General features: G+C 65.6%; 12 protein-coding genes and 2 pseudogenes across 14 annotated transcripts in view; 7 read left to right on the plus strand and 7 right to left on the minus strand.

The window, feature by feature from the left end:
* LOC311176906 (olfactory receptor 14K1-like) overlaps positions 1–150 on the minus strand; it is a gene marked incomplete at both ends in the record, with an annotated part of 4704 nt that extends 4554 nt beyond the window's left edge. Inside the window, one exon of the mRNA XM_084242541.1 lies at positions 9–150. Coding sequence (XP_084098667.1) covers positions 9–150 — 142 coding nt within the window. The remainder of the gene's footprint in view (positions 1–8) is intronic.
* Positions 151–12115: 11965 nt separating this feature from the next.
* On the plus strand, positions 12116–13078 carry LOC311176907 (olfactory receptor 13G1-like; the record flags this gene model as incomplete). The annotated part of the gene is made up of 1 exon (XM_084242542.1): positions 12116–13078. The coding sequence occupies one exon, from the start codon at positions 12116–12118 to the stop codon at positions 13076–13078; it is 963 nt and encodes a 320-aa protein (XP_084098668.1).
* A 9207-nt stretch (positions 13079–22285) lies between these two features.
* LOC311176908 (olfactory receptor 5V1-like) lies at positions 22286–23233 on the minus strand (the record flags this gene model as incomplete). Its single annotated transcript, XM_084242543.1, has 1 exon — positions 22286–23233. The coding sequence occupies one exon, from the start codon at positions 23231–23233 to the stop codon at positions 22286–22288; it is 948 nt and encodes a 315-aa protein (XP_084098669.1).
* Positions 23234–28115: 4882 nt separating this feature from the next.
* LOC311176909 (olfactory receptor 5V1-like) lies at positions 28116–29063 on the minus strand (the record flags this gene model as incomplete). Its single annotated transcript, XM_084242544.1, has 1 exon — positions 28116–29063. One exon carries the CDS (start codon positions 29061–29063, stop codon positions 28116–28118), a length of 948 nt encoding a protein of 315 aa, XP_084098670.1.
* A 3905-nt stretch (positions 29064–32968) lies between these two features.
* Positions 32969–33937, minus strand: LOC311176910 (olfactory receptor 5P3-like; the record flags this gene model as incomplete). Its single annotated transcript, XM_084242545.1, has 1 exon — positions 32969–33937. One exon carries the CDS (start codon positions 33935–33937, stop codon positions 32969–32971), a length of 969 nt encoding a protein of 322 aa, XP_084098671.1.
* A 6857-nt stretch (positions 33938–40794) lies between these two features.
* On the minus strand, positions 40795–58509 carry LOC311176911 (uncharacterized protein; the record flags this gene model as incomplete). The annotated part of the gene is made up of 8 exons (XM_084242546.1): positions 40795–41777; positions 48205–49225; positions 49666–49685; positions 50147–50598; positions 53064–53251; positions 53378–53513; positions 53613–53711; positions 57581–58509. The coding sequence occupies 8 exons, from the start codon at positions 58507–58509 to the stop codon at positions 40810–40812; spliced, it is 3813 nt and encodes a 1270-aa protein (XP_084098672.1). The 3' UTR covers positions 40795–40809.
* Positions 58510–65999: 7490 nt separating this feature from the next.
* On the plus strand, positions 66000–66944 carry LOC311177646 (olfactory receptor 2G3-like; the record flags this gene model as incomplete). The annotated part of the gene is made up of 1 exon (XM_084243830.1): positions 66000–66944. One exon carries the CDS (start codon positions 66000–66002, stop codon positions 66942–66944), a length of 945 nt encoding a protein of 314 aa, XP_084099956.1.
* A 2192-nt stretch (positions 66945–69136) lies between these two features.
* On the minus strand, positions 69137–70106 carry LOC311176912 (olfactory receptor 2G2-like; annotated as a pseudogene). The gene has a single exon. The product of its transcript is annotated as an olfactory receptor 2G2-like (transcript).
* Positions 70107–82910: 12804 nt separating this feature from the next.
* On the plus strand, positions 82911–89589 carry LOC311176913 (uncharacterized protein; the record flags this gene model as incomplete). The annotated part of the gene is made up of 2 exons (XM_084242547.1): positions 82911–84112; positions 88614–89589. The coding sequence occupies 2 exons, from the start codon at positions 82911–82913 to the stop codon at positions 89587–89589; spliced, it is 2178 nt and encodes a 725-aa protein (XP_084098673.1).
* A 4792-nt stretch (positions 89590–94381) lies between these two features.
* LOC311176914 (olfactory receptor 2H2-like) lies at positions 94382–95269 on the plus strand (the record flags this gene model as incomplete). Its single annotated transcript, XM_084242548.1, has 1 exon — positions 94382–95269. The coding sequence occupies exon 1, from the start codon at positions 94397–94399 to the stop codon at positions 95267–95269; it is 873 nt and encodes a 290-aa protein (XP_084098674.1). The 5' UTR covers positions 94382–94396.
* Positions 95270–101574: 6305 nt separating this feature from the next.
* Positions 101575–102504, plus strand: LOC311176915 (olfactory receptor 2H1-like; the record flags this gene model as incomplete). Its single annotated transcript, XM_084242549.1, has 1 exon — positions 101575–102504. Exon 1 carries the CDS (start codon positions 101632–101634, stop codon positions 102502–102504), a length of 873 nt encoding a protein of 290 aa, XP_084098675.1. The 5' UTR covers positions 101575–101631.
* A 1540-nt stretch (positions 102505–104044) lies between these two features.
* On the plus strand, positions 104045–104964 carry LOC311176917 (olfactory receptor 2H2-like; annotated as a pseudogene). Its single transcript has one exon. The product of its transcript is annotated as an olfactory receptor 2H2-like (transcript).
* Positions 104965–108498: 3534 nt separating this feature from the next.
* On the plus strand, positions 108499–109425 carry LOC311176918 (olfactory receptor 2H1-like; the record flags this gene model as incomplete). Its single annotated transcript, XM_084242551.1, has 1 exon — positions 108499–109425. Exon 1 carries the CDS (start codon positions 108553–108555, stop codon positions 109423–109425), a length of 873 nt encoding a protein of 290 aa, XP_084098677.1. The 5' UTR covers positions 108499–108552.
* A 2856-nt stretch (positions 109426–112281) lies between these two features.
* On the minus strand, positions 112282–119890 carry NLRP3 (NLR family pyrin domain containing 3; the record flags this gene model as incomplete). Its single annotated transcript, XM_084242552.1, has 9 exons — positions 112282–112384; positions 112460–112630; positions 112708–112878; positions 114072–114242; positions 114959–115129; positions 115342–115512; positions 116290–118027; positions 118317–118424; positions 119614–119890. The coding sequence occupies 9 exons, from the start codon at positions 119888–119890 to the stop codon at positions 112282–112284; spliced, it is 3081 nt and encodes a 1026-aa protein (XP_084098678.1).
* Positions 119891–121896: the final 2006 nt, after the last annotated feature.

Here is a 121896-nt window from a genome sequence, read left to right on the forward strand (position 1 = left end):
CCCCCCACCAGGGCGGTTCCGCAGCCCCACGCCAGGCATCGCCGCTGCCCGGCCCTTCTGACCCGCAGCTCCCAGGCAGGGCGGGACGGCGCGCAACGGCTGCCCCACAGCACAGGCGCCCCCAACGGAGCGTGTCAGCCTGGGAGCCATGGCTCTAGGACCGGCTGGCTCTGGCGCCCCAGGCCCCTGCGCGCACTGCCAGGCCCCAGCCGGCCTCGCAGACTCGGCGATGCTCCTGCGGCTTTGGGCTGCGGCTGTGGACCTGCCCGGAAAGCTAATTCCCTCTCTTTCCACCTTGCCGTGAAAAAGGGTCTGAGGACGTCTGGTCCTGCATGTTCAGGGCCCCGACCGGAAAAGCCTCAGGCCGTGTGGACACAGACTCCGCCCGCACAAGCCCCCGGCCCACCGGCCTGAGACAGCCCCGCGCTGCCCCCAGAGCCGGCTTCGAGCGCGCTGGTCCCGCGCGTCATTGTCGGGGTGAGGCGTGGAGGGAAGTGACTGAGTGAGAGAAGGCGGCTCTCAGGAAAAATAGGGACATCCAAGTGTTCTGACTGAGAGGAGCCGGGAGGACGGAGGGGGCGGGGCGGGGTGGGGTGCAGGGCGCTGCGGTTCTGGAAGCTTTAAACAGAGAAGCAGGTGACGAAAGCCAGCCAGGACGGCAGCCCTGCTCGCCCCACCCACACCCCACACTCTGCACCCGCACGCGCTCCTGCGCACCCCCCCAGGGCCGGCTCTGGGAGTGCCCCGCGGCCAGGGCAGGGCTCCCGGCAGCCGAGCCGCTCATCCTGCCCCCGGGCGAGCATCGGCCCCCCAGCCCCACACAGGAGACATGGGGACCCCCGGGAGGATGGTGGGGGCGGGCACGGGAGCAGGAAGCGGATGGGCCAGCGCGTGTCTGAGAGGACAGGGAGGGGCCCGCGGGCCAGAGGGGCCGATGGCTGCCCCGAACTGGGGTGGGGAGAGCTGGCGTCCAGGGGCCTCTCACCTGGCGGGTCTGCGGCCGGTGGGCAGGGAAGCAGCAGGAGGCAGCAAGGGCAGGAGGAGGACGCCGGGGGCCGCGGGTGCGGGGCCTCTGGGGGCCTGGCCGGCCGGTGCTCCGGTCACCAAGCAGGGTGGGCCGGAGAGTCACAGCAGGGTGCAGCGGGGAGGCCGCGCTCCCCGGGAGCCTCGAGTCTCGGGACAGCTGTGGGGGAGGCCCAGTGACCGAGGAGTCGCTCCACCCGGCCCAAAGCGCCCGTGTCCCTCCGGGTGGCCATTCAGGCCTGCCGAGGCCGCGGCGGAGGACCGGTCTCTGCACACGCTCCGCGCTCCAGGACAGGGGTCCTGACGGCTCCGTCTCCGGCAAGACCGTCCCTGGAAGGGCAAGGCCTTTAAGAGCCGCGCAGGCTGCGTGGCTTCCCCCGAGGCCGGGCTCAGGCGTCTCACGCGCACGTCCGGGGAGACATGGGGCCCTGGGCCAGCCCGCCCTCCCGGGGACGCGCCTGTGACCCGCCGGCGGGGAAGGGACAGAGGACTCTGGGGCGGCACATGGGCAGTTCCTCCAGCCGGCGCCTGCCCCCACGCCTGAGGGAGGGTCCTGCCGACCCACCTGACAGCCAGGCAAGTGGGGGCTGCTGAGGCGCCCAACTGCCGTCCTGGAGGTCCCTCAACGCAGTGAGAGTCAGCAGGCCTGGGGAGGCGGAGTTTGGGTGCGGCGAAAGCGGGGAGGGGCTCAAAGCTGGAGGCCACAGGACTGGCCCCCCGCGTCTCCCTGGTGGGAGTCGGGTACCGGGGGCTGCGCGAGTGGCCGTGTCCGCAGGAGGTGGCCGCGCGTCCAGGTCACCTAGGGGCCAGGAGGAGCTGGAGCCTCCACCGCCCTGTGCCCGCCACCCCCGCCCGGTCCGGCCTCCAGCTGAAGATGCTCCTTGGGGGCAGCCAGGGCCACTGGGGTGGTCGGGCCTTTTCTCGGCTCCCAGGAGACCAGGGAAGGCGCTGAGGCTTCAGCTGAGGATTATTTTGCACTAAAGGCAGCCAAGCCGGACCAGACCCAGCCGAGCCGGAGGTGCCAGACCCGACGGGGCCGCCTTCCGACACCCCTGTCCTGAGCACAGGACCCCCTGTCCAGGAGTGGCCGCTGCCCAGGCAGCACCCCAACTCCTGCAGGATCCTGTCCTCTGTGGCGCTGCACGAGCAGAAGCCAGGCCCGTTCCTCTCCTGCGATCGTCTCCATTGAGTTAGTTCTTTTCCAGCCCAAAGACACTGGAGGGCGCGGGGTACCCGCCCCAGCAGAACAGAGCGGAGCCCCACCTGGACTGAGGCCCCACACGGCCGGACCGGACCCAGGGGTTCTCCAGCCCAACCAAGCCGAGCCGCGCCTCCCGCAGGAGCGAGCCCTGACAGTGCCCGCCAAGGGGCAGAAGCCCCGCTCCCTGCTCCCCGCACCCCACGCCCGCAGGCAGCAGACTTAGCACCTGAGGAGATGCTGCCTCTGCCCAGAGAGACCTGGGTCACGGCCAGCGGTCAGCAGCCCTGGGAGCCCTGGCGGAGCTACAGCTGGACTTCTGGGGTCATTGGCTGCCTTGGTCTGCTTTGGGACAGATTTTTTATTTTTATTTTCCTATTCTGAGTTAATTTTTAATTTCAGGTTATTTCATGCTTCAGAGGACTTTACTGTTGTTTCTGAAGATCATCTGTCTGGCCGTCCCCCCTCTCTCGACGTGAGGGCTGTCCACCCCCAGGTCCCACTGGCCCTGCCCACCCGGCGCTCTGGGACCAAGGTCCAGATGGACACGCCTGGAGCTGGAGGAACGCGCCCTCCCCTGCTCCGCCCGGGGCCTGCAGGGCCTTCTTTAAGTCAAAGGACTGAAAAGCAATCCGAAGCCTCCGCTAGGAAGGGCCCGTGTCCCTGGGCGCCGGGAGCCCGCAGCGGTGCCTGGCCCTCGGGGTCGCCCGCTGTGGCAGGGAGCAGGGCCGGCTCAGCACGAGCTTATTAGGGAGCTGGAGAGGGAGGGAGCTGGTGGCGGCTGAGCTGGCAGGGCCCTGGGGTGGGGGGAGCAAAAGAGCGGGACTCAGAGAGGTCGGAGGTCGTGGAGGGTCGAGCTCATGGGGCAGGAGGAGGGCTTAGGGGAAGAAGCCATGAAGTGAGAGGGTAGCCGGACAGCAGGGCGGCCCCGCCAGAGCCTGGCACTTGCAGATGAAGACAGTCCCGGCTGCCCCCAGAGGTGAGAGAGAAGACGGGGAGGGAGCTGGTCCGGCAGAGGCCAGCCGCTCTGCACCTCGAGGTCCTGCGGGCTTGGGGGCGACAGTGGCCTTGTCATCACAGACGGGCTGTGACAGACGCGTCACAGCAGCACCTCGGCCCCCGTGGCCCCGGGCCTGTGGAGACCAGTCGTTTTGCTAAATATTGCATGTTTCTATGAAAAATGATCATTTCATGTGCTCAATTCTCTTTACAAACTTAAGAAATGACGGTGGGTGACTCAGCAAACTCATTCAGTAAGTGTTAAAGACTCGATCTCTTTCTAGAAAGTGGATCAGCGACATAAATTGAAAAACCCAAACGTCAGCCGCTTAGAACCAGCAAGTCCCACTGTCTTTCTCTAACTGCTTAGCTCTTGGAAACCGTGCTCGAAGCCCATGTCAGCCATCTTAGAGTCAGCACGCAAGCCCCCCAATTCCCAAAGGCGGGTGCCGGTGTCACACACTCAGGGGGTGGCTGTTCGTGCGTGTATCTGACAGGCGGGCGCGGTGACAAATGATTTTCAGGCATCGCATATTGACTTTTAAATTTTGAAAATAGAAACTGGCAAATAATCGCTTGTTCATGTCACAAATGCAACCAGGACAGCATCGTCTCACGCTCAGCCTTTACAAGCCGGCGACTTCCATTTGAGCAGAAATTGCACTGTCGTCTCCCCGACCTACCACCCACCGGGCGTGGCAGCTGTGTCTGCAGCAGGTGCCGAGAGGGCTCAGCTCCCCGCCCGCAGAGCTGCGGGATGCCAGCCGGCCGGGCTCCCTGGTGGGGCCATCGCCAGGCTGTCCTCAGGGCCCAGCAGCCCCCTGGTGCCCTTTCAAGCACAGCTGGGTGAGACCAAAGATGCTAAACAGCTCCACCATCTTTCTGCACGTGCGCACCTCCATCAGGGAGGCCCTGGACTTGACGAAGGCCGTGCACATCCTCAACACCATGGTGACCCTGGTCCTGAACCCCTTCATCTACACACTCCACAGCAAGGATGTCCACCAGGCTCTGTTGAAGAAATGGAAGGGCGGCCGGCCGGCTGGTCCCAGGGTGCTGTGAGCCACCCCGAAGGGGGCAGGAAATGGCATGACCCTGAGGACGGGCTCTCCTGCCCGGTGCCTACAGGGCCAGGAGGCTTTGATGTAAGGGGGCTTTTAAAAAAAAAAAATTTGTGCATTGAATTGGATTTGTCCTTGACCTTCACTTGTAAGATCAGGTCACAGGGGCCATGAGAGTGTTTTGCTAAATAAACTAAATTCACATCCCTTCTGACTATTGTTTTTGTGGTGTGAGTGGAAACATGAAAATTATTAATGAAGTATGGGGTTTGAGAAGCAGACAAAGGTTAGTGACTAAAGAGGTAACTGGAATCAGCATGCAGTTACTTCAACACCACTTTTTGGATACAAGCAATAAATATAACAGACTTTATGTTGATTTTCAAAAGTTACGTCCACCATGAAAGTCCATCTCCAAGGGGCCAGCAGGACACAAATCACCCCACTGCCTCCCTCCTCATTCACTGTGAGCACGAGTTCCAAATCCATAACAATAGGAAGCTTTCAAGAGATGCACAAAGGTTGCCAGGAAATCCCCAGTGAGGAAGGTGTGCAGAGCCCACTGTGGCAAGGCGGTCACGGGCACAGGGCGGGCACTAACCAGCCAGTAGGTATCCACCAAAGGCGTGCATTTCCCTGTATCAATTATCCCTCACTGGAGTTAAAACTGAAAGGAAACTCCTAAGCTTCGGGATATCTAGAAATCAAAATTTCTAATAAGAGTCAGGTTACTTTTATTTTACTACAAATTTTGAAAACATAATGTAATTCTTTAAAATCTAAAATTTGCTATTGACACTAATTCTGCCATGTCTGCTGTGCTGCTGTAACAGTCAAGAAATTAAAGAAACCACTATCTATTGAGAAACTGTCCACCTCAAAGCTCTAAAATCCAGCTGTGTGCAAGCAGCAGCGCCTCAACAAGTTAAACCTGCATTTTGAAAGAAGTGTTCTCTCTGGGAGAACCTTCCAGTGCTGCAGAATCCTGCACAGCTTTATGCTGAAGCAAACACAAGCTGCCCTTGAGTCCAGTTCTCAGCACAAGCGCTGAGCACAGGGGCCAGGCACGCCCGCCCCCCAGGGTGGCTTCACCCCCCTCCTCTGTGCTCTTCCTCCTCGTCTCTGCCCCCGCCCCTGCCCTGAGCCTGCCGGCGCCGGGCTCTCTTCTCGTCCTGTTTATCCTTCCGGGTGGCTCAGATCACGTCTCACCCAGTTTCTCTGCAGAATCCCTCATGGACAGCCCGGGGTGGTCTGTTCTGATCTCTGGGCAGATGGAGCCTGTTCCCGAACTCACGGGTCCCTCTTCTTTCTTATCCCTGCGGGAGGAACGCACTTGCCACGGCCCTGTCGCAGGGAGCCCTGTCGCGTCGGGCCGTTCCTTCCACCCTGGACGTCTCCAGCAGCCGTGAACTCGGCAAGGCTGACGGAAGGTCCGGAGCGTCTCCTTGCACCCCTCGCCACACAGACGCGTCCTCCCGCGGCCTCCTCTTCTGGTGGTGGCTGCTGGGGTGAGACGCAGGTGGTCTCCGAGCCCACCGCCCACGCCAGCGGCAGGACCACGGACAGCGGTCGCGGCCCGGGACAGCTCGGCGGGCGTCAGCACCATGGACAGCGGCCACGACCGGGGGCGGCGCGGCGCGTGTCAGCACCATGGACAGCGGTCGCGCACACATGAAAGTGCGGTGGGCGTCAGCACCGTGGACAGCGCCCATAGCCCGGGACAGCGCGGCGGGCGTCAGCACCATGGACAGCGGTCGCGGTCGGGGGCGTGGGGTGTTTTCAGCACCGTGGACAGCGGTCGCGATCCGGGACGGCGCAGCGGGTGTCAGCACCACGGACAGCGGCCGCGGTCCACGGGGAAGCGCCACTGCCTGACCTGGTGCTGGACCGGGTTTGCTGGACAGGGAGGGACATTGCGGGGCGAGCAGAGTGGACGCGACAGCCATGCGTGCACTCGGGCCTTTCCTCCGGGTGATAAAAATTGCCACGCCTGGGCCTTCCCTGTGGTGCGGGGGTGAAGTCTCAGCGCTATGAAGCCATCGCCTGCCTCTGCGGCCTGAGTGCGATCCCCGGCCGGCCAGGGAGCTACCCACAGAGACAGAGCAGGGAGCAGAACAGGCAGATCTACTGAAACACACTGCTGAGGGGAGCAACGGGGAGACAGGAGAGGTCTGCCGCGCCATGTGGGTTGCTCCCTGGCCAGCTGGGGATCGAACTCGTGCTGCAGAGGCTGCGGATTGCTTCATAGTGCGGTGCTGAACCCCATGCGCCACCAGGGAGGCCCAGGCAATGTTACTTTTTAAAACATTTTCACCTTACCACTTTTGAGGGTTTAATTTCTCAAGCAAGGTTTTACGAAGTCTTGATGGCTATGCATTTGCACCAAGACACGTTGTTTCTGAGTCTGAAACGCTAAGGGACAGAGTCATACCACAGATGACAACACAACCCCCCCCCACACACACACACACACACTCCCACAGCCATGAGCACGGGCCAGGCCGGGCGTCACCTCCAGTCTCCGAAACCGCCACCGGCCTTCAACTCAGGGCCAACCAGGCAGGGCAAGTCTGCCCAAGCAGTCAGTAGGCCGCCCTCCCGTGACCCCTGCTTCCAATGAGAGCACCCCGGGCCCTCCCTCCCGCCTCCTCCCCTCCCTGCTTCCCACCCCTCTTCACTCTCCTCCTCCTCCCTGCTCTCCCTCCTTGCCTCTCCCCCCACCGTGGCCCCATTTGTTCCATGCGGAGACTGAATGCTATGAAGAACCCCTCAAAAGGAAGAACAGCAGCAGTTTCAGAGATAACAAGAACACATGCAAGCGGATTCACAAGAGAGTTAGACATTTAGTAGTTGGGGATAAAAATAGCCGTGTTAGATATATTTTTAAAAATAAAAGATGAAAGATGAAGTTAGGAGAAACATGTAAAAAGATGGAGAAAAATTAAATAAAATGGAAATTCTACAAATATATATGTACTTCATGTGAGATAACATTCTTTTTTTTTAAGATTCATTTATTTATTTATTTATTTATTTATTTATACAAGCACTGGGTAGAGTCAGAAGCGTGGGAGGGTGAGAGGATCCCCCAGAGCCAGAGCGGGGAGCAGAGCAGGCAGAAGGACCGAAGGACACTGCTGAGGGGAGCAGTGGGCGGCAGGAGGGGTCTGCGCGCCATGTGGGACACTCGCCACCCATGGCCGGGGATCGAACTGGTGCTGCAGAGGCTGCGGCAGCTTCACAGCCCAGCGCTCACCGCTGCGCCACCAGGGGAGGCCCGAGATAACATTCTTTATTCAATACATCAACATATTAAATATACAGCACATGTATGCTACAAAATCTCACAACACAACACCCTAGATTTGGATGAAGAATATGATATATATACACAACAAAAAATATAATAGAAATATGAAATGCCATGCTGACACTCACAATCAGTGCACTGGTGTTGGCAGCTGACTGAACGCAGAAGTCCTGATTTTTCACTTAAAGCGGAATAATAAAAATATTTAAATTCAGTCAAAAAGGGATTTAACAGGAATGTCCACAGCAGGAGACAAAAGTGTCATGGTCGTCCCGGGGCAGCACAGGTCACACCGCCCAGCCCCAGAGCGGGTAGGAGGCTGACCTGAAGGCCCAGAGGTCCCCTAACTGCCTGCGGCCTCCAGTGGCCAGGGCTGGCGGGCGAGCGTGGGGTCCGACCCTGGCCCCAGCCCTGCTCCAGTTTCTCCTCCCTTGGGAGGCACCCGGCGTGGATGCCGCTGCCCGCTGCCCACCCAGGGTCTCTATAAGACCGCCAAGCCCTGGTGCCCAGATCCCTGCCCAGATGCTGTCTTGGGGTGCCCTGGCCTGCAAGAGGCGCAGGAGGTGCCAGGCCTGGCGGCGCCATTACTCATCCACGGGGGCGTTTTAACGGCTCCTCTGGGAGCCGCTGGGAGCCACCTGCAGCGAGGACGCCGTCCCTGGGGCCCCGTTCGCGGTCAGGAGGCGCCTTCCCCGTGCAGCAGGCAGCACCGGGAGGCATAAAGGGGCCTGCGGCCACCCCACCCACTCCAGCCTTCCTGGGACTGCACCTGTGCTGCTGGACATGGCTACGTCCCACAAGTGGCCGCAGTGAGTACCCAGGGGGGCGCGAGCCCAGCAGCCTCAGCCCCGCCTTGTTGGGGGACCGGCTGCCCCACCAGCTCTGTCTCTAGTCTTTGCCCACAAACGCGCACATGCTGGGCTGAGGGCGGTCAGCAGGCCAGCTGCGCCTGGCAGGAGCGCTCATCTGCCTGGGGCCTTGGGGTGGCCTCTTCTCACCACTGTCCAAACCCCTCTGGCATGGCCTCCTCAGCTGGGGCTGCTGCCCCAGCCTGTGACCAGTCCCCGGGCCAGTGACCACTCCCCACAGAGCCCCATGCTGATGCCACCTGCACAGAGACAAGACAAGCCCCCCATGAGAGAAGCCGAGGGAGGAGATACCCACACATATTAGCGGGACACCCCCCCCAGTGCCCCGCCTCTGGGTCCCCCGCTGAGATGCTGTGGGCAGTTCTGGGGACACTCGCACCCCATGGTCTTAGCAGGTGACTCCCGGCACCCAGGGGTGCAGCCACTCAGGTCAGCAGGTGAAGGAGCCACTGCCGGGTGGTCAAAGCCCACAGCCAACAGGGGCAGCCTAGGGTGGCACTGCCCAGTGAAATGCCCATCCCCAGAGGCCTGGTCCGGGCAAGGGAGTGGCAGCTGTTGCTGGGTGTGGGGGCCTGGAGGGGCCTGGGGGTGCCCACCCCCCAGTAAGATGGTCTGGGTGGCGCGGACCCGGCGGCGGCCTATGCCCTCAGAGTGGACAGGGCGGGAAAGCCGGGGTCGTGTGTTTGCCGCGACTGTAGCGGGAAGTCCTGCAAGTTTTGGTTTGATGTACAGTGACGTTTCCTCCATCAGGAGGCCATGGGCTGGCGGGCCGGAGTGCGGGTCTGGGCGCGTAGACAGGCGGGTGGGGTGAGACACGAGAGCAGACGTCCCTCCTGGGCTGGTCCTGCTGAGAGAGGCCAGCCCAGCAGTTCTGGCACCTCCTGACGGGTGGGCGAGAGGCCTGCAGCGGGCGCCTGGACGCGGGCTCCTGAGGGACAGGCTGCCCCTCTAGTGTCCACCCGCCCCCCTCTGGCCGGGACGGCCGCCTGCAAGGGCTCAGCTGGCCTGTGAGGACACGGCCTGTGGGGGAGGGTGGGTGCTGACCCCACAACGTCCCTGCTGCCCCTAGAAAAGCTTCCGAGAGGGCTAGAGTCACAAGCAAATCCTCGTGTTAAATTTACTTAAACTGAAGTCGTCCCACAAGCCGGCGCTCCCTGTGAGCACAGTCTGAGAGTCCCCTGAACCCTCCCTGCAGCCCGGCCCACTGCCCAGCATGCCCGGCATGGCCGCCCTCTCAGGCCTGCACCCCGTGTCGCCCCCTCCCGTGTCCTGGCTGAACAGGCCCCCTCGGGCCTCACGGCAGCTGGCGTGATGTGAATATTCGTCGACCAGAGACGTCTTTGTTGGGATTAGAATTCACTGGATCCTCTTTGTCGTACCCAATCTGCTTATTCTTTAGCTGCAACGGTTGTTCAACAGCTTCAGATATATTTTTGGATTCTTTTCTTCCAGTAAAATATTTAAAATTGCCTCATTAGTAATTTCGAAATCCCGTATGTTGAAACTGTGACTTCTGAGAATGTCACAGGACTTGGATTGTAAATAATAGCCGCTACCTTGACCGAAGAACTCGGTGTGGGCTAAGAACTGGGTTAAAGGCTCACATTTTATTTAATCCTCCCAGCAGCCCCGAGCTCCTCACAATCACCTTCCCCCAGTCGTGAGTCTGAGCCTCAGAGAACGGGCTTTAGAAATACAAAAATACAAAGGAGTCCTGGTCAAAGTCTGAAGCCTCGGTGCCGACCAGTCTGAGCACTTTCACTGATTTTTTTATCTCTAAACTTAAATCTATAGAAAATCTGAGTTGGGTTAAACATGACTAAAGCAAACAGATCATGCCAGGCGTGGGCAGCGGCAGGGACAAGGCCAAAGTCCGTGGGTCTTGATTCGTAAAACCTGGAAAGACACGTCCATGCTGGTGGCTGGACACTGTGCCCGTCCACGCTGCTGGCTGGACACTGTGCCCGTAGGCTCAAGGACACCCCGGCCAGGTCCGTCTCGTTGTGAGTGCTGTAGGAACCACTGGCCACGCCGAGGGCCTGTAGGCTGAAGACCATCTCGGTTCCCCGGGAGTGGACAGCAAGTCCTCTGGCCCATGGCTGGCCCCTCCTCCAGTGAGCGTGGCCAGCCCCTCAGGGCTCACCCGGCTGCACAAAGTAGCCCCCAACGGTGGGCCAGCACCGAGCCCGGAGGCTAGCCAGGGCATCCCCTGCCCAGGGAGGGGCTGCTTGGCGCGGCCCGCACACCCTGAGCTCCGCAGCCGGGGCGTCCCACCCCGTGGACGTCCAGCAGGAGGCTTGGCCGAGCGCCTGGGCTCTGCCTTCCTCATGCTGGCTTCACAGGGATCGGGAGGGATGACCCCGGGGCACGTGAGGTGGGGGGCAGCGTCGCTCCGCTGGGGAGGGCAGACCCGTGAGGGAGACTGACGCTTCCCTTTCCTCGTCCGAGGAGGGCCCGGTGCATGGGGTGCCTGTCTGGGGGCTCGGCTGAGCAGGTGGGAGGGTCACCCCGGAGCGCGCAGGCCAGGCCCCCCTCCGACGGCAGACAGACCCCGCGCGCCACACTCAGCATTTCAGAGATGAGTCACGTCACTATCTCCACGTGATGCTCCAGATGTTCCAGATTATTCCAATTGAACTTCCAACCCCAGCGCCTCACGGGTCTCCTGCTCCAGTCCCACCTCCTCGCGAGCACAGCCCCGCTCTCCCAGCCCCTCCAGCCACCGCCGCGGGCACCACGCCCGTGGGTCTGGCCTAAAGCGGCCAGCAGGGGCTCTGGCCAGCCGCAGCGGTCCCCCGGGTTCGTCCACGCCCGCCCTCGGGCCCGGCACTGGTCTCCACGGTGACGTGTCTTCCGCGTCTGCTCACGAGTCGGTCTCGACAGAGCCAAGGAACACGGAGAAAGCCCCTCCCTAGTACGTCCTCCAACAGCCAGCGCCTCCCCGGGCTCCCTGGGGGCCTGGTGTCCACACAGCGCTGACCGGTGACAGCGAAGCGGCCTCCGCAGGCCCGGGCAGGGAAAGCCAGCGTGGGGGGAGGACCCCTGTGGAGCAGGCGCCCCGCGCCGCCAGCCTTGCAGGGAACTAGCTCCCCGAGCTGCGTCTTCCTCTTCCCCTGGGGACTTCCTCCCTCCCTCCCTCTGAAGTCCCTAAGATTTGCCCCAATTTATTCCGTTTTGGGAAAGAAGGCAGATGAGGCTCGGGGGCCCAGCGGTGGCCTGCGGCTGTGTGGTGCCCGCCTGCCCCCCCACCCCGCGCCAGGCCCGGCCGCCGTCCTCACTCCCACGTGCCACCCTCAGCATCCCCAGAATGTGGACGGGTCCAGCCCCGGAATGTGGCGCCGGGGCTTCCCCAATGTCCCCCACCGTCTCTGCTCAGAGGCTCCCCTCGCACGTTCGGGAGGCGGCCGGTCGCGGAGCTAGCGAGACGGGACGGGGTCGCGGGACGCGCACACGCTCCCCACGCGCCCACGCGCCGCCGCTCACAGCGGGAGGAACACGTGGAGGCGCTTGCCCTTCTGACCCCTCTTCCCCTCACCCTTCAGCTTCCAGGAGTCGCTGACGGACGCGGGCGCCCCAGGCGGCGGGCCCCGCCTGCAGACCGGAGGACACGGCGTGGGGGGCCGCGCCCCCTCCTAGGCCCCCCCACCCCAGCAGGATGAACGGCAGCGCGGTGACCGAGTTCATCATCCTGGGCCTCAGCCCCAGGCCCGAGCTGCAGCCGGTCCTGTTCGTTGTCTTCCTGGGCATGTACCTGGTGGCCTTTCTCGGCAACCTGCTCATCGTGGCGGCCATCGTCCACAGCCCCACTCTGCACACGCCCATGTACGCCCTCCTGCTGGCCCTGGCCGCCGTGGACGTGGTCTGCACCACGAGCGTCGTGCCCAAGATGCTGGCGGCCATGCTGCCGGCGGGCCGGGCCATCTCCTACGGGGGCTGCATGACCCAGCTCTTCGTCTTCACCTGGTCGCTGGGGGCCGAGATGGTGCTCTTCACCGCCATGGCCTACGACCGCTACGTGGCCGTGTGCCGCCCGCTGCGCTACCGCGCCATCATGAGCCCCCGCGCCTGCGCGGCCCTGCTGGGTGGTGTCCTGGCCGTGGCTGTCACCAACTCTGGGGTGCACACCGGGCTCATCCTGCGGCTGAGCTTCTGTGGGCCCAACGCCATCGACCACTTCTTCTGCGAGATCCCGCCCCTGCTGGCCCTGTCCTGCAGCCCCGTGCGCGTCAACGAGGTGATGGTGTACGTGGCCGACCTCACCCTGGCCGTGGGCGACTTTGCGCTCACCTGCGTGTCCTACGGCTTCATCGTGGCCGCCGTCCTGCGCATCCGCTCGGCTGAGGGCAAGAGGAAGGCCTTCTCCACCTGCTCCTCGCACCTCGTCGTGGTGTCGCTCTACTACACCCCAGTCATCTACACCTACATCCGCCCGGCCTCCAGCTACTCCTTCCAGAGGGACAAGATCGTGGCTGCCCTCTACACGCTCGTGACGCCCACCCTCAACCCCATCGTGTACAGCTTCCGGAATAAGGAGATGCAGGCCGGGGTCCGGAGGCTCTTCGCGTGCTTGAAACCTGAGGGCCAGGGGAGGGCCGCCCGCATGGGCATCACCTCCTGAACACCCAGCCCGGCCACCAGGGCCACCTCCACCAGCAACTCGGCTCCCCCTGAAGAGCAAGATGCCTCACCCTGCAAGTCACCGTCCTAATCCCCATTTACAAATGGCACCAACTCTCGTCCCATGTCTCTGCTGACATCACACCTTTCCAAAATGTTCTTTATGAAGACTTTCCCCACCAAGCATGGAAGCCCCTCCTGCTCCCAGCACAGCACCCTCCGTATCCGAGGCCGTGTTTCCCCGGTGAGCACAGAGCCACGTGCGCACCACCTCACAGGCCTCGCTGCACATGCTGTCACACTCCCAGACTTCAAACTATACAACAAAGCTACAGTAATCAAAGCAGCCTGGTGCTGGAACAAAAACAGACACACAGAGAAACAGAATCAAGGAACAGAATCAAGAGCTCATAAATAACCCTACCTACCTGTGGACAGTTAATCTACAACGAAGGGGCCAAGAATGTATACTCTGGAGAAAGGAAAATCTCTCCAACAAATTGTGCTGGGAAAGCTGGACAGCCACACGCAGAAGAATGGAACTAGATCACTCTCTCACACCACACAAAAAATGAACTCAAAGTGGATTATAAAGATAGAAGCCCCCAAACTATAAAATACCTAGAAGAAAAAACGAGCTGTGATGTGTCGACCATCAGCGTGAGAACAGCCCCCCCGGCTATCGGACCCACAAGCTGAGGGGATGGTGTCGGGGCTGCCCTCCCTTGCTTGCTTCTTTAGAACTAAGCTCAGAGAGGCCCTCCCCCAGCACGCCCTCTCCCTCGTCAACAAAAGCCACATGGAAGTCAAATTAACAGTATCAGGGAAATCCTTTATAAAGAGCAAATGCAATTGCCTGAGTGAGTTCCTTTTTCTGAAGCTAAGTAATGACAGACATAGCTGGAAATAGTGGGATTATCGTCTGAAGCACTGACACTAATTTCCATTCAGGTTTTTTGCTGTAAGTGGAGACTCTTAAGAGGAAACTCATCCTGAACTTCCTTCCAGATGGGACTGTGCGGCTTCCCTGCTTCTCTGCCCGCGCCGCCCCGCAGGCGTCCACGAGCCGAGCTGTCACCTGGCGCAGGTGTGTGAGCCAGGCCGAAGGCCGGCTCCGCCCACGAGCCCTGGAACGCGGCCGGTGGCAGCGCTGAGCCGGCGACTCGGCGAGCTTCTGGTTCGTGAGTCCAATGTCCCTCCTAAGTTTGGCTGATTAATCCACTGAAAGCTGGTTTGGAGGCTTTTGTTTTCTTGCTTTTCCTTTTATAATTAAACATGAATAAAATGATTCTCTTTAAAAAGACATTGTCCAATGGAAGAAGTGAAAATAAAAAGCAAATCAATCAAATTATATAAACCCCCAAAATGACTAAACCAAGGCCCCAGTGGCAGAAATGCCCGCAATGTAGACGCTTGAACTGGTGAGACGGAACACGGGTGTGCAGAGCCTGCGGGAGCCCCGGCGGCCGGCCCGGGATGGGCGCTCCGTGAGCGCCTGGACGGCCTTTCCAGAAGGAATCGTGTGTTGCCCGGGAGAGGGGCCCCGTGCGCGTCAGAGGTTTCAGAGGATCAAAGCTGCACAGACATTCCTGCCCATGGGGTGTGTGCCTGCGTGTGCCTGTGTATGTCTATGTGTGTGCGCATGTGTGTCTCTCTGTGTGTGTGCCTGGTGTGTGTGTGTGTCTGCACGAAGCACCCGTGGAGCCAGCCCCGGGAGGCACAGCTGAGCGTCCGCTTGTGGGCATCTGAGACGCTCGCGCTGACAGGAAGGCCACAGCGCAGCTCAAGCAGAAACAGACGCTTCTTTGTGCTTGATTTTGTGCTTTGGACCCTCGGGTCATATAAATATCTTCATCTTGCGCAACAATTGAAGTTAAAATTTCCTTAAACCCAACCAAAGTCAACTTTAGACCCCAGTTCGAGCTCAAGCACAAAACATGCTGAGTGGCTCCGAGCCGCGGCCAGGGCCAGCTGCCCCGTGAGACGCGTCGTCCGGCGAAACCAGGTGGGCGCCGGAGCAAGGGCCAGAGCTGGCCTTGGAGACGCGACGCCGGCGTGCCTGCCAGCAGCCGAGGGGCGAGGGGCCGTTCCAGGTGCCCGGAGCGCGGCGGCGCCAGCAAGGTAGGCCCGGGCCCCACGCAGCTGTCAGGGGAGGCCGGGGCTTCTGTGAGCAACGTAACAGTTGAAAACACCCAAGTCCGTACGTCGCCGTGAGCGGCAGCAAGGCCACGAGCGGCCAAGCCCCGGCCCCGTGGGACGGCCACTGGCCAGAGGCGTGGCTCAGGCTGGGGTCCCCTGCACGTCCACGTGACCGAGCTCCAGGAGCCCATGGAGCCCCGGGGTGCCCCCCAAAGCGACATGGGACAGTGGGCTGATTTCTACCCCCGAGTCAGTGGCACAAACACAAGAGGCAGGAAATCGCCTGACGTGGACCAGGCGCTGGGGCCTTGTTTAAGGAGGTCGACCTGGCAGCTGAGATGCCCGGGGTGGTGCAGCCAGACCCAGAGTCACCCCAAGTCACTGGGGCCCCACTTCCACCAAGAAACACAGGACGTGGGCCTCCCCTGTGGCGCACTGGGTGAGCGCTGGGCTGCGAAGCTGTCCGCAGCCTCTGCGGCGCCGGTTCGATCCCCGGCTGCTCCCCGGCCACCGGAGGAGGGTCCCACATGGCGCGCAGACCTCTCCTGCCGCCCGCTGCTCCCCTCAGCAGTGTCCTTCGGTCCTTCTGCCTGCTCTGCTCCCCGCTCTGGCTCTGGTGAATTCTCTCACCCTCCCGCGCTTCTGACTGTACCCAGTGCTTGTGTAAATAAATAAATCTTTAAAAAAAAAATACTCTCAGGATCCTACTTAAAAAAAAAAAAAAGAAAAGAAAAGAAACACAGGACGTGACCCCAGCAGGCGGCCTGCACCTCCCTCCTCCTCGCAGTTGAGAACATGCCCGCTTAGAGCAGCCGGGGCGACAGCCACCCCCACCCCAGACGCCACCCAGAGTCCATCCTGCTGGTCACGCACTGCTTTTTAGGGGGCGGTCCTGAGGCCCCTGCACACGCATCCTGGGCCCCTGTCCTGGGTCCCCCCACCACCCAGGTGTTCCCCCCACGGCCCGGGATCTCCTCCCAACACCCAGGTGCTCCTCCCACCGCCCTGATGTCCTCCCACCGCCCAGGAGCTCCCCCCACTGCACAGGCGCTCCCCCCCCCAGCTGTGAGCAGGAGGCGTCTGAAGCTGCTGCCCCTGCTGAGCACCGGCACCCGTGATGTGGCCACACCGACGTCCCGTGGGGCCTCACTGGACCCCGTGGGCCCCAGGCCACGTGCGAGATGAGGTGGACACTCAGTCCGTGCTGGTGTCATGTCACAGCTGCACGTGGACCTTCACCTTCCTGCCGGGGGCCCCACTATGCCTCTCCATGCCGCGAGGAGGCGGCACTCCCGCCGCCCGCCACACAGGGCAGAGAGGGGCTGCGGGCCGACACGCTGACCAGACATAAAACACGTGTCCGCATGCTCTCCCCTCTCTTTGCACGCACACGCACACGCACACGCACAAGCAGGATCAGGAGTCTTGGAGTCAGTGTATCGCTGAAGGGAAAGCAGGGGGGCACCTTCCCGGCCCCCCGGAGCCAGGCAGCTTGTGGTTCGCGGTGCCGGTGCCGGCGCAGGGGAGCGGGGCGGGGTGGGGGGTCCAGGCTTGGGTGGGGGAGATGCTGAGGGAGCGGCGATCAGCCACCTCCGTGCCATGTCTCCCCTAATGCTTTACGAGATGGTGCCAGGGATTGACTTTACTCCTGGAATTTTCTACCCCGGTCTTGTCCTTTGTGAGTAAGAGACGAGTGCTGACGTGAGAGAGCCAAGCGGCGACTTGGGGGGGCACCGTGGGGGCAGCATGCGCCTCTACATCCACCCGACGCCCACCTGCACTCGCTCCTGATGTCATCCCACCTGTCACAGCCTCACATAGCAAGGCACAGCCCTGTCACCACCTGGAGTCCTCCCTCCAAGTGCTGCCGTGGGGGTGCCGGGACCTCTGGCTGGGGTGCTGGGCTGCCCGCAGCAAGCAGGAGTGCAGGCAGCACCAGCTCCTCTCAGCTCAGGTGTCCCTGGCACAGACAGGTGTCACCAGCACAGACAGGTGTCACCAGCACAGGCAGGTGTCACTGCACAGACAGGTGTCACCAGCACAGATGGGTGTCACCAGCACAGGTAGGTGTCACCAGCACAGACAGGTGTCACTGCACAGACAGGTGTCACCAGCACAGATCGGTGTCACCAGCACAGGTGGTTGCCACTGCACAAGGAGGTATCACTGCACAGGGAGGTGTCACCAGCACAGGCAGGTGTCACTGCACAGGCAGGTGTCACCAGCACAGACAGGTGTCACTGCACAGGCAGGTGTCACTGCACAGTCAGGTGTCACTGGAACAGCACCAGCACCTGCTGTCCGGGTGGCAAGGACAGGCGGACGCCCTCTGCACCTCCCTCAAGAGTGACAGCCCTGCGTGCTTAACGACGGAAAGCACCTGGCTCGTGCCAAGAGCTGCGTCTGCTCCTGGGAGCCCCAAACTTTTCCTGCAGTTCCTCCTGCGCCGCCTCCCGGCTCCGCAGGGGCACATGGCCTCATCCCCTGCAGGAGGCCTGGAGCGGGCCAGCCCCAGGGGCGCCCTAACAAGCTCCCATCTCCTGGGAGCTGCAGATGCAAGCGCTGGCAACTGCCACACAATTAAAACTTTTTAATTGTTGAAAGCGCCGCTAACGAGTCTCCTGGCGCGGGCGGGCGGCGCAGCTGCAGGCCTCGCTGCGGGCGGCCAGAGGGGGGGAAAGGAGGCGCCCGGAGGCTTATTTCATCTATGTGAGAGACGCAGAAGCTTGCATCTGCCCCTCCCGTCAACGTGTCCGGATGCCCTTGTGGGGACACCGCGTCGCGGAGCTGGCACAGCCGAGGCGGGGCCCAGGGGACGTGCCCTGCAGGCCTGGCTCCCAGCACCCAGGGGACACACCCTGCAGGCCTGGCTCCCAGCTCCCAGCAAACTGCTTTGTTCTCTGTCTCGTTTTCCTCATGCACCCAGACTCGCTTGTGACAGTCAGACAAGGTGCGGTGCGTCCTCCACCGTCAGGACCAGGCGCTGGCCGAGGCCGGGCTCACGGGCCCTGCAGGCACAGGCAACAGCACTGGTGTGCCTGAGGGGGGCTCGCCCCGTGTACAAACCCCAACGTGTGCTTAGATGCGAGCCAGGCTCAGGTGTGGACACTGAAGTAAACCCAAACATAAATACAAATGCTCTGATATAGATATAAATATAAATACACATAGATATAAAAAGTGAACTATAAAACTCAGTAGCAGCCAAGCATAGATATTCAAGCACACCCCCAGGAATGCCGACAAATGAGCACCCAGATGCACATGCCATGAATGATGAGAACGACCCAAGTACACATACTCAGGTGTAGGAGCAGCTGCAGATGCTCAGGCCCACCCAGGTGGGGTGTTCAGGTGGCCGTGCAAGTGCAAGCAGAACCACTCACAGACGTGCAAACACAACACTCAGGAATGCTCACACGTTAATATTCAACCGCAAGTTCTCAGTGACAAATGTAAGTGTGCAAACCTTGGCACGTCCATCTCACGTGTGCTCAGACACACACTCAGAGGCAAGAGGCAGCCCCAGCAAGTGGCACCAGGGATGCGGCTCAGCTGCGCAGGCCACTTTGCAGGTGCAGAGACTCGCCGTCCCACTCCCCACTGGGCCTTCCCCCGCCTGCCCCCCACACCCGGCCAGGCCTGCAGGGCCCCCAGCTGCGTCCCCTCTGGGCGCTGGGCCTTACCCTCGGCTGGGGTCAGGAGCAGTGCAGCCCTGGGTCTGCCCCGCGTGGCCGCCCCCTCCACTCAGCATGTGGTGGGACGCTGCCCCCTGGCCCCTGGCCTGGCCTCCTGGGCCCAACTCAGAGGCCTGAGGCGGGGTCAGCGGGGGAGGAGGGGGAGGAGGGGCCAGGCCTCTGAGTTGGGCCCAGGAGTGTGCAGTGTGGCCACAGGGACCAAGCCTGGCCTCGCACACACAGTGGTGCCTCCACCCAGGCCCCGGGCAGCACCGGGAGTCCCGAATCCTCCCACTGGGCTGACTCCGCCCAGCCGTGGCCTCAGGCCAGGTGCAGAGGACAGAAGGTGTGGGACCTGATGACAACCTCAGAGATAGCTCCGGACTCCGGTGCCCCCCAGGAGAAGTCGCAGGGAAGCTGGGGGCCCCCATGGCCACCCCAAGAGCGGCGTGGCCACCGAGGACCCTGCTGGGCGCTGCTTTAAGGGGAGGGGAGGAGCCCCAGGTGGCCCCCAGCCCGCTGGCTGAGCTGCACCCCAGGCCCCTCCCAGGCCGTGTCCCCAGCCGGCTCTGGGCCTCTAGTCCCCGACTCTGCCCAGGGTGGCTTTTTTGCTCCGCGTGGAATCCCGAGCACAGCGGCGTTCCTCTCTGTGCATTCACGCCACGCCTGCATTTGCCTTTTCATTCTCTCCCTGAAACCTCTCATTTCCCGCCACCGTCCCTCCGGCCCTTCTGCCCCTGCCTCCCCCTCGGCCTCGGGAGCGCGTTCCCGCTGGCCCTGCGGGTTTCTGTGCTCACGCGCGGGTCCTCTGCAGTTCCCCGCCAGCACCTGCCTCTGCCCTTCCACGGGCTTTGCGGCAAGTCACACCCTGCGCTTTGCCCGAATGCCGGGGTCCCTCCCCCTGGGGCTGGTCGGCACCGTCCGGCCCACGGGCCCTGCTCGCAGGCCTTCCCAGGGAGGGGCCGCTGTAGGCCGGTGCTGGCCGTCCTGCCGGGGTGCGGGTGGGGCCCAGGAGGGGTGCTGGGCCCACCATGTGGACGGCCGGTGCGTGACTGGCCCCTCTCCCTCCCGCGCCTGCTTGGCCCCCTGGACCGGCCTCAGGGCTCCCCTGCGAGGCTGCGGTGCAGGCAGCACTTCGGGCCCTGCCCCAGGCCCTGCCGCCCCGACTGGCTCTGGCCTCCCCTGCGGCTCGGGGCCCCCAGAAGATGGTTCTGGGCCCTCATTTCCAACTCCATGCCGGCTGCGGATTCTCATGGGAGACGCCGCAGGAAACACTTGGTGCCGCCTGCCCGGCCGCTGCCCCGCACGCGAGCCTCCTCCATGCGTGTCCACCTTCCTGCCTGGCCGCTGCCCCCCCCCCACCTCGGGCCTGTGGGGCAGAGAGGCGCCCCAGCTCCTGCCCTCGGCCCCCGCGTGACTCGCGCCCGCTCGGGGACCCCCACCTCCCCGGTCCCCCGCTGGCCGCTCAGGGTGGGGACCCGGCGCTGCCGCCCCAGGGATCCTCCCGCTCTCCCTGCCTGAGGACCCGCAGGCCCGGCGGGGCGCCCTCCGGGAGGCCCGGTCAGAGCTGGGCCCTGAGGCAGGGCGAGCAGACGCGGCCACGCGGGCCCGCGGCCGGGCTGCCCAGAGAGTGCCGCGGCCGCCCCTGGCCCCGGAGCAGCTCGGGCCCAGTCCGGCCCGCTGCCCACGGCCGGCCCCGCCGAGTGTCCAGGAACGGAGACCCCGGGCGGCCCAGGCCGGCCCCGGGACACTCGCGCGTCCGCGGCGGAGCCCGGCTCGGGGCTGCCCTCGGCGCCGGACACTGCGCGGCACAAGGACGCGCGGGCGTGGGCAGCCCCGGGGGACAGACGCGCTCGCTGGAGCCCGCACCCCCGACCCCGCGCGGAGACGCCCGCGCCCAGGACCAGACCCCCGGGCCCCGCGCCAGGCCCCGCCCCGGACGCACAGGCCCCGCCCACGGACCCCGCCCCGAGACCAGGCCCCGCCCACGGGCCCCGCCCCAGATGCACAGGCCCCGCTCATGGCCCCGCCCCGAGACCAGGCCCCGCCCACGGGCCCCGCCCAGGACGCACAGGCCCCGCCCACGGACCCCGCCCCAGACGCGCAGGCCCCGCCCACGGGCCCCGCCCCATCACGCGGCCTCCTCCAGAGCGCGGTCCCAGAGACCGGGACGGGCCAGGCCGCGCCTCCACGGACGGCGCCCCGCGTTCACCCCGGAGGAGGGGGGGGAAGAGGGGGGCGGGGGGTCGGGGGGCCCGTGAGGGACCAGGGCCGGCGCGGGAATCACACACACGAGCCGGCCTGTCATGCAAGCGCTCCTTTATGCACCGCCGGGCCACGGGCCTCAGGGCAGGACACCGGGCACCAAAGCAACAGGGTCCACAGCCCCAGCCCCGCAGGGCCCCTCACGCCCGCTGCAGGGTCCACAGCCCCAGCCCCAGCCCCAGCCCCAGCCCCTCACGCCCGCTGGTGGCCCCGCACGGCCGTCCCCGGGCGCCGGGCTGCTCCCCCGCGGCGCTGACCACCGGGACCTTGAGAGGTGACTCGGGGGGACACGGGGAGGGACGGGGCTTCTCACTCACGGTGTGGCCCTCGGCCGACAGGCAGAGGGCAGAATTGGGGGTGGCAGGGCCGCCGCAGAGAGGGCCGCCCACTGGGCTCCGACTCCAGTGACCGGGGCCGGGCCGGGCAGTGGCCGCAGCCCTCAGCGCAGAGCAATGGGCGGCCGGAGCAGGCCGAGCGAGACTGTGCAGGGGCTCGAGGCCGGGCTGGGAAGCAGCGCAGACCACAGGGCCTCCCAGGACGGGGGTGCCCAGCCTGTGTGCCCCCGTGTGCGAGCGTGTGTGCGTGTGCATGTGCAGAGAAGGGGCCCTGAGTGTGAGCGAGCCGGCGAGGCTGCGGGACACGGGAACCAGGGGCCAAGTGCGCGGTGACACCGAGACAGGGACGTCGTCTCCAGGGGCAGCTGGCTGGGGGACGGGTCACGGCGAAGGGGGAGCGGCAGAGACACGGAGGAGGGGGAGCTACAGTGGAAGAAGGGCAGAGTGACCAGAGGCGAAGGAGACCGGTCAGCACCCACCGTCACCCACACGAGGGCGGGCGTGAAGGGAGCCAGGACGGGGTCACCCCAGACAGGAGGGGCTGCTGGGCGAGGGCGAGGGAGGGGGACGGGCGCATTGTGATGCAGGTCAGTCCCGGTGGGCAGAGAGAGGGGGGTGCGGGCTGGGGGACGATGATGGATGGACGGACAGACGGACGGACAGACACATGGAGCTGAGCGGTGGTTGCTGTCTAGGGATTCCCGTGCGTGCGCAGCAAGCGTCCACGCAGCCGCAGAAACGCCCCCTCTGTGCGTCCTCGACCCGCGACCCTGAAGGGGCGGCTCTGCGGTGTCAGGCCGCCTGCAAGGACCCCCGGCCACAGCACACCCTCCTGAGGGCTCCCTTCACCTCCGCGTTTCTCAGGCTGTAGATCATGGGGTTCAGCATCGGGGTGATCACCCCGTACAGCATGGAGATCAGCCTGTCTCGGGCTGGGGAGTGCTGACTGGAGGAGGGGCGGATGTAGGTGAATATGGCCGTGCCGTAGAACAGGCAGACCACCAGGAGGTGGGACGCGCAGGTGGAGAAGGCTTTGCGCTTCCCCTCCGCCGACCGGATCTTCAGGATGGTGGAGATGATGTAGATGTAGGAGACAAAGGTGACCAAGTAGGCACCGATCCCCAAGATACCCCCTATCACTAGAACCAGCATTTCTGCCACATAGGTGGACGAGCAGGACAGGGCCACCACCGGGGGGATGTCACAGTAGTATTGGTTGACCCGGTTGTTGCTGCAGAAAGTCAGGCTGAAGGTGGACACCGTGTGGAGCAAGGAATTGAGAAACCCTGCCACCCAGGTCCCGGCCGTCAGCAGGACGCAGCGGGCTTTTGTCACGATGAGGGAGTAACGGAGGGGGAAGCAGATGGCCACGTACCGGTCATAAGCCATGACAGACAGGAGGAAGACCTCGGTCCCCGCCAGGGCCACCAGGAAATAGAGCTGCAAAGCGCACCCGAGGAAGGAGATGCTGTTCTGCTCGGTCAGGAGGTTGTCCAGCATCTTGGGCACAGTGGCCGTCGGGCAGAATATGTCCAGGAGGGACAGGTTGGCCAGGAAGTAGTACATGGGCGTGTGCAGCCTCGTGTCGGCCCCAATGGCCAGGAGGATGGCCCCGTTCCCCAGCAAGGTGACCTGGTAGATGACGGCAAAGACCACAAAGAGGGGGTACCGCACCTCGGGGAGGTCGGAGAGCCCGATGAGCACGAACTGCGTCACGGCGGTGCGGTTGTCCACGGCCATCTCCCCCACGCCGGGTCCTCCTGCGGGGACGGAGCCAACAGCACCGCTTAGAAAAAGTGCAAAGAGCCCAGTGGGCGGATCTGGAAGCCGCTTGGCGTGGGCTGCTGCTCCGTCAGGGCGGTCCTGTTGGAGGTAGAGACCCCACAGGTAGAACCGCTGTTAAAACATCTCCTGAGACCAGTAACAACGATGCGGTGTGTGTACACACACGTCACACGTGTCACATGCATGTGACGGGATGCTACACCGCGGTAAGAAATAAGAGGGAATCCGCCGTCTGCGGACGTCCCGGGCCTGGAAGGGACAGTGGGAGTGAAACAGTCAGAGGACAGCGATGGACACGGTCCTGTCTCACCTGGGACGTGAGAAACCAAGCAAGAGAATGACCACGGAAACACAGGCCTTTACACGCTGACCACAGACCGCGCCGCCAGAGCGGGGCCAGCCGGGCTGAGAAGGCCAGGAGGGGGCGAGGGCCCCGTCCACCTCTGTGGGGCACGGTGGGCAACATCTGGACCCGACCGAGCTGGGAACCAGGTCAATCTCCCCCTGCCGACAGCCCCAGGGCTGAGCTTGGATCCAGCACCTGGCTCCCCTGAGCCCATCGGCGACGCGTCAGACAGAGACGAGCCATTTCAGAAACCTGGAAAGGCCTTCCCTGCACAGGGACACCCACCATGAGACGGTCAATTTAACTTTCATGTTAAAAGTGCATTTTCCGTGACAGCCACACGGACTGGATCCGTTTTCATAAGCGAGGGTCATGACTTCCAGCGAGCAAGGGTCTCGGAGGTCAGCGGAGACAGCCCCGCAGGCCCAGCCCAGCAGGCTGCCGGCCGGCCTGGCCTCCAGCAGATCTGACCCTGACTGGACACTTCATTACGAGCTGGATAAACAGGCGGAAGCCTCAGCTCATGGCCAGCGACTGCCAGCTGCGGGAGGACGTGCCGTTGTGTGAACAGGATCCGTCTCCCGCATCAGACAAGCCAGTCCTCGGCCTGAGATCTGAGTAGAAGCTCAGCCACATTTTGGAGGCTTTTGTCTCCATTTTGAACGTTAACGCATAGTTTTCCCGGGAGTCGTCACTGTCTGCCTGAAGGGACACTGTAGCGGCACTGAGAGCCGGCCCCGGTCACTGCCCAGGGCAGCCGCGGCCACTGGCCGCTCTGCAGTGACGCATGGGGGGGTCCTGAGCATGGCGTCACTCTGCGCCTCCGAAAGGTCCTGGGCCCGCTCGCTGCGGTCAGCCCGGCCTCCCACTCCCGCCAGCTCCCTGAGGCCTGGGGACGCCCCGCGGACACACAGCACACGCTGCTCCGGCTGTGGGCAGCGGACACGCTGGGACAGGGCGAAGCCGTGGGGCTGGAGCCAGGCCCCGCCTCTCCCGGACTCTCTTCAGCCCACAGGAACCCCCCAGCGACCAGTCCCGGGGGCCCCAGTTGGAGAGAGCAGCCCGGAAAAGGACACTGGGCACCTCGGGCACTGAGATCGGGGGCAGAGAAGCCACGCCCATTGCCAGCGGCCCCGGCCGGAACACACCTTCTCCTGCGTCCCGCAGCTCTGGGGGTGTCCCAGCCCGACCCTTCCCAGCCGTCTCCAAACCCAGCAGGCTCTGGGCTGTGCCAGAGGACCTGGTGCCATGCCGCCCTGCCCGCCCCGCAGCCTTGGCAGGGAGGGTAGAGGCTCACAGCCAACTCGTACCCAACTCCTGCCCTACTAGATGCCCCAAACGACATGCTGCCCCCCGTCCTGGCCTCTTGTCCAGACACAGCACGACAGACACTGCCCGTGCACCCCGGTCCCCCGAGGACCCACCGGCTCGGCCGCAGCAGCTCGCTCTCGGAGCGCCCAGGCGCCTGACGCTGAGTCCAGTCCCGACCCCGCGGGCTCTGCCCTCCAGAGGGTGCGTCGTCGGCGCCGCGGCAGGAGCACAGCAGCCCGAGGGCAGGGCCCCTCTTATGTGCCCATCGCTGCCTGCGGCTCCCAGGAGGAGGCGGGGATGGGCCCCGGGGGCCTCCCTCCCAGCCTGGACCCCTGCCAGCTCCCGGCCCCCAGGGCCCTTTCCGCCACGTGGGCACCCCCTTGGCAGCCGTCACTGTGAGGAGAGAGCATGCAGGCGGCTGAGCCCCACAGACTGACCACGGGCCCTCCGTGGCCGAGGGCGCTGCCCCAGGAGAGCCAGGAGACGGTCAGAGCGGGTTCCTGGCCTGCGGCCGCGCCCCCTCCCACCCCGACCCGGCTGCTCCTCCTTGAGCCACAGCCGCGGACTGCAGACCTCGTCCACACGCGCTGGGACCCCTGCCAGGCCGAGGCGGCTCAGCGGCCCCCACTCCACGCTGCAAACCGCAGGCCCGGTGGCGCGGAGGCCGCTCAGCCCAGCTGCGAGGGGCTGCGGCGGGAGCAGACAGAGGACACACTCGGCCCGGGGAGGGCCCGGCTCCTGGGAGCAGCGGGGAGGGACCACCCTGCCCTCACGGCGTCCCCTCGGGTCTTTCAGGCCTGGGCAGGTCAGCTGAGGGGAGGAGCCGCCGAGGGCGCCAGGGGACCTCGGGCCGGCTGTGCTGGGGTGCGCTGCCCTCCCGCAGGCTGGACGAGGGCGACAAGCCCGCAAAGCGCTGGACCCCCTGGGCCTTTGGGCACAGACGTGGCGCCCACACAGCCGGGAGGACTCCAGGACTCCCCTGGTGCCCCCCTCGCCGCTGTGCCCGGACCCGAGAACGCGCCTCCAAGTGACTCTCCTTCTGCAATGAGGAGACACCCACGGACGTGTCTCCCGGCGCCACCCTAGGACAGGCCCTGCCCAGAAAACCAGGGGTCCCTGCACCCCGCCCCCACCCCCCCGTACCCCGCCCTCACCCCACTCTCGCCCCACCCCATGCAACCCTCAAGCACCACCCCTCACCTCTGCACACACCCTGCATTCTCCCTCTGCACCCCCCCCACACCCCATCCCCACCCAGCCCTCACCCACCAAACACACTGCACCCCACACTCCCTCCCTCCACACTACACCCCACCTGGCACAAGACCTTGCCCTACACCCCCAACACCCACGACTCGCCCGGACACCCCGCCCGCCCCAGACCCCACGGGGAAGTGCTCCCGCCGCGGCCCCCACACGCTGTCCTCGGCTGCGGAGCCCGCGTCTCCCCCGTGGCTGCCCCGCGCTGCTGGCGGCTCCTCCCCTCTGCCCCGGAACAGCGTCCCCCTCGTTGTCCTCTGGGCCCCGGGGGCGAGCGTGACCCTGTTGGAGTTCGCGCTGTCCTAGGTCTCCCGGCGCCACGACCCTCCCCGGCGTGGTGGGCGCGAAGCCCCGCTGGCCTGGCCCTGCCCTTCCCTCCGCTCCGGGGTCCGCCTCTCCGGGGCACCCGCGGGCGTGGGGCGCGGGGCTCTCCCGGGACCCGCTCGCGCCTGCTCAGAGCCCCTGGCCGGGGACACCCCAACCTGAGCACAAGCCCCTTCTTGAAGCTGACTCTCTGGGCTGTTTATCAACGAGGCCATGATGAGCGGGAGGGTGGAGGGCCGGCTTCTGAGCCGCTTCTCAGACCAGGCGCGGTGCCCGCGGCCCCCGCCAGCCGCCGCCAGCCCCTGTCTCTCCCGCTGCAGCGGCGCTCAGCGGCGGGTTCACCCGCGCCCTCCTGCGGGAGTTACCACACTCTGCCCGCAGCGGAGCCCGATTCCAGACACCACCCTCGGGAAGTCCCCCCGGTGTGAAGGCCGGCGGGTGTGGCGTGTCTGGAAATCAGCGGCCTGGACGAGCGCTGGAATCACACACACGAGCCGCACCTGACATGCAGACGTGCTCCTTTATACACGAGACCTGACCCTCTCGGGCAAACTCCAGACAGGGAAGAAAATGAGGCACAAAAGCAACAGGAACCCACAGCCCCACAGCCCCATGCAGGGCCGCCTCTCACCCGCTCCAGCCGGGGGGCGCCCAGGGCCCAGGCGGGCAGGCAGCTGGTGGCCCCACGGGCATCCCCGGGCTCCGGGCTCTTCCCTTGGCGCTGACCACCGGGACCTTGAGAGGTGACTCGGGGGGACACGGGGAGGGACGGGGCTTCTCACTCACGGTGTGGCCCTCGGCCGACGGGCGGGGGGCAGAATTGGGGGTGGCAGGGCCGCCGCAGAGAGGGCCGCCCACTGGGCTCCGACTCCAGTGACCGGGGCCGGGCCGGGCAGTGGCCGCAGCCCTCAGCGCAGAGCAATGGGCGGCCGGAGCAGGCCGAGCGAGACTGCGCAGGGGCTCGAGGCCGGGCTGGGAAGCAGCGCAGACCACAGGGCCTCCCAGGACGGGGGTGCCCAGCCTGTGTGCCCCCGTGTGCGAGCGTGTGTGCGTGTGCATGTGCAGAGAAGGGGCCCTGAGTGTGAGCGAGCCGGCGAGGCTGCGGGACACGGGAACCAGGGGCCAAGTGCGCGGTGACACCGAGACAGGGACGTCGTCTCCAGGGGCAGCTGGCTGGGGGACGGGTCACGGCGAAGGGGGAGCGGCAGAGACACGGAGGAGGGGGAGCTACAGTGGAAGAAGGGCAGAGTGACCAGAGGCGAAGGAGACCGGTCAGCACCCACCGTCACCCACACGAGGACGGGCGTGAAGGGAGCCAGGACGGGGTCACCCCAGACAGGAGGGGCTGCTGGGCGAGGGCGAGGGAGGGGGACGGGCGCATTGTGATGCAGGTCAGTCCCGGTGGGCAGAGAGAGGGGGGTGCGGGCTGGGGGACGATGACGGATGGACGGACAGACGGACGGACAGACACATGGAGCTGAGCCGTGGTTGCTGTCTAGGGAGTCCCGTGCGTGCGCAGCAAGCGTCCACGCAGCCGCAGAAACGCCCCCTCTGTGCGTCCTCGACCCGCGACCCTGAAGGGGCGGCTCTGCCGCGTCAGGCCGCCTGCAAGGACCCCCGGCCACAGCACACCCTCCTGAGGGCTCCCTTCACCTCCGCGTTTCTCAGGCTGTAGATCATGGGGTTCAGCATCGGGGTGATCACCCCGTACAGCATGGAGATCAGCCTGTCTCGGGCTGCGGTGTGCTGAAGGGATGAGGGACGGACGTAGGTGAATATGGTTGTGCCGTAGAACAGGCAGACCACCAGGAGGTGGGACGCGCAGGTGGAGAAGGCTTTGCGCTTCCCCTCCGCCGACCGGATCTTCAGGATGGTGGAGATGATGTAGATGTAGGAGACAAAGGTGACCAAGTAGGCACCGATCCCCAAGATACCCCCTGCCACTAGAACCAGCATTTCTGCCACATAGGTGGACGAGCAGGACAGGGCCACCACCGGGGGGATGTCACAGTAGTATTGGTTGACCCGGTTGTTGCTGCAGAAAGTCAGGCTGAAGGTGGACACCGTGTGGAGCAAGGAATTGAGAAACCCTGCCACCCAGGTCCCGGCCGTCAGCAGGACGCAGCGGGCTTTTGTCATGATGAGGGAGTAACGGAGGGGGAAGCAGATGGCCACGTACCGGTCATAAGCCATGACAGACAGGAGGAAGACCTCGGTCCCCGCCAGGGCCACCAGGAAATAGAGCTGCAAAGCGCACCCGAGGAAGGAGATGCTGTTCTGCTCGGTCAGGAGGTTGTCCAGCATCTTGGGCACAGTGGCCGTCGGGCAGAATATGTCCAGGAGGGACAGGTTGGCCAGGAAGTAGTACATGGGCGTGTGCAGCCTCGTGTCGGCCCCAATGGCCAGGAGGATGGCCCCGTTCCCCAGCAAGGTGACCTGGTAGATGACGGCAAAGACCACAAAGAGGGGGTACCGCACCTCGGGGAGGTCGGAGAGCCCGATGAGCACGAACTGCGTCACGGCGGTGCGGTTGTCCACGGCCATCTCCCCCACGCCGGGTCCTCCTGCGGGGACGGAGCCAACAGCACCGCTTAGAAAAAATGCAAAGAGCCCAGTGGGCGGATCTGGAAGCCGCTTGGCGTGGGCTGCTGCTCCGTCAGGGCGGTCCTGTTGGAGGTAGACACCCCACAGGTCGAACCGCTGTTAAAACATCTCCTGAGACCAGTAACAACGATGCGGTGTGTGTACACACACGTCACACGTGTCACATGCATGTGACGGGATGCTACGCCGCGGTAAGAAATAAGAGGGAATCCGCCGTCTGCGGACGTCCCGGGCCTGGAAGGGACGGTGGGAGTGAAACAGTCAGAGGACAGCGATGGACACGGTCCTGTCTCACCTGGGACGTGAGAAACCAAGCAAGAGAATGACCACGGAAACACACGCCTTTACACGCTGACCACAGAGCGCGCCGCCAGAGCGGGGCCAGCCGGGCTGAGAAGGCCAGGAGGGGGCGAGGGCGATATAAATGGCTTGGGGGGGGCACATCTGGACCTGTTGAGCTGGGAGCCAGGTGTACCCCGAACTGCTGACAGCCCCTGAGTCTAAATTTTGAATCCAATTCCTCTCCCTGACGTGAAGCATATTCATGACATTTCAGAGACAAATAATAAATCTCTTACATAATAAAATGAAAGAAATTGAATTCCCTGTTGTGAAAATAAACCTTGGCGGATCCTGGTGTGGATCCCCAGGAGCCCAGGACCCTCCACGCGGCGTTCTAGCCCCTCCCCAGATGGGCGGATGCCGCCCCCCTGCCCCGCCTGCCCCATCCCGACTCCCCCCATCCCCGGCCCGTCCTGGCCACGGCCTTCCAGGCAACAGCGGTGGCTGCCGGTCTGCAAAGCGCTGCCTCTTCTGGGTTTCCACGGGAGCTTCAGTGTCTGCCTCGGGGGACCTGAGAGCCGCCGTGAGAGCAGCCGAAGATGCCCAGCCACGGGCTGTTTCCACAGCACCAGCGTCCACTCCCAGCTCTGCAGTGAGCATGTGGGGCTGGGGGGAGCTCCTGAGGGTGGCGTCACTCTGCGCCTCCAACAGCCGACGGTCAGCCCCAGCCTCCCGGCTTCCACCTGCTCCCTGAGCCGGGGGACGCCCCGTGGACGCACAGCACACTTGGCTCGGGCTGTGGGGAGCGGACACGCTGGGACGGGGCTAGGCACTGGGCTGGCAGCCTGGACGGTTCCTCCCGGACTCACCTCTGCGCGGGGCCATGGCACAGCCAGCAGGGAGCCCCAGCGACCAGTCACAGGAGGTGCCGTCAGAGAGAGCAGCCCGGACACTGGGCACCATGGACACTGAGCTCAGGGGACACACAGGCCCTGCCCACTGCCTGGCGGCCCCGGCCAAAACTCACGTTCTCCTCATGGCACGCAGGTCTGGGGCGCCCCGACCCGGCCCTTCCACAGCCGCCTCCAAACCCAGCAGGCTGAGGGCGGTGCCCAAGGACTAGGCGGCCCAACGGCTCTGCCCGCCCCGCAGCCTCCGCAGGGGGTGGGGGGGACAGGCCCGCTGCCCACTAGGCTGCACCCTGCTGGATGCCCTGCAGGACATGCTGCCCCTGGCCTGTGCATCCACCCTGGACACGTGCCCCAGACACCACCTGTGCGCCCCGGTCCCCCGAGGACCCACCGGCTCGGCCGCAGCAGCTCGCTCTCGGAGCGCCCAGGCGCCTGACGCTGAGTCCAGTCCCGACCCCGCGGGCTCTGCCCTCCAGAGGGTGCGTCGTCAGCGCCGTGGCAGGACCACAGCAGCCCGAGGGCAGGGCCCCTCTTATGTGCCCATCGCTGCCCGCGGCTCCCAGGAGGAGGCGGGGATGGGCCCCGGGGGCCTCCCTCCCAGCCTGGACCCCTGCCAGCTCCCGGCCCCCAGGGCCCTTTCCGCCACGTGGGCACCCCCTTGGCAGCCGTCACTGTGAGGAGAGAGCATGCAGGCGGCTGAGCCCCACAGACTGACCACGGGCCCTCCGTGGCCGAGGGCGCTGCCCCAGGAGAGCCAGGAGACGGTCAGAGCGGGTTCCTGGCCTGCGGCCGCGCCCCCTCCCACCCCGACCCGGCTGCTCCTCCTTGAGCCACAGCCGCGGACTGCAGACCTCGTCCACACGCGCTGGGACCCCTGCCAGGCCGAGGCGGCTCAGCGGCCCCCACTCCACGCTGCAAACCGCAGGCCCGGTGGCGCGGAGGCCGCTCAGCCCAGCTGCGAGGGGCTGCGGCGGGAGCAGACAGAGGACACACTCGGCCCGGGGAGGGCCCGGCTCCTGGGAGCAGCGGGGAGGGACCACCCTGCCCTCACGGCGTCCCCTCGGGTCTTTCAGGCCTGGGCAGGTCAGCTGAGGGGAGGAGCCGCCGAGGGCGCCAGGGGACCTCGGGCCGGCTGTGCTGGGGTGCGCTGCCCTCCCGCAGGCTGGACGAGGGCGACAAGCCCGCAAAGCGCTGGACCCCCTGGGCCTTTGGGCACAGACGTGGCGCCCACACAGCCGGGAGGACTCCAGGACTCCCCTGGTGCCCCCCTCGCCGCTGTGCCCGGACCCGAGAACGCGCCTCCAAGTGACTCTCCTTCTGCAATGAGGAGACACCCACGGACGTGTCTCCCGGCGCCACCCTAGGACAGGCCCTGCCCAGAAAACCAGGGGTCCCTGCACCCCGCCCCCACCCCCCCGTACCCCGCCCTCACCCCACTCTCGCCCCACCCCATGCAACCCTCAAGCACCACCCCTCACCTCTGCACACACCCTGCATTCTCCCTCTGCACCCCCCCCACACCCCATCCCCACCCAGCCCTCACCCACCAAACACACTGCACCCCACACTCCCTCCCTCCACACTACACCCCACCTGGCACAAGACCTTGCCCTACACCCCCAACACCCACGACTCGCCCGGGACACCCCGCCCGCCCCAGACCCCACGGGGAAGTGCTCCCGCCGCGGCCCCCACACGCTGTCCTCGGCTGCGGAGCCCGCGTCTCCCCCGTGGCTGCCCCGCGCTGCTGGCGGCTCCTCCCCTCTGCCCCGGAACAGCGTCCCCCTCGTTGTCCTCTGGGCCCCGGGGGCGAGCGTGACCCTGTTGGAGTTCGCGCTGTCCTAGGTCTCCCGGCGCCACGACCCTCCCCGGCGTGGTGGGCGCGAAGCCCCGCTGGCCTGGCCCTGCCCTTCCCTCCGCTCCGGGGTCCGCCTCTCCGGGGCACCCGCGGGCGTGGGGCGCGGGGCTCTCCCGGGACCCGCTCGCGCCTGCTCAGAGCCCCTGGCCGGGGACACCCCAACCTGAGCACAAGCCCCTTCTTGAAGCTGACTCTCTGGGCTGTTTATCAACGAGGCCATGATGAGCGGGAGGGTGGAGGGCCGGCTTCTGAGCCGCTTCTCAGACCAGGCGCGGTGCCCGCGGCCCCCGCCAGCCCCCGCCAGCCCCTGTCTCTCCCGCTGCAGCGGCGCTCAGCGGCGGGTTCACCCGCGCCCTCCTGCGGGAGTTACCACACTCTGCCCGCAGCGGAGCACGATTCCAGACACCACCCTCGGGAAGTCCCCCCGCGCGACGACGGGGCACCCAGAGCCCGTGTGAGGCCCCCGGCGGCCGCGCCCAGGCCCCGTGCCCAGGAGGGCGACTCGCAGAAGCGCCAGAGCGCAGACCCGGTGCCTGCGTCAGCTGTCGCGGCCACTCACATAGCACACTGACTCCTGTGTGTGGTTCAGTCATTTTACCACCCAGATTACCAGCACCGATTCTGGGGTGTCTGGAAATGCTCCTCATCAAATACTGCCATGCCCACCCGCCAGACCCCCCACCACGCTCCGCCCCACCCCCACCCCGGCCCACCAACCAGCCCCGCAGCACCCCCACCCACAACAAGGCGCCCCCGCCCTGCCCTGGGGGCACCCCTGCTTCACTCGCAGCAGCTTAGGCCTCGGGCCTCCCGGGCCTGGAACGCCCCGCGAAGTGGAGCCGGGCCACCCTGCGCAGCGCCCCCCGCACGTCCTTGTTCCGCAGGCTGTAGACCAGGGGGTTCAGCAGCGGCGTGAGCACCGTGTAGAGCAGCGAGAAGAGCTTGTTGAGGCTGAATGCAGCCTCCGACGGGGGCGTCATGTACACGGCGATGAGGGTGCCGTAGAACACGCTCACCACGATCAGGTGCGAGGAGCAGGTGGAGAAGGCCTTTCGCCGGCCGGCGGAGGACGAGAGCCTCAGGATGGAGGTCAGAATGCAGCTGTAGGACAGCAGGGTCCAGAGGAAGGGCGACAGGGACAGGAAGGAGGAGGCCAGGGCCACCCTCTCCACGGCCGCTGTGTCCGTGCAGGACAGCTTCACCACCGGGAAGAAGTCGCAGAAGAAGTGGTTGATGAGGTGGGGGCCGCAGAAGGTGAGGGTGGCGAGCAGCAGGAGCATGGCGCCCAGGAAGGCGAAGCCCCCCAGCCAGGACCCCGTGGCCAGGCGCACGCAGGCCGTGCTGTCCATGAGCACCGCGTAGCGCAGTGGCCGGCAGATGGCCAGGTAGCGGTCGTAGGACATGGCGGCCAGCAGGAAGCACTCGGTGGTCAGCAGGGCGCCCACCACGTACAGCTGCGCCACACAGGCGGCGAAGGGGACGGTCAGGCTGCCGGCCAGCACCTCCTGCAGCAGCTGGGGCGCGATGCTGCTGGTGTAGCCCACGTCCACGCAGGACAGGTGGCACAGGAGGAGGTACATGGGGGTGTGCAGGCGTGGGCTGGAGTGCACGGCCAGGATCAGCAGCAGGTTGCCCAGCACGGTGACCAAGTACAGGCCAAGGAACAGAGAGAAAAGCGCCTTCCCTGCGTCCCCGAGGTCCCCAAAACCCAGCAGGACCACGTAGGCGATGGTAGAGGCGTTCCTTCCCCGGTCTGCTGCCATCTGTGAACGACAGACAGGACACGGACACAGAGAAAGGACTTAGAACGCCGCTCGCAGGCGGTGAGGCCACAGCGCAGACAACCGTTCAGACGCCCGGGGCGGGTGGCCTAGCTCAGCAGAGCGCGCGAGTCAGGACGGAAGGTGTTTCCGGTTTTTCCAGTTTTATTGAGAAACAGCCAGGTGCACATTTACGAAGCCCAGTGTGTGGGTTTGACGCAGGCACACCCCGACTTGCCCCCCTCGTCCCTCGTGCAGCTTCTACGCCCTCGTGCCTGCTTGGTCGGGGCCCCGGGGCCGCCTCAGCCCAGCCCACTCCTTCTCGCCTGTGCGGCAGGGCTGTTGTTCGTCTACGCTGCTCTGCAATGAGGCTTTACCGCTGCTCTAGCAATTATTTGCCTTTCACGCAATAACAAACTTGTTCAGAATAGTAGGAATAGCTTATAGTTTGCATTTGGTGGTGTTCAAAAGTGTGTCAGACAGGAATGTCATGGAAACACAGAAGGAAACACACAGCAGTGCTACGCTGACTGGAACAGTGTGGCAGCCTGAGTTATTCCTTTTCCATGGGTGTTACAATGGCATGGAAAACGGGCTATTTTAAAATTCATAAAAACTCTTGAGATTTTATTACTTTAAGTCGAGCATCTGCCTAAATGAGGAGCAAACGCAAGTACCCAAGAGCGGAGGCCGTGGCTGAGTTGGTCTCCTCCCCGCCCTCAGGGCCTGGCCGCTCGCAGGTGTCTGTCCGCTCTGCTCCTCCTCTCACACCTGTGCCTCCTGCATGAGCATCTTCTCTCGGGGGGAATCAAGAGCTATCAACACTGGGCCTCCCTGGTGGCGCAGGGGTTAAAGACAGAGCTATCAAGCTGTCACCAGCCTCTGCAGCACGGGTTTGATCCCAGGCCGGGGAGCTACCCACAGGGCGCAGCAGACCTCTCCTGTCCCCCCGCTGCTCCCCTCAGCACTGGGTTTCAGTCAGTCTGCCTGTTCTGCTCCCCACTGTCTCTGGTGAATCCTCCACCCCCACCCCGCACCGCTGGCCTACACCCCAGTTCTTGTATGCATAAATAAATAAATCTTTAAAAACAAGAGTTATCAATATTGATAAATCATGAATCTGCTTTTTAAGCCCAATGGGCTGCTGATGCAGTCGCCTGACACGGCACGGTGCACATTTGAGATGCTCTCCTAGACCTGAAATCCAGTCCCTATACGGCTAAATCTTGCCCACGTTTCTGTTTTTATTGTTCAGATTTGATTTTAAAATGAGTAACTATTCGTTTTTGCACATTTCCAAGCAGCATGCATGCCCTTCAGGAGTGGCCGTTGCTCTGATTTCACCAGCGCAGCGTCCCCTTCACAAGCCCACGTCCGCGAGCCCCTCCCACCTCCCTCAGCTCTGGGCCCACCACTGGCCGAGTCTGCCGGGAGCTCTGGATGCGCCTCCGGGCTCAGCATCTGTTCTTCAGTCGCTGATATTGTGAGGGTGAGTGGACGCTCCTCTGGGCCCTGGTCTCGGGGCGCAGGGCCAGTGTGGGGCCCCTGGGGTCCTCTTGTAACTGCGAGGTCCTCAGCCCAGTTTTCCAAGAACATCCACTGATCACCCTGACACACTCCTCCCCTTCACTCCCCTTGGCACCAGCTGGTAAATCTTGAGTCCTGGCTCTTAAAAATCGGTCAAATCGCCTGCAGACCCCCCTGTGCTCACAGCAGAGGGACTCAGAGCTGCGAGTCTCTGCAGGTGGGTGAAGCAGCCTCCGTGCTCAGACGAGGAGTCCGGCCGGCCAACCTGCCGGCCTCCAGCCTCCAGGGCCTCGGCTGACCCCTGGACGGCTCTGAGCCCTTCGTGCCCAGCACTGCGCCCCGAGACACCTCTGCCGCCCGCTCCCCACCAACCCCCACCCCTCAGCTGTTGCCCGCTGGGCTGGAAGTCGGCACCTGAATCATGGGGTTCGCCTGACATGGCATGCCCTTCTGAGGTCACATGACTGTAAGCTCGGCACCCGCCTCCTATCTGGTGAGTTTGGGGGAGAGCAACCTCGCCCTGGGTTCGCAGGGAAGTGGAACAGCCCGGGGCTCGTGCACAGCTGACGTCAGACGAGTGGAGCCGCGGCGACATTTCGTGGGTGGTTTTTAGAGGAAAACAGCGGTGAGAATAGAAAATACGTCAGAGGTGGGAGGAGTGTCCTCTAAGAACCGTGTATCGAGCTGCGTCACGCGGGGGGTCCAGCGTGGACGGCCTTTCAGAAGGTCTTTCAGAAGCAGGAACCATCCACGTGATTTAACTACGTACCAGACACGAGGCGGGCGCTGAGCTTACGGCCATGTGACGCCAGCAGGGCATGTCAAGTCGGGAGAACCTCACCATTCAGGTGCCGACTTCCAGCCCATCGGGCAAAAAAGTAACAAAGGGGAGCACATTCCGTTCGGAGGCTCCCGGGAGCCCCTCGTCGGGGCCGCACGGTCCCAGCTGGTCGCTTCCCACGCACGGGAACCGAGAATACTGCAGAAAATCAGCCCGATCTCCCCGTTATAAATGTCACGTTTCCAACCGTAACGTTCTTTAATTAAGACATTTTAACCAGGACAAGGAGCAGAGAGGAGCTGGCGGAGGAGTCGGGGGGAGGGGGGTGGGGACGCGGCAGCGGCCTGGTGGCCGGCCCTAGCCCAGAGCACCCCGCCCTGCCGGGGGTGCAAGCAGGACCTCGGCGCAGCGCCTGGGGCGCTCGCCTTCCTCCGGGCACCACGTCGGCTGTCTCGGCCCGAAACAATGGAGCCCCGAGAGCCGGTGAGCCCGGCAGAGAAGCCCTGGCCCCCCGGGTCGGCCCCCACCCCCACCCCTGGAGCCCCCGCCCTGAGCCGGTCACTCTCGTGGCCTGAGAACGTGTGACCTGGGCCAGGTGAGACCCCTCGTCTCACAGACCTGGCCCTGCCCCCGCCGCCCCTGATCACCTGCGGCCTCCCGCGGCCCCAGCCGGTCCCCGAGGCAGGGCGGGGCTGGGCTCCTGCGGGCTTGGCGCTGAGGATGGCACCGGCCAGTACCGAGGCTGCCACGGGCCGTCGTCTGCCTGTGCTTTATAGTTGCCGCAGCTCCCAGCTCCCAGGTGCCTGCCGGTCGCGAGGCAGCTCCCCAGGGAGAGTCTTCTGCGCGTTCCCTCTCCGGAGGTTTCACCTGAGCCGCGCGGTGTCTGCGGGGCCGTCACGGGGCCAGGCGCAGGCCAGCAGCTGCGGGGACCCCCCCACTCCGTCGCGCCCGGCCAGGTCCCTCCGCTCGCCTGCCTCTTCCCGCCTCCGCTTTGCATCGTCTCCCCCTCCCCGCACATCCCGCTGCTTCTGCTTCTTTCCCTCCTCTCCGCCCACCTGAGGTCACTCGGGAAACAGAAAACTGACAGGGAGGGAAGACCTGCGGCAGCAGAGACCCTTTCTGAGGGAGACACACTCGTGCTCAGGCGCTCTCTTCTGGGAATCACTCGGACAGAAACCCGCGAGGACCCTCTGTCCAAGGGCCCAGCGCCAGCGCCGCGGGGACGACGCGCCTACTCTGCAGTGTCCAGGACCCCGGAGCACCTGGCTTCGGCGAAAACCAAGGCAAGCGCAGCCCCTTCCCCCGCCAGGGATGGCGCTGGCGGCTGTAACGCTCCATCGGCGCCGACACACGTCCCCGGACACACGTCCCCACGCACAGTCCAGGCCACGGGGCCGGCGCCCTCTGGCGAGAGACCCTGAGGTTCCGCGGAGAAGGAAACGCAGCTGAGAACAGACGGGACGAGGAGGGGTGGGCGTCTCGGGGAGCCCCCAGCGCATCGCGGGGCGTGCCCCAGGAAGGGCTGATTCCCCCGAGAGAGGAAAATAAACAAGAACGAGGAAAAGGAAGCGCAGGTGAAAGGACGCACGCGTTTCGGAGAAGCAGAGGCCACAGACCCCGGCTAGACGCGCGCCCATCAAGGCGCCCCAGCCCGCCCGGCACCCCAGGGCGTCCTCTGATCTCAGGTTCCCCCCCAAGCAAACCCAGCACAAAGACAAATAAAAGGTGTATTTGTGAAAGCGCCGAGGCAAGCGTCCTGACTACTATTTCTTAGAGAAGGTAGGCGTGCTCGGCTGCCGCGTGCGCCTGCGTTGGCCCCCACGGCGCGAGAATTAAGAGCGAGCAAAGGATGGCGGGGGCGCAAACCACACGAGCTGCCGGAGATTTAGGGTAATTTACTAAATGTTTAGGACAACACACATTCTTTCAATAGAAAATTGAGGGGTTGTTTTTATTTTATTATTTTTTAAAGATTTATTTGTATCCATTCATGCATGCAAGAGCTGGGGTACAGGCCAGAGGTGGGGGGGGTGAGAGGATCCACCAGAGACAGAGCGGGGAGCAGAACAGGCAGCTACACTGAAACCCACGGCTGAGGGGAGCGGTGGGGAGACAGGAGAGGTCTGCGCGCCATGTGGGCAGCTCCCAGGCCGGGCATGGACCTCTGCGGACAGCTTCACAGTGCTGAGACTTCACCCCTGCACCCCCAGGGAGGCCCCATGAGGGGTTGTTTCTAAATTACATTTTAAACCAGAAAAGAAAATTCCTATCTCAAGTTATACATTATTTATTAATTCTCAAAAAATTTATTCATTTCATGTTGTCCTAAATGTCATCTGCCAAGTCTTTTGGGTTTTTTTTTTCATGGTTTCTTATCTCAAGCTCCTTGTCTTCATTTTCATCCGCTAAGCTGACTTCAGGGGAAATTCTTGTATCATGCTGGAGTGATGCACCCCATGCGGTGCCCAGCTGGACCTCTGTGGCTGGCTGGACCTCCATGCTCCGGCTGGACCTCCATTTCCCCCCAGTTGGACCTCTGTGCCCCCCGGCTGGGCCTCTGTGCCCAAGGTTGGGCCTCTGTGCCCCGGGCTGAGCCTCTGTGCCTGGCTGGACCTCTGTGCCTGGCTGGACCTCTGTATCCAGCTGGACCTCTGTTTCCCCCCAGTTGGATCTCTGTGCCTCCCAGCTGGGCCTCTGTGCCCCTGGCTAGACCTCTGTGCCCCGGGCTGGGCCTCTGTGTCCCCGGTTGGGCCTCTGTGCCTGGTTGGACCTCTGTGCCCGGCTGGACCTCTGTACCCAGCTGGGCCTCTATGCCCCCCGATTGGACCTCTGTGCCCCCAGCTGGACCTCTGTGCCCCCGACTGGACCTCTGTGCCCGCGGCTGGACCTCTGTGCCCGCGGCTGGACCTCTGTGCCCGCGGCTGGACCTCTGTGCCCCCGACTGGACCTCTGTGCCCGCGGCTGGACCTCTGTGCCCCTGGCTGGACCTCTGTGCCCTCGGCTGGACCTCTGTGCCCAGCTGGGCCTCTGTGCAGGAAGCCGGTGTTGCTTCCTAACAGCTCTCCTGCTCGGCGGCCTAGGTTTTCTCTCCCTCCCAGAGGTTCTCTCCAGTGCTGGCCGCCGGCTGGTGCGAGGGGCCCATCTGAGGACAGCCCCGCTCCCAGCCCCGTCCTCTCACCTCACGTCAGGAACGAGGGCGCTTCCTCTCACCCGCTGCTTAGACAGCCCTGCAGGCCGCCCGGCCTCATTCAATGGGATTGTGTCTGCAGGACCAGGAGGCCAAGGGGGGCTGAGGGGGCAGAGGGGGGACCAGGTGGTAGTGAGGAGGGATTGGGGAGGCGGGGGAAGCCCAGGGGGAGGCCAGGGAGAGGCCGGGGGGGCACGCAGGTGGGCGCAGGGCGCACAGCTCTACCCACTAGCTGGGCCGCCGTGGTCCGATGGAGACCAGGCCCCGGAGGCCAGTGTGAGGGGCGAGGCCTGGGGTGGCGGGAAGCGGGAGCGGCCTCGGAGGGGAGCACGCGGCAGGGAAACGGCCTCAGACAAGGTGCAGTTTCTTTAAAAAGTGAAGAATAGAAATTCACACAGCTCAGTCCCCCCACTTCTGGGTATTGATCCCCAGAACACAACAGCACTGTTGAGAGAGGCGTGGGCACCGTGTTTATTGCTGCACCCGCCTGCTGGCCCGAGCCGGACGCAGCTGTGCCCACGCGCACCGGCCAGTGACCCCACAGCCAGGCTGGGCCCGTGGGCACCGCGGGGCACCGTCCGGCGGGAGGTAAACCTGTGGCTTCCCCCAGAGAACACGGGTCAACTCAAGAAAGCAAAACAAACTCTGCAGCTGAGACACCGCAGCGCCCGGACGGGGGAGGGGTGGTGAGCAGGATGGGGCAGGGCACGGCCTGCGGACAGAGGCCCGGGCAGGGGGCTGCGGGAGGCCGGAGGGGAGAGGGCGCCTCTGCGGGGCGCGTGTGGAGCTGAGCGCCCTTGTCCCTCTGACTCACGATCCACGCGGCTGGCTCGGCCGCCGGAGCCCTCCAGGCGCAGAACGGGGGCTACTTCCGTGAAGCAAAGGGCCATAAAACCAGACGAGCCTGCAGAGGCCGTGGCAGGAAACGTGAGGTGTTTTAGGGAAGTGAGGCTGGTCCCTGGCTGTGTCCGTCCTGCTGTCTTCTCAGGCCATGAGGTGTGAGACCAGACCCCGGCGAGAGCAGAGTGCGGGCTGCCCACCTGGGTCTCAGAGGAGCAGGAAGGGAGCAGAAAGGACAGGCGTGAAGGGCGCTCCGTGGACGGCTGAGGAGGGGACAGGACCGGAGGGGCTGCTGGGCGAGGGTGAGGGAGGGGGACGGGCACGCTGTGATGCAGGTCAGTCCCGGTGGGCAGAGAGAGGGGGGTGCGGGCTGGGGGACGATGACGGATGGACGGACAGACGGACGGACAGACACATGGAGCTGAGCGGTGGTTGCTGTCTAGGGAGTCCCGTGCGTGCGCAGCAAGCGTCCACGCAGCCGCAGAAACGCCCCCTCTGTGCGTCCTCGACCCGCGACCCTGAAGGGGCGGCTCTGCCGCGTCAGGCCGCCTGCAAGGCCCCCCGGCCACAGCACACCCTCCTGAGGGCTCCCTTCACCTCCGCGTTTCTCAGGCTGTAGATCATGGGGTTCAGCATCGGGGTGATCACCCCGTACAGCATGGAGATCAGCCTGTCTCGGGCTGGGGAGTGCTGAAGGGATGCGGGGCGGAGGTAGGTGAATATGGTTGTGCCGTAGAACAGGCAGACCACCAGGAGGTGGGACGCGCAGGTGGAGAAGGCTTTGTGCTTCCCCTCCGCCGACCGGATCTTCAGGATGGTGGAGATGATGTAGATGTAGGAGACAAAGGTGACCAAGGAGGCACCGCCCCCCAAGATACCTGCTTCTACTAGAATCAGCATTTCTGCCACATAGGTGGACGAGCAGGACAGGGCCACCACCGGGGGGATGTCACAGTAGTATTGGTTGACCCGGTTGTTGCTGCAGAAAGTCAGGCTGAAGGTGGACACGGTGTGGAGCAAGGAATTGAGAAACCCTGCCACCCAGGTCCCGGCCAGAAGCAGGACGCAGCGAGTGTTTGTCACGATGAGGGAGTAACGGAGGGGGAAGCAGATGGCCACGTACCGGTCATAAGCCATGACAGACAGGAGGAAGACCTCGGTCCCCACCAGGGCCACCAGGAAATAGAGCTGCAAAGCGCACCCGAGGAAGGAGATGCTGTTCTGCTCGGTCAGGAGGTTGTCCAGCATCTTGGGCACAGTGGCCGTCGGGCAGAATATGTCCAGGAGGGACAGGTTGGCCAGGAAGTAGTACATGGGCGTGTGCAGCCTCGTGTCGGCCCCAATGGCCAGGAGGATGGCCCCGTTCCCCAGCAAGGTGACCTGGTAGATGACGGCAACGACCACAAAGAGGGGGTACCGCACCTCGGGGAGGTCGGAGAGCCCGATGAGCACGAACTGCGTCACGGCGGTGCGGTTGTCCACGGCCATCTCCCCCACGCCGGGTCCTCCTGCGGGGACGGAGCCAACAGCACCGCTTAGAAAAAATGCAAAGAGCCCAGTGGGCGGATCTGGAAGCCGCTTGGCGTGGGCTGCCGACAGCCACCTCAGTCTGATCTGAACAAAGGTCTCAAATATTAGGACCAGGACGCTGAGCAGCTGTAGTCGTGATGGTCTCAAATAATGAGCCTCACTTCCATGTCGAGATGACACCCTCTGAGAAAACAAGACCTTTAAAGCCCACCCTCCGACTGACACCACACGTCCCTCAGTGCCGTCGGGGTTCACGCTGAGGGAAGCCGAGTGTGCAGCCTCTACCTCCTGTGCCTCGAAGGACCTCTGCACGGAAACCTCAAAAACCCAGCTCTTCCTCCCTTAAGGTAGAAGTTGTTATTATTCCCCAGTAGGTCATTTTATTAGCTGTCAGCAAGCAGCAGACACACCTGTACGAGATTTTCTCTAAATAATTGTTGAGTCAAGAGAGAATGGTGAGTTTCCTCTCTGGCAAAGTGTTTCTGTCGGTAAAAATAAAAGGTGAGATGGATGGAGCAGTGGCGTATACACAGCGGAATACTATGCAGCTGTGAAAAAGCTGGGCTCTTCCCACTCGCACGGACAGATGATGCTGCATGAGGTATGTTGGGAGGAGAAAGCCAAATATTCACATGTGGAAGATAGAAAACGAAACAAAGGAACTTGTGAAACTAAATGAAAACAGCCCCCAGATATGACGGCAGAATTGCAGCTTGAGCGGGGAGCAAAGCGTGCAGGGGCCCAGTGTCTACGACACAGGCCTGGGTGCTCGGACGCCGGCCGGTGGTGGCTCCCTCTGAGGTGGGGAGACCCTGCTCCCCTAAACGAGTGCCGTGATGTCGACCCGTGTGGCATCAGTCAGGAAAAAGGAAATAAAGGTGGGAACATTTCTGTGACTCCTGATTCACAATTATTTGAACATGAACATTAACATTCCACACCCGGCCGACTCCGGCTTAGGCCGCACACGCGAGTGATCGTGGCGGGTCGTCCTGAGGGAGCCAGACAAGGGCCCCTTCCTTCCTCTCCTCACGAGCAACAGCCGTGGCCCCGTGTCTCCAATGTCTGGAGAAACACGAGGCTCAGCAGCACACCGGCCACACCCACCGCCGCTTCCAGCTGCATCTGTGCCACCCCCACCCCAGGCCCAACGTGCAGGTCACTCACAAAGGACACTCCCCGGAGCCACACATGACCTCTCCTGCCCATGGTCTCTGTCACTTTGTAACCCCTGTGTTGATATCCCCCTTGCGGAGGCAAACGCAGGCAAGGAGAGACCCAGGAGACCCAGGCACTGGCCCCGGCCACATCCTCTGCAGGGCTTGCCCCGAGATCAGCTCTGCTCTCTCCCCCACGAAAGGCTTCAGGGGTGACCAGGCACCGGCGTGTCCACACACGGGCGAGGCGGCGGCTTCTGCTGCCCCTTCTCAGCCTCTTTGTTCCTCCCGCAGCGCCGAGCAGGAGGCCCTGGACACGGGCTGCGGTCCCCGGGCAGCAGCTGCGCCTGCTGGGCAGAATCTGCACGGCCGCCGTGTCCAGACGGGAGGGCAGGTGCCCCATGAGGCGGTCCCCAGGACCCACAGAGGCAGCGCCAGGCGGCTGAGGGCTGCGGGAGCTTCCCCCCCACCCCCCACTGCCGACAGCCCCAGGGCTGAGCTTGGATCCAGCACCTGGCTCCCCTGAGCCCATCGGCGACGCGTCAGACAGAGACGAGCCATTTCAGAAACCTGGCAAGGCCTTCCCTGCACAGGGACACCCACGCGCGAGACGGTCAACACCAAGTCCCCTGTCCTTCCAGCCCACGTGCCCACTGGACCCCCTTGAGTAAACAAGGACTTCCAGGAGCCAGAAGTGGCCCCAGGACCTCAGCAGCCAGGTCCACACCAGGGGACACCGTCGACTCGCGTCCTTCAAAGCAGCAGTTTTCCTGGTTTGCCCCTCGTGCTGGGTTTGCTCCCCCCAACCAGCCTGGCTGCGGAGGGCAGAGCTGCCCACCCGGCGGGCGTCCCCCGCAGCCGCCGCCTCCCTAAGTCAGTCCCTCTCAGGCGTCTGACAAGGACCAGAAAACTTAGGGTCACGCGTTCGCTAGCGCTGCGCCTCTGACAGCCGTGGCCCCGCGCCACGGCCAGCCCCGGCCTCCCGGCTCCCGCCTGCTCCCTGAGCCTGGGACGCCCCGCGGACACACACCCGGCTCGGGCCGTGGGCAGCGGACACGCTGGGACGGGTAGGCGCGGGGCTGCAGCCCGGCCCATCCCTCCCGGACTCCCCTCTGCCCCGGGCCACGGCACAGCCCGCAGGGACCCCCCAGAGACCAGTCCTGGGGGCCCCAGTCGGAGAGCAGCCCGCACACTGGGCACCTCGGCGCCGAGATCGGGGCAGAGGGCCCCCCCCACTGGCTGCAGCCCGGCCAGAACGCACGTTCTCCTCGCGACCCGCAGCTCTGGGGGCGCCCCGGCCCGGCCCTTCCCAGTCACCTCCAAACCCAGCGGGCTCAGGGCTGTGCCCGAGGACTCGGCACCCTGACCACTCTGCCCGCCCCACAGCCTTGGCAGGGAGAGGACAGGCCCGCCACCCCCTCGGGCCCGCCCTGCAGGACATGCTGCCCCTGGCCTGGGCATCCGCCCTGGACACAGTGCCCCACACACCACCTGTGCGCCCCGGTCCCCCGGCGACCCACCGGCTCGGCCGCAGCAGCTCGCACTCGGAGCGCCCAGGCGCCTGACGCTGAGTCCAGTCCCGACCCCGCGGGCTCTGCCCTCCAGAGGGTGCGTCGTCTGCGCCGCGGCAGGAGCACAGCAGCCCGAGGGCAGGGCCCCTCTTATGTGCCCATCGCTGCCCGCGGATCCCAGGAGGAGGCGGGGATGGGCCCCCTGGGGCGCAGAGCCTGAACCCCTGCTGGGCACTAATGGCCACACCCGTCCGTGATCGTTAGCGTGTGCTGTGACGAGGACCGCCGGGCCCGTGTCTCCAGCGGCGGAGGCAGCCGTGGAGGGACACGGCGGCGTCTCCTCTGCCTGCAGTGACTCCCCAGGGCAGCAGCAGAGCCGCGTGGTCCTCGGCCCTCTGCGGGCAGGAGCCCCGCTCCCCGGAGCAGGTCTTCATCTGTGAGGTTAGAGCCCGGGGCCTCCTTTAGGGGCCTCCGTTAGCGTCCAGGGCCTCCTGGGGGCCCCGCCTGGCCTGGGCAGCAGCTGCTGCGCACTGGGGTGGCCGCGGCCCTGGGCAGCACCAGCCCCTCCCGCCGCGTCCCCTGTGCTTGGGGCTGTCAGGAGGGTCAGTGGTGCTGTCCAGCGCCAGTGCTTTTCAAGAGTTTGCCCTGACCTGGGAGGCCACCCCAGCCACCCCCCTCGGCCAGAGCGGGCAGCGGGCCATGGAGGAGAAGCCTCCGGGGGTGGATTTTGCTTGTTCTAATGGGTTGAGAGCAACGAGCCGACCCGATGCTCCACGGAATAAGTTGAAAATGTGCCCAAGGGGTGGACTCACAATGCTACGTGACGGTCACTCTCTGTCCGGAGCTCCTGCTGGGGTGGGGGCTGCCAGGGTGTCGGCTGGAGGAAGCCTTTGTGGGCGGGACCCCCGCGACAGGGACGCTGCTCAGCCTCCCAGCGCGCGTGCACTGCCCAGAGACCCGCCCGCCCCCCCGGCAGGACTGTGGAGGCCGCCGCTCTGGGGTCAGCACAGTCACGCTCACCATGGACGAAGCCCGTCCTGGCGACAAGGAGGTGACCACTGGCCGGGACGAGAGCGGCGCCCAGACGACGTGCAGACCTGGGGTGAAGGGGCGTGGGGCGTGCGCAAGAGCAGGCCGCGGGGTGCAGCAGGCGCGTGTGCTGAGTCGCCTGGTGGAGACGGGAGCCCCGGGGGCAGCGCTGAGGCGGCGAGACCAGCTGGACGGTCTGGATGGTGGGCACTGCTCCCGCCTGTGCCTTCGGCTCCGCGGGTCCCGTCCCCCCTCTGCCCGGCCACGTGGTGACTTCACAGCTTTTGAAACGTGGCACAAAATCCCCATGGACGGCCTCGCAGGTCCACGCAGCACCCGGGAATGCCCCAGCAGGCCCGGGGCTGCCTCGGAGCCGACAGGCCGTGGCAGGAACCGCAGCGCCTGGTGTGGGACGGCAGGATACCTCAGCCCTGGGCAGCGCCGGCCCTCGTGGCCGGAGGACTGACCACCCACATCGCCAGGTTCCCGAGTCAGCGCCCGGAGCGCCAGGGAGGGAGCAGGGCTCTGGCAGAGACCCCCCCACCTCCCCACCCCAGCCCCCACTCCCCACCCCCCTGGGGCGGCCAAATGCAGGCGCTGGGCCCCCACCTGGGGGCACCAGGCCTAGGTTCTCCTGCCGCCACCCCACCCCCATCTGGGGGTGCAGAGACCTGAGGCCGTGAGCCTGCACCCGGGTTTTGCAGAGGCTTCTCCCGCCCTCGGTGTGTGTCCTTCCAGACCAGCGCCCCGGGACCCCGGCCTGCCTTGGGGCACCCGCCTGGGCAGCGGGGGCGGGGAGGCTCGGGCTGCTCCCCAAATCCAGTTTGTAACCTTAAGACTCATCCTAAAATGTTACCCTTTTTTCCCCATTAATCTACTTAATGGGGTTTTAATCTACTGCGGGTTTTTTAAACATTTTAGCTCATTTTAAGTTTGACGCTTTCCCCGGGTGTCCTACTGGGGGGCGTGACCTGAAAAACATACAGTTTAATGGGATTCATGTGATTTAATTGATTTACTATCGTGTAAAAATCACTTTTCTAATCAGACGTGAGAAGGAAAACGCACCGACCTCCAGAGGCCGCGGAGCTGTCACCCAAGGCGCGTCGCCACAGCCGTCGCTGGTTTCGTGGCTCAAGGCTCTGTTCGGGGCTCCCGGGGTCCTGAGCGGCAGAGCCAGCGGCCCCCTGGAGGCCCGGGCTGGGCCCCCCAGAGCCTCCTTAGACGGCGCCTGGAGGCCTCGCGGGTCTGGCCTGGGGAGGACTGGGCGCGGCAGAGGCAGGCGGGCGCCGCCCGGGGCACCGGAGCCCCGTCCTGCGGGAGGCAACCCTGCTCCTGCTCCAGACCAGGTGCCGCCGTCCCCAAGGTCGCCCCACGTGAGGCTCAGCGCAGGCCGGTGTCCCCCCGCTTCTCGTTTATTTCAGATCCGGTGTCAGAGAGGCCTGGGGCTGCGGGAGCACGCGGCCTCGCCCGAAGCACAGCCCTGGGCAGCGCCCGGACAGCTCCACGCGGCTCCTGGAAACCCGAGCACGTGAGTAAAGGGACTCTGAGGGACAAAGACGTGGCGAAATGCCCCTGATGACCACGGGGTGACGCCCCGGCCTTGCCCGCGGAGGACGGAGGGCCCACGGTGGCCACCAGCCACCGGCCGCCTGGCCTCACCCCCCACTGCTCGGGCCAGGACCCGCGGAGCCGCCCCTCCCGGCCTTGACCGGGGACGGCAGGGAGCCGACAGCGCCACGGGCCGGGAGGCGGTGGCCAGGCACCAGCCGAGGGCCCTGAGGACGGGGCGTCCATCCCGGAGGAGTCAGGCCCCCGAGCCAGGGGCCACGGCGCTTGTGGGGCGAGGGAACAGGCTGGGGGAGACGCCTCCGCGCAGATCGGAGCCCGGCCTGGGGCAGCCCAGCACGGCGGGTGCGGGGCTGCTCTGTCCAGGCGAGGGCCGCTGTGTGCTGGGTGGCCACCCCCCTCCCCCGCCCCTCTGCCCCGGGAGCCCTGCCCGCGGTTGGGGCCGCCGGGTCACTGCCGGGGTTGCCCGTGGGGGGCGCCGCCTTCGCCTCCACCATGTTTTCTTCTCAAAGCTCTGGGGGGGTGACCAGGGCAGCTGAGAGGGACTGGACGCAGCACAAAGGGAAGGTTTGTTACAGAAAACAGACCCCCCACCCCGCAGGGCGCCGGCTGGAGAGGGAGGCCCGCCCCCGCCTTCCCCACCACGCTGCGAAATAACAGAAAACGTGACTTGTCGTGTCCCGGGTTAAGGCCGCGGCGTCCTCCGGTCTCACGCAGTCACTGAGCTCCGTCCTCCCCGAGCCTCCTCTGGCGTGAAGGGGGCGCAGCTCTAGGGATTTTGGGTGTGAAATGCTCCCCTCGGGCTGGGGCAAAGGGCAGGGGTGAAAGATGGTCCTCTCTAGACTTGGCCCCGCGGCCAGGGGCAGGCTGGGGAGCCCCCCCACCCGCGGGTCCCCACACAGCTCGAGTGTGAGCCCCCACGCCTGCGGAAGCACCACCCAGGTGGGGCTGGAGAGACAAGGGGGGCCGTGGGGGACGGCCTTGAATTCGGGCTACAGCCCCAGGCGCTGAGCTCCGGCCCCAGCTGGGTGGGGACGAATCTGGGGTCTCGGCAGAGCGGGAAGAGCCCGGTGGGGACTTCACTCACCGCCTGCGGCGCTGCCCCCCACCCTGCCCTGCACGCCCCCCACCCTGCCCACCTGGGGCGGGCGGGGTCCGGGGCAGGGTCTGGACTCGCTTCCTGCCTCCTCTCACGTCCAGGGCCCTGAGCGGCGAGCAGACATGGACAACCTCACGGTCTTCACGGAGTTCCTCCTCATGGACGTGTCCAGCTCGCGGGAGCTCCAGGTCCTGCAGGGCCTGCTCTTCCTGCTCATCTACCTGGGGGCCCTGGTCGGGAACCTGCTGACGGTGGCGGCCATCGCGGCAGACCCGCGCCTGCACGCCCCCATGTACTTCTTCATCGGCAACCTGTCGCTCATCGACCTGTGCTGCATCTCGGTCAGCGTGCCCAAGCTCATCGCCAACTCCCTGGCCGGCTCGCGCGCCATCTCCCGCGGGGAGTGCGCCGCCCAGATCTTCCTGTACCTCTTCTTCGCCTCCATGGAGCTGGCCTTCCTGGTGGTGATGTCCTACGACCGCTACGTGGCCATCTGCGCGCCCCTGCACTACGGGCTGACGCTGACCCCGCGTGTGTGCGGCCGGGCGGCAGGCGGCTCCTGGGGCACCGGGCTGGTGTACTCGGCCGTGCACACCGGAAACATGTTCAGGCTGCCCTTCACGCGGTCCAACGTCATCAACCAGTACTTCTGCGACGTCCCCCAGGTGGTGAGGATCGCGGCCCCCGCCGTCCAGCTCTCCGAGTCTGTGATCCTGGCGGTCAGCGCCGGCCTGGTCATGGTCTGCTTCGCCTTCCTGGTCCTGTCCTACGTCAGCATCTTCTCCACCGTGCTGAAGATCCGGTCCACGGAGGCCCGAAACAAAGCGCTGTCCACCTGCACGCCCCAGCTGGCCATCCTCCTCCTGTTCGTGGTTTCCGGGCTGGTGGCTGTGCTGGGCCCCATCGCCAACGAGGCCTCCCTCAAGACCCTGCTGACCGCCGTGTTCTACATCATGGTGCCGCCCTTCGCCAACCCCCTCATCTACAGCCTGCGCAACAGGGACATCGGCCGCGCCCTGGGCAGGCTGCTGCGGGCACCGCGGTGCCCCGACGGGCGGCAGCTAGAATAGGGCAGCATCGCTGGCCTCACCGGCTGGACGCTCACCACTGCCCCTTTCCCCGACAGGTTTCCATCCAGGGAACGCCACTTTGAGTGTGACGTCCCTCCAGTTACCCTGACCTCAGGCCCAACGGGGCCCGGTGACCTGTGGGTGAGGGGGTCACCTCTCCATCCGCCCCACCTGCCTACGGCTCCGGCTCAGCTGAGGGGTCACGCCCGCCCCGACGCCTCCCTCCCGGGACACCCTGCCTGCCGCAGATGCCCACCTCGGCCGCCCAGCCCCTCACGGTCTCCCCCGAGGACCAGGTGTCCACGCCTCCCCACCCCATGTCCACGCTGCAGCCCTCGCCTCCGTCAGTGCCTGTGGGTCAGCTGGGAGCTCAGCCTGTGCTGGACACACGACCTGTGACTGTGCAAGTGGTGTGAGTCCTGGAGACTCACCTGGACATCACCAGGACTGCCTGCACAGTCCCCGGGTGGCTCAGAGGGGCAGCTTGGACCCCTGGCCGCTCCTAGGGTGGGCAGGGCTGCCTAGACTGCGGCTGTGCCCGGCCAGCGCTATGGACTGGCCGGCCCAGTACTGACCCTCCCCCATAAGGGCAGAGTCACAGTCGAGGCCAGAGTGGCTGCCAGTGAACAGGCAGTGGTCATTCCTCGTGGCGGTCAGGTGTCACACCGTCTAGAGCGGGGGGATTTAAATACATCCTTTATTTTCCACAGAAAAAGAAAATAAAGCATTTTGCTCAGGGACATGAGAGCCGCTGAGGGTCGGACGGGGCAGCTATTGGGGGTTTTTCTGGGGTTTTCTATCACTTGAAGGGCTGGGTCTGGCCCTCCTCACGGGAGGAGCTTGTGGGGAGCCAGGGCAGAGCCGGGCCCTCCTGTCGTGGGGAATCGAGGGGTGGTGGACGGAGAGACAGACAGCGGGGCTGGGGCTGGCGCGGCTCAGCAACACCGATGGCTGGACCTTGACCCAGCGGCAAGACGCCCGCCTGGGGCGTGTCCAGCACCCCACAGTGGTCGGGGGGCTGGTCCGTCGTCACCGTGACCTGCCGGGAGCCGGACCGGGGAAATGAAGTGACTGTCGCTCGACGGTAGCACATGTGGCGAGGACTGGGGGTGCTGGGGGGATCCGGGAAGTGGGCTCGGGGCCCCCAGGGGGTCTGGCCCAGCGCCAGCACCTCCCAGCCGCCCCCGCCCACGTCCCGGACAGCCTGGGGCTGTGGCTGTGACCGAGTGTTCTGCGCCCTCTGGAGTGTCACGCAGCGGCAGGGCTGCTCGGCCTCGGCGCAGAAACAGACGTTCATGTGGTGCCGGGAGCCCGGACGGCACTCGAGTGGCCCACGGGTCAGGCCTCCCCGGTGGACAGACGAGCTGTCCCCGCAGTCGGCAAGTGCAGACAGCACAGACAAGCACAATCAGCCGCTGAACCCTTTCTCCCCAGCCTGTGTCTCCTGGGGGCGGCGCCTGCTGGCTGTGACTCCGGGGCTCCTGGGGGCGGCTGTGGGGTGCAGGACTCGCTGACCAGCCTCTGGGCCTCTGGGCCTCTGGGCAGCCAAGGCCTTGCCAGCTGGCAGAGCCTTCATCCAGACCGCATGAGATGTAAGGCTGTGCAAACAGCAAACATCATCCTTAAAAACACAAAATGATGCTTAAAATCACACAAAAGGAAGCGAAGGTTTGCAGGTTCCAGCTCCCTGCATGACCGGCGGGCCCGGCGCGTGCACAGAAGCCCTTGGATGAGGAACAAGGGCCACTTTCCTGCAGTGGTTGCTTGTTTTGAAGCCTGTCACGCTGTCCAGGCTGAGCGTGACCCCGCTTCTCCAGCTCGGCCCAGAAACGGCCTGGGGGCCTGAGGCCTTCGCCCGCGTCAGAGTCGGGTGATGCTCAAAGCCCCAGGACTGGGGTCCGCAGCAAGAGGGTCCTCATGGGACCCTGGGGGGGATGAGCCTTCACAGAAACAGCCCCTCCGCGGGGACATGGCCGCCTGCCCGTCACGGCCACTACTGAGGGGGATGCTTAGAAGTGAGCTGGGGGGCGCAGGCACCAGCCTGCAGGGGCTGGGGTGACCAGCCACCCCCGCCTCTCCTGCCACCTGCGAGCACAGGGCCCCGGAGGGCCGCACGGCTGCCGGGAGGGCTGGGGGGCAGGGCCGGGGGCCGGGGCGCTGGCTGAGCTCACGTGGGGCCTCCGGGTCCCCAAGCAGCTTCCTGGGGAAATGGCCCCTGGGGCAGAGCCCTGGGCACTGTGCCCGCTGTGAGTCCCCAGGTGCCGCCCCGTACAGCCCCCAGGGCCCTCCCGGCCAGGAGGACAGGGCAGACATCAGGCGCCCACCACCGGCCGGCGCCCAGGGCTGCTCTGCGAGGGCCGAGCTCTGGGTCCTGGGCCGCCCTCTCCCGTCTCGGCGAGGCCCGGCCTCCAGCGCGGGGGCGGACCCTGGAGCCAGGCCACGGCCGCTGCCTGGAGGAGACTCCGCCTTGACCGGTGAGTCCCCTCGTCAGGGGGGCGTCTGGACCTGGGGGTTTCCCAGCACGCGGCAGCGGTGGCTGGCGCCCCTGTGCTGTGGCCAGACCCGGGGCCGACACCCGCGTTTACCCGGAGGGCGCCTGGGGTCCAGCCGGAGAGTCAGGGCTTTGTCTCAGAGGCAGGGAACACGGGAGATCGCCCGAGCCCGAGGAAAGCCAAGGAAAGCCCAAGGCGGCGAGCCTGAGGGGACAGGGGCACACATGGGCACACACGCCTGCACACGCCTGCACACACCCACACATGCCCGCACACGCCCGCACACACACGCCCGCCTACACACGCCCGCACACAGACACACAAATAGGAAAGTGAGTTGGAAAGTGTTTTAGACAAAGTGATTTTGTCAAAACACAGTCAAGTCGCTGAAGTGGAGTTTCTCCTGCCCGGGCGGGCTCGGGTCACGCCTGATCACTCACAGAAAGTGACTCAAAGTCAAAGTACGTTCTCGTGTCCCACAGACGTGCCCGCGGGGGAGCTCTGCCTCGCTGCTGCGTCTCGCAGACTGCGGGCTGAGCGCGTCCCCGTGGCCCTGCAGGCAGGCAGCTGGCCCAGTGCGGTGTGCTGGCCGCTCCACCCGGGGCCCCTGCAGAGCCCCCGCCCCACAGAACCCCCTGCCTCTGCCCACCGTCCCCCAGACGGTTTCGGAGGAGCCGGAGCCACGAGTGCTGTGCCCCTCGGCCCCGAGTGTGGACAGCTGGAGGCGACATCAGACCGTAGAGGGGCTCAGGCTCAGCGAGGCCGGGTCCCCTCCCGCCCGCCAGCACGGACAGCCCGCGTGGACGTGGACTCGCCGCACCTCCGGGGCTGAGACGGGGCCGGGCCCCCTGGGAGGCAGCTCCTCAGGCCGAGCCCGTCTGCCCTGAAGTTGGCCCTGTGCTATTTTCCAGCTGTTCTCAGTGCAACTGACAGGTACACGCGCACACGTGCAGCTACACTTGCACACCCGGGCACAGGACGCGCACACACCGGCTGCACACCTGCTCACACTCACAAACACACCCACACCTGCTCACGCCTGCACCCACACCTGCACCACGCCCGGTCACACCCGCTGTCACGCCTGCTCGCACAAGCGCATGCAGACGCACTGAGAGGACCCACTGGGACAGACCCACGGAGCCGCCCGCCCGCAGCCTCCGCCACGCCTGTGTCCTGTGTCCTGTGTCCTGTGTCCTGTGTCCTGCGGCGCACGCACGCCCGCCCTCCGCGGCCAGATGAGCAACCTCACGGCCATCACGGAGTTTCTCCTCCTGGGCTTCTCAGCTGACCCCGCGATGCAGGCAGCGCTGGGCGCGCTGCTCCTCCTGGCCTACCTGGCGGCCACGTGCGGGAACGGGCTCATCGTGGGGCTGGTGGCCTGGGACGCGCGGCTGCGCGCACCCATGTACTTCTTCCTGCAGCACCTGGGCCTGGTGGACTTCTGCTTCATCTCCACCACAGTGCCGGCCTTCGCGCTGAGCGCACTGGCGGGCCGCAGCGCCATCTCCTTCCTGGGCTGCGTCTTTCAGGTGTTTGGGATCGTGGCGTTCGCCTCGGCCGAGATGGGCATCCTCACGGCCATGGCCTACGACCGCTACGTGGCCATCTGCCGCCCGCTGCACTACGAGGCGCTCCTAAGCAGGGGCACCTGCGGGCGCATGGTGGGGGCGCTGTACCTGGGCGCGGGGGTCTCGGGGACCATGCACACCGCGGCCACCTTCTGCTGGACAAGGTTCGTCTCCAGGGAAATCCACCACTTCTTCTGCGACATCCCGCAGGTGATTCTGATCTCAGAGACCAAGACCAACCTCGGGGAGGCGTCGGTGACGGTGGCCACGGCCGTGGTCTCCACCGCCTGCTTCATCTACATCTCATTCTCCTACGTGCACATCTTCTCGGCCGTGCTGAAGATCTCCTCCCTAGAGGGCAGGTCCAAGGCCCTGTCCACCTGCGTCCCCCACCTGGTCGTGGTGACCGTGTTCCTGTGGACAGGGGCCCTGGTCTACCTGAAGCCTCCCTCAGCCCAGGCGTCGGCTCAGGACGCCGCGCTGTCCGTGTTCTACACCGTGGTGCCCCCATCCACCAACCCCCTCATCTACAGCCTCAGGAACAGGGAGCTGAGGGCCAGCCTGCAGACGGCGCTGGCCGGCAGTGGCGGCCACCAGGCGGGTGGTCTGGGCCGAGGGCCCTAGTCTCGTGCCCCCGCTCTGTGCAGTGCACGGCTGTGGGGGTCACTGCCGGGTTGTCCTGGGGATGCGCTTTGGACATCCCGGAGCCGCCCCAGGCGAGGCTGAGGACGGAGTGGGCGGGAGGCCATGAGCTCGGCGAGGGCGGCAGGAAGACCCAGAAAGCGCCAGGCCCCCTGAGGACAGCAGCGCACGGCGGCACCGTCCTCCCCGTCACCACTCCCGGTGTCTCCTGACCTCGCGTCGGCAGCGCCCGGCCAGAAGGCGCAGCTCACCGGCGCGGAGGCCAGTCCGACACCGCCCCGCCCTGCACGGTGAGAGCCTGGGCCCGCAGGGAGGCCCGTCCCCCCGGCACCCCCGCACAGCCAGCTCAGGGGTCCCTGGGCAGGGGCAGGGCGGTGGGGAGTGACGTGCTGGGTGTCTGCAGACGCCTCTGACCTCACCCGTGGCTGGCAGGGCTTTGGGCTGGACGCACTCTCGCTCACACTCACCCACTCACACGCACGTGGCCTGCGGGGCCCCACCGCCCCAGGCCCAGACTCCTCGGGGTTCCCCCAAGCCAAGGACCCAGTTCTCGAGCTGCAGGTGCGCAGGGAACAGGGGCCGGGTCTTAGCTGCACCTTGCTCCCCACACACGGGGGCTCGGGTCTGAGGCCGCTGGCCTGAGTGGAGATGTCGTGGAGGGCTGGCTCCGTGGCTCCAGCGCCGTCCACCACGGCGGGCTCGGCAGCCCTGCTGGGGGTGGGCAGCAGGGCCAGCATGTCCCCAAGGGCTCGCCCGGAAGGCAACCCCTGCCCGCGGCCAGGGAGGGCGCTGGGGACTGTTGTTGTGCCGAGGACGCAGGCGCAAGCTGACCCCGGTGTGAGGCTGCAAAGGGGTCTGCGCCGTTTGTGTCATTAAAACCCTCACCCACCCCCGCCTGCTCCCCAGACTCACCCCACCCGGCCCTCGGGGGCACCTGCGTGTGAACTGGCCTCCCGGCCCGGCAGCAGGCGTGCTTGGCAGGAGTCACAAGTCTCTAGACACGGGGAGCCCCCTTCGGGGTGTTCTGTGAGCAAAGGGCGTGCACGCGCCAGGACCAGGCGCCCGTCACCCCAAGCCTGACCTGTCCCAGCGACTCTTCAGAGTGTCCTTTGAGCGGGAGGACACGGGACGTGCACTGGCAGCCCCAGGCACCCCACGCCGGCCCACCAGGACTTTACTGTCATGACCAGGTCCACGGACGGTCAGAGCACAAGCCGCTCATCGCGTCACAGAGCCAGCAGGGCCGCGGCCGGGCCGGGCATCTCCAAGGGCTGCTGCCCTCCGGTCCTGCCCTCCCCCAGCCCCGGGCCCCGGCAAGACCCAGCTCTCCTGGGGGGCTGGACAGGCTGCAGCTGGGCACCTGCTCTCTGGCGGGACAGGGGTGGCACCCCAGGGCTCCGCAACATGAAGTGTGTTCTGTCCGGACTGGACTGAGCTCTGTGGAAGCCCAGAGGGAGGCCGCTCCCCACGCCGGGCGTCCTGTTCGCCAGGCGAGTCTCACCCCCTGGCCCGCATGGCGACCCCCAGGCTCTGACATCGGGGCTCCCTCCAGCACATCCCAATGCCGTCTGGGCGCATCACGAAGAACGTGAGGGACAGAGAAACCGTGGGGCCACCAGACCCTCCCCTGCGCCGCTCGGCACGTCCTCCTCCTGCACGCGGGTGTCCGTGGGGCGTCTGCCTCACACTCCGAGGTCACGCTCTGCCTGCCGCTGGCCCTGTGCAAAAGCTCCATCTACGTCCAGTCAGGCTGACCACAACATAAACTGTGCCCCCCTGAACCCCTTGTTCTCGGGGTGCTGTCTTGGCGCCCAGAGTTCCTGCTGGTCAAGCTAACGCATAGACTCGGGCAGGGCCTCTCCCCGGGACAAAAGTCCTGGCATGAGGGACACTCTGGGGAGTCGAGATCTGCTGAGGACGGCAGCGCCGGGCAGCCAGGCAGCATCACCCGCGGGGCCACGCGCGGGACGGGCACGCGCATGAGAGCGGGAACTGGAAGAGGAGGTCTGACCAGAGGGCACCACGGAGCCCGGCAGCAGCCCTCTCCCTCCCCCAGCTCGTGCACCCCGTCCTCACCCCACCACGCACCCCCACACCCCTCCAGGACTCGCCGCCTTTGCTGAACTGCGAGACGGCCCTGGGCAAGGGGCAGCGTCTCCGGGGGCCGAGCCCCCCAGGTCTCTCTCTGCCTGGGCTTTGAGCTGCGTTTCCTCCTCCCGCGCCGCCCCCAAGGCCGCCGCCCACGAGGCGACAATGAACGAGCCGTGATTTCTTTGTGGGGGAGCACGGAAGTTCTCTCCCATTCTCATTGCTTCAAGCAAACACCCCAGAGGATGCCGCTTGCCCACGGCCGCCGGACACGAGTCAGACGCCCAACTCGGCCGGCCAGGGAGCCCCTCTCACAGCTCAGCAGAGGTCATCGAACGTCCTCTGGCGCTTTTTAGGACAAATTCTTAATCTTTCTGTCTTATTTCTGCTAATAAGCGTTATTTTCCTTTATTTCTGCAAGAGCAGGTGTCACGCGCGAGTGTCTGCCGTGGGCGCACCGCAGAGCTGACTGGAGAAAAACCACGCGGGCGTTTGTCCCCTCGTGGCAAAGCAACGTGACTTAGAGCACAGTCCTCCCGTAAAAGGCCCCGAGGTCTTGTACAATGCCCCACAGTTCTCTGGTAAAGTGCCCCGAAGCCCCTAAGTTTTCATTCATTTACCTGCTTATTTCATCTTTCTATGGGGTTTTAATGTAGTTGGTGTCTCACATTCAAAAAATGGCTTAAAATGGCCTGTTTGGAAGCAGAAACTACTGCTCAGTTTGAGCTCCTAATCATTCCATCACCACCACTCAATGTGGCTGCTTCTTGCTTCCCTCACAGATTTGTTTTGTGGTGAAAGATCCATAAACTGTTTCTTTTTCTCCCTGACTGCTCTGGCGAGGACTTCCACTGCCGTGATGGACACAGTGGTGAGGGTGACACCCTGCTGGCCCTGACCTAGGTCCTGGGGGTGGTCACGGGTGACTTGCATGGGGTATGTTGGGGTATGTTGCTTCGATACCTCATTTATTGAAAGTTTCTATCATTAATGGATGTTGAATTTTGTCAAATGCCCTCAGTATCTATTGAGAAGGTCATACTATTTCTGTTTATTTGTTGTACGTTTATTGATTTGCAGGAGTTGAACCATCCTTGCCCCTCAGGTGAACCCTGCTAGGTCACAGTGCAGGTCACTCCAGCGTGTTCCTGGATACCGTCAGCGGGTGTTCTGGGGCTACTGCAGCCATGTTCACCAGGGACATTGGCCCCTAGGTTTATTTCCCTGCAGTACCTTGTCCAGTTTTGATGTCAAGGTAATGCTGGCTTCGTAAAATGAGTTAGAAAGTTTTCCCTGTATCCATTTTTGGAAGAGCTTTGGAAGGGTTGGTGTTAATTCTCCTTCAAATAATTGGCAGAATCCACCCATGGTTCCAGAGTCCTGAGGTTTCCCTGTTTGGAAGCTTATTGTTGCTTCAATGTCCTTATTCATTATAAATCTGTTCACATTTTCTACTGTTATATTTTGCTAGGTTTCCTATTTCTAGAAACGTGTCCATTTCCTGTAGGTCAGCGCCCAGCGTGACGTGCTGAGCAGGACACAAACCCCCCTACGGGGAGGGGGCGAAGAGCTTCCTCAGGGCAGCCTGCATGTCTGTGTTCCTCAGGCAGTAGACGACAGGGTTGAGGCTGGGGGTGAGGATGGAGTAGAACACAGACACCAGTCGCCCTTGGGTGGGAGAGTAGTGGGAAGCCGGCCTCAGGTAGGCAAAGCTCCCAGTGACATAGAACAGGACGACGGTGGCCAGGTGTGAGGAGCAGGTGGAGAAGGCCTTCCGCCGCCCGCTGGCAGAGCGCATCTGCGCGATGGTAGAGATGATGAGGGCGTAGGAGACCAGGGTGAGGGCGAAGGCGCCAAGAATGACACACCCACCCACGGCGAACCCCACCTCCTCGTTGGTGTGGGGGTCGGCGCAGGCCAGCCTCATGATGGGGGAGCTGTCGCAGAAGAAGTGGTCGATGGCGTTGGGGCCGCAGAAGGGCAGGGAGAAGGTGTTGGCCGTGTGGAAGACGGCGTAGAGGGCCCCGCCCACCCAGGCCCCAGCGACCAGCTCCACGCACAGCTTCCTGCTCATCAGGGCCCCGTAGAGCAGGGGCCTGTGGATGGCCAGGCAGCGGTCGTAGGCCATGGAGGTGAGCAGGAAGCACTCAGACGCACACAGCGTCACAAACAGAAAGAGCTGGGCCACGCACTCCCCAAAGGAAATGACCCCCGAGCCCAGGAGCGTGCTGGCCAGCGCCCGGGGCACGGTGACCGAGGTGTAGCACACGTCCAGGAAGGACAGGTTCTTGAGGAAGAAGTACATGGGCGTGTGCAGGCGGCCGTCCCTGGTCACCGCGGCGATGATGGAGCCGTTCCCCAGCAGGGCGAAGAGGTAGATGAGCAGGAAGCAGGCCGTGCTCACGGGCCGCAGCTCTGGCCTGTCCGAGAAGCCCCTGAGGATGAACTCGGTCACCATGGTCACCACGGTCTCATTGGTCATTTCCCGTCCGGGTTGTGGATAAAGAGCCGAGACTGTCCAGGAGCGCGGCGGCCTCGGGGACCGTCAGAGCGGGACGCACAGGCACACGGTGGCCCCAAGCGGTGGCCCCACCGTGGCTCCCGGCCGCCCGCCCGAGGTCTCCCTCCGGCTGCTCCTGTGACGGCTGAGAACAGGAGGCTCTAAACAGAAGGAAGAGAATCACGCGCATTTGCGGAGGCCTGCTGGGCCCTCACGCTCGCCGGCGGGCTCTGAGACGCTGGCTTCATGCAGACCCCTTGGTCAGCGTGCCCCTGGGCCTGCGCCGCCCGCCGGCGGGCAGCAGCTGCACGTGCATGGCCGCCGGGCTCTCCACAAGGCACTGGGGGATGCAGGGCCCTGATCAGCCTCTGCCAGCCACCAGGAGACAAAGCTCTCACGGTTTCTGTGAGCACAGCCGGGAGAGGTCCGGCTCCCGAGGCCCGGCCAGCCCCACTGCTCCAGGCTGCTCCGCCCCCCGCCACAGACAACAGCCCCCAGGTGGCCTCCCTGGTGGCGCAGGGGTGTGGTCTCAGCACAATCACGCTATCGCCAGCCACTGCAGCAGAGTTTGATCCCGGCCAGAGAGAAACCCACATGGCGCGGCAGACCCCTCCTGTCTCCTGCTGCTCCCCTCAGCAGTGGATTTCTTCAGTCTGCCTGTTCTGCTCCCCGCTCTGTCTCTGGGGAGTCCCCTCCCCCCAGCTCTTGTGTGCATAAAAAATAAAATAAATTTTTTTTTAAAAAGAGCGAAAACGGCCCAGCACAGCCTCCACACGCAGCAGCGCTGATGCTCACTGCAGGGGTCACAACCGGGGTGACTGTGACTATTTTAAAGTCTGTAATTATAGTAAATTTCTTAACTGCGGCAACACTGGCTCCCACGCTGGTGTGATTCAGGGCACAGTCACCCCTCAGACCTGCATCACCCCCACCCTGCCCCCCGCCCCTGGCTCCCTTCCTGGGGTCCATGCAGCCCGCGGTCCGTCCTCCTGCCACTCACCCCCTGCGCCCCGGCTGGCCGCAGCAGAGCCCATTCCTCTCCCTGGGAGGGGACGGAGAGCGGCTGGGGGTTGAGACGGGGCCTGGAGGCCTGGATGGCTCCCTGCACCGGCCAGTCCGGGGAGGCCTGACGGCCGGCTTCGTGCTCTCGGGGCCGCGGCCTCCGCAGCTGCAGGTCAGCCTGGACTCTTCATGAGCAACTTAAATTCTAAGCGAAATGTCCTGGTCACTGACATGGAAGGAATCCGGGGGCCCGGCCACCCATGAGGGGCACGAGAGGCCAGTGGGGTGTCGGGGCGGCCACCCTGGGTCACACGCGCACAGTGGGACCAGGGCGGGGCCAGGCAGGGGCCGGGCCGGGGTGGCTTCAGTGACTCCTTCTAGGGCAGCCTCGGTGGCTCCACGGCTGAGCCCGTGAGGGCGGCAACCCCCGGCCCTGCCTGAGGAGGGGACTGGACACTGCCCGGACCCTGTCCTGACCCCAGCCTCAGGCCTGCGTGAACACAGATCCCTGAGCACTCGAGCAACCCATCAAAGCAGGACATGGCCTCGACCCTCAATGGCCCCACGGTACCCCTCCGCGGCCCCCCCACAGTCCCCTGCCATGGTGTCCCCATGGCACCCCCGGAACTTCCCCTCTTGCACCAGGGCCCTCCAGTCGGCCCCTCCACCACCCTCCACTCACACAGAGCCTGGGGCCATCCCCTGGGGAGCCACAGTGTCTGTCTCCCGCCTCAGTCACTAGCTGGCCCCTGGGCTGGCCTGGACGCTGGTCGGTCGGTGTCAGGTGCACCCGGACGTCCAACCTCGTCCCGAGCAGCTGTGGCCAGGCTGACCCGAGCCCCGAGGCTGCACATCATGGCAGCGGACGTGAGCCTGGCCCCAGGGGCTTAATGGACAGGCGGGAGGGGGCCAGCTTGGCCAAGTGGCCATGACAGACAGACACTGGACGCCCCCATGGAGGGCGTCTGCCATCTGGAGCGCAGCGTGAGCCGGGCCCGCTGGGCCCACCCACCACCCCCGGGCAGTGCTCACGGCTGGCCCGGTCCTCACCCGGGAGCTGCCCCCACACAGGCCGCACAGTCAGCCCGCAGGGACAGACGCCTGCGACGGCCACAGAGGCGGGGGACACCGTCTAGAAAAGACCCTGATGCAGACCCGGGGGCCCGGGGAGCTCTGAGTGTGCACTGCCCCACCCCCGCATACCCACAGGAGCTGGGTGGCCCCCACCTCCCCCAGCCCCGCCCCGCCCCCGCTCTGCGCCAGCCAGTCCCCGGGTCAGACTGGACAGGACAGGCGTCTGAGGAAGCAGCCCTGCTTGTGTAGCAGCAAGACGACGTCTAGGGCAGGGGCCTCCTCGGGCAGTTTGCGCCGACCTCACCCGCCCGGTGCCCACGACAGGCCTGAGGCCCCATCATCACCAGCGCTGACCGCGAGGGCCGGACCTGCTGCCCGGGCCGCCCGCCACAGCCCCACCTGGGAAACAGAAAGTGAACGTCTCACCCTCGCCGCGGCCTCACCTGACGTCACACCTGTCCCGGCGTCTCCTCCCCGTCAGCCTACACGCCGCCGAGACCCGCGAGCTCAGCCTGGCCAGACGTCACACAAAAGCACCAGGAGGAGCCCTGGGGTGGGGCACCGGGGTCAGCACCTCTGAGCGGCCAGGGCCGCATGGGTCGGCGCCGCCTCGGCCAGGAAAGGGGTGCGGGCCTGCCTGAGCCTGCGTGTTTTGGGGCGTCCGGCCTCGTGTCCATCCTGGGGCCTGCAGAGCGGGGCCCAGCACCCGGAGACTGCAGGCGCAGATTTACATTTTTGGATAAACGATCCTGGACGGCTTAATCTAACGGCCGTCACCGCATTGTCTATGGTCAGCTAGAGCCACAGAGGACAGCGAGGGCCGGGCAGCGAGGACCGTCAGAGGTGGGACAGGAAACCCACAGGAACCTTGAGGTCAAGCGGCTACACAGGACATGAGAGACGTTTCCAGGGAGGAGAGTCGTCGGCTCGGAAGTCCAGGCGGGAGCGGAGGCCGAGCCTCCGGCCAGGCGCCGGTGTCCAGGTCTGGGGGTGCCGGCTCTGCCAGTCAGCAGTGGTGCCTTGAGGATCCCCAGACCCCGCCCCACCGAGAGCGAAGTGGTGACTGAGCTGCCGCCACCTTCCCGGGTCAGTAGCTTTTACTGTTGAACTCTGCCCCTCAGCTCATCTGAGGGCGAGGCTGCGTCCCCCGGGGCTGACCACGTAGGAGTCCCCGACCCCGGCGCCCCGGCGCATCTCCCTGGGGCCAAACTGCTGGCAAAGCTTCCCGCAGCTCCCCAAATTGGCGATCAGAGACCGGGAATCAGTCCCCGGCTGGCGCAGCACAGCCCACAGGGGCGTCCCTGTGAGCAGACGGGTCCAGCTCGTCAATGGGGATCCTTGGTTGGGGCGCATTTGAGGAGGCTCCTTGAGGGGGGGGCAGGGGGCGTTCTATTTGTCTTGGACATATTTTATCCTCTTGTCAGTGTTTTGGTTACTCTCCAACATTGTTGCTAATTTTCTTGGGGCGTCTGGCGTCCCCACCACCCCCCACCCCCATGGTCCTGGCCCATGTCCCCGTGCCCGCTGGACGCCAGGCCTGCACCGGCGCGACCCTCGCTGGGGTCCACTCAGCACGCGGCCCGCTGGCCCCTCCATCCACCTGGCCTCGTCGGCACCCGGCCTCACCCCTGTGCAGCCCAAGCAAAGCTGGGGGCCCGCGGGGTCGTCCCGAGAGCCCCCCGCGCACGCGCCTCCCGGCCCAGCGCCCGCCCCTCAGCCACCTCGGTGAGAAGAGGGAGCTTCGCTGTCTCACTGCAGTTCTATTCCCTCAACCCGAGAGCGAGACTAGGGCAGCCGCACCACCACCTCCACGAGCTGCGTCGGGAGAGGGAGCCCAGCCCGGCCCAGCGCGCCCCCATGCCAGCGCCGTGGCCCATGGGCGGCACCTGCTTCCCAGCCCCTGAGCTGCCCGTGCACCCTCTGGACGACCCCGTCCCTCCAACTGGCCCTGCTTCCCCGAGCGCGCCCTCCTCACGGCTCGACCCAGACGGGTCTCGTGGCGGCCACGTCCCCGCCGGGCCAGACCCCTCCGCCCTGTTCCCCCAGGGTGCTCAGAGGACGGAGGGCTGGGAGCCGCTCGCCCGGTGCCCCTGAGCCCGGTGGCCCGCGGCGCAGCACAGGTGGGGCTGGGGCAGGGGAGCTGGTCCAGACCTTCGGCGCCCGGCAGCCACCGCGGAGCCTGCTCAGCGCGCGCCCGCAGCCCGGGTTAGGGCCGGGCGTTGGAGGGGGGAGGGGTGCAGGGGGAGCCACTTTCAGCCCCCGTCACGAGAGGCCGAGACCGCCACGGAGACAGCGACAGACTGGAGAGGGGCGCGGTGTTCAGCCACGGCAGGGCGCGGCCGCGCCAAGTCCCAGGAGGCCACCGCAGGCCTGGGAGGCCGCGGCCCGAGGGCTCCGCACCTGCCCGCAGGCGGCCGCGCTGCCCTGAAGAGCAGCTCCCGGCGCTGGGGGTGCATCTGGGGGTCCCCAGGGGCGCACAGAGGGGAGGCCCTGCAGGGGGGCACGGGGTGGGGGGAGCGGGCTGTGCGGCTGGACACGGGCGCGGGAGGAATCTACACGCGGTCTCTGCAGCCCCGAGGGCGGCGCCAGCAGGGAGCGGGACAGGTAAGGGAGAGGGCGCAGGAGGGGGTGTGTGAACCCGGTATTTAAAGATTTGAGAAAGACGGTTGAGCTTGCAGAAAAGACAGTGAATCCAGGCGTTTCTTCTGTTTCTTACTGCTCTGCACAGCGGGGGCGGCGCTGGGGCTCCGGCGGTCAGCCCGAGGGCTGAAGGGGAGCCCGAGGGGCAGCCGCCCCGCTGCTTGAGTCCGCGGGGAGGAGCCCCCTCGAGTCCCACTGGTCTATTTTCCATTTTGGGACGTCTCTGGCGGCTCTGCCGCTGCAGCGAGGCCCCAGACAGGCGCAGAGCAGAGAGGCAGCTCCCCCAAGAGCCCAGAGCCCGCAGGGGTGCCCTGCGGGACCCGTCCCCAGAAGACCTGCTGCCAGCGCCAGCCCCGGTGGCTGAGCTGCACCCGCCAGCCCCGCCCACCCGGTCCTGGCACTGGCCGGGACAGCCCGAGTCCTTATCACTGGCCTGGCTGCGGGCGCTGGGGGTGGGAAGGGCGCAGCCAGAACGCTCTGAGGACACCACCTCACCACAGACACCCCGCAATGGCCTCGTCCTGAGGGGCACGGCCGGGGCGGCCAGGGGCAGCGTCCCCGTCACTGGGCTGCGGGGGTCTGATGCGGCAGGTAAGGGCAGAATCAGGTTTGCTGTGAGACGGGGCTTGGGCGGCTGCTTCTTCCCAAGTGCAGCCGGAGCCTCTGCTGGCTTGTGTGCGGGGACCGGCTCTCGGGCCGACCCCGCTGATCTACGAGCACCGCAGGCCGGGCGGGTGGTGGCGGGAGGGTAGGTAGGAGGTAGGAGGAAGGACGGGTGCACGGCGCAGGCAGATGGACAGACAGGGAGAGGGGTGACCATGGACAGGAGTGACCCATGGCAGGTGGACCCTGGCCCTGAGGCCTCGGCCTCTGTGGCGTCACCGGGAGGCACATGTTGGGGCTGTGGCTGGGCCATCCGGGATGGCCAGCAGGCAGGTCAGTGATGCCACGGCTGCGGCCAGAGGTCCGGCTGCTGGCGCTGAGGAGGGGATTCCGTCCAGGGCTCACCCCGCCACAGCTGGGCGGGGCCTCTGTGCCCCACGGACGCTGTGTTATCACCACAGTGGGCTCCGCGGGGTCGGGCTGTGGGGGCAGGGCTGAGTCCCAGGCTGCTCCGCCGGCTCCAGCAGAGACACAGCCTGGGGAGCAGATGGTGGGAGATGCGACAAAGCCGGGGGCCCGCGGGAACATACCCAACGCACAGGGGGTGGGTGGGATTCCCAGGAGAGCTCTGGAGTGGCCGTGGACATGGGTGGGCAGCACCAATGTTCAGGTCCGGGTGAAACCATCTGCTCCTGGCAGGGGTGGGCCAGACCAAGGCCCCACCTGGAGGAGCGGGGAACCCTCCTGCCACCCACCCTGGCCCTGGGGGCTGCAGGGAAGTGGCCCCTCTGTGCTCACGGCCAGCAGACGGCTGCGCTGTCCTGCGTCTTCAGCCAGGGTCCGACTGCGGCTGGGGCAGCCCCTCCGGCAGCTCAGGCACACCCCCCACCCCGGTGTCCACCGCGGGGCCCCCGGCCAGGGCCGGCCACACAGTCAGGGCTCATTGTTTTGGCTTCCACCATGTCGGAGAGTGAAGAGCCTTTAACAGAGCCGACCCTGTGTGTCTTCACGCAGATTGTGTCTTCACAAGACTCATGCACAAGCTTTTAATTAACAGTGCAGATTCTTTTTAAGATTATTTATTTATGCACACAAGAGCCGGGGTGCAGGCCAGAGGTGTGGGGGGTGAGAGGACTCACCAGAGACAGAGTGGGGAGCAGAACAGGCAGATGGAGTGAAACCCACTGCCGAGGGAGCAGCGGGGAGACAGGAGAGGTCACTGCCGCGCCCTGTGGGCAGCTCCCTGGCCAGGGATTGAACTCGTGCCGCAGTGGCTGGAGAGAGCTTGATGGCGCGGAGACGTAAGCCCCGCGCCCCCGGGGGCCCTCTGGTGTGTATTCTTTAGAGCAGTTTTCCTGTCTTAGACATTAAGGACTTTCATCCTAAATGAACCGATGTTTAAATAATCTTCCCTCAAAATGTATTTTTCAAACTAGCTTGTGCTCGCCGCCCATCCGTCACAGGGTGGGCGTGGCCGGGGTGTCCCCGCCGTCGCCAGCACCCCCACACACCACTCCAGAGGACAGCTGTGCTCCAGCCGCGCGCCCCCGCCCCCCGCCAGGCCTCCCCCACCAGCAGCGTGCGACGTGCCCGGCGCTCCCAGGTCATCTCAGCATCGTGCCTCAGCGAAGCCACTTGACTTGCGGTCTATGTGCTGCACCGGGGAACGCATTCTTCACGTATTTCCCCAATCTGAGCTTCTCACTGAGTTGCTCACTGTGTTCTGTCTCCAGAGCGCTGTGACCCCCGCAAGGACCCCGAGATCTCTGCCACGGCAGCGGAGCGTGGAGACCAGGTGCAGGCGGGGGTCGAAGGGCGGGCCGGTCTCCAACCCACGACGAGGGACGAGGCCTGAGATGGTGCCGGGGCAGGCTCCCGGCCGTGGCTAGGAGGTGGAGGCGGCCTGGGCGCCTTGGGGGCTTGTGGTCAGCCAGGGGGCACGTCCTCGTGGGCGGCCGGCTTGGGCCACCAGACCAGAGCCCCGTGGTGGACGCCTTCAGGCCGCAGTGTCCGGCCAGCTGGACTGCTGGGCACACGGTGGGGGTGGGACCCCTGGACGGCGCCTGTGTCTTCGGGTCTCAGGGGCACACGGTGACCCCGGGCTGCGTCCCAGGCCCCTGACCCACCCCCTCCCACAGCGCCTCTCCTCGGGGATGGACAGGGCCAACCAGAGCGCCCCGGAGGGCTTCATCCTGCTGGGGTTCTCCGACCGGCCGCGCCTGGAAGCCGCGCTCTTCGTGTTCGTCCTGTTCTTCTACCTCCTGACGCTGCTGGGGAACTCGGCCATCGTGCTGGTCTCCCGCCTGGACCCCCTGCTGCACACGCCCATGTACTTCTTCCTCAGCAACCTGTCCGTGCTGGACCTCTGCTTCACCAGCAGCCTGGCACCCCAGACCCTGGTCAACCTGCGGGGCCCCGACAAGACCATCACGTTTGGCGGCTGCGTGGTGCAGCTCTACGTCTCGCTGGCGCTGGGCTCCACCGAGTGCCTGCTGCTGGCCGTCATGGCCTGGGACCGCTACGTGGCCGTGTGCCGGCCCCTGCACTACGCGGTCATCATGAGCCCACGGCGCTGCCAGCACCTGGCTGCCACCTCCTGGCTCGGCGGCCTGGCCAACTCCCTGGTCCACGCCACCCTCACCCTGCAGCTGCCCTTCTGTGGCCACCGCAGGCTGGACCACTTCATCTGTGAGGTCCCCGCCCTGCTCAAGCTGGCCTGCGTGGACACCACGGTCAACGAGCTGGTGCTGTTCGTGGTCAGCGTCGTCTTCCTCCTGCTGGCCCCAGCCCTCATCCTGCTCTCCTATGGCTTCATCGTGGCCACCGTGCTGCGGCTCAGGTCCGCGGAGGCCCAGCGCAAGGCCTTCAGCACCTGCTCCTCCCACCTGGCCGTGGTGGTCATCTTCTACGGCACCATCATCTACATGTACCTGCAGCCCCAGGACAGCTACAGCCAGGAGCAGGGCAAGTTCATCTCCCTCTTCTACACCATGGTCACCCCCACGCTGAACCCCGTCATCTACACGCTGAGGAACAAGGACGTGAAGGGTGCCCTGCGGCGGCTGCTCTGGGGGAGACTGTGCTCCCTGCGGACGTGAGGGGCCGCCGTGGCTCCGGCTCGCCAGGCCCCATCCTCATGGCCATGAGTCGCAGCCTGACCCAGCCTGACCCTGCGGAGGGTCCCTGCCCGCAAGTCACTGGACAACACGCATGTGTGCGTCCCGAGTGGAGGCCGGCCAGGCCCCCCCAGACCCCCCAGATCCCCACCCCAGGCCTCCCTTCTGACCCGTCCCAGAGACTCAGTTACTCGCTGCTCAAACACTCGCCAACCCGTCTGGCTTGCAGTTTGTGTGTGTGTGTGATTTATTTTGTTTCTTGTCCATTTTTTACCAAACACTCACTTTGCCGCAGCCCTGCGCCAGGAAACCTCCTTTCTCACACACGGTCCCCCACCGAGGGCACCGGCGCCAGGTGGCGGGAAATACCCGGCAGCGCCTCCCAAACAGCCCTCCCGTCTGTGTGCCCGTGGCCTGCGGGGGCGTCAGGGCAGGAGCCCACGGCCGCTGAGCCCGTGCCTGGCGTGCGCCCCGTCGCAGCCAGAGCCTGACGTGTGGAGGAGACGATCGATTTTATTTCAAAACAAGCACAAAACAATGTCTGTGACTTGCTCACGCAGAGCTTGACCGGCCATGTGCTCCACGTGGAGGCGGGGACGGCCCTGACCACCACGCCAGGCGGTCACCTGTGGGCGTGAAACTCCTGGGGAGAGACAGACACAGGCGATTGCCACACAATTTAAAAAAAAAAAAGACGACGTAAGACGCTCACAGCATCAGACTCTGGACCTTAAAGCCCACGCCGGGGCGCGGTCAGCCGCGCTGCTCAGGGCGGCAGGGGCTGTGCGGGCACCTGAGCCGGGAACGCTGGCGTCACCTGCGCCTACAGGTCTCCTGTGTGTCCCTGTCACGAGGCCCAGGCCGGGCACCGCCCACACTCCAGGGTGTGGGTCCTGAGAGCACGTGGACGCCCAGGGCGGGGAGCTGCAGCCAGAGCTCAGGGCACCTCCACTCACACCCCGTCGACCCCCAGCAACGCTCTCTCCAGGGCCCTGAGGAGCCAGCCCCCAGGTTAGCTCCTCCCCAGGAGCAGGTGCAAACGGGGAACCTGCTGGCGCTGCCCCTATGGAAGGCCGGGGAGAGTCCAGCCGTCGGCCAGCCCCGGGCGCCAGGCCCCGGAGGAAGCCACAGCTCCTGAGCGGGGCTCCTGCCGCCCGCAGCCCACCGCGGCTTCCTGCAAGCTCATGGCGCAGCCGTCGCGGGCCCCACGGTCCCAGTGCGCTCAAGCCACAGTTCTCGGATCCTCCTGGACGCCCGCCAGCAGCACCGGGGCCGCGCAGCTGACACCAGAGACGTGGCCGCGGGCCCAGCTCCGGGGAAGACGCCGCACAAGGGGCCGGGCAGGCCGCGCCCTCCCGGCCGTCCCCGCCGTTATGAACTGACTTGGCGTTCCTGAGGCGATTTCCGCATCCGCGTCCAGGACTGTCCCCCGGGACACCCGCGTCCTTTGTCCTCACAGACTCTGCTGCCCACGTGGGCTGGAAACTCCGGCCCCTGTTACCACGGCTCAAGAAGGGGGCCACGCAGAGCCCCAAGACTGGGATACAAACGCCTGCCCCGCTCGTAGCGGGGAGACGGAGCGGGAAGGAGCTGCGGAGGCAGACGCAGCGCAGAGGAGGCTGTTCCAGGTCAGCGCCCCGGGCCCCGGCGGGACCTCACCTGGACGGTGAACACTGGGATACGAAACACCGCGCCCGGCGGGCAGGCAGGGGCTGGACCAGCAGGCCCGAGTGCTTCCCTTTGCCCGTCTCGCCGCCCTGGGAGAGCCGCGGCTGTGCCTCCTCTGAGGAGCCGAGACTCCAGGGCTGACCGCGGGGCCCGGGGCCAGGCTGCCCCCTGCTCTCGTCCCGCGTCTCGCCCGCGCCCACCTTGTCTCTGCCGCAGCCAGTCCGCCGGGGACGGGGCAGTAACGGGGGTGCGCACGGCCTGCCAGCCCCTCGCCCACCGCCTCCCCCGCAGAGCAGGCAGCCGCAGCCCTGGGGCAGGGGAGAGGCGGCGGCGCCTCAGAAGCCTGCCCCGGCGGGCGCGTGCTGGGGCTCCCGTTCCTCAGGCCGCGCCTCCGGCGTGTGCAGCAGCCCCAGGAGCAGAGGCTTGAGCAAGGGCCAGCAGGGGCATCGCCCCGGGGCCGGGTTACACGGCTCCCCTGAGGCGCCACACAGCGTTAATGAAGAAAGTCACAGCAGGTTCCTCATTAGAGACGCAGCGCTTCCCCACTCCCTGGCTCGCCACAGCACGTGTTCCCAGGGCCTTCTGCAGCGCGCCGTGAGCGCAGCCTGCACGTCCTGGTTCCTCAGCGTGTAGGGGAGCGGGTTGAGGAGAGGCGGCCACGGTGTAGAAGAGGGAGACGAACTTGCCCTGGTCCTCGGCCCTGCTCCGGGCAGGCTGCAGGGACCTGAAGGTGACGGGGCCGCAGAGGACGACCGACCACCACGGCCAGGTGGGAGGAGCAGGGCCGGCCGCCTTCCTCCTGCGCGCCGCCGCGATCTCAGCACGGTGCGGGCGAGACAGCCATCGGCGATCAGGATGAAGGACGCGGGCGCCACCAGGAACAGCACGCTGGCCGCGAAGAGCTCGGCCTCGTTGACCGCGGTGTCCACGCAGACCAGCCTGATGAGCACGGGCACCTCACACGTGAAGTGGTCCACGCGGCGGTGCCCACAGAGGGGCAGCTGCAGGGTGAGCGTGGACTGCATGAGGGCGGTGGCCGCCCCGCTGAGCCTCACCATGGCCGCCAGGGCGCGGCAGAGCCGGGGCTGCATGACCACGGTGGAGCGCAGGGGCCGGCACACGGCCACGTGGCGGTCGCAGGACATCACGGCCAGGAGGACGCACTCCGTGGGGCCCAGCGCCAGGGAGACGCAGAGCTGCGCAGCCCCCGAAGGTGATGGCTCTCGCGGGGCCCCACAGCTTGACCAGGAGCTGGGGGATGACGCTGCTGCTGAAGCCGAGGTCCGGGAGGGAGAGGTGGGCGAGGAAGAAGTACATGGGGGTGTGCAGCTGGGCGTCCTGGCGGGACAGCGGGATGATGGTGGAGTTGCCCAGAAGGCCAGGAAGTTCAGGAGGAAGATGGCCACAAAGAGAGCCTCCTGCAGGCGCGGTATGCGGAAAACCCCAGGAGGATGAAGCCTTCGGGGTCGCTGTCATGGGCGCCGCCCCATGCCCCCGGGCAGAGCCGCCCCCACCCCCACTGCTCAGAGCCCGGGAAGGGGCCGGCGCCTGAGGGCAGGCGGCACAGGCTCAGCTCTGCAGAGCGCCTTCCGGGCTAAATGCCCAGCAGCTGAGCATCTGGTGACCGGGACCCGCTGTCTTCGCGCCACATGCACCGAAATAAATGCGCCTCGCACCCGCGTAAGCTCCGCTGGCCTCTGGTGCTGTCCGAAGCAGGGACGTGCTAAGAAGCACGGCCCCAGGCGGCGGGGCCCCGACGGGAGGCACTGGGGGCAGGTGGACACCGGCAGCCGGGGTGGAGGGGTGCGCCCGCGAGGGGCCCACACAGCCCCCAGTGCCCGCAAGTGCCCAGAATTCACAGGCGGGGACGCCGCTCTCCCGTGGACGGCGCTGGGAAGCCCGGACGTCCATGCACAGGCGGGCACAGAGCCCAGCAGGCAGGTGTGGCTGCTCGTGGCCGGGGGCTGCGTGGAAGCTCTGGTCAGACCCCGCAGACCCCACAGGAAGCTCAGACACGGGACTTGGCGCCGGCTTCCCGGATGTGGCGCCAACGCAAGGAAACGGGAGAAAATATTCGCCAGCCCTACAGCCAATAAGGGGCCACACCCAAACCACGCGGGGAACTCAGGCAGTTTAAAGGCAAACAAGCAGCAGCCCCTTAAACCGCTGGCGGGCGTGAACCGATGTGGGAGCAGCGGCCACAGTGGAGCAGGCAGAGCCCCAGCGAGGCCCCACGCGGGAGGCCGTTCAGGAAGAGCAGAGCCCAGGCTCCCTCGGGGACCCGCCGACGCCACCTCGGGCAGGGCAGGAAGCAGCGTCTCGCAGCCGCGTGCACCAACTCCGGGAAGAGCTCAGGCACGTCACTCGGCTGCTCTCTGCGGCATCAGGGCGTCGCTTTCAACCTTAAAAGACAAAAACCTGCCTCGCGCAGCCGCTCAGGGGAGGGAGAGCAGGCGCTGAGGAGCCCAGGCCCGGTGGAGGGGAGACGTGAACCTACAGCTGTCACCGCACGACACAGACGCGACGGGACCGGGGAAGCGGGCGGTGGGCAAAGTGGCCGCTTGCTGGGGGAGGACACCGCGGGCTGATACGCGGCCAAAGGCGTCCCATCCTGCCCACCGGAGAGGTGCACTTCCCCAGAGGCGCCCCAGGGCAGCAGCCGGCCAGGAAGACGTGGCCTCTGCTCACGTGGTCTCTGCCCACTCAGCTGTAACGAGGGTGAACTGACTCTGCAGCAACACGGAGAGAGCTGGCGGGGGTGACGCTGAGTGGACTCCGGAGAGACAGCAGCGGGTCGGGCAGCGTGGGGGGCAGGCACCAGACACCAGCCCAGACAAAGACGAACCAACACCAGGAGCCGGAGCGCAGATTCCAAACCACCAGACGGGGGTGGGGGCGAGCAGAGGCGGGACGGGCGTGGACTGCAGTGGACACTGGGCTGCCGCGGTGGCGGGCGTGTGGGGCGTACCCTGAAGGGGGTCCCGTGGCCCTAAATCGTGTACAGTGTAAACCCATTTTGCCTCAAAAAAAAAAATGATAAAAAATCTGCAGTTTCTGCCCATCAGCCACACCCAGAGAAAGCTGTGCAGAAAGTCACCGTCGCTGTTGCAGACACGGATCGAGCGTCCTTTCCGCCTGGTGACGCTCACTGCTTCCTACCCGCGGGAAGGGGAAGCTCAGTTAATTGCGACAACAACAACAAAAAAACACCCTGAGGTTTCTTGGCGCAATTTCCAATCTGGAGGAAACAGGGCCGCGGCCGGCAGCCCAGGAGAGCCGCGTGGGGACGGGCCTTGCTCAGGGGCCTCCGCAGCTGCCCTGGTCCCGCCCCGCCCTGCCCGGTCCCGCGGCCCCTTCTCGCTCCCTGCTGGCCGGGCTCGCCTGCTCTCCAGAGCCCGGGGTCCTCGCCCAGCCCCGAAAGGTCGTCGGGAGGTGCCCGTGGCCTCGAGGGCCTCCTCCTGCGCGCTTGCCCGGCAGCTCCGGATCCGGGTGCAACCTGCGGGCCGCCTGGGGGCAGCGGGGGCTTCGCCCGGGTCACTCCGCGGCCTCAGCCGCGCCTGCCGCCCGCTCTCCGCCCGGCGTGCCGGGCCGCGGCTCTGTCCACAGCGCGGAGACGCGGGGCCGCCTGGGGCTCACGGCCGGCCTCGGGCCGGGCAGCACCTCCGAGTCACCCCGTCGCGCGAGGGGCGCGGCCTCAGGCCTCCCTGCGTCCCCCCCGGCGGGCGGCGGCCCCGGGGAGGGCGGCTGCGCTGGGAGCGCGCAGGGACGGGTGCGTGGCGCCCCGATCTCCGCGCCCAGCGTCCCGGGGCTCCCGTCGCGGCTGCGGGTGGACACGGGCGCCAGCCCTGCCCGGGCCCCGGCCGGCCGGCGGGAGCCGCCACAGCAGCGCGGGCCGCGGCGCCGAGAACCGGCCCAGGCGCCCTCGGCCCCCGGGAGTCAGGACCACCCGGGCGGGCCGGGGCTTCCCGGGCGCCTCCGCCTGCGCTGGGGCAGCGGCTCCTCGTCCTAGGAAACCCGCGAGGTCACGGCCGCGGGGCCGCCCGGGCTCCGCCTCCGCCGGCTCAGCCCAGCGACCGGGCTCCGGGCGGCGCAGAAGAGCCCCGGGAAAGGCCGCGCGCGCGTGTGTGTGCATGTGAGTGTGCGTGCACGGGGTGTGTGTGTGCGTGTGCGTGCACGGGGTGTGCGTGTGTGCGTGCACGGGTGTGTGTGTGTGTGTGTGTGCGTGCACGGGTGTGTGTGTGTGTGTGCGCGTGCACGGGTGTGTGTGTGTGCGTGCACGGGTGTGTGTGTGCGTGCGCGTGCACGGGTGTGTGTGTGCGTGCGCGCGCGTGTCGGGGGCCCAGTGGCACTGAGGTCGCCAGGTCCCGGCGCGCGGCAGCCTCCCGGCCCGGGCTGCGTCTGACCCGGCGCCTCCCCCGCCCGCGCCCCCGCCCGCCCGCCGGCCGCCCCGTGAGCGCGCGGGCCTGGGGCGCCCCGCGACGCCGGCCGCGCCCTGCTCCACCGCCTGGGGCGGCGCGCGGGCGTCCAGGGCGGCGGGAGCGGGACCGCGGCGGGCAAGGCGCAGGGCGGCCGGGCGCGTCGAGGCCTCGAGCCCCGCTGCCCGGCTTCGCTGCCGGGGGACGCGGCCGGCCGCCCCGCAGGCGCCGGGCCGGGGCCTCTGGGTCGGGGGGGGGGGGGACAGGCCGGCCCCGGGGACCCTCCTCGGGCCCCCCGCGACCCCCGCGGCCTCGCGGGCAGCACGTGCTCCCGCCGCTTACGTCGGCCCCGGGCGGCCCCGCCCACGAGCCCGATTGGCCTGGTTTTCCAGTCCTGCAGCTGATTGGACCATTGGGCACCAATCACCTCCCAGCGCACAGCTGACTGGCCCAGCCCACAGGGCAGGAGGCGCCCGGGCACGCGCAAGGGTTGGGGCGCGGCCGCCGCCCCGGCTGGGGGTGGGGGGCCGCGGGGAGCCGCCTGCTGCGCCGGGGCCGGGGGCGGGGGCGGGAGCCCCGCGGGCCGCGCCGGCCCTACCGCGGCAGCACCAGCTCGTAGTCGTGCTCGGGGCCGCAGGAGGGCGGCCGGGAGGGCCCCGGCGTGCGCAGCAGCGCGTACTCCGTCTCGGGCGCGGGCCTGCGCGCCGCGCGCACGTTCTCGTAGCCGGGGTCCGCGGGGCCGTGCGCGATGACCGTGTAGCAGACGTCGTCGCGGCCGCCGCCCGCCGCGCCTGCCTGCGGGGAAGGAGCCCGTCAGCCGCCCGAGCCCCGCCCACGCCCGTCCGAGCCCCGCCCACCCGCGCCCTCGAGGCCCCGCCCGCGCCCCAGGCCCCGCCCGCGCCCGCCAGGCCACGCCCACGCCCGCCAGGCCCGCCCACGCACGCCAGGCCACGCCCACGCCCCAGGCCACGCCCACGCCCGCCAGGCCACGCCCATGCCCGCGAAGCCCCGCCCGCGCCCTCCAGGCCCCGCCCACGCCCAGCCCTGGACGGCATCGGCGCGCAGGTGGCCCCGCAGACGGCTCCGGAGGGCGGGGGCCGCCTGCGGGCTGGCGGGCGGGGGTTGGGGGGGGCCAGCGTCGCGGCTCGGCGGCCTCCGCAGGGGCCCGCGGGCCGGGGGACACGGCGCTGCCCGCCGGCCCGTCCTCGATGTCCGGGCGCTTCCCCTCCCCAGCGCCCCGCGAGCCCCGGCCCAGCCGGAAGCCGCCCGGCGCCTCACCTGGTCCTCCGCGCGCGGCGCGGCACCTGCGGGCGGGGCGGGAGCAGAGCGTGGGCGCCGGGACACGCACCCCCCCCGCCCCCCCGCACAGAGCCGGGGCCCTGGGGCCCACCCAGCGTCCCCAGCCCGCCCCGCGCCCCGGGCCACGGGCCGCCGTCAGCCGAGCCAGGCTCAACCCGGGGCTCCGGGGCTCGTAGCGCCCCAGCAGAGGGGGGGTCTTTCCTGCGCCCCGATAACTGCGACTCTGATCTCCAGAAGCCCCTCGGCCACGACCCTGGCCGAGCTCCAGGGCCCAGTTGGCTTCGAGGCCGAGCACTGACCGGGGCGCGGGGCGCAGGGCTCACTCGGCCCGCCCGTGGCCCTGGGCCGCAGCCCCCGTGGCGGCCCCGGGGCGGTGGGCACAGAGGCTGCCGGGCCTGGGCCCTGGAGCCCAGAGCTGGGGGGGGGGGCGGGCGGGGAAAGAGCCCGGACTCCTGGGCTGCAGCGTGACCTGCGGGCACGGGAAGCGCCGCCACTGAGGGCTCGATCCTCCTCGCTGCCCACCAGCCTGCTCCCCGAGGAAAGAGGGGGCGCATGAGCACGGGCGAGGACGCAGGCTGGGCCCCGGCCACCCCACCCAGCATCCCTTTGGGCCTCCGCCAGGGTGGCCGGGGGCTCACAGCATGACGCAGCCGTGGCCTCAGGGTGCCTGCGGCTGGCCCCGGGACGTGGCCGGCTCGCCGGGACCCTCAGGGGCACAGACGCCCCAAATGAGCCTGGTGGAGACGTGAGACTTACGATCCTGGTGGTGGCCTCGGGGCTGCCTCCCAGGGGCCGTGGCCGCCCGCCTGCAGGGAGAGGAGCAGCGGCGTGAGATGCCCAGGCGCGACCCGCGGTCCCGCAGTCCCGGGCTAAGCAGAACCTGCGTGGCGCAGGCTGGGACAGAGAGTGGACACGCCGGCCGCGCCGCTGGGACTGCAGAGCTCCGTCCAAAACCAGGCAAGGGCTGGGGACCTTGTCGCACAAGCACACGCCGGCCTCGCACGCGGCTCCCTCTCTCTATGAAGCTGGGAGGATGGAAAAGGCACAAAAATCCCGAAGAGACTAGAGCCCGGCACCTGCTGGGCATCAGGGACCGGCGGGCAGGACCCGACCGGACAGCGTCCAGGCGCCGAGCACCTGTGGGACAGCCCAACGGCCCGGCCAAGCTCTGATTCAGCCCCCAGCGGCTCCTCTGGGAGGCAGCTGTCCCGAAAGGTAAATGAGAAGTTTCTAGAAACCGTAACTGTGGACAGGCCCCCGAGCGAGGCTCTGTAAGGGGGGAAGCCCGGGCTGGCCATGTGGAGTTGTGGTCTTTTTAAATATTAAGATCATTTTCCATTGAGAGAAACTAAAATTTAAAGGCTGTAGGGGATTTGCTCCGAGCTGGCACGTTTGCCACGACAGCAGAGGCTGACAACGTCCACAGGGCGGGAAGGCGCAGGGACGCCGACCTAGGAAGGGAAGCAAAGCTCGAATGGAAGCCACAGACCTGAGAAGAAGTAAAAGGAAATAGCAAAATATCAGCAAGAAGAGCGCTCCCCGTCCGGCTCGGGGACCCGGGAGAGACCTCGTGCAGGGGAGACTGGTCTCGCGCGTCCTGTTTCTAAACAAGAAGAAAACAAACATGCAAGTGACATCTCAAGCCCAGAGCAATTTTCAGAATAGCCGCCAGCCTTTAAACTCAGGCCCACAAAAGTAAGACGCGAGGAAGTTGGCAGCGGCGACTGCCGCCTCCTGGAGAAAAGCAAAACTGACAGAGACTGAGGTTTCGGGGGCGGCGAGGGGGCCCGTCTCTCGGCTGTGGTGGTCCCACGACTGTGTTTTGCTAAACTTATCACGCTGTTCACCTTAAAAGGGTTTTTGTTGCGTTATCCTAGATCTTAAAAGTCCAACGGTCCTTGGCGTGACCGCGCCTGAAGCCCTGGACTAGGTGAAGATCAGCAGAAACAGCACGCAGACGCCTCCGGAAGAAGGCGGGGGTGAGTCACTCATCCTGACCCACTGGCCACAACGAGCCGCCGCCCCGGCCTCAGCTCCAGCCATGTGAGCCGGCGAGGGGCCGCCGGGTTGGGGTCCCCAGCAGCCAGGGTCCCTCCCGGCAGGACGCCTCCGCCGGCCGGCCTCCTGTGTGCACGTGCGGACACTCGGGGCACGTGTGCAGGGAGGGGCGCGCCTGGCGGGCGGCACTTTGGGGCCGGCGCCCAGGACCGTCTCCCGGTCCTCTCTCCCCCAGGCCCCATGCATGCTCGGCGGCTGCCCATGGGGGCGGCTCTTCCTGCCAGTCTCCTCACGACACTGCAGCCCCCACTTCCCCGGCAGCCCCCGCCCCTCACACTGCAGGGGAAGCGGAGGAACCAGCCCGGAGATGAAGCGATTAGGAGGCGGCTGCGCGAAGAGATAGGGGAGGCCGTGGCTAGCAGACCAGGTGTCCCCTGCAGATAGCCGGGGGTCCCTGCACACCCCGCAGACGGCTGGGGGCCTCTGCCTTTCTCCACCGCGCGTCCCATAAGGGCCAGGCCGCGGATGAGGCCAGGGCCGGGTGCTGGGCCTGCAAAGGTATTGCACGCAGAGAGGGTGTCAGGGCGCCAGGCCCCCCCAATCCCGCACCCAGGGCACCTCCCAAGCCCACACTCAGGATGCAGCAGAGCCTCAAGGCCGAGCCAGGGTGTGGAAGGGCAGACTCGGTGTTGGGGCGTGGACGGTAGGGAGCGGTGGCCGCCGCCGAAGGCCCTGACTGGGGCACCTGGGGAGCCATGACCACGAGCTTGCCTCGCCCACCCCCACCCCCAAGGAGCTGCCGGGCCAGGGACGCAGTATCCCCGAGGCCTGGGCGCAGCCCGACTTACCTTGGTCTCCCTGCCCCAGGCCCTTCCCGCCTCCGCCGCCGTGCGCCGTCCCCCAGGCAACTGGAAGGAAACAGAAGGTGAGCGCGGCCTCCCGCAGGCTGCCCACTGCCCCCTGCCCCGCTACGCGGCCCTGCAGTCACCCGCCACCATCTCTGGGTGCCCACTTGGACGTTGCCTCAAGGCCTGGCACCCGGACGGCTGCCATCGGCCCTGGCACGTTCGCCTCTTGACTGAGAACTGGGACGTCCGGGCCAGCTTCCCCCACTCGGGCCTGGCCTGGCCTTGGGGCTGTGGCACAGAGGGGGCCTGCAGCACGACCGCCCGGCACCAGCCCTCACCAGGCGGCACCAGCCGAGCCGAGCCTCACAGAGGGCCCTGCTGCCCCCGAGTCCAGAGCCTCGAGGTTCATCCCCTGAAGCCGGCCACTGCAGAAAGAAGGTGCCAGAAAGCACCAGAAGCCTTCCCGAGGCCGCATGCTCCTGGCCCCTCCCACACCCGCCTGTCGCCAACTCTGAGCCGGAGCCCGAAACCTGGTGACCCCAGGAACCCACCGCACGGTTGTCACAGGCCCCACTGTGGCCCAGCCCAGGCCGGCCTGCTTTTGGTTCTCATCTCCGCTCTGTGTCCATCACGGGCAGCGCCGGGCGCCCCAGCAAGACAGACTGGAGCGCCCAGGCCAGCCGGCGCAGCTCCTCTCCAGGGGCGCGTCACAGACCCCGGCCCCACACCCAGGGCCACACCCCCAGGCCACATGGAGACCCAGCCCCAGTGAGTCCAGAGACCCCCTGCAGAGGAGCAGCCCCCGACAGCACAGCCCCAGGTGCCCCTCCTGCCCCCACCCCCCGTCCTCCCCAGACCCACCTGAGCTCCCGCAGAAGACGATTCCCCATCCTCGCCCAGTGCTCCTATCTACCCTGAGCGCCCCTGCTCTGCACTGCCCGGCCACTGGCACCACCCAGCCGGACGCAGGATGTTGCTCTGACCACAGGCCGGGAGCCGCGACCACAGGCTGCGGGGGGGGGGGGGGGGGGCAGGAGAATGCCTGTGTGTGTCTGCCTGTCTGTGCATGTGTGTGGGGGGTGTGTGGGGTGTGGAGTGTGTGGTGTGAGTGTGTGAGGTATGAGTGTGTGAGGAGTGAGTGTGTGTGGTGTGAGTGTGTGGGGTGTGTGGGGTGATGTGTGTGGTGTGGTGTGGTGTGTGAGTGTGTGGGGTGTGTGATGTGATGTGTGGGGTGTGAGTGTGTGGGGTGTGAGTGTGTGGGGTGCGTGGGGTGTGTGGGGTGTCTCCATGTGCGCTGGCAGAGGTCGAGGGCGGGGCTGGGAGTTGTGCCAGAGCGAGGCAAGCGCCCCCAAAAGCACCTGTGCTGAAATGTTAGCACCTGGTTAAGCCCCAGGAGTGACAATTGACTGGAAACGTCTGTATTTTTAATTGCCATGAAACTGTAATTATCAGAGCGGCAAATCCCAGGCTCCTCCCTCCCAGGGCACCCCCTCCTGAAAGCGGGGTGTGGCTGCAGGGTCATTGGACTCTGGGGTCCCCGCCCTCTCGCTGCCGCTTGGAGCCGCCTGCCCCCCTCCGCGGTCAGGGGACAGCCAGGCCCAGCACCCTCCAGCCTCCTCCAGGCCGCGTCCCCCCTGGGGGCTCAGCCGCCTCCCTCCCCTGTCGCCACAGGGAAGAACAGCAGGGGGGGGGGGGGGTGTCAGCCCTTAGGTCAGGCTTGATCTGGGAGGTCATTTAATTTGCATAATAAAACCCTAAGGGCACCCCCATATCCCCTGCCCCCTCATACCCGACACCCCCTCGTGGTCAGTGGGGAGGGTCAGCCCGAGTCAGCCAGCTGCCAGGATGTGGAGCGGGGGCTACCCGGACACCCTCAGCAGGCTGGGGCGGAGCTCCTGCCGGGCAGGCCAGCGTGGCCAGGCCAGGTGGCCCCTGGGCCGGCCCCTCGCAGCCCAGCGGCAGCCCCCGTTCAGCTCTTTGCTCTGGCACGACGCGTGCGTCCGCCGAGGTCTGTGTCTGGGCTGATGTCCAGAGCTGAGGCGACGGTCACACGTCCGAGTCTCTCCCAAACACGCGGGCGGCTGCGGGGACGCGGCTGTCACCAGCTCAGCCGGCCACGGTCTGCCCGGAAGCTGGGCGCAGCCACAGCTCCCCGGCCCGGGCGCGCGCCCCTGCCAGGCAGCGGCCACTTCACCTGGGGTTGGCTGGGGCAGCAGGGCACAGAGTTCCCCAGATCAGATGGCCGCCAGGATGCAGCAGCCATGCCAGGCCCCAGGCGGACCCTCCAGCAGCAGGACAGCAGGGCCGCGGGCCTCCCACGCGGCGGAGAAGACCCGGTGGGCGGAGCTCAGCCTGCTGGCGATCAACCCCAGGGCGCAAGCCGGCGAGACAGTGTGACCCCGGCCAGCCAGACCCGCAGCCGCGCCCCTGCCAGGCCCGGAGCCAGGCCCTGACTCCGCCACCAGAAGGGCGTCTGCCCAGCAGGCCGGTCAGCGCAGGCTGGAAGTCCACCGCGTGACCGACCGGTGGATCACTCACGCCATCCATCGATCCATAGGATCGGGATCCGGGGGAAAGAAAATTTTCCCCATCGGGAGACGTGATCTCACCTGTACAAAATCCCAAAGACGCCACTGAAGACGGCTGCACCAGTATGAGGATCCAGGGTTGTCCAGGACACGCAGAAGCAGCCGCGCGTCTGCACGCCGACCAGGCCGGGCCGGGACCCTCACGGCAGCGCTCGGGCAGGCAGATGCCGGGTGGCGCCGCGGTGCCGACAGGCCCGCTGGAAAGCGCTCGCGTGTCAGATTAAGGCCAGAAGTAAGAGGGGACACGCCCCGCGTCTGTGGCCAGCGGCACGGGTGTCGCTGGGGGCCCTGGAGCGGCCCCGGGGGCCCGGCGTCCCCATCACAACGCCAGGTTTCTGGGAATTTTTCACAATCCTAAAATCCTCTTGGAACTGCTAAGACCCCAAATAACCAAAACAATCTTCGTTAAAAAGAAAGGTCTGGGGCCTCCCTGGTCGCGCAAGGGGTTAAGACGCAACCTGTGAAGCTGGCCGCAGCCTCTGCAGCACGAGTTCGATCCCCGGCCAGGGAGGCCCACCTGGCGCGGCAGCCCCCTCCTGTCTCACCAGGAGAAGCAGAAGCAGCAGAAGCGCAGATCTCGGGCGACAGCAGGAGACGCGCCTGCAGGCAGAGAGGCGGCGCGGGAGACGCGGCCTGTGGAGCGGGAAAGCCGCCCTAAAACCCGGGGGACACTCTGGACCATGGGGCCCCCTCCTCATTAGCACCAGCCACCTGCTGGGGACCCGGGGCACACGCTGGGCTGTGGACAGGGACGAGGGCAGGTCTCCGCGAGCCGGGCCTGGTTGTGTTGGAAGAAACAGGTGAGCAGGCGGCGGAGGGGGGCGGGGGCGGGCGGCGCACGTGGGGGTCTGGGGCAGCTGCCGGAGGGCGAGGCCTTTGCACTCACGTGTGCCGACTGGGCCGCTGCTTTTGCACAGACTCTCCGGCGGGGGCTCCCGGGTCTGCTCCTCTGGCGGGGGGAGCCCAGACAGACGACAGGCGTGGCCAGAAGCGCCATCGCCCCCCGGGACCACCTCACGGGGGCGTCCCTCGGCGGCAGCGCATCCCCCGGGCCGGCATCCTCCAGAGGCCCAGAGGCGCAGCCCTCCAGGGGCCCCTGCTGCAGTCAGTCCCTGAGCTCTTACCTCCCGCGGGAGCCGAGTCTCCGGAGCCGCGAGGATAAAGCGCAGGAGACCCCCGTCCCCGGCTCGCTCTGCGCGGCAAACCCGCCCGAGCCCCGCGGTGCCTGCGCGCCCGTGGCCGGGCCAGCGCCCTCGCCCAGGCTGGCTCCCGCTCTCCAGCCCTCCACTCCGCGGCCTCCAGGGGGGAAGGGGGAGCCAGCGAGGCCCGAAGGGCTGCTGGAGGTGGGTCTCTGCGCGCTGGGGCAGCGCGGGCGGAGCCCCAGGTGGGAGCCCAGTGAGCTCTCCACCGCGGTCCCGGTCCCGGCCCCGCCCGCTGGTCTCAGGCCCGGCACGCTGGGCCAAGGAGGTCAGCGTGGCCACAGGGGACATGGCAGGCGCGGCGGGGGGGCACAGCATGTGCAGGGCCACACGCGTGTGCATACAGGCCAGGGGCTGGCCCTCCCCAGGAGCCTCCCCGGCCGCTGCCTCGCCCCCACCCCACTCACCCGCCTGGGCCTGGCTTAGACGGAAGCAAAAGTTGAACCAAGTCTAGAAAGTCGAGGAGAATTTGGGGCAAGGGAGCCGGAGACGGGCGTGGAGAACCCACGTGAGGTGGGGAGGCTGCGGGGCTGCGCGTGGAGACAGGGTGGTTGAGGGTGAGACGGGTGTGGAGCCTCGGGGGCCCCTGCCTGAGCGCGGCTGGGGTGGGGCGGGCGAACCAAGCAGAGCCCAGGGGTGCGGTGCCCTGAGCGGGGCCCCAGGACTGAGCGGACCCCGGGGGGCGGGGGGCCACACCAAGGGGACCCCGGGGGCGTCCCCCACACCTGGGCTGAGCGTGAGGCACCACTGGGGCTCCAGAATTCTCTCTCCCCTAAGAGAAGCTCGAGGCGGGAAGGAAATGAGACGATGGGGGACTCCAGTCTGCGGGGAAAAGATGGCGAAGACAGCACATCTTGGAAGGAATTGGGGGGCACCCAGGAAAAATTTATTTACTTTTAAAGATTGATTTATTCATCATACAAGAGCCGGGGTGCAGGCCAGAGGTGCGGGGGTGAGAGGACTCCCCAGAGACAGAGTGGGGAGCAGGACAGGCGGAAACACGCTGCCGAGGGAGCAGCGGGGAGAGGGAGCAGCGGGGAGACAGGAGGGGCCTGCGCGCCCTGTGGGAATCCCCCGGGCCGGCCGGGAATTGAACCCACGCTGCTGGGGCTGCAGACAGCTCAGGCTCTGCACGCGCCCCGCCGCGCCACCGGGGAGGCCCCCGGAAAAGTGCAAAAGGTGAGCTGAGAAGGACGAGGCGCCAAGTGAGGAGCGCGGCCGAGGCGGACGCTGGGAAGGCGGGTCGGTGGCCGCACAGCACAGCCGGGGCTGCAGGCCGGGCCGGCCCTCCCGCGGGCCCCCCACCCGCTCCCGAAAACACGTGCTGACCGAGCCGGCCCAGGGAGGTGCGCGGCCGGGGCTGCGGGCTGGGGCTGCCTGCCTGGCGGTGACGCCCCCGCGGCCCCCGGGCCCCGAGCCGCCCGCCGCCTCCTGCGCTGGGCTCCGTCCTGTCCCGGCCTCAGGGGCCGCCCCGCAGCCGCCGCCCCTTCCCAGGAGAGGAGGGACACGGTGGAAGGGAGAGGGGCCGGGAGGAGGCGGGGCGGCCGGGGCGGGCGGGCGGGAGGTGAGTGCTTGGGTGACAGATAAACAGCGGCAGATACGGGGGCGACGGACGTACCCCCAGACCTTAACACAAAGGAATTCGTCTACATTTTTCAAGTGAATGTGTGAAAGCAGGACTCGCTTTACTGTCCCTTCTGAAACAAAATGACAAAGCCGGGGACTGGCCCCAGCCCGGCCCAGCCTTCCAAGCAGCGGCCGCAGAGGACGGCCCTGGGCAGGGTGGGCCGCGGGCGGGCGGCCAGTCCCGTCCTGCAGGCCCCGCCCTGCTCAGTGGCCGCGCTGGGGCTGCACCGCAGGACCCCGGGACGGCACAGGGCCGCCCGTTACAGCGCCTTGGGGCGCAGCCAGGGCCGATGGCCGCCGGCAGGTCATGGGGCCCCTGACCCACTCTCTCCTCCAGCCCAGGCCAGCTGAGGCCACGGAGGGAGCAAACACCAGCTTCCCCAGCACCGTCTTCCTGGTGGGCTTCTCGGACCACCCCTGGCTGGAGATGCCGCTCTCTGGCGCCTTCCTGCTCTCCTCCCTGCCGACCCTGCTGGGCAACGGTTCCATCGTCCTCTCCCTGCTGGGCCCCAGGCTGCGCACCCCCATGTACTTCTTCCCGGGCAACCTCTCCGTGCGGGACCTCCGCGTCACCAGCACCATCGTGCCCCCGCTGCTGGCCAACCTCAGGGGCCCCGACAAGACCGTGGCCTTCTGGGGCTGCGTGGCGCAGGCCTACCTCTTCCCCTGGACGGGGTGCACCGAGTGTGCCCTGCTGGCCGTCGTGGCCTACGACCTCCACGTGGCCATCTGCCGGCCCCTCCGGTACCCCCTCCTCATGCCGCCCCGGGCATGCGTGCAGCTGGCCGCCGTGGCCTGGGTCAGCGGCCTGGCCAACGCGCTGGTGCAGGCCACGCTCACCTTCCAGCTGCCTCACTGCGGCCACGGCAGGCTGGACCACTTCTTCTTCTGCGAGGTGCCCGTGCTGATCAAGCTGGCCTGTGGCGACACCACGGCCAACGACCTGTCCCTGGTGGTGGGCGCCCTGCCCTTCGTGCTGGTGGCCCCCGTGCTGGTGCTCGTGTCCGACGCGTCCATCGCCAGGGCCGTGCTGCGGTCGCCGGCAGGCGAGGGCAGGTCCAAGGCGCTCAGCACCTGCAGCTCCCACCTGGCGGTCGTGCTCATGTCCCTCGGACCCGGCATCTACATGGACCTGCAGCCGCCGGCCCGAGGCGCTTCCCAGGCCAGAAGGGGGCAGGACACCCCAGGAGGGGAAGAGCACCAGCTCCCCGAGCCCGAAGCCTGGGCGGGCACCCCGGGTCTGGAGCGGCGGCCCCCGGGGCTGCCCGCTGGGGCCTGGCACACGCCTCTTCGCGCCCCGGCCACAGGGCCGGCTCTCAGTTTGGGGAAGTTGTGCCGTGTGATGCCGGGAGCCATCCTCACGTCCCGCCAGCGCCTGGCCAGGCCATCCCACCTGGGGAACTCGCCGCGTTTCTTCCTCGTTAAACACACGTCTAGAGCGCACCCCTGGGTGCCTGTCCGCGTGGGCTCTGATCCTGAAAGGGGGTCGCTGGGACTGCGAACAGGAAGGTCCGGTGGGGGGAGCAGGGGATGGTCTGGGGGCCCTCGCTCCCCCTTGCCAGCTCGCTGGGGCTCTGCACCCGCCCTCGGGCTGCCCCTTCCTGGCCGGGTGGCCCCGCAGGCCTCCCCACAGTGAGGGCAGGAGCAGGAGGCCGAGGGCGCGGTGGGGAGGAGCGGGAGCCGCTTGTCTGGGTTCTCAGCAAGGCCTATGAGGGGACGGGGAGCTCGCGCGGAGCGGGGCACCCCCACCTCTCTCCCAGCGCCTGGTGACACCTGCCGTGCGACTGGGGGATCTCAGGAACGACTTGCCGCCTGAGATGGCTGGGATGGGACAGATGCCCCGGCCTGATCCTGGGGGCCGTGAAAGGGCATTTTCTGGAAGACAAGCGGGTCCTCAGTGAGCAGCAAGGGCCCGGCCCGGCCTGGAGCAGCACAAGGAGGATCACGGGCGCACCCCAGGGGCCTGGTGGGCAGACCCAGGGTCAGGGGTGGGCAGAGTGCTGGGGACACCGGCACAGGGGCTGGGGACGGCCGCTCCTGCCACTGCTGGACCCCGGCACCGGGCAGCAAGCGCAGCGCAGCAGCCTGCAGGGAAGGGGGGATGGATGGCCGGTGGACGATGGGTGGACGGTGGATGACGGACCGCACACGCACGCGTCCGTGTCACTCGGGAACACGCAGCATCTCGCTGACACGGTTTATGTCACTTCCTGGTAAGTTCCGGCACCGAGAGACCATAAAGCCTTCCTCAGAGGGGGGCCTGTAAGTCCCCCCCCTTCTGGAGAGGGCTAGCGGTGGGGACCAGCCTCCACCCTCGCCAGTCTGGCTCCCGCTCCCCGCGGCTCTGTGGGCACCCAGCATGTGCGCCCGGGATGAGGGGCCTCTCCTTGAAATGACGAAGTGGGCGCATTCCCGAGGGCCCCAGCGGCCGCCTCCTCGGCCTGGACGCCAGCCCTGGGGTGGAGCGGGAAGGACAGACGTGCACGCACGCAACTGCAGGGCGCAGCCAGGCGAGCCCCGACCACGCGGGGCCGCCCGGGGGCCTGCAGACGGCCTGCGGGGCCGGCTCTCATGCCCGCCTCGTCGCGGCCCAGGCCACGTGCGCTCCCCGCAGGAGGGCGGCAGGCGCAGGGGGCGGCCCCCCGGCAGCTGGCCAGTGGCTTTGCCCACCCGGCTGTCTTGTCTCCTGGGCTTGCTGAGCAGTGGACGCTCGCTGGCCTCAGACTCACGGGGCAGCTACAGCCGTCACTGAGCAGGGGCCGCTCTGTCGCGTCTTCCTGAAGCCACCGTCCTCCTGGGCCGCCTCCACCACAGGCCGGGGCCCCGGAGGCCTCGGACACCAGCGTGGCAGGGACAGCTCGTCTCGCCCATGCAGCTGCTGTGACCGCCTTGTCCAGCCGCCCCCGTCCTGCTCTCGTTTCAAAATCTCGAGTCTTAACTTTCTTAATATTTCTCTTCTCCCAAACGTTCCACTAGGAGGCTTTTCTCCCATTTGGTTTTCCTGCGTGATTAAACTGAACATGTAGGCCTTTCCATTCACATTTTATTTCTGAAACATTATCCTCAAAAAAGCAGCCCCCCTTCATTTCCCAGCGCTGCTGTGCTCCCCCCACCCCGCCTTGGCTGGGCTGCACGGAGCTTCCACTCGCCGGCCGGCTGGGAGGTCTGGGTGGTTTTATTTTAATTGATTAAAATAAAGATGCAAATCACAGGTGCCTCTGGGCCAGGTGGGCCAACGCTGGGCGGCAGCAAACACAGCCTCCCGCGGGGTCAGTGACTCCTGGACACGCCGTGGTCACTGCCGGCCGATGGGCAGCTGGCAGAGCTGACAGACTCCTCTGGCCCAGCAGCAGCTGAAGACAGGATGCAACGCCCACCAGGGCTCCAGGCCGCGTGGTGCAGGCGGCGGTTCCCCACCTGCGTGGCCGGGGAGAGGGTGGACGCGGCAGTGACTGGAGCTGTGTGAGGGGCAGTGACCTCCCGTGCAGGGTCTCCAGAGCGACCTTCTGGTGCGCCATCAGGCACAGGGGCTGTCTGGGCTGCACGCCCACCCCTGCCGGGCACACCCATCCCTGCCCTTCCCAGCCGTCGCTCCCAACACCCCTCCAGGCTGTCCAGTCCACCCCGTCCAGGGGACACGTGAACAGGCATCCGCCCGTGGGGAGCCGGAGGTGCTCGGCGCCACCGCACAATGTCGCTCTGCCCTGCGCCCGCCCGTCGTGCAGCGAGGCCGGAAGAGGCGCGCAGCTGCAGGACACGGCGTGGGGGGGACACGGCCAAGGGGGGGAGGGGGGACGCACCTGTCCAGGCACATGCCGAGGACCAGCCACGCGCGATCCAGCTGCCAGTCAGGCAGAGCCCGCCCCACCGGCCCCCGGCCCGCTCTTTTAGGATTTGCGGTTAATTGCACCCCAGACGCGCCCCGCAACAATTATCAGTGAACCCCTCAGACGCTCATTAAAGAAAACATCGGGGATCGCTCCAGCCAGCGGAGAGCGAGCTTCCCCTTGACGTCTGGGGAGCGGGCAGCGCCCTTAAAGGAGGAAGGGGTGAGGGCATCACCTCGAGCAGAGCACACCAGGGGCGCCCCCGCGCTCACCCTGGGACGCGCCCCCCGGCAGGTGAGCGCCTGCTGACAGCCCCAGGTGGAGGCCCCGCCCGCCCCCCACGGGGAGCCGGGGGCCGCCCCTCTGCCGGCCAGGCTGCCCTCGGCAGGGAGGCGAGCCCAGGTAAGGAGCCGGGCGCATCCTCAGAGCAGCACTTGCTGCCGAGGGCAGGAGGGGCGGCCCCAGGGTGGCAGGGAGCCCCTGCGCTGACACAACCGCCCCTTACTCAGCCCCCAGAAGCCAGCACCCGGGGGCGGGCCCCGGGCCACAGGCTGGAATCTGGCAGGGCAGAGCAGCGGGGCCGCGGGCAGAGCGGCCAGCACGGGCCGGCAGGCGGGGGAGGCCCTGGGGCCCGGGTGCCCAGGCCAGGCGGGGCTGGCGGCCGTCAGCTCACGGAGCTGGAGCCGGGTCGAAGCGGACCCGCCTGGCGTCTGTGCTTCCCTCAGACCAGAGCTTCTGTCCAAGAGTCAGAGCAGGACAGGGCTGGGCTGCCCACGCCGGACCCCACCTGCCAGCTCCGGGGGGACTTGGCAGCTGCTGCTCCCTGGCATCCGGGCGGCGGACGGGTCAGGCAGGATTTCGATGGGGAAGGGGCCTGGGTCCAGCCGGCAGCAAGCCCCCAAGCCCGCCTGGCCCTCCCAAGCCGCCCACACGCCGCTGCCTGCTCGTCGGGCAGGTGACACGCAGGGTCCTGGGTCACCACGGCGCCCCCGTGTGCACGCTGCCGCCAGCGGGCAGCCTGACGCCGGGCCCAGCAGAGGGCGTGGGCCAGCAGAGCCCGGCTCCTGGGGAGAGGGGGCCGTCCGGGCAGCCGCTGTCCCGGGCAAGTTGCTGGGCTGCAGCCTCTGCGGACCGGGCACACGGGGCCGCCTCCTGAGCGAGGAAGCGGAGGGGCCGGGGCGTCCTGGAGCTGGGACCCAGGGAGACCCCTGCAAAGGGCCTGACTCGAACCTGAGTGTCCGCCTGGGGTCGGCGTGTGATGTGCCCGCGTGTGTACGATTGTGTATGTTCATGTGTGTATTCATGCGTGTGAATGTGCTTGTGTGTGTCTGTGACTATTGTTGCATGGAGTGAGTGTGTGTGAGGTGCATGTGTGTGGAACACGCCTGCCACACTCACCGTGCGGGACGAGCACCCTCACCTCTATCGGGCCGCTCCCCCCGGTTGGCGGAGCTGGTCCCCTCTGGCCACTGGGAGTTCAGGGCCCCACCAGGCCTGGCCCCCTCCCCCGCAAGCAGTGACGCCCACCCAGGGACCAGCGGTCAGCACCTTGGGGCGCTGGCCCTCTGTGCCCGCCATCTTGCCAAGTGCCTTTTCCAGCAGGTGTAGGCCCTGAGGAGAAGTTTGTCCTCAGCAAGCATGGCCACGAGGTGTCGAGCAGACGCCCGCCCAAAGTGGCAGGACGTGCCCACCCCACCCCAGCCCCCACTGAGCCCCACGCGTGCTCCCGCGGGAAAAGGCCTGGGGTCGCAAGGGCGCCAGGGGGTGCGTGGGTGCCGTGCGGTGAACGCCGGTCGTGTGGGTGCTGGGACATGCGGGGACCTAGTCGTTGTGAAGGCCGGGAGGAGGGACAAGCTGCCCGCGTCGTCCACCTGTGGGGCTGGGCTGCGTTTGTGGTCCTGGGCAGGGGTGGGGCTAGGGGCTGTCGCGCTCGGGAGCCAGGACTCTCGAGGCAGTGGTGGAACCCCACGTGGAGCCAGGGGTGTCCGCCAGGAACAGCTGCTCGGCAAGGACACTGTCCAGGGTGCCCAGCCATCAGGGCCATGTCTCTCCCTGACCAGGGAACCCCTCATGCTCAGGGTCAGGGTGCCAGGCCCAGCCCAGGCAGAAGTCCCCAGTGGCATAGGCCAGCCCCTCCAGGCTCTGCCATGCACCCATCTGTACCCACCCTGCGCCCCCCACAGGTGCAGAAAATGCCTCAGCATGAGGGGTGACAACCAGAGCTTCTCAGGGGGACCCCCAAAGGACTTCGTGTTGCTGGGCGTCTCTGACAGGCCATGGCTGGAGCTGCCCCTGTTCATCGTGCTGCTGGCGTCCTACGTCCTGGCCATGCTGGGCAACATCTCCATCATCCTGGTGTCCCGGCTGGACGCCCAGCTGCAGAGCCCCATGTACATCTTCCTCAGCCACCTGTCCTTCCTGGACCTCTGCTACACCACCACCACGGTGCCCCAGATGCTGGCCAACATGGGCAGCTCCCGCAAGACCATCAGCTACGCGGGCTGCACGGTGCAGTACGCCATCTTCCACTGGCTGGGCTGCACCGAGTGCATCGTGCTGGCCGCCATGGCGCTGGACCGCTACGTGGCCATCTGCGAGCCCCTGCGGTACGCCGTCATCATGCACCGGCCGCTGTGCCAGAGGCTGGTGGCCGTGGCCTGGCTCAGCGGCTTCGGCAACTCCCTGGTGCAGGTGGTGCTGACTGTGCAGCTGCCCTTCTGCGGGCGGCGGGTGCTGGACAACTTCTTCTGTGAGGTGCCCGCCATGATCAAGCTGTCCTGCGCGGACACGGCTGTGAACGACGCCACGCTGGCCGTGCTGGTGGCCTTCTTCGTGCTGGTGCCGCTGGCCCTCATCCTGCTGTCCTACGTCTTCATCGGCCGCGCCGTGCTGCGCATCCGCTCGCGGCAGGGCCGGCGCAAGGCCCTGGGCACCTGCTCCTCCCACCTGCTGGTGGTGTCGCTCTTCTACCTGCCCGCCATCTACATGTACCTGCAGCCACCCTCCCGCTACTCGCAGGAGCAGGGCAAGTTCATCTCCCTCTTCTACTCCATCATCACCCCCACCCTGAACCCCTTCATCTACACCCTGCGCAACAAGGACGTGAAGGGCGCGCTGCGGCGGCTCCTGGGCAGGGTCTGGAGGCTGTGCCGCGGCTGAGTCTGGCCCCGGCCCTGCCTCCGAGCAGGCAGCCCCACTCCGGCCACACCCCGGCCACGCCCTGGAGGCCACAGCCGCCCGCAGGGCCAGCGCCGGGCCTGGACAGAACCGCGCTCCGTTAAGTGCGGTCACACCCTTGGATGATGCCCACCGCGCCCCTCCAAGTCCCCTGCCTCCTCTCCGTCGCGCCACAAACGCGCCCTGGCACGCGGCCTTCCATCACTCACAGTAAACGTGTGTTCGTCCTCGTGTGTTTAATGCTCCATGAATTTATTTGGCTTTGAAAAACGTCCAAAGAGGAAGGACACTACTTCCTCCTCCTGGCCGGGTCGGCCCATCTCCCTGTGGCCAGGTCTTTGCAGGACGTCTCCCGCACCGCGGTCTGCAGGCCAGGCCAGCGTGCTTCCTGGGAGGGGGAGGCGGGAGTAACGAGGGGGTGCTGGCAGCTGATGTCTGGGGGCTCCAAGTTGCAGCCGCACACAGGGTCACGACCCGCCCCTACGCCCCCAGAGCGTGAGGCGTGGGAGGGTCCCTGGGCCCCATCCCGACAGGAGGGTAACCCAGACGCAGAGGTGAGGCGGGAGAGGCCGTGAGGTTCCAGGTCAGAGGACCCTGTCCGCCCACCCACGGGTGGCAACAGGCCGGGTCCAGGACCGTGGGTGCCCGGACTGGGCCCAGCCAACCTCTGCACAGTTCCGCGGAGCAGTTCTGGGCCTGCCCCTCCCAGCCCCAGCACTCACACTCGGGAAGCCAGGAGACAGGGTCCGAAGCGGTCAAGCCCAGCTGCGGCTGCCACTGGAGGCAGAAACGGGGTCCGCCCAGGGCACCCACCCCCGGCAGTGCGCAGGACCTCCCAAGAGGGCCAGGACCCAGCCAGAGATGGCACAGGGAGGCCGGGCAAACACCTGCCACCCTTCCAGGCCCCACGGCTAGTGGGCAGCCGAGCCGAGAGCACCGAGGAGACACCGTCCTCCCCCAGCGCAGGGGGTCCGGGGCCTGGCCTTCCTCTGCTCCTTTGCCGCAGGCAGGGGCCGGGGCGGCGAGAGGCCGGGTGGTCTCCCCTCCGCCACGTGTCTCCAGCCCCAGGAGTCCACCCTCAGAAACACGCAGGGGCTGGTTTGCACAGGTCCACTGCAGGGGCCGGGGCCAAAGGCTGGGGAAGCCTGACCCCCGGGGGTGCAGCTCGGGATACAGAGAAGATACAGGCCTCGCTGGGCCTCCTGTGGCTCAGCCGGGCACCTCGGGCAGCTGGCGGGGACAAGGCCCAGAACCAGGGGTCCCTGGACGTCTGCTGCGAAGCCAGTCTGGGACAGGAAAGTCCACGGACGGCAGGTCGTGAGCCAGAGGGGCAGGCGCGAGCTCAGGGCGAGCCGACCCCGGGAGACCTCACCTGCAGACCCGGCTGATTTCCCTCTTGGGGGGGCCCCCAGGGCCTCATCAGCCTCGGCTGCTCAGCCTCCCCGGAATAGGGAGGAAATTTCCAGGTTCCCGCGCCAGCCGCTGAGGTCTGCCCAGGCGTAATAAAGGCAGGGCCGGAGCCCCCGCCGCAGCCCCGTGGCGCCTGGAGGTGAGCGGCGCTGGCCCTGCGCTGGCCGGAGGGGCGCGAGCGGGAGCAGCGAGCGGCCCCGGGGGGCTCGGGCGGGGCACGTCCAGGCACAGGACAGCAGGAGCAGCGAGGAGGGCGGCCGTGAGCAGCCCGGGCCCAGGCAGCGGGGCTCAGAGTGAGGAGCTGTCCTGGCTGGTGCCAGGGACGCCCTTGAGGCTGGAGGCGAAGGCCAGACAGACAGACCGACAGACAGAGGCCGCCCAGCCCCATTCACCCGCGCATCCGAACAGCCAGACCAGAGGGTTGGAGCGGGAGGAGGTGCGGGGGGGGGGGGGGGCGCGGGGCTGGGAGGGCACGAGGGCCTGCTGGGCAGGATCACGGGCGGGGCAAGGAGCTGCCCCCACCGGGCCGAGGAAGAGGCTGAGAGAACAGAGGGGGCTCGAGGCGCGGGGGGCCGGCAGCCATTCCGGGAGGTGAGACGCGCCCACCTGCGCTATCGGGCGCCCCCGCCCCCTGCAGAAAATGAGCAGGGGCCCCACCGGGCGCTGAACTGCAAGTCCAGGGGAAGAAGCCCTGGCCCGGGAGCGCCGGGCCCAGCTGAGCATACCGGGGCAACCTCTGTCTCCTCAGGGGCGAGGATTCAGGGGCACGAGGTCCCAGGGCAGCCTCACGCTCGCTTAGGGGCCACCACCCCCCACGCCCCGTCAGCCCTGCACGACTCAGTGTCCCGTCTGCTGCTTGGGCCTCAGGAGCACCCTGTGATTGCCGGGGGGTCACCCAAGACACACATCCTGACATAAAGCCTCTTCGCTGGGCACCAAAGGGCAGCTTGAGAGCACGGGGGTGGGGGGGCCCTGATCCTGTAGGGAGGGTGGCGCGTGGTCTCAATAGCTCCCCCCAACGCGCGGCCCCCACAGGGCAGGCCCCCCAGCGCAAAATGGCCACCCCGGTCTACCCGGGAGAAGAGGCCACCCATGACAGGGCCTGTCTCCAAAGGGGCTCCGTCTACACCCTGGGAGCTCACCCCTTCTCCACTGGGGCCCGCTGATCTGCCCGCGCCCACCCTGCCCCAGTGCCACAAAAGTGGCTGTTTACTGGGAGTTTGGGTTTGGATTTTTAGATCAGGGAGGAGGCGCCTCCAAGCCCCCAGCCGCCCCGGATGCCAGGACGTCCTCGCTCCTGCCTGAAGAGCAGCGCAGCGCGGCCACGTGGCGAGGTCCCGCCCGGGACACCCGCGCCCGCATCCGGCCCGGCCCTGACGCTGCCCTGACCCCGGGAGCGGGCGCCTTCCCTTTGGGGGTTTTCCCGCCACGGCCCGGAGCGGGACCAGGCCCCGCGGTGGCTCCGTCTCGCACCTGGGGCATCCGTGCTCGCCGGGGCGGAGCCGCTCAGCTCCTCCAGCGCCAGGGCCGTCCTCGGCGGCGCGTTCATCCCGGTCCCGTGGATGCTCAGCTGCGGCTCCCGCGTGAGTCGGCCCCAGCACCCCACCCCCCGCCAGCCGGGCGACCACCACCCAAACCACTGTTCCCTCCCGCGTTGTTCCTGCCGCGCGCGTGGGCTCCCTGTCCTGCGCCCTCCGGTGCCCCGCGTGGCTGGTCCCCTCGTGCTCTGCGGGGCTCCCACCCACGCAGTCCCTCTTCTTCGTTCTCCGTTTTGTCGCTCCTGATGTAGGCATCAGGGTCTTGGTCCTGCCTGGCCCGTGCCGGGGGAGCACCTTCCTCCTTCGCAGCTCCGGGCCACACATCCGAGTCCTCAGCCCACTCTGCATGGACTTTCTCTGTGAGTCTCCGCGGCCGGCTGGGGGACGTCCTTCTCCGCCCAGTGGCCCCACTCCCTTGTCAGGCCCGGGCGGCCGCGCCAGCAGGAGCGGAGTCCGTGTCCATTTCGTGGCTCTTTTTTCTACTTCTGTAAAAGCTCCACCGACAGCTCGGCAGCATCTCAGTGAGCCCAGACGGCTTCGTGGTCCGGACACACTGACCATCCCCTCGCTGGCCTTGGGATGCCCCTCCAGCCATCCGTGTCCCCTTAGGGCTCTTTCGACAAAGCAGAGCATTCGCACCTCCTTGGCTATGTTTGTTTTTAATAAGTTGTTTTTACCTTTTGCTATTGAAACAGGTAGTTTTCTTATCACTGATTCACATATCCCATCGTTAGGGAATAGAGAAGCTCCTGATTTTTGAATATCCGTTGTGGATCTTGCACATCTACTGAGTTCTTCCATTTAATCTAATGGTCCTGGGTGGAGTTTTTGAGATTTTCCTTATATAAGATTGTGTCATCAGCAAACATGCCATTTACTTCCTGCTTTCAGCCGCTGCCTTCTCTGTTTCTCGGCTGATTGCTCTGGCCGGGACCTCCAGTGTCATGCGGGCGGCTGCCTCGTTCCTGATCGCAGAGGAAAGGCTCGTCCCTCCCCGCTGAGACCAGTGGACACTGCCCTGACACGCAAGGTATGTCCCTCACAATGTGCGCCAGGTCTCTTACCATGAACCGATGTGGATTTTGTTCAGTGCTCTCCACCCATCGAGGATGGTCGTGCACTTCTTTCAATCTGTTAATAGGCGGGATCAGAGTGATTTGTTCTTGCCAACCACCATGGCCCCGGGATTACCCACCTGAGTGCCATGGGGCCCTTCAAGGGCTGACCCGGGTCTGCTGCCACTTGGTTGGCCACACTCAGCCTCCTTTCCATGCACGTGTGCAGCTGAGATGAGGCTGTTTCTTCCTCTTCAACAATTTGGAAAAGTCTGAGCAACAGGCATCTTCTTTTCTGTAAATTATTGATAAAATTCCCAGTAAACTCAGGAGGCCGGGGAAGGCCTTCGTGGAGAGTAGGAAGGTCCAGCCTCCTCAGCACTGACTGGTCAGCTATGATGCCTTCCCTTTGTGACCCAAGCTTCACGGGTTGCATGTTTCTGAAAATAGTCTCCTCTCCTAGACTGTTCAGTGGGTTGGCGGGTGGCCCTTCGTAGTGTCAACGTTAAAATCTGCACATGCACCAGGTCTCAACTAGCAAAATATTCATGCAGGCCAGCAAATTTCATGTCCCAGTAGTAACTGATGTGAAAGAGGCTTGAATATGCAACACCAGTAATCGTGCGTAACTGAATTTCTACAACGTGAGCCACAAGTTCTGCTCCTCCCGGTGCTCCACGGACACGCCTCGCCTTCCCTTCCACAAGGATGCGGGAAGGACCCACCAACACCACCTTCCCAGATGGCTTCATCCTGTTGGGGTTCTCAGATAAACCCCGACTGGAAATGACCCTCTTCGTGCTGGTGTCCATCTTTTACATGGCCACCCTCGGGGGCAACATCACCATCATCCTGCTGTCCCACCTGGACCCCCAGCTCCACACCCCCATGTACTTCTTCCTCAGCCAGCTCTCCGTGCTGGACCTCTGCTTCACCACCAGCTGCATCCCTCAGATGCTGGTCAACCTGTGGGGCCCGGACAAGACCATCAGCTACCTGGGCTGTGCCGTCCAGCTCTACATCTTCCTGGGGCTGGGGGCTGCCGAGTGCGTGCTGCTGCTGGTCATGGCCTTCGACCGCTACGTGGCCGTGTGCCGGCCCCTGCACTACGCTGTCATCATGCACCCCAGGCTCTGTCACAAAATGGCCTTCCTTGTCTGGGTCAGTGGGATTTTTGGCACCTTGGTCCAGTCCCCCTCCACCATGAAGCTGCCCTTCTGCCCTCACCACCGGGTGGACGACTTTGTCTGTGAGGTCCCTGCCCTGATCCGCCTGGCCTGCGGGGACACGCACGTCAACGAGCTCCAGATATCGGTGATCGGCGGCACCTTCCTCCTGGGGCCTCTCCTGCTCATCCTGGTCTCCTACGGACGCATCGCCCAGGCGGTGCTGGCCATCCAGTCCCAGGAGGGCAGGAGCAAGGCCTTCCGCACCTGCTCCTCCCACCTGGCGGTCGTCCTTCTCTTCTACTGCACCGCAACCGCCGTCTACATCCGACCCCGGAGCCATTTCTCCCAGAAAGCAGGGAAGTTCCTCACCCTTTTCTACACGGTGGTGACCCCCACGCTCAACCCCCTCATCTACACCTTGAGGAACAAGGACGTGAAGGGGGCTGTCAGGAGACTCTTGGCGAAAGGCAGGCAGGCCGGGCAGGACTGAGGCGGCTTCAAAGTCACCACAGGCCCAGCTGCGCGACTGCGCTGCCTGAAACCCAGCCCGGCTGTCTCCATCCACTAGGGCATCGGCGCCCTTATCTCGTCAGGTGTCAGTGACTGGCCCCGGCTCTGGCTCGGCCCCCGGAGCTCCCACAGCACCCGCCTGTCGGGTCCTTGTACTGTGTGTCCCCCCGGCCTTCTTGGTTTTCACACCTAAGCTGAGCTTGCAAACGTGTTTTGATTTGCTTTTGAAATCGCTGCCGCTCTGGGTAAATGCAGGGTCAACACCGTTTCACTACAATCTCTGTGTTTTAAACCTTTAAAGCCTATCACAGACATCCTGAAAATAAAGGTCTAAAGGCCTCTTGGTGGACGAGCAGCACAGGTACCATGGGAAGTCCTACAGACCTCCTGAGACACCCGCGAAGTCGGCCTCTCCCCTGGGGACAGAGACCCCGCCACGGCTCACGCCCGCTGGCCCCACAGGACACACCTCAGGCGAGGGGACGGGTCAAGCTTCCGGCGCCTGAGTGGACATCAGTGCAGATACTCTGCGAGTCAGAGGACAGGGGGGCGTGTCCTGGGGTGGCGTTAGCCTTGTCGGAGCTGGCGGTCACCCCAAATGCCGTCGGCCTCAAAGTCCAGCAGATCTCCCTGTCAGTCGCCGCAGCATAGTCAGAACTTCATGGCCCTTTAACAGTCTTCTGCCCCCTGCAGTGATTTTCACCGATGTTTCCCGGGAAAAGGACGTCCACAGCCTCTAGAGTCACAGTCTCGTGGGACCGACACAAGGAACCGCAGAGCTGACTGTGACCAGGAGAGAACTGGGCTCCTAAAATAGCTAGTAGGGCTCACGCCTCCAGCACCACACTGCATGCGCCCTGCGCTGTGACGTAACAACTCTCAGGGTTAGGGTGGAGTCGCCCCAGATTTCAGAAGCGTCTTCCCGCTAGACGGACCTGGGACCCAGCAAGGACGCGGGGCACCTTCGCGGGCGGCGCTGTAGCTTGCGCCCCTCCCCCGCTGACACCGTCGCGGCGTGGAGACCCCGCGGCCACCGTGACTCTCACGGCCGCTCCTTGCTCGGCTGAGACAGGGGCTCGCTCGCGCCCGCGGGAGAGCGGCCGGGCCACGCGCCGCCGGAAACACCCCAAGTGGCCAAAGGCCAAACACCAAAGCCCAGGGCCGCAGCAGCTCAGCGCGGGGCTGGGGCTTGGCCCGCCCAGGACAGGCCCGGCAGGGCTCGGGGCGCGCGGCTCCCCACGCACAGGCCCCCTCGGGCTCCAGCAACGCCCAGGGGCTCCCAGGGGTCCTCCCAGGCGGCCCCACCCACGAGCCTGATTGGCCCCTGTAGGACCGATCAGCTCACACTTCACACCCCCTTGGCCCAGCGCACGACCCCGGAAGTGCGCGTCACATCAAAGGTCTGAGGCGCGGCCTGCAGCTGCGCGGCCTCCCGAGGGCTGGACCCGCCCCAGGCCCGCCCGCGTGGCGCTCTCCGCCGTCCTGGACTAGGGACAGCGTCGTGGGTCCCCAGGCGACGACCCACCAACGCCCCGCGGGGAAGAGCCCGCGAGATGCAGGGACGGACGCCCCCCCCCCCAGCTGCCCGGACCGCGGGGCTGTGGGGCGCGCGAAGCGGCGCCCGCGCGGGTGTCAGGGCGCCCCCGTGAGGCCCGCGCCCCGCCGGCGCCGCCCGTGTCCCTCGTGCCCGCCGCGACCAGGCCCCGCGGGCCGACCCGCGCCAGCGTCACCGGTGCTGAGCCACCCGCGGCGGCCGCACGACGGCAGCAAGGCGCGAGCCAGGCGGGGGGACAGCGAGGCCGCGGGCTGACCCCGCAGCGCCGCCAGGCGCCCCGCCGAGGACGGGCCCCCCGCGAAGGCAGCCGTCGCCCGTGGGCCTCGCCCGCGCTCTCGCTCGCAAGAGCCCTCGGACTCCAAAGGCCACAGCCGCCACCGTGGGGCTCGGTGCACACGCGGAGGGGAAAGCCCGCCGTGGGGGCCCCCGCCGCCAGGAGCGCCGGGCAGCACCGGGCCCAGAGCCCCCCTCGGGCGGCCAGTGCAGAGCAGCTCCGTCTCAGGCCGCGCCCTGCGGCGCCTCCCCTTCCCGGGGAACAGCTGGCGACGCCGCTCCCCGCCTTCCTCACAGGAGCTGCGCCTTCTTCCTTCCAGGGCCGCGGCTGTCTCTGTCCCGTGCGCGGCTCCGGACCCGCCTCCGGCTCCAGCTCCTCCCCGGGGGCGGCCCGCGTCGTCTCCCTGCCGCCCCCGCCAGCCCTGGTTTATACCCGCTCCCGGGCTGCCCCGCCCACAAGTCTGATTGGACCATTTTTCAATCCTGTGGCTGATTGGACCGTTTACCGATCAGCCCATAGCACTGATTGGCCCATTCCATGACCCAGGAAGCGCACTTTGCATAAACAGGCTCTGGGAGTAACTGCCGCCAGGACCTGTGGTGAGAGGCGGGGCCTGGTAGCAAAAGTCTGATTGGACCGTTTAGCACCAATCAGCTCACAGCGCACCCGCCGGGAGCCGAGCGGCTCCACGATTGGGCGACACTAGGATCCAGGAAGTGCGCTGTTAGATAAAAGGCCTCCCGGGCGCACCCGCCACAATTGACTGGTGGAGCCGCAGGGTGAGGGACCCGCTGCTCCTGCCCCCCCACAGCGGAGGTGGGTCTTTCCGACAAAGAATGGGGGTGAACAGGAAAGACAGATGTGATCAGTAATAAATACCCTTGTAAACATCAGAGTCTGCTTCTCAATACTTGTTGAGCTTTTCCTCCTACACTGTGAGTTGGATTCTGGACTTTACAGCTGTTTCACTATCATGATCCAGATGTTTCCAGGTTTTCTTTCTTTTATGACTTGGACGTGTTAATATACAAGATTCTCTAGGGGGAGCCCCTAGAGATGAAGGGGAGAACTTCCTGTCCTTACGGTGGCTATTTTAAAAAAAAAAAAAGATTTATTTATTTCTGCACACAAGAGCTGGGTACAGGCCAGAGATGCGGGGGGTGAGAGGATCCACCAGACATAGAGTGGGGAACAGAACAGGCAGATCTACTGAGATACATGCTGAGGGGAGCGGCGGGTGCAACAGGAGAGGTTGTTCTGCCTCGCCATGTGGGTCTCTCCCTGGCCGGCCGGGGATCGAACTCATCTGCAGAGGCTGCGGACAGCTTCACAGTGCAGTGCTTAACCCCTTGTGCCACCAGGAAGGCCCACGGTGGCTATTTCTGAACACCTGATGACATCCAGCTGCAGCTAGAAACCAATACCTACCCTCCCATATGAAGATGCTTCAACAGCAACTTCTAGAATTTCTAGACAAGTTTCCCTCAATACTCCCCAATGACAACCTTGAACCTTTATTTTCTGCTGCTTTCATTGAAATGATGGTTGTGTCTGCAAGATACAGCCTTTACTTGGGGCCCGCTATGGGACCGCTTCTAGTAGTCAGGCACACTCGTTAACAGAATGATCTGTTCTCAGGCCTAAGAGATCTTCTTGCAATAATTAAATTCCAAATTGCGGGACATCTTGAGACATGTCAAAGTTGGGACTGCACAGAGGCAAAAATCTGCCTAAATATGTCTATTTGGGAAGAAATACATTTCCTAGATATACATTTCCTGTCCTTTGTGAAGACATTTATTCATATGCAGAAGAAGCTCTTCCAGTATGAGGTCTCGCCCTCACTCAATCAACCCTCATCTCCTCAACTCTTCTCAGCGAGAAGATTGAGTTCAAATCTGCAGGCCAGCCATGCCTTTGTTCACTGCATCTTCAAGGGTGAATTCCATAACCAGCCTTTCCTTCTCCCACCCATCCTCCTCAGCTAACCTCTGCAGTGACACTGAATATAAATCCACGGGCAAGTTAATCGGTTGTGCTACGCTTCCCCATTTGCACAGGAGGACACAGGGTAATTCCAACACTCTGCAGCTATTTAAGCTACAAGCATCTGCCTGGTGCTCCCCCAATGTCTCGTCAGGAAGCACATGGAGCAGAACAGGAGACTCCGAGATGGCACACAAGGACAGAACGCACTCAGCTCAGAAGGATGCTCCTAAGCTAGTGACTAATTCCATGTGCACACAATAAGCTGGTTTGGGACAGAAACGTCTAACTGAGAGACTGGAACTACAGGAAAGAATCCATCATAACGCGCCAGCCCTGTCCTCAGAGATCAGAGCCACGGAGGTCCCAAGGAGGGAGAATGTGCCTGAAGCTAATTTCCCTGAGAAGGGCCCCAGGGGTCTCATCAGTCTCAGCCACTCAGTCTTCCTGGAATAGAGAGGAAATTTCCAGGGCAGAGCTTCTGTGAATCTTCCCTAAGGCTGCACGGACAATGCCAATAAAAGCAGACCAGCTGTCAGCCCTCTACAACCATGGTGTCCGGGAGGTGAGTCCCCCTTCCTCGGGCTGCAGGTCTGGGCTAAAAGAGTGTCCATGCATTTGGGGGCTGAGCCCTTGGCTCTCGGGGTGTGTCACTGGGGCTGAGGGTGCGATGTGAGTGGTGGAAACCCTGACACAGCAGTGGTGACAATAATGAGAGCTCAGGAGTGACCCGGGAGACTGAGGGTGCCTCTGGGGGCTGCCCTGGTGCACACAGAACAAAGCCCATGACCAGAAACGCAAAAGAGGGTCGGCAGGACATCACCCTAGGACTGGAGCTGTCCTTGGCCCAGGGCAGAAGAGAGATTAAGACCGGGACATGCATGTATTGGAAGCGATGCCAAAGCCACTCAAGGGTCTGAGCGCCGCTTAGATACAAAAGGAGACAAGACCCCACCCCATCCCCACCCCTGGTAGAGGTGGGCCAGCAGAGGGAGGCCCACAGTGTCACGGTGCGAGCAGAAGCATAGAGCCCCCTGGACACACTGATGTGCACGTCCAGGAAAGCCGAGAGGAATGAGGCGCGGGCTGGGGCTGGGGGAGGCACCTTGCCCAGGACTTGGCCCTGCCTGACCCTGGGGAGCACCCCAGGATCCTCCCGAGAACAAAGCAAGGAGAACAACCAGAGCCCTCCAGCTCAGGGAAGCAGGCCAAGTGCCCTCCCCCACAGCAGCATGGGCAAGGAGCGGGTGTAGACTCCATGCAACTGCAGGATCCAGGCTCAGCCACAGGCCCTGACTATGATGCTCCATCACTTCTGCTGACTCTGCGGCGGCACTCGGGCTCCGCGTCTGCCCAGTGAAGTGTCCTGCCCTGGGGTGTCCTGCCCGAGCTGCCCGTGCAGGAGGCCAGTGAGAGTCCGGCCAGTGGCGGGTATGAGGGTGCCAGGAAGACTACCTGGGAATGAGGATCTCGGGGCGCCTGCACCCCTGATTCAGGGAGTGGGAGCAGACGTCGTGGCCCTCAGCTCAGAGTCCCGCATGTCCAGGCCTGACAAGCTCAGGTCAGACGAGGCTGGCACACACATGAGGCTGGAGCCATGCAGGGACCCCCGTCTGAAGCCCAAGGCTGCCTCTCGGGTTTGGGTCATTTTAGGTGCCAAGTGCCCCGAGAGCATGCCACAGTCAAGAGGTGCGCACAGAGAGCAGTGGGGTATCTCCATCTTTCTACGCCAGCCTCACAGCCAGCCCCAGGACTGGGGCCTTGGCCAGGGTGACCGGTGCCCCGGACAGAGTCACACGTCTCACAGCCCCACGGAGGTGCCGGTCGGGCCACGTGGCGGTGGGCGCGTGTCCAGCAGTGGCGTCTGCATTGGGAGACTCGCCGCCTGTGTCCTCGGCCACACTTGTCCCTCTCCCGATTCACCTGCCCACCCCGGGCTTCTCGGACCACCATTTTGGGCTTATGCTCCCAAAGTTGTTCTTACCATTCATTTGTCCACTGGTTTCTCTATAGACCACGTGTGATGACACAAACCGTAACCCACAGTCACCGAAGCGGCAGGAGAGGGTCTGCTGGATCCCAGATAGGGCACTAAAAGCAGGTGAAGCTACTTCAGAGGGACAGCAGGGCCAGCTTGCAGCGTTGCTCCACATGCTTGCCCCTGGCTTTTGCTAGAAACATCCACTGAAGACCTGCTCCCGTGGGAAAGTCCCAGGGGTTCCTGAGGCAAGTGAGGGCCAGGAAAGGTTAGGGAGCGCGTGCGATACCCACCATCTAAATACTCCTGTGCGACACCCACTGCCTAAATGATCATGTGGGATACACATTCCCTCAAGATCCTGTGGGATACCCATTGTCTAATTACGCATCTGAGATGCTCATTGCCCAAAACAAAACTCTCTGCTCCCCAGGTGGTGTCTAACCGAGTGCTGTCCTCTCTTCCAGACGGGTGCCCGTCGGACCTGCCAATGACACCTTCCCAGATGGCTTCATCCTGTTGGGGTTCTCAGATAAACCCCGACTGGAAATGACCCTCTTCGTGCTGGTGTCCATCTTTTACATGGCCACCCTCGGGGGCAACATCACCATCATCCTGCTGTCCCACCTGGACCCCCAGCTCCACACCCCCATGTACTTCTTCCTCAGCCAGCTCTCCGTGCTGGACCTCTGCTTCACCACCAGCTGCATCCCTCAGATGCTGGTCAACCTGTGGGGCCCGGACAAGACCATCAGCTACCTGGGCTGTGCCGTCCAGCTCTACATCTTCCTGGGGCTGGGGGCTGCCGAGTGCGTGCTGCTGCTGGTCATGGCCTTCGACCGCTACGTGGCCGTGTGCCGGCCCCTGCACTACGCTGTCATCATGCACCCCAGGCTCTGTCACAAACTAGTCTTCCTTGTCTGGGTCAGTGGGATTTTTGGCACCTTGGTCCAGTCCCCCTCCACCATGAAGCTGCCCTTCTGCCCTCACCACCGGGTGGACGACTTTGTCTGTGAGGTCCCTGCCCTGATCCGCCTGGCCTGCGGGGACACGCACGTCAACGAGCTCCAGATATCCGTGATCGGCGCCCTCTTCCTCATGGGGCCTCTCCTGCTCATCCTGGTCTCCTACGGACACATAGCCCAGGCGGTGCTGGCCATCCAGTCCCAGGAGGGCAGGAGCAAGGCCTTCCGCACCTGCTCCTCCCACCTGGCCGTCGTCGTCCTCTTCTACTGCAGTGTCACCGCCGTCTACATCCGACCGCGGAGCCATTTCTCCCAGAAAGCAGGGAAGTTCCTCACCCTTTTCTACACGGTGGTGACCCCCACGCTCAACCCCCTCATCTACACCTTGAGGAACAAGGACGTGAAGGGGGCTGTCAGGAGACTCTTGGCGAAAGGCAGGCAGGCCGGGCAGGACTGAGGCGGCTTCAAAGTCACCACAGGCCCAGCTGCGCGACTGCGCTGCCTGAAACCCAGCCCGGCTGTCTCCATCCACTAGGGCATCGGCGCCCTTATCTCGTCAGGTGTCAGTGACTGGCCCCGGCTCTGGCTCAGCCCCCGGAGCTCCCACAGCACCCGCCTGTCGGGTCCTTGTACTGTGTGTCCCCCCGGCCTTCTTGGTTTTCACACCTAAGCTGAGCTTGCAAACGTGTTTTGATTTGCTTTTGAAATCGCTGCCGCTCTGGGTAAATGCAGGGTCAACACCGCTTCACTACAATCTCTGTGTTTTAAACCTTTAAAGCCTATCACAGACATCCTGAAAATAAAGGTCTAAAGGCCTCTTGGTGGACGAGCAGCACAGGTACCATGGGAAGTCCTACAGACCTCCTGAGACACCCGCGAAGTCGGCCTCTCCCCTGGGGACAGAGACCCCGCCACAGCTCACGCCCGCTGGCCCCACAGGACACACCTCAGGCGAGGGGACGGGTCAAGCTTCCGGCGCCTGAGTGGACATCAGTGCAGATACTCTGCGAGTCAGAGGACAGGGGGGCGTGTCCTGGGGTGGCGTTAGCCTTGTCGGAGCTGGCGGTCACCCCAAATGCCGTCGGCCTCAAAGTCCAGCAGATCTCCCTGTCAGTCGCCGCAGCATAGTCAGAACTTCATGGCCCTTTAACAGTCTTCTGCCCCCTGCAGTGATTTTCACCGATGTTTCCCGGGAAAAGGACGTCCACAGCCTCTAGAGTCACAGTCTCGTGGGACCGACACAAGGAACCGCAGAGCTGACTGTGACCAGGAGAGAACTGGGCTCCTAAAATAGCTAGTAGGGCTCACGCCTTCCAGCATCACACTGAATGTGCCATGCGGTTCATTGAAGGTTATGGTTGAATCGCCCCAGATTTCAGAAGCGTCTTCCCTCTAGAGAAGACCTGCTCACGTGGGAAAGTCCCACGCTTTCCTGAGGCAAGTGAGGGCCAGGAAAGGATAGGGAACATGTGGGATACCCACTGTCTAAATATTCCTACAGGGCCTCCCCTGGTAGCGCAGCGGTTGAGCGCTGGGCTGTGAAGCTGCCCACAGCCTCTGCAGCACCGATTAGATCCCCAGCCCCTGGGCGAGGGTCCCACATGGCGCACAGACCTCTCCTGCCGCCCACTGCTCCCCTCAGCAGTGTATTTCATCACTCTGCCTGTTCTGTTCCCTGCTCTGGTGAATTCTCTCGCCCTCCCACACTTCTGACTCTACCCAGTGCTTGTATAAATAAATAAATAAATAAATAAATAAATAAATAAATAGATAGATAGATAGATAAATAAATAAATAAATAATTATTCCTGTGCGACACCCACTGCCTAAATGATCATGTGGGATACACATTCCCTCAAGATCCTGTGGGATACCCATTGTCTAATTACGCATCTGAGATGCTCATTGCCCAAAACAAAACTCTCTGCTCCCCAGGTGGTGTCTAACCGAGTGCTGTCCTCTCTTCCAGACGGGTGCCCGTCGGACCTGCCAACGACACCGTCCCAGATGGCTTCATCCTGTTGGGGTCTCAGATAAACCCCGACTGGAAATGACCCTCTTCGTGCTGGTGTCCATCTTTTACATGGTCACCCTCGGGGGCAACATCACCATCATCCTGCTGTCCCACCTGGACCCCCAGCTCCACACCCCCATGTACTTCTTCCTCAGCCAGCTCTCCGTGCTGGACCTCTGCTTCACCACCAGCTGCATCCCCAGATGCTGGTCAACCTGTGGGGCCCGGACAAGACCATCAGCTACCTGGGCTGTGCCGTCCACTCTACATCTTCCTGGGGCTGGGGGCTGCCGAGTGCGTGCTGCTGCTGGTCATGGCCTTCGACCGCTACGTGGCCGTGTGCCGGCCCCTGCACTACGCTGTCATCATGCACCCCAGACTCTGTCACAAGCTGGCCTTCCTTGTCTGGGTCAGTGGGATTTTTGGCACCTTGGTCCAGTCCCCCTCCACCATGAAGCTGCCCTTCTGCCCTCACCACCGGGTGGACGACTTTGTCTGTGAGGTCCCTGCCCTGATCCACCTGGCCTGCGGGGACACGCACGTCAACGAGCTCCAGATATCTGTGATCGGCGGCACCTTCCTCCTGGGGCCTCTCCTGCTCATCCTGGTCTCCTACGGACGCATCGCCCAGGCGGTGCTGGCCATCCAGTCCCAGGAGGGCAGGAGCAAGGCCTTCCGCACCTGCTCCTCCACCTGGTCGTCTTCCTGTTCTACTGCAGTGCAAACGTTTTCTACATCAAACCAAAGAGTAAATTTTCTCAGAAATCTGGGAAGATCTTCACCCTTTTCTACACGGTGGTGACCCCCACGCTCAACCCCCTCATCTACACCTTGAAGAACAAGGACGTGAAGGGGGCTGTCAGAAGACTCTTGGGGAAAGGCAGGAAGGCCGCACGGGACTGAAGGACTTGGCATCAGGAGGTCAGTGGCCTCGTGTCTCCCACTGAAGGAAGTGACATGCTCGTGGTGGGGTCTCTGCGATCAACCAGACCAGAATCCCTTGTCTCATGTAGTCGCCTGACAGAGCAAACCAAAGTGGGTACCGTCAGTCTTGACTATGCCATCATGAGATGCTGCTCTCATGCATTGGAGTGGACCCCACGGCAGCCATTTCCAGAGCCTTGTACCAGGAATGAACCAGCTCATGAGGGAGGGCGGGGCAGGCAGCATCGGCTCAGCACTGGGACCAGAACCAGGAGGACAGGCAGGTGCTGAGATGCCCTGGTGGCCTCTGGGAGATGACCTGTGAGACTCATTGTGACAGGATTGGCAGTGCCACTTTTAAGCTAGCAGTTGAGAGACAAGGTGATGGAGGATATTAGGCTTAATGAGCTGGGTGTCAGGATTGCCCCATCAAGGCCCTCTCCTAAGCTGGTCAGCAGAGCATGGCTGTCAGACCGGGAGACACCAAGGACCACCATTCGTCCCCACACTGCTCCTGCTCGCCAATCAGCAGGCGTGCCAGCTGCTCACCACCTGTGAGGAAAGTGCGTTAAAATCAGGCTATTTTTCACCTTGCACCCTTTGGACATATAGCAGGCAACAGGTGGGCCTTGCAACAATGTATGTTTCGTGTGGCAATTGGCACTTATCAGTGTAAAGGGGGCTCAGTGGCTGTTCTGCCTCTCAGAGTCAGAGTCTCATTGACTGCCTATGTGTATGGTCCCGTTTCCTTATTAAAGGCCTAAAAATCCTGTGAAGGCTCCACATTTTCTTTCAGTCTGTGAGAAATGACCATGAACCTAGCAAACCTGGGATGGGTGCACAGCAAGTGGCGTAGTCGGCAGGATGGTGCAACACAGATGGATATGGAGCCCTCTGAGACCTGGGGAGAGGTTGAGGGGTGCCCAGCCATGAACAGCCGGTACCTGGTGGCCAGTCTCCTGTCCCAGTGGGCACCTCCCCATGAATGGCCAGATGTAGATGGATCCCATGCAGTTAGAACAGGCCCTGTGAGGAGTAGAAGACACCTTGGACAGAGGTAACACCCATAAGGTGCAGGAGCTGTGAGATGGGTGCTTCTCACAGCTCTAGGAGTGTATGCAGAGAGAGAAAATCAAGGTCATGAATGGGCAGGAGGAGACCTAGCACCTACAGAATTGTGTGAAGTGGCTGGAAGAGGAGATGGAGGATCCGACCTGCCACGCCAAAGGCACCAATGCCCTCGCCAGGGGGAGGAGGAGGTTGGCCCCTGGCTCCAGGCTTCCACTAACTTAATTGGTTTATGACCAGAAAAGTCCAAGTAAGCAGATCGGACTGATGGGAGGGAGCCATCCCAGAAATCCACGGGCCCATCTAATAGATCAGAGCAGTTCAGATGAGTCCCGAGGTGACCTTAACTTGCCACAGAAGGTATTCAGACCAAATTTAATTTCCCTGAGAGGTCCCTGGGGCCTTATCAGTCTCAGCCGCTCAGTCTTCCTGGAATAGAGAGGAAATTTCCAGGGCAGAGCTTCTGTGAATCTTCCCAAGGCTGCATGGACAATGTCAATAAAAGCAGAGTGGCCCTCAGCCCTCTACAACCATGGTGTCCTGGAGGTGAGTCCCCCTTCCTCGGGCTGCAGGTCTGAGCTGGCAGAGTGTCCATGCATTTGGGGGCTGAGCCCTTGGCTCTTGGGGTGTGTCTCTGGGGCTGAGGGCATGAAGCGAGTGGTGGAAACCCCAACACAGTGGTGGTGACAATAGTGAGAGCTCGGGAGTGCACCCAGGGCAGCGTGGTCTCACTGAGGGTGCCTCTGGGGGGCACCTAGGCAGACACAGGGCGAAGACTCTGACAATGAGTGCAATGGAGTGTTGGCAGGACATCAGTCTGGAGCTGCTCTCGGTCCAGGACAGAAGATTGAGACGGGGACATGGACATGCATGTATTTCAAGTGAATGCAGGAGCCACTCAAGAGTCTGAGCACCAGTGAGACACAAAAGGAAGCAAGACTCCACCCCACCCCCACCTGGCTAGAGCTGGCCCAGCAGAGGAAGGCCCCCCGGTGTCATCATGGGAGCAGATGTGTGGAGCCACCCGGACATACAGACATGCCATCCTGGAAAGCCAGAGGAATGAGGTGCGGGCAGCAGCCAGGGAGGTGCCTGGCCCAGGAGAGCACCCCAGGATCCTCCCAAGCACCAAGCAGGGGGCCCCACCAGAGCCCTCCAGCCCAGGGAAGCAGGCCAAGTGCCCTCCCCCACAGCAGCATGGGCAGGGAGCGGGTGTGGACGCCAGACACCTGCAGGGTCCAGGCTCAGCCACAGGCTCCACCATGATGCTCCATTATTTCTGCTGACTCTGCAGGTGGGACCTGGGCTCTGTATCTACCTGGTGAGGGAACTGCAGCCCTGGGGTGTCCTGCCTGAGCTGTCCATGCAGGCGGCCAGTAAGAGTCCGGCCAGTGGTGGGTGTGAGCGCGCCGGGAAAGCTACCTGGGACTGAGAATCTCGGGGTGCCTGCACCCCTGATTCAGGGAGCAGGAGCAGACGTCATGGCCCTCAGCTCAGGGTCCCACGTGTCCGGGTCTGACAAGCTCAGGTTAGACGAGGCTGGCACCCACATGAGGCTGGAGCCATGCAAGGACCACAGTCTGGAGCCCAAGGCTGCCTCTCAGGTTTGGGTCACCTTAGGTGCCAAGTGCCCCGAGAACATGCCACAGTCAGTCAATAGGTGAGCGCACAGAGAGCAGTGGGGTATCTCCATCTTTCTACGCCAGCCTCACAGCCAGCCCCAAGACTGGGGCCTCGGCCAGGGTGACCGGTGCCCCGGACAGAGTCACACGTCTCACAGCCCCGCGGAGGTGCCGGTCGGGCCACGTGGCGGTGGGCGCGTGTCCAGCAGTGGCGTCTGCATTGGGAGACTCGCCGCCTGTGTCCTCGGCCACACTTGTCCCTCTCCCGATTCACCTGCCCACCCCGGGCTTCTTGGACCACCACTTTGGGCTTATGCTCCCAAAGTTGTTCTTACCATTCATTCATCCACTGGTTTCTCTATAGACCACGTGTGATGACACAACTGTAACCCACAGTCACCGAAGCGGCAGGAGAGGGGCTGCTGGATCCCAGATAGGGCACAAAAAGCGGGTGAAGCTACTTCAGAGGGACAGCAGGGCCAGCTTGCAGCGTTGCTCCACATGCTTGCCCCTGGCTTTCCCTAGAAACATCCACTGAAGACCTGCTCCCGTGGGAAAGTCCCAGGGGTTCCTGAGGCAAGTGAGGGCCAGGAAAGGTTAGGGAGCGCGTGCGATACCCACAATCTAAATACTCCTGTGCGACACCCACTGCCTAAATGATCATGTGGGATACACATTCCCTCAAGATCCTGTGGGATACCCATTGTCTAATTACGCATCTGAGATGCTCATTGCCCAAAACAAAACTCTCTGCTCCCCAGGTGGTGTCTAAACGAGTGCTGTCCTCTCTTCCAGACGGGTGCCCGTCGGACCTGCCAACGACACCGTCCCAGATGGCTTCATCCTGTTGGGGTTCTCAGATAAACCCCGACTGGAAATGACCCTCTTCGTGCTGGTGTCCATCTTTTACATGGTCACCCTTGGGGGCAACATCACCATCATCCTGCTGTCCCACCTGGACCCCCAGCTCCACACCCCCATGTACTTCTTCCTCAGCCAGCTCTCCGTGCTGGACCTCTGCTTCACCACCAGCTGCATCCCCCAGATGCTGGTCAACCTGTGGGGCCCGGACAAGACCATCAGCTACCTGGGCTGTGCCGTCCAGCTCTACATCTTCCTGGGGCTGGGAACTGCTGAGTGCGTGCTGCTGCTGGTCATGTCCTTCGACCGCTACGTGGCCGTGTGCCAGCCCCTGCACTACGCTGTCATCATGCACCCCAGGCTCTGTCACAAGCTGGCCTTCCTTGTGTGGGTGAGTGCAATTTTTGGTTCTTTGGTTCATTCACCCTCCACCATGAAGCTGCCCTTCTGCCCTCACCACCGGGTGGATGACTTTGTCTGTGAGGTCCCTGCCCTGATCCGCCTGGCCTGCGGGGACACGCACGTCAATGAGCTCCAGATATCTGTGATCGGCGCCCTCTTCCTCATGGGGCCTCTCCTGCTCATCCTGGTCTCCTACGGACGCATCGCCCAGGCGGTGCTGGCCATCCAGTCCCAGGAGGGCAGGAGCAAGGCCTTCCGCACCTGCTCCTCCCACCTGGTCGTCGTCTTCCTGTTCTACTGCAGTGTCACTGCTGTCTACATCCGACCCCGGAGCCATTTCGCACAGAAATCTGGGAAGATCTTCACTCTTTTCTACACGGTGGTGACCCCCACGCTCAACCCCCTCATCTACACCTTGAGGAACAAGGACGTGAAGGGGGCTGTCAGGAGACTCTTGGGGAAAGGCAGGAAGGCTGCAGGGGACTGAGGGACCTGGCATCAGGAGGTCCGCAGCTGCCCGTCTCCCAGCCTAGGAAGTGACATGCTCATGGTGGGGCCTCCTTCGATTAGCTGGACCGGACTCCCTTGCTTCAAGCAGTCGCCCTACAGAGCAAACCAATTTGGGGCATCGTCAATCTCAACTCCGCGGTCATGAGACGCTGCTGTCATGGGTTGGGGTAGACCCCACGGCAACCCTTTCCAGAGCCTTGTACCAGAACTGAACAAGCTTGCGGGAGGGCAGGGCAGGCAGCAGGGCCTGGCGCTAGGACTGGGAAGACAGGCTGATGCCATGATGCCCGGGGGGCCCCTGGGTGCAGACACAGCCAGCTGTGCTGAGGTCCCTGGCCCGCACCCACCCTGTAGCATCTTGATTCAACTTCACCCTGACCCACTGCCCATGCAGGCCAGACGAACAAGGTAGCAGGTGGAATGAAGAGGGAGCACCGGCTGCCGTGTCCCCTACCTGTCTGTCCTCAGGCCTGAAGCCCCCTGGGGCCTCTGGCAGTGCAGGAGGTGACTCATGCTCCCCCGGCCCACAGGGAGCTCAGATTCTGCCCCCGCTCCTGGTTGGACTGGGCACCACCCAAACTGTGGCTGCGAGGCCCCACTTGTGTCCTGCTTGGCTGCTCCCTGTGGCTGTTGGGACCTGTAGGGTGAGCCCCTGAGCTACATGAGGGCTTCTCCATGCTCCAGCTCAGAAAGCACCCCTGGGACTCTGCACTCCCAAATCTAACAGGATCTTTGGACTAAAGTCATTCTCTCGTGCCAGCTGGCGGGCTAAATGGACCTTGTGCCTCGAGACCCCGGCAGGTTGCACCAGCTGCCAGAGCCAGCATGGAGCAGGGCCCCTCGCCGTGCCCCAGCAAGGCTGGGGCAGTCTGGCAGGGTCACCTCACCAGACGCGGACACAGATACCCCCCTGCATAGAGAAGCCTCCAAGCCAACGCTCGGCTAGCTCTGCCCAGAGGCCCATGCCCCACCGGGCAGCCCCGAGGCCCCGTCTCAGCACCAGAGAGCACCCCCACCTGCTGGAACCTGCCTTGTCCTGCCATGCCTGGTGCGTCCTGTGCTGTGAGCAGGCCTGTCTGGACTCCTGACGCAGCTATAAAATGTTCACTGGCTGAATCGCTGCTGGATTGGGAACCCCCACTGGAATCCTAGAGCTCTCCATTCAAACAGCGGTCGTATTGGTGCCGGCGAAAGGATGAACTGGAAAGGAAGTGTCGAGAAACACGTTGCGCCGCCGCAGGGACTCCTGAGAATCAGGCTTAAAACCAGGGCTCACAAGGCCCCTGGCCCTCGCTCTGCGAGGCCAGGACACCCACGATGGTGTGAGGCTGTGCGGCCGCTAGGGGGCACTTTTGTGCCCGAACACAAAGCCAAGGACTGGAAGAGAAATTGAAGGAACACTCAGGGCTGTCAGGAGCCCTGGGGGGCCAGCGCCCAGGGAGTCCCTGCAGAAAGCCACCCCGAGCCAGTGGGGGTAAGAACACAGGGCTCTCCTGCGCCCACCCATCTCCAGGGCCCTTCATGAAAAGAGTCCTTGTTCCTGACTTTTTCTTTTGCCCTTTGCCATCCAGCGCCTGACTTGCTGGGGGAGGGGGGAGGGGCAGCTGCGTGGCCCCAGGCGGCCTGGGGGGAACTGCCCCTGCTGAGGGGGCCAGTGAGGAGAAGCCCCGGTGCCGCCACAGGCCCGGGCAGGCAGGAGGCCACTGGCCAGCGCCAGGGCAGAAATCACCCGGTACAGCCTTCTTTGGGGCTCTCTCTTTTGTGGGGGCTCATTGTTGTTGATTTTGAATAACTGTAGACTCTGAAGAGGCCCAGAGACTGTGCACTGGCCTCCCTGCCTGCCTCCCACCTCGCCGGCGCCCGCTGGGTCTGGTCTCCCCAGGGCCTTTAGTTCCTGAAGCTGGTCTGACACTACGGTGGCCACATCCACCCCAACCTCCAGCTCCTGGCTGGGGGGCCCAGCTTCCTGGCCCTGCGGCGCCCCCTTTCCATCTCTCCTACCCTCCACTGCTGGGACCGGCTGCAGGCGCGAGACGCTGCTCCACCAGGGCCACGCCCCTTCCCATGCCCCTTTCCGTGCCCGGCTCCCCGTGCGTCCCTGCGTCCCTGCCCTCCCCGACAATGGGGGGGCCTCGTGAGTTCGCCCTGAGAAGTAGCCCAGGGGCCTCCCCAATCTGGTGTCTGGGACCAGCGGGCGGCCAGCGCGGGACAGCTCAGCCGCTGCGTCCTTCCCCGGCCAGGAGGGGCGGAGACCCTCTCACGGCCACAAAGAGCACCCAGGCCAGCCACCCAAGGCGCCCCGCGGCTGTGTCACCAGCCCCGATACTGTGAGTCTCACCTGGGCCAGCGCCCCAGGCGCACCCCCAGCCGGTTCCCCCTGATCCCCCGTGGCCCCAGCAGCCTCACGCGCCGGGATACATAGTCCCCAGCAGCCACGAGTGGCCCAAGGCTCCGCCAGCCACAGCAAATGTGGATGTTTTATTGGAAAATGTAACTTTTACCAAAAATATTAAATATACATATGTTGCTGCCACAGAATTCCCAAAAATCTATTGTTTCCTCCGTGTGGTTAGTCAGTGAAGAGAAGCTGGGGGAGCAAAGGGAAGGGGTGGAAGCAAACCCAGAGGTGCTTCCCAGCCACCCAGCGCCCGGGGGCAGGTCTCCTCCTTGGGGGTGGGGGTCATGGCCCTGAGCCCCGCCTGGCTCCTGCGGCTGCACCACAGCTCCGGTCTCAGCCCACAAACCCCTGCACCCCCTACGCCCCCGGGGGCGCTGGACCCCACCCCCACCCGGGCAGGGTCACAGGGCCAGAGTTGGGGCGCTGACCCCGTCCTCAGTACAGCGAGGGGTCGAAGACCACGGTCAGCTGGGGCTTCTCCTCCTGAAGGGTCTCCAAGCGGCTCCTCGCCTCCCGGTCAAGGGACATGTCGCACAGCCTGTGGGCGAGTGGACGGGTCAGCCCAGGACAGGGTCGCGCCCCCCCCGCCCCCCGCCCCCCGCCCCCCACTCACTCCAGCCTCCGCAGGCGGCAGCCCGGCCGCAGCAGCGCCTCGCACAGCAGCGCCACGCCCGCGCCGCCCAGGTCGTTGGCGCCCAGCCCGAGGCGGCGCAGGCCCGGCGCGCCGGTCAGCAGCGCGGACAGGTCCCAGCAGCAGCGCGCGGTCAGGCCGCAGCCGTCCAGCCTGCGGGGCACAGGCTGAGCTCCAGGGCCGGGCCCGGCCCCCGCCTGCTCCCCACCCGCCCGGGCGCCCGTGCTCACTCCAGCGTCTGGAGCCCGCAGTCCGGCCGCAGGAGCCCCTCGCAGAGCCGCTGCAGCCCCGCATCCCCCAGCGCGTTGCCCCGCAGGTGCAGGTGCGTGAGGTGCGGGCTGGCGCCCAGCAGCGCGGCCAGGGCGGGCGCACAGGCCTCCGAGGCCCCGGCGTTCACCAGCCTGCGAGCAAGCAAAGGAGTGGAGCTGCGGCCTGGAGGCCCCCGGGGTTCCCGCCCCACAGCCGCCCCGCACGGGTGTCCCCTCCCGGGGAGAGCAGGGCCTGCGCCCTCGTCTGCCCCTGAGGCATCACGCCAGGGAGCGAGGCTGGGCGGTGGCTCTGGGGCAGCGCAGCACGTCCAGTTGGCCCACAGGACTGTCCCTCCTGCAGGGGACTGGGGCACCGTCCTGCCAGGGCCAGACTGTACATCCTCCTGCCTGGCGTCCCCTAGCGGGCGCCCCACTCCAAGCTTTAAGGGATCTCAGTACCCACGAGAAAGAGGAACGCACACCCTGGGCCAACGCCCTCCCCAACCCCCCCAGCTCCCCAACCCCACAGTCCAGGCTGGCAGCACCCCACGCTGTTGCTCTTTTTAATTTACTAGCGGCCCCTCTTGTGTCACGGGGGTAGGGTTTATGGAGTGTTTGCGGGGTGCTTGGCTGTGGGGCGACCTTAGCCAGGGTCGCGCACAAACCCTATCACAAGCTCTGCGTGCGGAAAATCGCAGGTCAGCGCAGTCACTTGGGGGCAGCAGGGGCACTGGGCAGACGCGGGGCGGGAACCCGAGGCACGGGGTCGGCGGCCAGTCAGCACTCCGGCCCCACAGCCCAGCTGACACCTGCGTGGCTCCGTCCTGGGCCCACAACCCGCCTCACAGGACAGGCAATGCTTCGAAGCCCGCCCCCCATCTCAGCTGCCCTCCAAGAGCAGCCCAGGGGCACCCGCAGGTGTGTGGACGAGACGCTTCTGCGGACTCATCACAGCAAAACAGCAGCAGCTGCTCAAAGGCATTTACTACGCGGTTAAATAATCTATAGCTGCAACCACCACGAATAGGCTGTTTAGGAAGGAGAGACGGTGACTGCGAGGAGGGGCTGGTGGAGCGGTTGGCAGGCTCCCCAGCAGCCCTGCACGGACGCCCCAGCAGGGGCCCAGAGGCTGAGCCAGGGTGTGGGCGCCCAGGCCCGGGAGGACCCCAAGGAAGCGCCCATCCGGACCCGACCCCACACTGGCCAGCCCAGGCTGCGCCCCAGACGCCGGTGCGGCGAACTCTTCCTGGAGACCCCCACACCCGCTGCATGCCCTGCCCTCGGCTCCTCGGGAGCCAATGTTGAAGTGACCCCCCAGATGCAGGCCAGCGCCCAGGAAGACTCACCCCAGCTTCTGCAGCCGACATTGTGGGCCTTTCGCTTTCTCACATAAAACTCCAACACCTGCGTCGCCCAGAGCGTTGTCCCCCAGGTAGAGCCCGGTCAGGTGCTCGCTGGTGCTCAGCACAGCCGCCAGGTCCTCACAGCTCGCCGCGGAGAGCCCGCAGCTGACCAGCCTGGCACAGGGGGAGGAGGTCGCGCCACCGCCAGAGAGGCCCGAGCTAGAGTCCTGCCCTGCAGGGGCTCCCCGCATGCGCTGGCCACACCCAGTTCCTCTGGCCGCGCCCTCCCGGCTTCCCTGGACGTGCTGGCCACGGTTAAACACAGGTGACCCTTCCCTACCAATTCTAAGCTGAAGTCGGTTCCGGCGCAAGGCGGCCCTACAGCCCCGCGCCACGCCCAGACCCAGACCCCGCTCCCCAAACTCACTCTGCCCCATCCACGCTGCTGGTGGCGCCCCCTCCCACGCCCCAGCACCCCTGCCCCAGCGCCCCCTTCACCCTGCGTCCCCTCCCGCAGCTTCAGGGCCTCAGCCCCTCCACCCGCCCGCCCCAGCGCCCCCTCCACCTGGCGCCCCCTCCCACGCACCCCTGCTGGGTCCAGCTCTCCAATAACACGCCCAGCGTGTGCTCAGGGCGCTGTGGGCACTGGGCTCCTTGCAAACACCACCCACTTTAATCCCCCCAGTGATGTGGCGAGGGCGGTGCTGCTGGGGTGTGGGGGCCGCCCTATCCTGCCCTGCCAGATCTGCACTTCTCCCCGGCCTGGCCATCGCCAACAGGGTGTGCCCCCTCTGCTCGCCCAGCTCCCCACTCCCGGGCACAGACTGCCCCACAGCCCGCTCCACCATGGACAAGACCGAGGTGGACAGCCCAGCCCCCCGCAGACTCACCAGAGCTTCCTCAGGCCGCAGGACGGCTGCCGCAGCCCCTCACACAGCCGCCGCACCCCTGCATCCCCCAGCACATTGTGGCTCAGGTCCAGCTCCACCAGCGGGCAGGGGCCGCCAAGCACGGCCGCGAGGCTGGGGCCGCAGAGGTGGGAGAGGCCGCAGCGCCCCAGCCTGGGGCAAGCACAGAGCAGGTCAGAGGGCACCAAGGGTGGGGCGACGAGGCCACCTTTGGGGGGCCCAGGACCAGGCTCGGGCGCGCAGGGCCTGCCGGACAGCTCCCTCCAGTGGGGGCACTGTCCATGCCCCCGGGTCCTGCCCCCTTGGCAGTCTGGCTGGTGCCCCCTCCCCCAAGGCCGGCGTGCAACCCCTCCCCCCGCACTCACCACAGCCTCTGCAGGGCGCAGGCGGGGTCCTGCAGCGCCTCACACAGCACCTGCACCCCAGGGTCTCCCAGCGTGTTGTCACTCAGGTCCAGCTCAGCAAGGCTCGGGTTGGCGCTCAGCACGGAGAAGAGGCCCCGGCACACACTGGGCGTGAGGTGGCCATCCAGCGTGCTGGGTAGGGAGAAAGCAGGACGAGCTCGGAGCAGCCCTGGGCACAGAGGGGCCGGGACTGGCTGCCTGGGGTTGGAGGGGTGGGGGCAGGAGCTGTGACGCCCCCCCAGCCCCTACCATCTCCCCTGCCCATGCGTGCCCGAGGCCCCACCCCTCAGAAGGCAGCCAGCCAGGTGTGGGGCCCCCGCGAGCCCCAGAGCAGCCGCCTGTCCCTCCCGGTCCCAGCACCAGGCCTGGAAGCGCCGCTCACCCACATGGTCCTCGGCCCAATGTGGCCAGAAAACGCCTCTGGTGTGCGGGAGGGAGGGCGCCTCCCCCGGCCTCCTGCTGGCCAGGGCCACCTGTGGGGGGTCACGGCCGCTCCCCACATGCATCACCTGCAGGCGGCCACACACACACCCCCTTCCCTGGCCCAGTGTCCCCCACACGCCCCTCAGACCCCCAGCCCAACCCTCTGCCAAGCCTGTCGCCGTCCCTCGCACTCCCGCAGGGCCCACCGAGCCATCACCCGGGAAGCCCCGCGGGTCCTGGGCCAGTGGGGCCATCTCTGGTCCCCGCACAGGCTGAGCGCCGAGGCCCGGTCGTCCAGCCGTCGTGGCTGTGGTCCAGCACCTGTCCTCGGCCCGTCCCCTCCCCTCCTCCCGCACGCCAAGGCCCAGGGGCCCGACCAGGAGGGGCGGCGGTGCCGGCAGGGCCACGGGGAAGGGCAGTGGGCAGCGGGGCAGTGGAGACGGCAGGGAGGCCCCTTCCTGCCCCAGCCCCAGGCCCACTCCTTACTGGTGGGGAGAGGCTGCCCACGGGCCCCGAGGGACGCAGGGCTCCGGGCCCGGGGTCCCAGCTGCGGCTGCCTTCTCCTGGGGCTGGGCGTGCAGCACCCGCAGGGACAGCGAAGTCAGGCTGCAGCTGTGCTGGATGCAGAAGGAGGACACCACGTGGTCCATGCGGGTAGACAGGTGGAGCTCAAGCCGGGGGAAGTGGCCCATGGCCCGCTGCACAAAGGCCCCCTCCTGCACCTCGTACAGGCAGTACAGCAGCTCCAGCTGGCTGGGTGGCACCTGCAGCCGCTTGGCCGGCGCCTTGGCCTGCAGCCAGGCCAGCAGCTCCTGCCTGACCTGCTGGGAGATCCTGCAGCTGAGCTTCTTCTCCAGGTAGGAAGCCCGCTCCTGGTTCACCAGGCCGAAGAGGAAGCGGACCACAAAGATCAGGTACCCCTTCTCGAACTTGCCGTAGCTCTCGAGGAGAGTGGTCACGTCACGGGCTGGCAGCCGAGCGCAGCGGGAGCCCGGGGCACCCCCCTCGTCCTCCAGCAGGTAGTACATGGCGGCGAAGAACTCCTGGAACGTCATGTGCACGAAGCTGTAGAGCTTCTCGCAGTCCACCTCCCTCTGGAACAGGTTCATCCGCAGGAAGCCGGACACATCAGCCCGCTGCAGGCCGTGCTCCCGGAGGTCGCCGTCCTCGAACAGGATCTTCTGGTTCCAGATGCCATCCGCGGCCAGCGAGCAGAGGCCCCGCAGGGTGGCGGCCACCCGGGGCTCGCGGCCGGCCACTTGCGGCTGCAGCAGGCTGGACAGGAAGAAGGTGTACACGGCGGTGGTGGTCTTGGACGCCTGCGCCAGGCCCGTGCCACTGTCCATCTGCTGCTGCAGCCCGGTGCACACGATCCAGCAGACCAGCGGGATGAAGCACATGGCGAACAGCACCTCGTTGTCCCGCGTCAGCCTCAGGGCCGCCTGCGCCCGCTGCGCATCCGGGAAGAACTTGAAGAAGTACTCTTCCCGCCCAGCCTCGGAGAAGCCCAGGATCTCCACGTGCCGGGGCCGGTCCAGCAGGTGCTGCAGCTTCTCCAGGGCCACAGGCCGGGTGGTGACCAGAAGGCGGGCCTCGGGCAGCAGCCGCTTGCGGATAAGGCTGCTCAGGAGAACATCCCCGCGGACCGCGCACCGCCAGTCGGTGCAGAGCGCCTCGCTGCGCTCATCGAAGGCACCCTGCAGCTCGTCGAAGCCGTCCAGCAGGAAGAGGACACGGGCAGGCCTGCTCAGGATCTGGTCCAGTGGGGGGCAGAGGCCGGGGCAGCAGCCGCGGACCAGGTCCCCCAGACTGCGCTGGGCCCCCAGGCTCACCTCCCGGCAGTGGATATAGAACAGGTAGTCGAACCGGCCCTGGTAAAGCCTGCCAGCTGCCCAGTCCAGCATGACCTTCCTGGCCAGCATGGTCTTCCCGATGCCGGCCGCACCCTGGAACACCACAGTCAGCACCGGCTCGGGGCACCACGCGTCCGGCTCGAATAGCAGCTCCAGCTGGGTGGCACTCATGGGCCCGTCAGGCACCTGGGCCCAGGCCCGGCCCATGGCCAGCAGCTCATGCTCGCGCTCCCGCTGGCTGCGGTGGCCCTGGGCCAGACACAGCCGGGTGTAGCGCTGGCCCAGGTCCACGGTCTCCCCGAGGCGCGCATTGCGGTCCTTGAAGCAGCGGAACCGGCTGCGCACGTGCCGGGCGTAGGTCTGGCGGAAATCTGCGGGGCAGGGAGGGCCTGCTGAGCGACACAGCCCAGGATGGGTGCCCAGCATCCCTGGGGCCCAGACCCCTCACCTGGCAAGCGGAGGAGCCAGTGCCCCTGCGTGGCCCAGGCTGGCCGGCAGCCCCATCCTGACGTCTGCCTCACGGCCTCCTCCCCTTTTCCCGGGGCTTCGGGGCCCCGCCTAGACAGGGGGCCCTCAGTCCCGGTTCCCAAGGCCACTCCCCCTGAGGGGCAGAGGTACATGGTGGTGAGCCGCCCCCAGCGCCCCAACCCAGCCACGCACCTTTCTTTCTGCAAGTGGAAATCCTGGAGAGGAAGCCTAGCACGCCCACCCACTCGTCCTCCAGGCAGTCCTCCTGGCACGTCATGGGGGCCAGGTCCTGGGCCGCCCCTGGAGAGGAAATGGCACAGTGAGCCGGGGCTCCCGACACCACCCCCCACCTGGAGTTGGCAGGGAGCCGCGCCAGGGCTGCCAGGTGGTGCGGCGCAACCCAGCGACTTCCGCGCCCTCGGCCAAGGCCGGCCTCCCCCACCTGCCCCACTGGACCCTCTGGGGAGTCTCTCCCAACAGCCCAATGGCAGACGCCGCACCCGAGGCTGCTCGCGCTCGGGCCTCAGCAAGGCCCCTATGCCCTGCCCTGCCCTGGCCTGCCCTGGCCCGGCCCTGCCCTTCCCTGACCCGGCCCTGCCCTGCCCTGCCCTGTCCTGGCCAGGGAGCAGCTGCCAGGCGCCTGGGCACAGGGTCGCTGCAGGGAGCCCCAGGAAGGAGTCCCCTGGCCCCAGTGGCCTGAAGGCACCTGGAAAGAGGGCGCTGCATCCCTCCATCTTCTCCCAGCGTGGAAGAGGAAGACGCCAGAGGAAGCTGGGGACACAGGCCCACACGGAGGGCAGTGCCCGCAAGCCATGGCACAGTGAGCACGGGACACGCCGCATCCCCACCGCAGGAGCCCGCTCGGAGGCTGCAGGGCCTTCCCCAGAGACCAGCAAGCAGACCCCCACATGCTCGGAAACCGCCTCTGGCGCCAAAAGAAAAAGCCCCAAAGCGGGAAGGTGATGTGTGGGGGCGCCCGCACCCTGGGCATGGGGCCGCAGCTGGGGCGTGGGTGGCCCCAGGACTCTGGGCTGTCCCCCAAGGAGCAGAGGGCAGGGCCTGGCTGCGCCCGTCCATGACCAAGGAGCCGGCCCGACTCCTCGGAGCCCAGCAGGCAGCGTGGGTGGAGACGCCGGGTGTGTTCATGTGTGCGCGTGCATGTGTGTGTGCACGTGTGTGTGTGCATGCGTGTGTGCACGTGCACACATGTCTTAGGGGCTGGCCGAGAGGACGGTCCAGTAGCATGGCACTCAGGCTCACACACCCGGGCAGGGCCAACGCCTTGGGGGCTCTGCCAAAGGAGGGACAGCATGTGGCCCGTGGGCGATGCTCAGGACGCCCCAGAGCAGAGGACGCCCCGAGCCCCAGCACAGGCCCCGCTGGTCCAGGCGCCAACCTGCCAGCCCCATGGCAGCCGGGAGCTTCCGTTCCATGGACACAAGACCGCCCTGGAGTCTGGCCGGCCAGCCCCACGCGGGAGCCCACTCACCCCACACAGGCTCGTCCCTCGCGGCCCTGTCCTGCAGGTCCCTCCTGTTGATGGCAGCAAAGACCCGCAGGGCCGTGCTCCAGGCCCTGCGCTCCCCGTGGAAGTCGACCATCAGGGTGGCCAGGTCGGCAGCGTCAGCGGTCTGGGCCCGGCCCCGGGGGAGGCCACGGTGGCCCCGTTCTGCAGGCTCGTCCTCCAGGTGCATCTTGAACTTCTTGAAGTCGGCATGGTCCAGCTCCTCCAGGAGGCCGGCCAGCCTGCAGCGCACGCTCGCCATGGCCAGCAGCGCTCCCACAGGGGAGAAACAGACTTCACAGAGATCCCCGCCCCGTCAGCGACCACAGGCATGAAACCCCAAGCTCCCCGGGTATGAGGTAGGGTCCCTGGGGGACAGACAGGTCCAGCGCCGCCTCTCCCCGGAGCCAGAAAGGGCTGCCCGCGGCCTCCCCACCCTCCCAAGACTCAGTGTCCTCCTCTGCAGATGGCAGTGTGGAGGATGGTGTTGAGTTCCTGCCAACCGCAAGGCTGTGGTTCCTGGTTTCTATTCTGACCCAGGAGGGTGGGCCCAGGGGTTTGGGGAGGTGGGGCCCAGGAGGGGCAGCTTCCCTCCCCTCCAAGGCAGAGCCAACCACTGGGGGCTGCACCCCGGGCCTCGTCCCTGGGTTGGGGAAAGCACCACCTCCCTCTGGGCCCTCAGCGCCCTACGGCCCCCCACCCCCACGCCGGCCTCACCACCCCCAGCCCCCCTTCTGCAGCCCTGGCCAACCCCCGCACCAGCCCCGCTCGCCCCTGCCTCGAGCAGGTTTCCCTCCCCTCAGCTGGACCCAGTCACTCCCCAGGGTGCTTGGCAGACCCGTTGGAGCACAGGCAAGTGTCTCTGCTGCACACACGCGTGTCCCCGCACACACACACACACACGAGCACAATAAACACAACGCCCCAGAGTCCTGGGGATCGCAGGCCTGCTGGCTACAGGAGAGCCCCAGCTGGTTCTGACCCAAGCTGCCTGCCCCTGGGACCCCAGCCCCCAAGCCCCTCCACAGGGCTGGACCCACACACCTCAGCTCAGGAGCGCCCAGAGGAAACTCGGCGGGGCCGTGGCAGCGCCGCCCCAGCAGGCAGGAAGGATGTGGTCTCGGTGCCGAGCGAGCTTGAGTCACCACCAAGGCCGGGCTGCCGGTCACTCAGTGCCCGGCTTCCCGGACCAGGCTGCCCCGGCAGGGGCCACCCCTGCCAGGCCTGACCTCTGGGCCAGGCAGAGCCCCTCAGGGTGTTGGCAGCCCCCAGGCTGCAAGCACCGTGGCCACCAGCACCTCGTCCCCGAGTCCCCTGGGCTGTCACCGCGGAGTCTGGCTCATCCAGGGAGCTGGTCTGGACCCTGCAGGCCCTGCCCTCTGAGCATGCGGCATCCGGGCCTGCAGGGCTGGACAGCGGCCCCACAGCCTGCCTCGGCTCCCCAAGTGCCCCGAGGATGGCCGCGGGCTGGGGCAGGCCCTTCCCTGCGCAGTGACTGACATCTTGGCCTCAGCACTCAGGCTCCGGCCCTCCCTGTCCGGCTGCAGCAACTCATCCCAGGGAACTTAGGGGATGACCCCCAGGCCCAGCCCCACCCCCGGCCCCCACCCAGGGTCCCCAGCACCGACCCCAGCCGGACCACCGGCTCCGTGTTCTCGAGAGCCAAGTGGGGGCGGGGGGCTCACAGCCCCCTGCCTGGAGGGGACGCAGCTGCCCCCCCTCTGTGGCCATGGCACCCCTGACACCAACACAGGGCCTGAGTGCCAAGTGCCGGCGCGGGGCGCGGGGTGGGGCTGGGCGAGTGGCTGCGGACCCCCAGTCTGTCAGCAGTGGGGCAGCGGCAAATCCGGGGGCGCCCACAGGAGGGGAAAGGCCCGGCTGTCCTTGAGCACCGCGGCCACAGCCTGCGCGCCGACCTGGAGTAGCCGGAGTGTCCGGGAGGGGGCAGATCCCTCAGGGATCGGGAAGGTCCCTCCCCTGCTGTCCCCCGCAGCACCCAGGAACCCTCACAGAGCAAGTGTGTCCCCGCGGGAGCCAGCACAGGCGCCCGGCACCCCAAAGCCAGCCCCCACGGCAGGCGGCACATGATGCCCTTGCAGGACACGGGACACGACGCTCCTGGCCTGAGGGGCCGTCCGCACGGCCCACTGGCCCTCTCCCCAGGGGGCCGAGACACAGGGCAGGCCAGCCCGGGAGGACACGGGGCCCTGGGAATGGTGAGGCCGAGGGGGGCCCCAGCTGCGAGGGGGCCGGTGCCCACCAGCGGGG

This window comes from Talpa europaea (assembly GCF_964194135.1).
Source record: "Talpa europaea genome assembly, chromosome: 9".
NCBI lineage: Eukaryota > Metazoa > Chordata > Mammalia > Eulipotyphla > Talpidae > Talpa > Talpa europaea.